The sequence below is a fragment of the Epargyreus clarus genome, unplaced genomic scaffold, assembly GCF_041222505.1.
Source record: "Epargyreus clarus isolate Ecla_fem2 unplaced genomic scaffold, WU_Ecla_fem_2.2 ptg000027l, whole genome shotgun sequence".
NCBI lineage: Eukaryota > Metazoa > Arthropoda > Insecta > Lepidoptera > Hesperiidae > Epargyreus > Epargyreus clarus.
The window spans coordinates 11,837,681-11,960,430 of NW_027332234.1; the positions used below are offsets into that span (position 1 = coordinate 11,837,681).

General features: G+C 36.0%; 1 protein-coding gene across 1 annotated transcript; it reads left to right on the forward strand.

The window, feature by feature from the left end:
- The first annotated feature begins 16,791 nt into the window (after positions 1–16,791).
- Positions 16,792–120,505, forward strand: NGR-A15 (neuropeptide receptor A15). The gene is made up of 8 exons (XM_073088506.1): positions 16,792–16,991; positions 28,841–29,067; positions 93,441–93,571; positions 103,562–103,750; positions 110,376–110,479; positions 112,815–112,952; positions 117,057–117,170; positions 119,998–120,505. The coding sequence occupies exons 1-8, from the start codon at positions 16,798–16,800 to the stop codon at positions 120,056–120,058; spliced, it is 1,158 nt and encodes a 385-aa protein (XP_072944607.1). The 5' UTR covers positions 16,792–16,797; the 3' UTR covers positions 120,059–120,505.
- Positions 120,506–122,750: the final 2,245 nt, after the last annotated feature.

The following is a 122,750-nucleotide window of genomic DNA, read 5'->3' on the forward strand; positions in this document are numbered from 1 at the left end:
CCACTGGTTTCCCTGTCCCGCCTATAAACCGCATACCGACTATCGAACAATTCCGAGTCGAAGACGCTGCTGTTTAACCATGTTTCACTTAAGGCTATAACATCAAAATTGTTACAAATGCAATTATTAAAAAAGTCAATTGTCTTAGTTCGTAACCCTCTTACATTCTGATAATAAAATTGTATCATTAATTAATTAAATAGTTGTCAAATGAAATAAAATTATAGCAATTTAATCAATGAAAAAAAAAATATAATAATATTTGGATAATTGATGTCAAGAGAGAGAATTTAAAACGGCTCTATCCTTTACCAGAATATAGTTAGAGTTTTCTGATTTGCGAAGAATTACTTTTCCGTCGCGTACCCAGCAGAAACGAAAATTAAGCTCCTTGGCTTTATGACGAGCTTCCGCGTGCAGTTGCTTCGTGTCCAGAGTAAGATTTTCGCACACAAATACTGGACTTTTCTTATTACCACCGTACCCGAGGTGGCTAGTATTAAGTTTTTCGGACGGATTGTTACGGTTGAATTTTATAGCACCTGCTAGAAGAGAGTCGCGAAGACGGCGGCTACTGAGTCTTACAAGAATAGAGCGGGGGCGAGCGCTTGATGGATTAAGTTTTGCAATGCGCGTGCAGTAGTGTATGTCTGACTCAGATATCGGGCATTTGATCGTCTTAACCAATTGCTGGACAGTATTATAAAGATTTTCGTTTTTGTGTTCGGGCACACACTGTAATTCAATGTTGCAGGTGCGGGACAGCTGCTCCGCCTGATTCATACGCTGTGTTAGGTTGGCTGATGCGACACGTAGCTGTTCGTTCTCACTTCGTAATTGAACAATAAGATTCGACTGGGATTCGCACTCGCGTTTGATATTGTCGAACTCGGTTTTAAAGGAAGACAATGTTTCATCTACTTTTGACAATTTTTCTTGTATTTTGTTTATTTGGATGTTGAATTTTCTATCCAACTCTTCTCTAATTATTTCACGTATAATATCCGCAGAGGGACAACCGCAAGTAACAGTACCGCGAGGTTTCGAGCGCAATGTAATATTGTCGTGCTGGGGAGATGCAATGCACTCGGTCTGTTTGCTTCCAGATGCTGCGGTAGGTGCAGGACGAACCGGTGTGTTAGAATTGTCACCTTTCTTCGGTTCTTTAGCGCGACAGGATGGGCATACCCAGGAATCTTTAAGCTCTTTTGATAAACTATGATAGTTGTCTTTTGTTAAATTCATGCAAGTGTAATGGTATTTATCTTCACAACGACAGCATTCTAAGAATGAAACTCCCTTAAGATGATTCGGGCAGCCAGAGCATTTATGCGTATTCATTGCACAATAATTGCAAATACTCACAGTAGATGAGTCAGCTAGTCCGTACAGCGGCGCTTATCTGTTGACTAGCGGTGCAAGCGGGCGATGCACGAGTTGTCGTAGGTCAGTTACGTGACCGTTGGCAAAAACTTGAAATGGTTTTCTTGTAAATTACAAAAAACTACTGGAGGTATTCCGATCAAATAAGTTTTGTTAGATAGGTCTTTTCACTAGTCACAAAAATACGATATTCACAGTACTGAAATCTTCAATTAAAACGCAAAAACATGGTATGCTTGTTAGCTACTTCGGTAATAGATAGAAAAAATATTTAGTTGAACAAACTATAAAACAGGTTTTTATTTATCTCGCATTTTTAGACGCATTGTTTTTTCACGCAGTAATAAAACCATATAATTGACTTGTATTACATTAGATTTAAGTATCTATACGTTTTACCAATGCCCATATTTTAACTTTATTATGGCTTGGGCCAAACATTTTTTTAAGAAATACCAGGATGGTAGATATCTTAGGTAGATACAACTTGTCCCTGTAGTTCCGGGACCAGAAAAGGGCTACGGTATCCTCTGCCTGTCGTAAGAGGCAACTAAAAACGGCAAGAGTGGGAACTCGAACCGCCCGGCCAGCGACCCCGGGAAGGACGGCGGTATGTGTGGTCGCTTACCGTCGTGAACACCAGACGGTGTGGTGAGCGTCAAGTTCACCTGGGTGAAGCCCGACGGGACAACGCGCCAAGAGGACTCCGGTTGCGTTCCGTTGGAGATCCCGGAGTCTTCTACGCAGCGCCGAAGACGGCCACCGGGGCGGTTTTAGTGCGGTAAAAATTCCACATAACCCTGTGTCGCTCCCACGGCACCGGGTACCATTTGAAGGTTTCCCCCTCGTTAAGAAAAAAAAAGATAGATACAACTATCTTAAAGTCCCTTATCTTAAAGTCTAGTTTAAACACTTTGCTGAAATTAAATCAAATTACACATACCTACAAAACACACCACGATTTTTAGATTAATAATTACAAATGAGGGTAATTTAAAGGGTGTATAATTTCATTACTCTCAGTCTTCTAACTATAACCCCGTCTCAACTTTAACTTATATCACTATATTAGACGGCGTCTAACTATAACCCACCCTCAGCTATAACTTATATTATCACTGTACTCGGTATAAGTACGAGAATATTTCACACACGTCTCAACAACACACAAATCACGTCACACGCTGCTCTCCACGTCACGCAAGTTACGTGACGACGTAATGACGTGAGATAACTCTATATATAACAATGTGTTCCAACCCTTTTGATGATCAGCTTTGAAATTAATTTTTGGTTGCGCGGTGTAAAATCGCGAGCAAACCTGACGATGAAACACGCGCTAAGGGTTTTGAAGGCGGTAGAATCCTTTGTGGTTCGACTCCGGCGGCTCCACCGCCACACCTATTTCTGCCTCATAACAGCAGTGTTAGGAGCTGCTGTGTTCCGGTTTGAAGGGTGTGGTAAGGGAGATATACTTTTCCGAGGCGTTCCAGCTTAGTCCTCAAGGGTAGCGGCGCATCTGTGGCCGACCTCAGGTAGGAATATCTAATTATATCTGGGGTTGATTACAGATGTCCATGGGCGGCAGTAGCCACTTACCATCAGGTGGACTGCATGCTCATCTGCTACTCCTATATTATAAGAAAAAAAATCTCAAAGGTGTGGTAATCTACCAGTTCGTAACTACTTGGCCAGCACGATGCACTATCGCCTGAGGACAAGTGGTCAGTGTAATAGCAAATGGCCATGGTAAGATTATCATCTGATTCACGCTAGAAATGGGTGTGACAGTGATGACTCGAACCTTCGTGTTCCTAAAAAGTATCGAAAATTAATGAACTGCCCACGGAAGGTTCCACTTTTTCTTTAGAAAAAAACAAACTTTTACCAGTTAATTAAAAATAACAGTCGTTAAAAAATGGCTTACAAAAAATCACATCAAGAAACTTTGAAATTAATGTAGCCTTAATAATAACGAGCGGCGATGACATTTGTATCAATTTACTTTATCCTTGTATTTCAAACGGCTTATAATGTATTGCTTTAGTACTCTATGCTATTAGTTAAAAGGATCTTTTTATACAACAAAGACAAAATAGACCAACCAAAAATAAAGGGACTAAATGGGAATTTATCGGCAAAGATGCAGTGTGCAGTTGACAGTAGAACGGATGACACCATTCAATAAAGCGCCAATGCGTTTATGCCATACATAACCAAGTAAATATTTTTGGAATATAAATTGATTGTCTTTAATATATAATGATTTTTGATTTTGATTGTAGTAGTAAGCGGACACGCTTGTCCATCTGATAGTGTGGTAAAGATATACTTTTCTGAGGCATTCCAGCTTAGACCTTAGGGGTAGGTGCACCTGTGGCCGACGTTAGGTAGGAATCTAATCTAATCAGGGGTTGATGACAGATGTCCATGGGCGGCAGAAGCCACTTACCATCAGGTGGACTGCATGCTCGTCTGCTACTCCCATATTTAAATAATAATAATAATAAAAAAAGATGGATCCTAAAGAAGAAGTGTAAAGTGTAAGCCAATGATAAATACCTTGCCACTCCTAAAGATGAAGACGGTCACTCGATCATCTCATATGTAAGTCATATTTCTACCAAATAACAGCAGTGTTAGGCGCTGCTGTGTTCCGGTTTGAAGGGTGTGGTAAGGGAGACAGACTTTTCCGAGGCGTTCCAGCTTAGCCCTCGGGGGTAGCGGCGCATCTGTGGCCGACCTCAGGTAGGAATATCTAATCCTATCTGGGTTGATTACAGATGTCCATGGGCGGCAGTAGCCACTTACCATCAGGTGGACTGCATGATCGTCTGCTACTCCTACATTATAAAAAAAAAGTCAGCTGACATAAGATGACTTGAAGTACGTACAAATAAATAAACACCATAAAAACTATTATAATAGAGCAAACAGTAAACGAAAACATACAAAACTACTTAACCGTACAAGGAAACTCCATAGAAAATTCTCCATACCCATAATTCAGGTGGGAATACAAACAGCCCTCTTTGCACTCCCGGGTCGAATTCAAACAGGATATTGAAGTATCCATCAAATAGTAATGTATGGATGTAAGAAATTGTATGGAATGTTCTGAAAACTGCGTTTGGGGTCCATTTATTATCATCTACTCTACTTTTATTGATATTATGTGACAGATTAATAGGTTATTGGTGTATTGTACCAAAACGATAAACACACACGCAAATACAAGTTCGCATGTGCAAACACAAACACAAACACAAGCGCACACGCACACACAGATAAAAAGGACTGACAATTGCTCGTATGTTGTTGTCAGTAAAATTTTACTTCATTTAAAAAAAAGATATTGAACCATACAATTACAGCAATAGATGGTAAGGATTAGTGCCATCCACGAGTTATTACCAATTGGTAAAAAGTTGTTGTGAAATATATGTCATAGCTCAATTAATTCGAGATGGTGTTGAGGTGCCGTGGGATGAAAGTTTTTTATGAAAATCTTGAAAATGTCCGCTCTATAACTCTATAAATTAAATCTTAATGCTTTTATATTATGTTTCATATATTAATAACGTATTGACACTGATATTATGTACATTTATGCATGATATCGGGAAATCGAAGCGGACATGAATCTAACGAATACATTATTATTATAAGCATCATGTCACATTGCTATCAAAAGAACGAGAAGCTATAATAAAAATAAAATAAAATTTTATAATCGCACTCTTCATAATAATTTTACCTATAGACATAATGCATAAATGTAGATTTATAAACCATCGTTAGTTGCATACCACGTTTTTTGCATTTCATAAAAAAGTGTTAGTTAATTAGGGTATTTCATTGTTAGTTAAGTAAATGTAACAATATCAATATATTTTTTATAATATAGGCGTAGCAGACGAACATTCAGTCCACCATGGTAAGTGGCTACTGCCACCCATGGATATCTGTAATCAACACCAGATACGATTAAATATTCCTACCTGAGGTTGGCCACAGATGCGCTTCTACCCCTGAGGATTAAGACTCTAGACAAACGTACCGCATTTCAACTGCAATGCCACCGCAAATTGCAATTCAGGTGCAGTTTGAATGTAGTTAAATGCGATCCGTCTGTCTAGAGCCTTAGCTGGAACGCCTCGGAAAAGTACTCGTATGTCTCTCTTACCGCACCCTTCAAACCACAACACAACAGCACTTAACCCTGCTGTTGTTACGCAGAAATAATTGTTGCAATATATCATATTATTATAATTGCAATCTTGGGTACTTCATGAAGAATAAATAAATACATAAACAGTGTATACAAGTACATAAGGACCAAGATGAAAACGCGTTGAAAAAACTGCAAATAATTCCAATCACAGTTGTTATTCGAAAGTCAGTATCCCTCTTTTACCGCCTGTCAAGGAAACTTATCATCGACTTGTTATACGAATTTATCTTTGAACTTTACTCGCTTCTCGCACAGAGTTATCGGTAAGACAAAACCCCTAACCACGGATAACTTTTGTGTTATTGCACAGATATTGAAGCAAAATATGAACTCAGTTCCTTGTTCAATAGTATTTCGTTTCATATCACCGCGATTTCTGTTTATTTGAACAACGGAATTGTAGAAATAACCTACCTTTGTCGCTAAAATCCACAACGTTCAAAATTTTATATTTTTATTTCATTATAATCACATATCAATGATGGTAGAATTCGATATGGTTCGACTTCGGAAATACCTAACTTACCTAAGTGTGTTTTATGATAGCAGTGAGATAATGTTAAGCGCTGTTGTGTTCTAATTTGAAGGGCTCTCTCTCGCTCTCTGAATCTCACTCTCTCTCTCTTTTAAGCTGTCTCTCAGTCTTTCTCTGTCTCTCTTAATCTCTCTCTCAGTCTTACTCTTTCTCTCTTGATCTCTCTCAGTCTATCTCTGTCTCTCTTAATCTCTCTCAGTCTTACTCTTTCTCTCTTAATCTCTCTCTCTCAGTCTATCTCCCTCTCTCTCTATCTCTCAATCTCTCTCTTTGTCTCAATCACCTACGATTGATTACGTACTTGTTTACTTCTATAATAAATAAATAATAGTTAAAAAAACTAAAAAATACGCTTTTATAAAAAAATCGACCAAAAAATGAAAAATAAATAATAGTTTAAAAAAACTAAAAAAATACACTTTTTATAGAAAATCCAACTAAAAAATAGAAAATAACTTTTTTAAAATTTGAATTAAGAATAGTGTAAATAAGATAAAAATATTTTTTATTGTAAAAAAAGCGTGGGGTGCATGGTGTCAATAGTTATAAATATTTTATTGATAGATATTGAGTAGAAGGATTATCATTTTGATAATATCTTAAAAAGCACCCCACGCTTTTTTTACAATAAAAAATATTTTTATCTTATTTACACTATTCTTAATTCAAATTTTAAAAAAGTTATTTTCTATTTTTTAGTTGGATTTTCTATAAAAAGTGTATTTTTTTAGTTTTTTTAAACTATTATTTATTTTTCATTTTTTGGTCGAATTTTTTATAAAAGCGTATTTTTTAGTTTTTTTTAACTATTATTTATTTTTCATTTTTTAGTGATTATTTTAGCGATTATTTTAACGATTATTACGTAGCGTATTATCAAGTTTATCTTTCGAATCAGCATCAGCACCTTTGCTTAGCAGTGCAAAAATGAATATTGGGTCATTGTTTAAGACAGCTGTATGAAGTGGTGTTTTACATTGGTGTTTATTTTTATTGTTAACGTGAAAATCCAAGAGGAGTTGTTGAATGACATCCGAATTGCCAATGCTAACTGCTTTCTTTCATAATTTATACCATATCCCAGGTCCTCTATCTTGGATAATAGTAACCACGGAAAAAGGATGATAGAGCATCTTTTAAAAACAGGCGCTGATGGCAATACTCAAGAGAAAAACGGTCAACTGCTTTACATCTAGCCATTTCAAAAGGACGTCGTCCAATCATCGATTTAATATTACAGCATGATGATGTTAATATCAAAAATAATTCTAGAATTTCTTCTCTTTGTGTTGCTGCTGCCTGCAGAGATTTTAAAACTGTTAGTAGTTTAATTAATTTTACAGCTCGAGTTAATAATATAAGTTGTGACTATGACGATGAGCTGAAATCATATATGCCTTTACATTTGGCAGCAAGAAATGGGAACAATGAAATAGTGGAAATCTTGTTAAAGGAAGGTGCAGATGTTGAAGTACTGAATGAATAAGGATGATGAGACACCGCTTCATGATGCTATTAACAACGGACGCGTCGAAGTTGAGGTCAGGTCAGGTCAGGTCAGGTCAAGTCAGGTCAGGTCAGGTCAGGTCAGGTCAGGTCAGGTCAGGTCAGGTCAGGTCAGGTCAGGTCAGGTCAGGTCAAGGTCAGGTCAGGTCAGGTCAGGTCAGGTCAGGTCAAGGTCAGGTCAGGTCAGGTCAGGTCAGGTCAGGTCAGGTTAGGTTAGGTGATCGGCGCGCCTGGTAGATTCCTTTATTGGTCTTAACGCAGACCTTCCGGGTCTCAGGAAGACAAAAATCGCTGATCCTGATTATCCTAGTAAGGATAACGGGTCAGAATGTTTAAAATATTGAATTGTCATCGGTCCTTAATAAGTATGCCAAATTTCAAGTTAATCCGACGTTTTGAAGGGGGTTAAAATCATGTTCAAAGATTCCGTTACATACTAACATACATACGTCTGAAGCTAATAAAAGCGTATTAAAAAAGCAATATATTGAAAACGTATAGATAATAGATCTATAGTTAGTATGATACGAAACGTTCTTCCTACGGGACATAATTAAGGCCGATCATCAGATGCGGGCTTCACAAAGGCAATGCTAACAAAGGTTTATCAGCGGACCAATCCCCATCGGAGATACGGCAAAAGTCATGGCAATCAATCAATGTCCACTACTCGCCGTAGATATCGGACTAGGGGAATTTGAGATTACTTGTTGCACGTCGATTGTGGCTGTAATGTCCGTTTAATGTCTCATTTAATAGAATAAAATTACTCTTTGATCCAATTTACAACTTTTTTTATTCCCGCGCTAACTCTCAAACGTCAAGAGCGTTCTTTTTCTTTTTTGCTAACTCACACAATTGTACTAGCCAGTGACTATATAAATGGGCACATATTGTTTATAAAGATAACACAGATGAAAATAAGACAATATAATTAAATAAAATAATGCTATAATTATATAATTTGAATAAACTCATATTTCTAACACATTGCTGTGCGTAACTGGGAAGCGACTTGAAAGAAGAAGTTTGGCGCATTGGCGAACTTGTCACAATTTTTAATAGATATCCTTTAACGTCTACCAGTAAATAAAAGAAAGCTATCTAAGCTATTATCCTTCCTGGAGAAGATCAATAGTTTAAAATATCTCCCGAGGCTCGGAATGGCGCTTAATTTGCCACTAGTGGTCACCCATCCGACTTTTGCCGCGACTGACATTTTTTATTTATCGTAAAGCCAATAATACTTGTAAATTGAAATATTATTTGCCTCATAAGTATTTTAGCCTACTCCCAAAAACTTTAATGGAATGAAATAAAATCAATCATCAAGTTATTCAATAACGATTATTAGGTATTTTGTTTTTTTATAATATAAGAGTAGCAGACGAGCATGCAGTCCACCTGATGGTAAGTGGCTACTGCCGCCCATGGACATCTGTAATCAACCCCAGATAGGATTAGATATTCCTACCTGAGGTCGGCCACAGATGCGCCGCTACCCCTGAGGACTAAGCTGGAACGCCTCGGTAAAGTATGTCTCCCTTACCACACCCTTCAAACCGGAACACAGCAGCGCCTTACACTGCTGTTATTAGGTAGAAATAGGTGTGGCGGTGTTGCCGCCGGAGTCGAACCACAAAGGGTTCTACTACCTAAACCTAGGTTGTTCAATAACAAGTTATTTAATAAGTATTCATTAACAGGTTATTGGTTCTGATTAATTCAAATTCTGTTCTTTTGATCACTTGGTTATGCAAAAAGGAACTAATTTCATGAGCAGCTGCGGAGAATACACAATGAGTAAGTAAACGTTGTAGGATGCAACGCTTACTTGATAGTAATAAAAGTACTTTTATCAAGTTAGTGAAGCCACAAGATAAAGTAAACTCAACTTGTAATAAAATATATAAAATTATCGTGTCACATTGTTAGTTACCGTAATCCTCCAAAACGGTTTTACCGATTTTCACCAAATTTTATATGCATATTCAGTAGGTCTGAGAATCGGCTACTATCTATTTTTCATACCCCCAAGTGATAAGGTTTGTTCACCCTTAAAATTTTTCTATTTATATGGCAAAATAACGTTTGCCGGGTCAGCTAGTATATTATGTAAAGAAAGAGAAAAGATGTGATAGCCTAGTAGTAGGTTTGAAATTCGAACTTTCAATCGGGGGTCCGAGAAAGCTGAGTAATTTTGAGTTTTAGAAATTCATTATACCTTGCTTAAACCATGAAAACACGTCGTGAGGAAACCTGCGTGCTGAGAATTCTTGAAAAAATATTGGAACCCCTTTTCACTCTGAAAGGAGACCCGTGCTAGTAGCATTACCATGAGTTGGCATAGAAACGCCACTATAGAAATGGTAAATAGAAAACTATTGTCATTTTGCTAGTGAATAACATAACTACTATCGTTACGGTATTTCTTGACAACGTCTGTCAAATTAATGACTCATGGGACCGAATTTGTATGGCAATAGATCATAATGACATTCGCTAGCGATTTGATTTCGATAGGTTTTTTACGTATCGAGTTACGTCACTACGGATTTTAGTTCTACGAGTAACCACCAGAGGCGCTGTACAATTTTTCATACATTTATTTTACGCAATCGCTAGCGAGTAATACTTTTGTAAACTCATGGTAGTCCTACAGCAATGGGACAGTTTTCGTAACTTTACATCTAGCATTATTTCGTAACTTAACATATAGCAGTGATAGCCTAGTGGTTAAGAAACTCGGCCTCTCGATCGAGGGGTCCGAGGTTCAAAACCTCAGATTTTTCAAAAATTATGCGCGTATGAGAAATTAATTATCACTTGCTAAACGGTGAAGGAAAACATCGTGTGGAAACCTGCATACTTGAGAGATTTATAAAAAAAACTCAAAGGTATGTGAAGTTCACCAATACGCACTTGGCCAGCGCGGTAGACCATGGCCTAATCCTTCTCATTATGAGAGGAGACCCGTGCCCAGCAGTGGGACAATAATGGGTTGATGGTGATGATGTAATTTTTATTACATGCATATAGTATCCGACATTTTATTTAAACATTATCTATATTTTAAGCCTTCATTTAACAAGTTAATAATGTATTGGAAAATGTTCATTTTTAAATCTCATAGTAAAGTTCCGGAACTCACTTCATGAAGCCAGCGTCGCGATCAGAATATCAAATGAGTCTCGATAATACGGTGTAAGGCTTTAGCGTAACTTCGCGATCTACTTTGTATTAATAACAGTTCTTTGGTGATATGAGCAAACTTGCCAGTAATTAATCAAGGTTTATAAATAGGTAAGTTAATTAATAGGTAACAAGTAAATTATGCAGAACAAGGTAAAACCTGCTGTATATTTTCCTTAAACCATGAACAATATGAACATACACCCATAAACATCGTGAGCAAAAAGATAACAATATAGAAAATAATTTCCAAAAGAAATAAATACATATTATGTTTCTTTGAAATCTACATAAAGATATCTGTCAGGTAAAGTCGTACACTAATATGGTATAACTTGAAAAATGTGCTCATTTATCAACACATGTAATCTAGGGATGGCGATTCTTTCCGAAGAAGACAGATTTTTGAATCGATTCGGATTGAAGTGTAATAAATCGATTCAGAAATAATCAAGGTCTAAAGAATCGATTCTCCAAAAATCGATCTTCGCTTTATTAATGGGCGGACCAACCTAAAATAATGGTAGTCACTAAAATACGTATTCGTCAGAAAACAAATGTCTATAACACATTGGTTAATACTCAACTTCCAAAAAGTTGAATTTGGTTTTTCTTTGATAAAATATCGATTCACGAATCGATTAAAATAATCGATATTTTTGGTCAAAAAAATCGATTCTCCGATCTCTGATCGCCATCCCTAATGTAATTCTCTAGAACACTGTACGGTGAAAAGGAACGCATATAGGGCTGTATACGCTGGTATTCAGTATGCGTTTATTAAAACGCTCCATTTGAATTTAAGATTAGGCTTCGTCCGAATATTTCGTAATATCAAATATTTAAGTGACGTTTTAATAATAAATATTCCGTGTTTTCTTATTGTCTGGGTGTAATCGCTAATTACGATTTACTGTTGGTTTAATATATTTTATGCTAAGAAGTACTTAGTATGTAAGTATAAACTTTACCTATTAGTTATAGTGATTCCATTCACTGTCACCCATGGAAATCGGTAATCAACCTTAAATAGGATTTGGATTGAAGTAGAAAACAGGCAAGCAGTCCATATGATGATAAGTGGTCATCGCCGCCAATAAACATCTACAAATTAACCCAGATAAGATTAGATTTCTACCTGAGGTCGGCCACAGATGCGCCTCTACCCCTGAGGACTACGCTGGAATGCCTCGGAAAAGTATGTCTCCCTTACCACACCCTTCAGCAGCGCTTAACGCTTTTGTGTCGTGGTGACGCCAACGGAGTCAATCAAAACATCAGGTGGACTGTTCATCTGATACTCCTATATTATAAAAAAGATAAGTACATTGATTCTGCAAGTTTCAGGTTCAATTCCAGTTTTATTTTTAACACGCTTTTATTAGCTTGGGTTGTACGTTTGTATGTATGTACGTAACAGTAACGGAATCTTTGAGCCCGATTTCTATCCACTTTCAACGTTTAGTTTAATTCAAAATTTTGAAGAATTATCAAGAACCGATGACAATACACGATTTTAATAATTTTGTACCATTGTCCTTATCAATATCCTTATCAATCGAAAAGCGCTTTTCGAACCTGATAAATGGAGCACCCCACACTTTTTCCACAATTATACTATTTACTGCTCCTTAATTGATTCCTAGATTGAAGATTATTTTTTGCTTTTTAGTTGATTTTAACATAAAAGCGTGTTTTTTAGTTTTTTAAACTATATTTATTTGTAAACTAAGTATGCTTCTCCACTCCTAATGTATTGGTCAATGTGACCGCAATGTACATTAAACCTATGTTTGCATAGACAGCTGGTATAAGGTGTCTAAGTTTGAACAGCTGTTGTGTAATATAACAACTAACAGTACACACATATCCTAAGTAAATCCATCTAATTTACCAAGTAAATTTTACGTAGAACACACAAATCCTAATAGAATTGTTGAATATTAAAATAAGATCCATACTGAGATTCTGTCTAACTGCTCTAACTAATAAAATTAATTATTCTATCAATATCCAACACTGAAGGTAACGTAATTAGCCCTTAATTTAGGGAGGTAAATCTTACATTTTCTCGTAAATATAGATAATTATTTGCCTACTCGATACGCGATGGTATTTTAATTTTCTTTCAAGTGTTAAATATGTCACAATTATGTGACGCCTCGTCGGATATTCTGCTTCATACTGAGCCTTCAGCTTGATTGGTATTACTACATTGGTACATTGGTACATACTACATATCAATTATGTCTCTTTTATTTTTGTTTTCGAGGGAGAAATTTTCGAAAGGTACCCGGTGCCGTGGGAGCGACACAGAGTTATGTGGGATTCTTACCGCACTAAAACCCCCCCGGTGGCCATCCTCAGCGCTGCGTAAAGGACTCCGGGGTCTCCAGAGGAACGCAACCGGAGTCCTCTTAGCGCGTTGCCCCGTCGGACTCCGCCCAGGTGAGTATGCCGCTCGTCACACCGTCTGTTGCAACGACGGTAAGCGACCACCACACACACCGCCGTCCTCCCCGGGGTCGCTGGCCGGGCGGTTTGAGCTCCCACTCTTGCCGCCCACAACCCCGGGAGCCCCTTTTAGTCGCCTCTTACGACAGGCAGGGGATACCATAGCCCTATTCTGGTCCTGGAACTACAGGGACAATGTATACATATGTCTATGGGCAAGATAATTCTGGGTGAAACGCCAAAATTTGTTCTTCTTTATTTGGTTCCAATGTTTGTTTTTCTTTTTGGTGTGCACCTACAATGTGTCTATATTTTTTAAACTGACCGCAATCGTCTTTACTTACTAAGGCAAAATTCACACACAATTGTACAAAATACTATAATTGGTGCTCAATTCGTGTTGCCTTACGTTTTATGCTTCAAAACTTGGTTCAAGAGGCTATCTATCTATTTATTCGATGCCACATTGTATCTATGTACTCTGCTTTTCACTGAACTTAATCAGCATTATTCATTGATTATTCCAAATTTTTCTATCGTTACAGAAATTGACTGAACATTTTATGCTTTAAATATTTTATATGAACGCTCGATCTGTCTTTTTTATCTCAGCTACAGAGTAGCTACGAGTTCTTCTCATTACGTTTTTCTTTTAGAAATGAAAATGGCTCTTGAATAAAAATTACCGCGGTGACGAGTGAGTGTGATTGAGACCGAATCTCCATTCATGAATGGAAATTAATGTGAAATATTTATGAGGCACCGAGACCACGCCACGTCAAGATTGTCACGGCTCTAGTTAATTTGCTTGTATTTTAGTAATGGTGTACTTAGTTTATATACATTTGAGGTACAAGCTTTGGTGGTTTCTGCTTTAGAACAGTGTAGCGCTGCTGTGTTTGAAAGGATGTTGAAAAGGAGTTCTAACTTACATAGAACTTCAGTTTTATTTTGGATTGATTTTTTTATATAATATAGGAGTAGCAGACGACCATGCATTCCACCTGATGGTAAGTGGCTACAGCCGCCCATGGACATCTGTAATCCACCCCAGATAGGATTAGATATTCCTACCTGAGGTCGGCCGCGGATGAGCCGCTACCATTGAGGACTAAGCTGGAACGTCTCGGACTCGTCTTCGAAACGGAACACAGCAGCGCTTAACACTGCTGTTATTAGGCAGAAATAGGTGTGGCGGTGGTACTGCCGGATTCGAACCACCGAATACACGCGAACTTCCTTTAACAACGTCGTATTGGAGCAATGTATTACGAGGAAAGACCCTTGAAGCAGTGACTTCAAATAAGCACCCAATTATTTTCCAGTTATGACAAATTTGCCGTAAAGTTATAAAAGGCAAGCTTATTCCAAAAGCAGGCACCTCATATGAAAATGTTAAGTCGGTATTAGGGGCGTACGACAAAGTTATCGCTCGTAGAGATTACGCCAAAGTTGTAGAATGTTCGGAAGGCATTAAATCTGTGTTCTATTGCGAATTTCATAGGCACTAAGCTTAAGTAGTTCGTCATTTATACGCGAATATACTTCATGTTGAAGTTTAAAGATTTCTTAAGCCTAACCACGGTATGTTTGCTCTAAGCTCTAAGAGTCAGGTATTCTTCGGAGCTGCTAACACCACGATTGTTTGCTTTATGGGTTAATAACTCAACACACAAACGTGCACACATACACACGCGTACGCGCGCACACAAATACACGCGCGCGTATGCACACACTAATACACACGCGTACGAGCCACCATCCATACACAAACTCACGCAGACGGACATCCACACACACACACACACAAACACACTCTCGATTAGACACCTTTTAACATCCCTCTTTTGCGTCGGGAGTTATAGACTGATTGCTTATTAGCTGATATGTGCGCGTCACACAATACTACCAATATACCCCAGTTCTACGCCGGTGGTTACACTGATTGCTTATTGGATGGTATTGGCTCACTCTACTACCATTATTTATGTCACGCGTAGCTGTAACCTGACATTCGATATGATCTTCTTGTCATACAATAACATAAATTACATATTGGTTAATACAATTATTACTTTCACAAACTTACTTAGGAGCTTTATATTTACAATTTTCAAGTTCAATTTCTTGGGTGATTATAATTATTCGGAATCTATTTTCTTACTTTGTCTATGCTATGCTTATATTAATTCAACGCTATTTTGATACTAATTAATTCTTATACAACAGAGTAATTTGAGGCTCGATCCTCGAGTAATGCTTTAATAAGGTAACCGCATATTCCATAATACATACCACCGCTATACAGAGGTGGTATACGGAGTAATTCACATATATATGAGGTATTTGTAAATAACAAGTTTGTTAGACTATAAACGATAAGCGACAAGCTATAAATGTTTGTTATGTTAAGAAAAAATGGCTTATTTATTTTAAAATAATAGTAAATGACTATGACTACAAATATATCATTATTCTTTAATCATCATCTACATAGTTCTAGATTTTATGGCTGAAATAAGGGTCTAAAGACTCTAGAACCTATAAGTAAAATTTCTTATTTTAGCCACACCTAGGTATTTGCTATATTGTCTCTGTGTATTTCTATAAAACCCAAATTACACTTTTACCACGAAAAATGAATTTTAACTAACTCTTATTACTCAAGAGAATGCTGATAGAAAGCTAGTATCTGCAGTAGTATCCGCAAGTCGAACAAAAAAGCTATATATTTGCCGACATTTGCTCGCAACTCGTGTGACGCTGACAATGAAACAAGATCTCCATTCCATTTTAAACACGCGAGTAGGTAATTATAAATGTAAAAGCACTTTACATTTTAATAGCTCTGTATGTATCAATTTAATGTATAGAGTAAACATTACCGTAAATCTTCAGAGTGTTAAGTCAAAATAATTATACCTTCGAACCAAAATACCTTTTCAACGCTTTATACAATACAAATAGGTGAGAACGTAGTGCCGTCGAATTGCGAAGTACCAATTTAGGTTACATTAATAGATAATATCTTCCTTCATTAGTTATTTAGGTGATTTATTTATTAAATGTCAGAATAAGAAATTTTCTCTCGAAAATTATTATTTGTTTTGAAAATTGGAACACGAGTTTACTTACTACATTAAACTGTGTAACTAAATATTCTAATTAACATTATTAACAGCATGTTTACACCAAAGTGGGTAGTCAGTCGCTGACTGTCAGCGCGTTACACTGATTCCTACTTTTCTATTAATATCAGACTTTCGTTTCTCACCGATGCAGAATCGTCAATCTGTCACTACACTTCATAGTCTAGTCCAATACGCGTATTGTTAGCATAGATTAAACATTCAGGCCGAGACTGACAATCATACCGCTGTCTATCAGCGGCTTTACGCACTTGCTTGATCTCACTAAAACTGACTGACAAACAACGCATATTTTAATGTATGATTATTAAAACTATTTTCTCTTTTTTCAGATAATATGAAACATGGATTCCATAGAGGACTACAATGAGACGTTCGAGCTGAACGCATCAGAGCCCTACCAGCCGTACTATGAGCGACCAGAAACATACATAGTGCCACTGATGTTTGCACTGATCTTCGTTATAGGCGTGGTCGGTAATGGCACTCTAGTGGCGGTGTTCGTACGGCATAAAGCTATGAGGAATGTTCCTAATACGTAAGTACCCAATTCTTACATATTTATCATCATCATCAATCCATTACTGTCCCACTGACGGGCACGCGTCTCCTCTCAGAATGAGAAGGATTAGGTCATAGTCCATGCTGGCCAAGTGAGTATTGGTACACTTCACATACTTGTTTTCTTTTCTCTGATTTTTCGAATTTTTTTTCATGTTTGAAATTAATCATCACTTGATTTTAACGTGGTGGAAAACATTTTGAGAAAACCTACACACCCAATTTATAAAAAAATATATATAAAAAGTTCTCGAAGGTGTATGAAATCTATTAAATCGCAATTGACCACCGTGGCAAACCATAAAGTACCTATAATACTTCCGACCGGTTTTAACGACAGGAAACGGGAAGAAATTAAAGCCATTGCCTACGAAATGTATTTAGGGATTCTGTATAAAGACAAAACGGAACTATGAAACCGGGGATATCGCAATTAATATTTAGCTAGGCTTTTTTCCGCGATTTCGCTTAATATGAATCAAGGGCTGATTGTTTATTTCTATACCTATAATACTTTTATTTCTGTACCTACTAAAGGTATGAACACACATTAACCATTCACCTTTCGCTTATATGATAGCGCATACGACATAGAGGTCAAGGTGATTGTAAATTTCTGCCGAATTGATTTTATTCAAATATATTACAATATTCAGGACTTTATTTAAGGTGGTAGAACCCTTTCTGGTTTGACTCCGGCGGCACCACCGCCACACCTATTTCAGCCTAATAACAGCAGTGTTAAGCGCTGCTGTGTTCCGTTTTGAAGGGTGTGGTAAGGGAGACATACTTTTCCGAGGTGTTCCAGCTTAGTCCTTAGGGGTAGCGGCGTATCTGTGGCCGACCTCAGGTAGGAATATCTAATCCTATCTGGGTTTGATTACAGATGCCCATGGGCGGCCGTAGCTACTTGCCGTCAGGTGGTCTGCATGCTCGTCTGCTACTCCTATATTATATAAAAAAATCAGGTACAATATTAGATATGCAACAATACAAATACAATACTACTATGCAATACTAGAATAATTTACAATACGACAATAAATTACAATACAAGTACAGTAAACTCTTAACAATCAAGAATAGCTTTTTAGAAAATAATCGAACATAGAACATTTTAGAACATTGTGGACATCTAAGTAATGTCATACGAATCCATAGATTAGTAAAGATTACTCACTCCTAACAAGAAAATGTAACCATTTTTGACAATTGAAATTGTCACTGTCATCTATTTTCGTGGTTGAAAAATATTAAAAAAATGTAGTTTTTAGATCATTTACGAATGAAACGATATTTCCCCGGACTTTTTCTTCGATTTCGTGTTTTTGCACTACTTAACTGCGCATGTCGGCATTGCTCTGCGTAAATTACACCATACCAGCCATGCAACGGCTGACAGAATTGTCAGTCGTTTAAGCCATTTAAATCACTGTAAGTTTCAAAACAGAATTAAAGGTTTAGATTTTTTAATTCCGATGTACTCAGCTTCACTGCTACGTGCTACCAAGACAAATCTCACGACACCTCATATGTTATCATAAAATCCGTCAAGCCGTTTGAGCTCTAAGTCGTGCCAAAGGAAATGTCACACAAACGCTGAAAAATATCACTCTTCTTCTGGCGTAGACAGGCAAAAATACTTTCTTCCGCCTATTTATTTTCAAAAGAGATTTCCCACGAAACAAGCAACATTGCGTGCCGGCAGAAGTCACTGAAGCTTACTTCTAATTATCATAATTAGTCACGTAACAAAGGGTCAATTTATAAAGTTTCCGAACGTGTCGAAAATCGTTATTCGTGTCACTTCCTGTTAAAGTTTTAATTTCGTGACGAACTTTGGCGGGAATTCTATTTTTAAAACGTTCTTAATACAATGCCGTACCGGATTTGTTTGTTAATGTTTGTTTGTAACATGGTATGCGCTGCTGTGGTCTGATTTGTGGAGCTATGTAGGCGTACATTAATAGGTGTTCCAACTAGTTATTAGGAATAGCATATCTGTAACGAGCATGAATTAAGACTGCAATTTTATGTGGTGTTGAATAGAACATGTTAATGGACTTCATTAAGCACTTACCATCACTAAACTCTTATCCGTCCACCGGCCCTTAAAAGTCTATCCATCTCGAAAAAGGTATTGCCGTGCCTTAATTATGCGTGTTGATGACCCCAAAAAATTGAGATGATATCCATGATGATTTCTTCAATCACATTTTATGATCCTTGATCAACATCCATGGGTATGGAAGAATTCTATCCTAGTTCAAAAACACAGCATTCACATTTCATCAATTATTACATAAAATTTAACACAATTTTGTTGTGAATAATAACTTATGTCTAAAAATCCAAACACATGATCTGGGGTAGGCCCCCACTATCTTTTAAAAACCATCACAGTTCAGGAAAGTTTCTTTTCTTCTTTAAAACAGTAAAATATTCCATCATACACAGTTGAATAAACTTAAACTCTTATTAATTTTTCGCTTATCCATTGTATAAAACCAACTGAAATTGTCATATTTGCTTGAAAAGTTAAATTTCCTGCAAAAAAAAGTCAAAGTATGATTAAAATAATATTGTGTTAAGAGTTGGTAGTAACCCCCCTGGACTTATTCTGATCGACTTTGATAAACATTAAAAGTAACGAATATACTTACTTACCTATTCCTTGATAAAATCCAGTACAAAATTTTCAGATAATTTTCATGAGCACTCCAGTACCCTTACCATGAGTTTTAACGTTTTGAAAAATATAACTGTTTTGGTATTTGTTTACGTATTTGCCCATACAATTTCCAATCAGCGCCCCTAGCGGATTGTGTCAGAACTTGGAAATTGTATGGGCTAATACGTAAACAAATACCAAAATAGTCATATTTGTCAAAACGTAAAAACTCATGACAAGGGTACTGGAGTGATTACATAACTAGGCCAAGTAATTATCAAATGCTAATTATTTCTAATTTACATTTTTTTTAATAATTTGTACATATTGTTTAATTATCATTGTAATTATTAATTTTAAGTATCTTGAATAAAGTTATACATCATATACTCGTAAATAAACGCAATTCAATATATTGAATAATATATTGAAATATTGAAAGATAAATTAATGATATAAGCACCTATTATATCACGTGAAAATAATGTATCATAAATTATCGGATAGCCAATATTATTTTATAACCAATATCTCAGCCCACACCCGATGATTTCGGGTTGGTAATATTTTATACGCCTATTAACCAGATCCCAACTCATATCGCATGAAATAAAAAATCTCAGGCGTACACTCTTTAGGGATGTCCAAAATAGATTTTGATGTCATTTTTACCTACATAGATTTTGATATCGTTTTAGGGTTCCGTATCCAAAGGGCAAAAGGGAACCTTATTACTAAGCCTTCGATGTCCGGCTGTCACGGGGCTCTATCTCGTGTACCGTAATATCTCCACACTAATTTTTTACAGAGTATATATTATTGTGGCCATTATACAAATACTAAAAATAAAAAAGGTTTGAAAATAAATAAAGATCACGATACAAGAAAATGTTAATTCTCGGATTTTTTTCGTTTTATCTACTATTTAAATAGATAGACAGTATTGCTATTTTTTACTTCTATAACTGCTATAAGAAACACTATTAAAAATAATAAAACTAGTTGATAATATGATGGTACACAATCCTCCACGTGCGAGTTCGACTCGCACTTGGCCAATTATTATTAAAATGTCGCCCACACTTGCGCATTTATTTTCGCGTGATATTCTCTGTAAAGAAACGTGTTTGACAATTATTATATATTTGTCATTTTTAACATCAAATATGAAAATGTCAGATATTTTTCTACTATTTTCATGAACAAAATTGTCAGGTCTTGGCTATTTTCGCTTATGACAAGATCATTATAATTTATATTCATAATTTTGTTTTTCATTTGTCATGATGAAACTATTTTCGTATTTTCACTTATAACCATAGATTAGTAAGGATTACTCACTCCTAACAAGAAAATGTACCCAGTTTTGAGAATTGAAATAGTTGCGTAAAAAAGTTTTGCCACGTCTCCGTGCTAAAATGTCCCTAAAATATTTGAAATAATTATTTATTTATTACGTAAATTACGCAGTATTAGTTATTTATTCGTAAATTTTCTCTAAAAATGTTTTTATTTGTCAAGAATTCAAAAAAAGAACTTACTAAAATAAGCCATTTGTGGCTTCATTCAATTTCAAGGCGGCGAAGTATCTTTACTAATATATGCTTATAACTATTGTTTTATTTGTTTATTATTGCACCATATATTCTACTATGTACTCTTGTTTTTTAGTCACGAATACAGCGTTACAAACAACTAAATATGTAGCCAACATTATTTTTCGAGTGAAAGGTTTTAAACTATTCTTAATTTTATTTATTTTAAAAAAATAACTAACGCAATAAAGTATAATAATAAATGTGACTTACACTAAAATGGGTGACATGAACACACACAAATTTATTACAAAAACACCCATACCCAAGACATAAATCTAAATTCGACCTCACTAGGGTTCGAACCTTTTTTTTTATTTTTGTTCACGAAGGGGAAACCTTCAAAAGGTACCCGATGCCTTGGGAGCGACACAGGGTTATGTGGGACTCTTACCGCACTAAAACCCCCCCGGTGGCCGTCCTCAGCGCTGCGTAGAGGACTCCGGGATCTCCAAAGGAACGCAACCGGAGTCCTCTTAGCGCTAATTAGAGGTTCCATCTCACAAATTGTTGTACATGTACGAGGCTAATCTCTTGCGAAAATCTTCCAAAAAGCCTACAACAGAAATTCTGTGGCATCACGAACTTTAGTAGTTTCGTATTACGTACACTTGTATGTTTTATTTGCACGTTGGGTTCGAACCTAGGACTACATGCCAACCCTACCACATGAATTGTTTTAGGATTTCAAACCTCACGCACCGATTCTCGATCAAACAAAGTCGTTATACAAGTTGGAATGGGTAATCGAGACTAATTTTCGGAAATAGCATAAGTTCCAACATAAATTCTTCGTTTCCAGCCAAATATATCGGTTTCTAGTATATAAATTACATTTTTTATATTATGGGAGTAATAAAGGAAAACGCAGTCCACCTTATAGTAAGTAGCGATTACTGCCCATCATCATCATCGTCATCAACCCATTATTGTCCCACTGCTGGGCATGTGTCTCCTCTCATAATGAGAAGGATTAGGCCATAATCCACCGCGCTGGCCAAGTGCGTATTGGTAGACTTCACATACCTTTGAGATATTTTTTTATAAATCTCTCAGGTACGCAGGATTCCTCACGATGTTTTTCTTCACCGTTTTAGCAAGTGATAATTAATTCGTAATACCCACATAACTTTGAAAAATCAGAGCTGCCTGGGATTTGAACCTCGGTCCCCTCGATCGAGAGGCCGAGTTTCTTAACCACTAGGCTATCACTGCTATTGATTGATTGCTGCGACTCATTAATCAACCAGATAGAACTAGAGTCCTACGTGCCTGCAGCGTAGTTATTACTAATAAGGACTAAGCTGAAACGCCTCGCCTGTGTAAGTTAATCTTCTTTATGTATCTCCCTTGTCACACCCTTCCAACCAAAACACAACAGCGCTTAAAACTATTTGTTAATGGGCAAACATAGGAGTGGCAGGGGTCCCTCCACAGTTGAACCACAAGAGCTCTATCATCTTCACATACGACGAGCAGTGATAGTTGAGTCATCTAGTGGTATGAATATCGGTCGGCAGGGTCCAGGTTCAAATCTTAGGCACCTCTAATTTTCAGTTATTTATTTACTAGCTGACCCGGCAAACGTTGTGTTGTCATATAAATAAAAAAAGCTAAGGGTGAACAACCCTTATCACTAAGGGGTATGAAAAATAGATAATAGCCGATTCTAAGACCTACTGAAAATGGATATAAAATTTGATGAAAATCGGTAAAGCCGTTTCGAAGGAGTACAGTAACTAACATTGTGACACGATAATTTAATATATAAGATAAGAATATATTTATATGATATTCATGGTAGAAACCTATGTAACTTCACAAAAACGTATGAATTCTACCCAACCGCACTTGGCTCTCGTAAACTATGACTAAACCCTTCTTAAGAGAACCTCATCCTTCCGAATTTCTCGAAAAAAATCGCTTGTGTTTTTGATAAGCTTAGCCTTCAAAGCTAGTTTGAAAACGCCAAAGACAATAAAGAAATATATTTTCTTAGGAAAAACGGTCCAATTCTTTGACTCTCATTAGTGTGATACTTTTGTTCCGTTTGCCCCAATTCACTCCACTTAAAATAATCTAGGGAAACACGGGTAAGTTGTACTTTGTACCTTGTACCTTGTACCTGTAGTAAGCAATATTTTTTGTAAGATATTTTGCTTTGTAGAAAACGAAATTTTTTGGCACTTAAGAATAACAAATTGTTTTAGATGTCTTGTGTAACAGACAAATTGGTTATGGTTTGATAATTTTGCTATAATTTAGACATCATTTTTCCCTGATTACGGAGGGTAATGTTTTTAGAGTATGCTAGCTGACCCGGCAAACTTTGTGTTGTCATATAAATAAAAAAATGTTAAGGGTGAACAACCCTTATCAGTTAGGGGTATGAAAAATAGATAGTAGCCGATTCTCAGACCTACTGAATATGCATATAAAATTTGGTGAAAATCGGTAAAGTCGTTTCGGAGGAATACGGTAACTAACATTGTGACACGAGAATTTTATATATAATATGTATCACTTGTTAGCCGCCCAAACAGCGGACAGTTTTTAACATTGCATTGCTGGATTGCTAAACTCCAACTTAGAACTCAAAAAAGCCAAATGTATGGCCGACCTCAAGTAATATTCCAATTTATTTTAGATCGATTTTTGATATCCAAGACCTTACACTTACCCTACATAGATAACATAGAAAAGAACATAAAAGAACCATCCTTAGCCTAACAAAAAACAAGCTGCTACAACAAAATCTAATTCGCTGAAATAGGTAATAGGGGAAATATGCTGACCATTCATAAAACTACAATTACTATCCCGAGCAATACGAACGAGAAAGTGCTCCCTAGTTGTTGGCGGGAACGAAATGAGTTCTCAAATCTGAATACTAATGAGATTCCAGTATATAATATTCTGGGTATTCAAAAAATACATTTGAGTTTTATTGTTATACTACCATATTAAATATTCCTTTTTAGATATACTTTTGTGAGGCTTAGAATTAGGATTTGTAATAAGATATTTTATCTATCTTTAATAATATTACCTATCTGGTATCTTTTTACCATATTGCGGAAGATTTAGATCAAAGAGCGTTAGAATATCAAAGCAATTAGAGTTATTGGCTTGCAAGAAGTTAAATCCTCTAGAATTAAATATCGATCTGTACAGTAATCTGCGAATTCATTTGGCTAGTGTAGGAGAGAGCCGTGGTAGTGAGACAGAAAATCATGACCAGCAGTGTGCAATACTAGGTTGATAGTGACAACCCCGTAGCGAAGTGGTCATTTGAAGGTGGTAGAACACTTTGTGGTTCGACACCAGCAGCACCACCACCACACACATTTCTTCCTAACTACACTAGTGTTAAGCACTGCTGTGTTATGGTTTGGAGGGTGTGTTAAGGGAGATATACTTATCCGGGGCGTTCCAGCTTAGTCCTCAGGGGTAGCGGCGCATTTTTGAGCGACCTTAGATAGAAATCTAATCTTATCTGAGGTTGAGGTTGAGGTTTGCATCTCAGACAGATATATATTATATATTTTATAATATAGGCTCCTCCTATATTATAAAATGTATAATATATATCTATCTGAGATGCAAAGGGTTGCGGGTTCGATCCCCGGCCAAATAGATATCAGAATGATGAATTTAAATATCTGTTCAGAGTGTGTGTGTAACTTTGTGTGCGAAAATGTTTCTATTTTGTACATTGGTGCTACCCATAGGGAAGTAGCATTCCATCATGATGTAGCATTCCATTTAACTCTACATAGCTTTACATTTATTGATGCAATTTTATTGCGAATTAAATTGTTTAAAAAACCCAAAAATTGATTTGAATATAATTATTCTTAATCAAGGAGAGTGTTATATAACAAGCAAATAAAACCGCATCTTTAAGCGGCTTTAGCACCCAAAACTTATCGCAGACAAGACTGCTAAGTTTCAACAAAATATCCATTACACTTAACTAAAGTGTTTAGATAATGAATACATTTACAAACAAACGTTCAGTGAGCGTCTAATGTTACTTTTGCCTTTCACTGATCTTCTGATGTTGCAATAGTAATCACGGATTATGTTTGTTGACTTTGATGCGGGGTTGATGACCGAATTATTCACTGTACAAGCTAAAGTATTGTCTGATAGTGTCATGTACTTTATATAGCGACCATTGTCATACGATGTTCATACCGCATAGATCCCATATCTCAAAAAAATCTCCAAAATTCCAATTCCCAAACAATTCCCAAAAAAATACATTCCCAAAAAACACAACAGACTGTAGTCATCTCGAGAAACAAAAATAAAATAAATCGTTTAAAATAAAAAAAAGAAAATATTTTTTTAATTAAAAACAGTAAAGTTTGCAGTGTAGCACTGCTGAGTTCTAGTGGGAAGGACGTGGTAAGGCATTTTCGGCGGAATTTCTACACGAGAGTAAAAATGAATTTTATATGATCGATTTTGAGAACTCTTTATTTTTTTTAAATGAATTACAGACGTTCACAGCCCGCAGTAACTATTTGCCACTAAGAAGACTGTTAACTTTCAACAAAATATCCATTACACTTAAGTCATAGATTAGTAAAGATTACTCACTCCTAACAAGAAAATGTTACCAGTTTAGAGAATTGAAATAGTTGCGGAAAAAAGTATTGCCACATCTCCGTGCTAAAATATTTGAAACACTTATTTATTTATTAAGTAAATTCCGCAGTATTAGCTATTTTTTCATATTAAGATTTTCTCTAAAAATGTTTTTATTTGTTAAGAATTCAAAAAAATAACTGACAAATCAGCCTTTTGTGGCTTCATTCAATTTCAAGGCGGCGAAGTATCTTTACTAATCTATGACTTAACTAGTTTTTGATAATGAATACATTTACAAACAAACGTTTAGTGCGCGTATAATGTTACTTTTGCCTTTCACTGATCTTTTGATGTTACAATAGTAAACACGCGGATTATGTTTATTTTGTTTGATGCTGGGTTGATGACAGAAGTATAAGTAAATAATGCCTTGTATTATTATATGGTAAAAGTTAAACCTATTTCAGCCTTAGCACAGAAATAATGACGAGAAGTTCCACCAAACGCATAGGTTACATACCTCGAAGACATCCCCACTTCCAATTCCCCTTCCCAAAGAACACAACAAATTTTATTAATTACAAGAAACTAATATAAAGATATTCATTTTCAAAGGAAAAAAAATTACAAAATTGAAATAAGGCAAATTCACTTTCGGAAGACCTGTGATGGGTTGAGGACTCACGAGATGTGCAGTTGATTACAGAAATTCACAGACGCCTTGCCAGTAGTAGCCACTTGCCACCAGGAAGACTTCATGCTCCTTTGCCACTTCAATTTTATTACAACAAAAAAAATGAGGTTTCATGAGCATTGTTTTAAGCCCTTTTAAGACAAGGTTTATCCATATACATTTATCTTAAGAGGTGTTAATTATTCTAAGAGGTGTTTCTATTTACAGTCAGTTAGTCACCTATAAATCTCCATAATGGCGCATGAACTAAGAAATAACAATATTCCCAACTTCACACACGAGTTTGGAAAACCAATTAATTGAATAAATTAACTTAATAATCGAATTTATTAACGGAAAAATGATTCTGGGTCAGTTTCTAGAAATGACGTTAATTTGAAAGCGAAGGAATTCCCGTTATTGTAGATTGCACCAATTAATTCCCATTTTATGTTGCTAATTGGTTATGCTCGTTTGACTCCAATGAAATTCGACCGTAAAACGCTATCGAGTGGAACAACTACGTTTAACCCTGCAGCTGCAGCTGTAACTGATCTACAAAACAGCCAAAGTTAGGAAATGTTTGCCGCAGCGAAAATTGGAATGACCGCTTTTGGCCAATTTTTATACGCGCTTCCGTGCTTCTTCTTAGTGTTAAGCATTGTTATTAGCATTTGGTAACAGCTACTATACCTCGTCGTCGTCCTTAAACGCAGTTCGAAAACATCTGACTTGACAGTTAGTTTGGCGACACCTTTAATTAGTACCGAAACAAAGTAGAAAATTAAATTAGAGCATCCTAACTCAACAACTAGTTGTTGAGAGAGATCCGTCAGCAATAAAACAAAATTAGGATTGCAACAAAGAACACCCAAGAAGGTAAATAGGGGTATTGTTCGAAAATTTCTATAACCTGTCCAAGGGAAGAATGATGATTTGCCATCAGATGCAATTACGTTCAAACGGTAACCAAGATATCGGTATAAAGAATCAAGGAAAACTCGAGAACAAAAATTTGATTAATTAGTAAGTAGAAACTTAAACAAATCTTATTAAATCGGTAACTACCCTCATAATTCCATCACAAAGCGTTATTACGAGTAATTGGTTCCTGAATCGTGGAGAGCGTTCAGTGGGGACGGAATTAGGGTAATTCCCGTTAACAGAGTTTGCACCAATTAATTTCCAGTTTACTGCTTTAACTGGTTATGCTCGCTGCTAGGATGATATTCAAGCGTGTCATATCATTCGGTAGTTAATGAGTGGATAACAATGTACTATTGGATCACAAGCATCAGGAGCTGAATTTCATGCTAAATAACTCCCTCTTCAATTTACGGTGAAAGTCTAGTAGTATAATTCTTAACCTCTCATTCTAGTCCCGGATTCTAATTTAAATCTGAAATCTTAAATTCTTTGAAGTACATATTATATATTGCCTACTGTATTAAAAATAAAATCTTTTGTAATAACCGTGAACGAAACCATGATGAGGAAACGTTCAGGGTAGACTATGGCCTAAACTTTTAGCATTCTATGGGCAAAATATACTCGTACCCAGCAATAACAAAATCAAAATAGTAATTGAATGTTGATGATGAAGATGGTGGTACAAAGTCGCTTCCTTACATGTAAAACTTTACACACCGATATCTAATATAAGGTCTGCTAGTATTGATAATTTGTGCCTCACGTTCCCCCTTTCATCCAATATGAGCTTATTGACGAGCGCATATCATAAAGATTTCATATGTGCTTAGCATAAAATGTTTCTTCACGATATTTTCCTACGTTTTTAGGAAATGATGATAGAATTTTATTAATGAAATACGAGTATGGAGTTTCTTTCATATTCCACTCGCTTGAACTCGTTAACATGACTCATTATCTTCAGCACTTTCTTATTATACAGGAGTAGGTTGATTACAGATTACATGATGTAAGTTGCTACTTACATCATGTAATATCTGTCATCAACCTCAGATAAAATAAAAGTCCTATCTGAAGTCGGGTATAGATTCGTTGCAAACTGTGGACTAAATTAGAACGCCTCGGATAAGTACGTCGCCCTTACCACACACCACACACACCTTACCACACCTTTCAGACCGGAACGCTTATTAGGCAGAAAGTAAGCGGTGGTGCCTCCGAAGTCGAACCACAAAGAGTCCTATCACTTGCAAACCTAAAATTCATCAGACATTTTATTAATTCCATTGCATTGATTTGAAATTGAAATGATGATTCCATTTCTAATTATCATTCATCATTTATCTTTCTTTTACCAGGTACATCCTCTCACTCGCCCTTGCCGATCTTCTGGTCATCATCACCTGCGTTCCCTTCACGTCAATCGTGTATACCCTGGAGTCCTGGCCCTGGGGAGACACGGTCTGCCGGGTTTCTGAAGCAGCTAAGGATGTCAGCATCGGGGTCTCCGTGTTCACCCTGACAGCGCTGTCTGCTGATAGATACTTCGCTATCGTGGATCCGCTGAGAAAGCTTCATGCTACGGGTAAGTACCAAATGATTAATATCTAGATTAAAATTTACTGTCTTATTTTTAAATCATGATAATTTCTTTAGAACAGGATAGTCCTTCGACTGTAGTATTATCTAGGAAGAGAAAAGATTTACCGAAATCTACTTCTGTAGCACAATTTATTTCCAAAGTTTGAAACTAAGTTTGGCTAGCGACTCTGTATGAATCTATTGAAATAACTAACCATATATGTTTATTGTCAAAACCATAACAAATAATGTTTATTACATTGTATTTATGGAATCCCTTCCTCGTACCTATCCTTCTATCTAAAATGTAGTCTACATGCTACTCCAATAGTCTCTCCCTTAAAAAATAAATGGGCATAAACTACTCTTCTACCGACGAGCACTACAAAAACTATATCTACCATATAGAATATAGAGAATATAATAGTATAGAATCAAATTATCTACGCTAAATAATACTTGTACTACTCAAATAATAAATTTTGTATGTAAATACAGTATCACCTCGTATTATTTACTAATCAATTCATGAGCAAACTAAAGGGTTTTACTAAGTTTGCATCTCGAATTGGTGGGTGTTTAATGAAAGGTCCCTACGTTACCTTTAGAACGCCCTTGGCAATGTAGACTTAGTAAAAGGTCACGTATGCTCTGCGTGAAACAGAAATTGTACGTGTAAATCTATTTTATGCATAATAAACTCGAACGACGTGCCTTACGCGGTTTCTTCTTCATAAGGAAACACTTTCCGATACGGCTTTGATATTTCTTGCGATTTCTTTGATATTTTTGAAGAATTTACTTTGATCATATTTTTTCTTTAAGAATATTGTTTTTTACTTTATTGAGTAATGACAAATACCAACTGTTCGGTAACTTTTTATCACGTAGACGAAACAAACCAGTATTCTATACATCTTATAGTAAATAGCTGCTACCGCCTACGAACTTCTGTTATGAACTTTAGATAGGATAGCTTCCTGAGGACGGCTGCAGTTGCGTTACGGTCCTTACTAATATACTCGTATCTCTCAGTAATAGAGAAGAAGTGATAGAGATCTATGCACAACACTAGACTATTAAAACGGACTATTTAGAAGTAAATACAAAGTATTTAAATGATATTTATATGAAATCATATATTTAAAGTTATAACTATCGAAGTTATGCGAAGTTAGTAAAACGGGTATCCAATAAGTAAAATGTTACTTGATATTGTAAATTGCTGTTTTTATAGCTTCAAACAAACCGGTCGAAGTAACTATATAGAGCCTTACTGTAACTTTTGTTTGCCTTTGAAACTTAGAACAGCCTTACAGCGTCACAGTTCTGTTTATTTGAAAACAAAATGAGAAATATATTTTTCGAAAGATTTGCAATCCATTAAGATTAAAAAACAAACTCAGCTTTTTCAGTTACTTAATTATTGTTTCTAAGTTGTCATTAAATGTTTTGTTTTTTGCTTCATTGTTCTTAGTTTTGAATTATCAAAATATAGTTTACTAGCTGAGCCGGCAAACGTTGTGTTGCCATATAAATTAAAAAAATGTTAAAGGTAAACAACCCTTATCACTTAGGGGTATGAAAAGTAGATAGTAGTCGATTCTCAGACCTACTGAATATGCATATATAATGTGGTGAAAATCAGTAAAGCCGTTTCGGAGGAGTACGGTAACTAACATTGTAACACGAGAATTTTATATATAAGATTTACTTTAACCCCATTACCGAGGTTTTTTTTAATGTATGTACATATGTATAATTTATTCTTTGGCTCGCCATACATCACAAATGGCTAAATGGATTTAAACATATGCACTATCGTTGGATTCGCCTAAATTGTGGGCGCGAGGCTTAATTTTTAAGCAGTCCAGATATGTAATGAGTATTTTTTCACATTTAACTTATCTAACTAGAACATTTTTTCCATGTTTTCATATAAAAGATTCCTAACATTATAGAAATTGCTTTTATTATTTTTTCTCGGTGGACTCACATCGCCCAGGTCACGTAGAGCCTACGTGCATACAGAGCAATTGTTGTGGCACGATGACGCCAAAACACGTATTAACGCCACGATAAAATATTGGGTTTGAAAAAATATATATTTTTATTAAATGAATGTTATGTTTACTGCTGTTTTACGGGCAACGTAGTAAAATAGATGTTAACTTTTTAATTTCCAGCAATGTAAAAGTTTAAATTTCGTAGCCTTCGGAATTAAGGGCTTAGATGAAGGCGCTTAGGTTCTGATATGGCCTAATTTTAAGTGCAGTTCATTTTAGTTTTAAGCAGTTAAAAACGATGTCCAAACAATCCCTCTACCAATATATTCGTATTGAGTTCCAATATTTTAATATCATTTATTATTTATTTACATAATTAATTAGATTTAGAACGCTTTTCTATTTATATTAATTATTAAAGTAATCATAAAAAATTAACACTATTGAAATAACATAGAAATATTTTAAAATACGCTAATTTCTTCTTTGAATTAATTTTAATTGGTCTATTTTTTATTATTATGCTTAGTAAACAAGAATCCTTACATACGACTTTTATTTGTCTTTTGGTATTGCAGGCTTAGATCAGGTCACGTAGTCTCTACTCGTACATAAATACGAAGCATAAAAATGTTTTCATATTTTCTACAAAAATCTTTACTTTTGGTCAATGCTCCGGTATTTCGTGCCGTTACTCTAAAATATTATTTTATGCAAATGCTTTCTTCATTTTTAAGCCATCATTCTTTTGCACTTGTTTGAATAATATGGTTTTTAATATAATTCAAAAATAGAAACACGTTTTCATAGGAATTGCAGTGGTAAAGAAGATTGTAGTCCACTGGATGGTAACTTGTTACTGCCACTCATGTACGAGTATGTCTGAAATGAGCTTCGAATAGATTTCTTTTTATGTGATATCGACCACAAATACTAAAGGTTTTTGTGTTTTTAAATACGGTATTTGACCTTATGGACTGACTTACAGGGTCTTTGAAAGCCCAGTCAATTAGAACACTGCAGCTCACTTCAGCTTAACTTGTACCAGCACGTAAGTGTTAAGCATACTTGTGGAATTTGCTTTATTATGTTCATAGTAATCCTTGTTTTTAAAAGAAATGCCCGTCTTTAAGAAACAAGATTTAGATCAAGTCACATAGGTCCTACGTGAACACACAGAAAAGCTGTGAGCTCATTGGTTAGAATTTTTGATTTACTTGAAAAAAGGGTACAATTTTAAAACATCGCGGCATTTCTCGATTATTATGACGGGAAAAGAAGCTGGCAAAAGACAAATGGGTCGGAGAAATAAATCTTGGTTGCGAGATATTAGAGATTGTCCACTCTCTCTAAGGATAGAGAGTGCTACTCAACTATTTCACCTCGTTAAAGATCGAAGAAAGTTTACGGAATTGACAGCCAACCTTCGCTAGCCGGGGAGGAGACTTTGAGAAAAAGAGGTATTTCTCGAAGCTGTACATTAAAATATTACTTTGTTAATAGATTTATTAAGTATCGATTGCTTTGACTGTGAAGAAAGAAATATTAAAATACATACATTTTTAATAATAGATATAAGCAACAAGTATTTTCAAATCAAATCAAAATCAAATCATTTTTTTTTTAATTCAAAATAGGTTCTTTACAGAGCACTTTTTGAATGTCAATACAACTACCACCACTTCACAAGGTGTTTCGTTATGGAGAAGAAGCGGCGAAAGAAACTCCATAACACACATCTTTTTCTTTTTTTATTTTCCAATATTTACTTTGAAATATGCTTAGCTGAGATGGGTTGATGATTATGACATAAAAATAATATATTTATTTATGTCTATGATTCGAGTTTGCTTTGAAATTTTATTCAACAACACGAACGTCTTATTCGAGTTTGCTTTGAAATTTTATTCAACAACACGAACGTCTTATTCATGCAGTTCGGGTTCGATACTGGAGTATTGCACTAAAATATCGTAGCAATCCACGCTTATAAGTTTTTCTCGTTTTAGAAATAGAGACTTAGAAGTCACGTAGGTTTGCGTGGATACACAGAATTTCGCTAGCTTGTGGCTGTCGTGTAGTTTGACAAAGGCTTATTAAGTATTCTTTGTGAGCGTTTTTTGATGTATCTGTCTACATTATGGGCAAATATCAAACATATTTTTAACGGACAACACTGTTTTATCAATTTTTGGATTGGTGGAATAAAAATTATAAGTTCCACGAAGAAAGTGGTGAACGCAACCATTACTACTTTTTACCATTTTATTCTTTTTTTTAAATATAAATGGGTCTGTATTATGTAAATACAGACCCATATATATATATATATATATATATATATCCATACGTATGTATATTATGACTAAAAGTTCTTCATGCTATTCTTAATGGAGTAGACACGTAACTATAACCTTAATTCCCTTTTTATTTTCAAACAGTTAAATTGCTTCATAATGACGTGTGGAATAAAACATCCATTAGAGCTGGTGACATTAGGCTCATATTTTCAAACTGACGGCAACCAAATTCCAAAAAAAAAAAATTAATACGTTTAAATACGTTTTATCTTATTATATTGAAGTAGCAAATAAGCATGAACTCCACCTGATGGTAAGTAGCTATTGCCACCCATGAACATCTGCAATCAATCCCGGATAAGATTCCTGCCTGAGGTAGCCAATGGATGCGTTGCTACTCTTAAGGACTATATAGATAGATAGATGCAGAATTTAATACGGCAATTTTTCAGAGATTATCCAATCTATCTTCGTCTATTCTTTCTTGAACAAAAGTGGAAATTTAATCCTTTACTCGTACCTAAAGTATTTCAAAGCGGATCTTCCTATCTTTTCCAATTGTGTTCTTAAGAAAATGACATTGTACCGGAACAATCCATCCTCAATCCATTAGACAATTACGATCCGCTGTACCAATCTCTGGTCCGTTAATGGTATTAACGCTTTGTTACATTTTGTCACATTTGCGATGGCTTTCAACGATTTTAAAGTTGGTACGTTTTTAATTCTAAGAATTCTTACTATTTTAGCGTTTTAAGATAATGGTTTTCGGAATCACGACTTGACTTCAAATGCATTTGTAAGTCGCATTTATTTTTATATGTGTAGTGCTTATATGTGTGCAATGTGTATAGGAACATGCATGTTTTTATTTATGTGTTAGATTGCTAAAAAATTGCTTTTTATTATTCCTTCTTGATTTTTATATTGTTTTATTTTCTAACTATGAAATCACCGGCTTTCGTTTTTTTGTTTTTAGTTGTATAATTATATTTATTTAATACGTACCTAACGACCAACTATCTTTCAATTTTTTTTGTAGTATAATTTTTATAATATTGAATTAAAAATGAATGAAAATATATATCATTAAATATGCTCAATGTAATATGATTAAGGACCTATAGAGACACAATGAAATGGATCTGGGGCGTGTACACTCGATGCGATAAGTACACGTTAAGCTCTTGCGCTACGAACGCTCTTCCTTATTCGATAAGCTCAGAATGTACCTTGAATTAAAGGGTGTTGATAAATGTATAGCGGTATGTTTTTATTAATACTATTCATATTAATAAACCCATAGTACAATTGCTTATGTTATTGCTAAAAATACACATAGATAAAAAAAATATTAAACACCCAGTAATTTTTTTTGTTGACGAGGGGGAAACCTTCAAATGGTACCCGACGCCATGGGAGTGACGCCGGGTTATGTGGGATTTTTACCGCACTAAAACCCCCCCTGTGGCCGTCCTCAGCGTTAGGTGGACAACTCCGGGTTCTCCAACGGAACACAACCGGAGTCCTCCTAACGCGATGCCCTTCTATCGGGCTCTGCCCTGGGGGGAGCAATTTTCGCTCCTCTCACAACCCCTGGTGATTACAGCGATATGCACAAACCGCTGTCCTTCCCGAAGTCGCTAGCTGTGCGGTTGGAGCTCCCACTCTTGCCGCCCGCAACCCCGGAAGCCCCTTTTAGTCGCCTCTTACGACAAGCAGAGGATACCGTAGCCCTATTCTGGTCCCGGTACTACACCAGTCCTAATATATACGAGTATTAAAGTTATTGCTTTGCCCGCCAATTTTTGAAAATGACTGATGAAGGTTATTACTTTGTTCAGTCTTTGGTGAATTTATTTAGATTAATAATGATTTAAACTATTATTTTCAAGAAAATGGAGGTCGTTCCTGCATGTATTAAAAACCATCCTATAGGATGCATATAACCCCCTAACCTATCCCTAATCCTTTGTAACCCTTTGTAACCCCTTTGTTTTGTTTGTTAGTAACCCTTTGTATACTCAATTATTACCATGCTGTTCATGGAGTTTCAAATAAATAATACATATCTCAAAAAATTCGCGTACAGCTCAAATATAAGTAAAAGTAAGAAGAAAAGAGTTTCCGTCCATTGAACCGCTTTAACCATTTGAGCGTTAAATCCGAGCGTTTAACGGACCGTTATATCTCGTCCTAACGGAAGGCCCAACTACCCTCACTTGTTCAAATTTCGCGCACCATTCCATCTTCACTTTTTTTCATATTTTACTTTTTATTATATAGAATTAGCAGAGACGCATACAGTCCGTCTGACGTTAGGTTGCTACTGCAACCGATGGACATCTTACTCAACCCCAGACAACCAGATTCCCACCTCATTTCGGTCACACATGACAACTTGAGGACTAAGCTAATGCCTCAGAAAAGTATTAATTGATTTTGAAAACCATGCTAGGATCCTAGGATGCACGCAACCCTTCGTACGCTCCATTGTTAGACATAGGTTTATTTTTACAATTAGATAAGAGCTGGGACCATCCTTCACTATGCTTATCCATTAACTTTTGATGGAGTTTAAAATGAATAATAATCATATCTCAAAAATTTATATTCATTCGCGTACAGCTCAAATATAAGTAAAAGTAAGAAGAAAAGAGTTTCCGTCCATTGAACCGCCTTAACCATTTGAGCGTTAAATTCGAGCGTTTAACGGACCGTTATATCTCGTCCCAGCGGAAGGCCCAACTACCCTCACTTGTTCAAATTTTGCGCATCGTTCCATCTTCACTTTTTTTTTTAAATTGGAGAAGGAAACGAGCTCGCGGTTCACCTGATGGTACATGGTCACTGCAACCCATGGACATCCAACCTTTAGATAGCGCAGGTTCTGGCTAAAGCTGACACCACAGATACGTTGCCATTCTTGAAGACTAAGATGATTGCCTCTTATGTAAGTCTGCCGATATACAATCCTTCCACCGAAATGCAGAACTACTCACGCTAGAACTACTTTCGCCCGTAGACATTGAAGAGCACTTCACATAGCAAAGGTTTTATGCGACGAGCGGTACTCTTGAGCGAGATGGTCATATTTATGTAAGCCGGCATCCACACCCTTCCGCCGAAACACTGAACTACTTCTGGCTATATAGGTGTAGCGGTGATACGTCCCCAGTCGAACCATACTGGTTCCGTCACCCTTCAAACTAGAAACATACACAAAATATAATAAGTAAGGTAAAGTTCCCAAAATCGTAATAATTTATTCATCCGGCGACGGACCAAAGACGTCCGATAAAAGAGTCTTAAAGATTTGGCATCCGTCGAACCACGTTAACACTAGAAAGACGGCAAAATTTAACTACCTACTAAGACGGCGGGCGGTCAAATGACTGCAAGTACTCATATTCAGAAAATGCTTTATTTGTATAAAAATGCTACTATGAACTTTAATGATTGTAATATAACGCTCATAATTTATACTATTTAACATATCTAATTGCAATTTTTACATTAAAAAGTTTTAATTTCATTACAAGAACCACAAAGTGGCTTTTTACAAGAATAACATACTTTATAAGTTTTATTTTTACATTTACTAATATAACATTCTCGCCCTTTTCGGTTCTCTTGGATAATCGGTAACGAAGATTGAGAAGTTGAAGGCATAGGTTCTACATATAAAGGATCAGAACCGGAAAGTACTGTTTCAATTTCATTATTTCCACTAAGTGCACTCGCCAAATCCAAAATAAATTTTCTCCGTTTTATTTTTATTCCTGTAAATTTCTTATATATAATGTAAGAATTGATTCCTACTAGATCTAAAATGTTAAAAAATTGTTGTACAGCCCTCCATGCATCGGCTACATTTCATTTGAAATTCCTTCTTGCAAATGATGTAGGTCCTGCTTGCTCAGTAATAATATTCTGTCGAGCCCGACGACCAGTTGGAGTTGATACCGTCTGAAGTGCTCATGTGGTCCCGTCTGTAGCCGTGTAATGGCGATCCTGCTCGTGAGCAGTACTGGCAAGCAAACGGTGACCCCTACCCCTGCCACGAACACGTTTATTGTTATTAACGTAACGTAAATTCGAAAGGGGTACCTGATCTTCTGGGTCAGAGTCTGCACTATCAGAGTTCGAACTAACAGCAGGTAACACAATGTCATCATCTATGTCAAGTACTGCAATTTCAGATTCACATTCCGACTGATCGTTTGGTAGGTTTTGCAATAAATGAAGTATTTCGTTATTATCTAGTCTTCGAGACATTTTTACACTAATTTATTCACAATATTCTAAATAATACGTACTATATGAAGGCAGTTACTCTAGCGACTGACTAATAAAACATAACCATTCACATGTTTACAAAAACACCCTCATATTACAATTATAATCAATACTTAAGTTACAGCAGTCAAATGACTGTCGCCGTCTTTGTCGGTATATCAGCACTTTAAAAGATAAATAAAGACCCTGAGAATCTTTTGGTCATGAATTTTTAGGATTCTTTTCATAATAATAAAAGTCACAAATTATCAGTAAACTTAGTCAAAAAGTTTTGGAATAAACAAACTTTTAAATTGAAAATCCGGTCAAATGACTGCTCCCGTCTTTCTAGTGTTAAACCATTAGAGCGTTCTTAAATTCTATCGTTTAACGGACCGTTGTCACGTCCCGGCACGGAAGACCTAAACTGCCCTTAGTTGTCCAAATTCTACGAAGATCGGTTGCTCCTATCCGGGAAATTGATTAGTTTAGTTTAACGTTTGAAGATAGAGAGATCCAAAAAGTTTTTTTTACCATATTTTTAAATATGTCTAATTTACAGGATATAGGTATATATACAACTTTTGGTCCATAAGTATGGTGGTCACTACCTTTAAATATGGGAGAGGCCCTTAAATAGATTATTATTATATAGAAAAAGTAGAGTCTGAAATAACTCAATTATGAAATAACACACCTAGTATGTTGAAATCTATCAAATCGTTTGCAGTAGGACTGAAGAGCGTGCCACTAATGCCAGCAATGAACCACACATACATACCTTCCAATAACATTACCCTCGGCAGTCGGCTAAAAATACCAATACTTTAATTTATTATGCCAATACATAAAATATTTTTACATAATATCATAAACTTTTATTGTGAAAGCAGGTTGCGTTTACCCCTACCACAATTTGCAACCCAAAATTTACAGCACGATAAACGTCATAAAATCCAATATTTTATGACGCTTCAACACAAATTCGCGAAAGAAATCCTATTCCATTATTCGGACCCATTGGTAAGGTACGATGTCCAAGCAAGCCGTTTCATTCCACATACAATCTTTTTTCTATGTATATTTGACCCAGTTTTTATATATAAAAATGCGTAGCACCGTGGCTCATTTAGAACGTAACTGATTTACAAATATAAGTCGAGAGCAATCGGGAGTTGGATGGGTACTCGTAGTGGCATATGGCAAGTTGTAAGTCCTAGCAGTTTTTATTGGTCTTTTCCAAAAACATGAATGGTGAGAACATCCCACATAATTAATGTGTATATTCTACGTATCTGCGGTAGAATCGAGTGGTAGAATAAGCTCCGAGCCATAAATATAGAAAGTATAAATAGTATAGAAAGGGCTCATGCCCAACAAGGAAAAATTAGCAGCATTATTTATTCGAAAGAAACAGTTTGCTTTGTGTACTATATTGCCAGATCATATTGCCGACATATTGCAAAATGCCATATTGCACTTTTGCTTATGCTTTTCAGCTTACATGCAAGATATGAAACGATTTTTCTCCAGAGTGTTTCCGGAAAGCAAATGGGGTTTCAAAGGCGCAAAGAGCTTTTCTTTGAAGCCGATGCATTAGTGGCTTTTGTAGCAAATAGGCAATGGTGACCACTGACCACTCACTATCACATATCTCTTATTTCTTACTGAAAGTATTTAGAGTAAGTTTGTTGTTATTTTTACTTCTGTAAAACTTCTGTAATTAGAATAATGGTTACATGTTTTTAATATATTGATTTTATTAACTAGAAAATATACATATAAAATATTCATATATACTTATAGTCATATATTTAATTCCATCACGACCATACTAGTTTTCAGGAGGCAATGCATGTGTAATCGGCTAGAGATTTAGAACCCCTGTTCTAAATGGAGTTGTTTACAGATATCCATGGCCGATACTGTCTGCTACTTCAATTTTTTAAAAATTCATGTAGCTGCGTATCTTTGTATATGTGCGCATGTATTTTTAAAGGGAAATTATAAAACGGTCAAATAGAAAAAAACTTAGCGACTGATAATGACATACTGTTTTAATAACTTGTGCGACTACATTACTGAGTGAGCGACTGGAAATATAGAGAGGCAACTTTAGTATTAAGATAGATTAGGTTCTTCTATTTGAATTGGTTAGGTTAGGTTGGAACATATAAGACAATATAAATCTAAGCGTGCAGGGCGCGGCAGCGCCCTGCGAGCGGGTGAGCCCAATCTGTATGAATTCAGACCTTACCTTTATTCATGATCAATGACATGAGCACACAATATTCTACTTATTATAGTATTTTTCAATTGTATTCGAAACACTTCATTTAAAATAAAATGCTGCTCAGTATTTAAAGAAAATCATTGTTAAATATTGAATATAACGCAGGACGTAATGTTTATACTTAGACAAATATTAGGTCGCTCAAAAATAAATGAAGCTTCTCATTTCGTATTTTAAGTAACTTACATTAATGTTAGTAAGTCGCTGTTCTGTTCTTTTCTCGTCACTCGCAGCCAGTCGCTCACTTAGTAATACTGTCGCTCACTTAGTAATACTATAACCACAACTCATTATTTTTGTCACTCAAAACTTTTATTTGCAGTCACTCGTTTAAATACTACCCATTTTTAAAGTTTTTTTCTAGTTTGCGTCGCAATCATTCTGTTTTCGCGAGTTGATATTACACTTTAATATTCCATGACGCCACCGAAATTAATAAAAAACTTGGAGGCGAACGATAAATTTAACAGCGACACATTATCACTCGGCAACTTATCAAAAGTTCCTCCCGTTTGTCAGGTGGCCGTCGCTAATAAATTCAACTTTGTCCACTTTATGACCGGTCATCAGTCTTTGTCACAGCAACCTCATAAAGTAACCAAATCAGCAATTTAACATTTACGAGCCAACTTCACTAAGTATAAGTCGTTTAAGCAATTTAGTGCTTGCTTTATTGCAACAAAGATTTGTTAAGCATCCGTCGTAAATCTGTTTCAACCATTAGTGTGCAATATGGGCACAAATAGTCATATTGCATGGGCAATTGTGTTTTGTAATTATTGCACTCGAAAAAAAGTGGTAGGTAATAAAATTGCCGTTTTTTTAATATTACATAGCAATAATATTAAAAATAGAAAGTATAATTAACACCTGCCGCCATTTTCTCCATCCACCCAGGGTTGACAGGCAGAGAATACCATCAGGCATTAAGTTTGCCCTATTCTATCTTTTTATTTTTATAGAGGTGCAATAAATAAATAAATATTCATCTTATTAAAATAATAATGGACAAAAAATAAAGCCTCCGTATGTTTTAACAAAGGATTATTCAAAACCTTTATTTCTACAACCCAATAACTCAATTGCCTTTAGTACTCATACTAAAAGAGACCCTTAAATTTGGATGTTATTTTCACATATCGAAGAAAACGTGTTACATCATCAATTTGATTCGTTATACCTTAAAGGTGAAGAATAACTTAATCCCAAGGGTTTTGTAAGTTCATTTTTCCAGCACCGCGTTTATTCGGCGGCTTACCTTCTGTCCTGAGAGATATAGAATGATGTGAGGTCGGAACGATACGTCTTGTCAGTTTTTTGGATAAATCTTAACATAGAAAAGATTTTAATATTAAGGTTTCTGGGCCATGAAATCGCACGTGTAGCATGAATAAAGTAAATAGTGGAACGAGTTTTGTTTTGTTTTTGTTTAAAATATGTGTTTATAATACGGGCATAGATAAGTATAGATATCTCATCGCCTTGTTATTAAAGGAAGCCATTTAATGGCTGTCATGGTGTAATTTACGCGGAACAATGCCGACGTGCGCAGTTAAGTGGTGCAAGAACACGAAATCGAAGAAAAAGTGCGAAAAAATCTCGTTTCATTTGCAAATGCTCTAAAAACTACATAATTTTAATATTTTTTAAACAAGAAAATAGATGACAGTGACAATTTCAATTGTCAATTTTGACATTTTTGCTGTCAATTTTGACATTTACATTTTCTTGTTAGGAGTGAGCAACCTTTACTAATCTTTGACAGTGGATATTATTAATCTCGATAACTGTGTCTGAATAACAAGCCTAATGCCCTAAACTAACTAAAATTAAAGGTAAACATTTCCCTAATAAAATAAAGCACCAATCATGGCCATCGACCTATCTGTAACTAGTCTAAAAAAACGCAGTTATACGTGAGGTCGGCGTCCGTTGCGATACGTTGCCCTTTAGAATGGGTACCCTTTAGTGGTCTCTGTCGCCTATGAAAATTACAGATTTTCATTGTCACAACCAACTCTATATAGATTAGTGTTCTATCTGAAGCTGATTATAGATGCAATACTACTTTTAAAGGTAGAACCCTTTGTGGTTCGACTCCGGCCCACCGCCACACCTATTTCTGCCTCATAACAGCAGCGTTAAGTGCTGCTGTGTTCTGGTTTGAAGGGTGTAGTAAGGGAAACTTCATAATTTTCCGAGGCGTTCCGGATTAGTCCTCAGGGGTATGGCGCATCTGTGGCCGGCCTATAGGAATATGTAATCCTATCTGGGGTTGATTACATATGTCCATGGGCGGCAGTAGCCACTTACTACCAGGTGGGTAGCATACTCGCTACTCCTACATTATAAAAAACCGCGTGCGGACACGAAACCACAACACGCGTAGAATGTGAATATTAAAAAAATAGCTCCGTGCATTCTTAGCCTAATACCAATGTTAAGCATCACTATGTTCTGGTTCGAAGGGTGTGCTAATAGAGATACAATCAAAAAGCATTCAAACTTAGTCCTTAGATATATCAAGCCTTCTGTTGCCAACCTCAAGTAGATCTATCTGAGGTTGGTTACAGATTTCCATAAACGAAAGTCATTTCGTTTTATTTGCTGATATATAATGTATTCAGGTCATCAACCCATTACTGTCCCACTGTTGGGCAGGGTTCTCCTCTCAGAATGAGAAGGATTAGGCCATAGTCCACCGCGCTGGCCAAGTGCGTATTGGTAGACTTCACATACCTTTGAGATTTTTTTTTATATAAGTTTTCATCGTTTTAAGCAAGTGATAATTAATGCATGCTGCATGCTCGTCTGCTACTCCTATATTTAAAAAAATCTACTTCTGGTGATAAAAATAGTCGCCTCACATGTAAATCTGCAGGCATTTCCACCAAAACGCAGGATCTGCTCCATAATAGAAATAGATGTGGCAATATATCTTCCCTCTGAATAAAAGAACTTAATAAAAACAAATGATAAGCAATTTCTTAATAAATTCCTCACAATTTTTCAATTCTAAGTCTCAATTCGTGCTTGCATAAGCTTTACTTAAAGATACTTGTTATTTTCACGCGAGAATGAACAAGATCTTATTCGAAAACGCAACGTAGGCAGAAATATCCTGCATTGCTTATATTTTGTTTTGGCTGTAGGAATAAAATAGATTCGGAAAGATAGAACGGTGAAGTTGGACATTGATAATATAGAATAGTCCAATGGAAAATGTCTGCTGCGATAAGATCTACTGAAATACCTAGTAATGCTTTTTAACATAGTAATGTTATTGAGCGTATGTAATAGTATGTATGTATGTATGGAAGGAGAATACAATAATACCTCAATATACAAGAATAAAATGTTTTTTTTTTTTTGTTTACGAGAGGGGAACCTTCAAAAGGTACCCAGTGTCATGGCAGCGACACGGGGTTATGTGGGATTCTTACCGCACTAAAACCCCCCCGGTGGCCGTCCTCAGCGTTGCCAAGAGGACTCCGAGATCTCCTACGGTACGCAACCGGAGTCCTTTGAATGCGTTGCCCCTTCGGGCTCCTCCTAGGTGAGCTTCAGGACTCACCACTTACGACGTACCCACCGTTGGGTTCGTCTAAATTGTGGGAATATCATAGGCTACCTTCTTCCCTTTTCTGCTAATAATTAAGAGCAGTTGGTTAATTTCTTTTTATAATAATTAAGTACAATTAGCTAATTTTATTACCTATTAAAGCAACTAGCTTCGCACTAGTAACTTTAGCTTGATGACACTCGATAACGTACTTGTAACGCTAAGTAACACATCTGTGGCCGACCTCATTTACGACTTTATGTAAATTATATACATATAAAATAATATGTTTATCAAAATGAGATTTAAACTTCTTCGTTTGAAAACGCCATAAGACCTAAAATGTAAGAAACTATAATGTGGAAGTTAAAAAGTTGAATTCAAAGAAAAAAGTCAAACGCTACTTTGTAAAACCTTTCTTTCGCAAACTATATTCAAACCTTGAAGATTTTCGTGTGTATTAAGACCTTAACACTCAGTTACTTAACTTTTCTTCACCGTGACTTGGGAGCTTAAAAGCTTTCAAAGTCCTTATGTTACGATTAAGTATATTAAAATATTCAAGTGTTTTGCTTTCATTCTGAATTTAGGATATGGCTTTTAGGAATAAGGATGTTCACAAACTATTATTAATTGGATCTAGATGAGACAAATTTAATTGTGTGATGAGCCTTATTGTAAAGCCTTATTACTTGCAAGTTGTAGTAGATTGAAAGTTAAAGACTGGAACATTTATTCAATTATTATCATATAACAGTAGTGTTAAGCGCTGCTGTGTTCTGGTTTGATAGGTGTGCTAAAGCAGTTACATAATGTATTCTTAATTACTGTACGCTCATTTGCGTACAGTAATTAAGAATACATTATGTAAATGTATGTATTCAAACACAGCAGGTAGGACCGTTGTTCCATTGAAGTGAGATGTTCATGACGGTAACTATAATAATAATAAGCCGCCCAAGTGCAATTCAAATTTACACTGAAGCTTCCATGTCATTCGCCAAAATAATATAGTTTTATTCATTAGCTTCAAGATCGTTACGCGAGCCCGACTCACACCTGACCTGTTTTTATTATTTGTAATTTTAGAAAATCAACCCGAAGAACATCAATTTTGGAACTTATACGCAATATAATTTATACAGTAAAGCATAAGAACGAGAAAATGCAATAAGCAAAAAATATAATATAATATAGAGCAAAAAATAATTATCTAAAAAAACCGTATAAAAGCAGTAAATAAATATATCTCAGCAGAAGCTTTTAAATAACGACACCCAAAATACGTCCAAAAAGCTCCCACACCATTGAGGTTGTTACCCTAAAAGAGGATTATTTCGTGACAGCCATCTGATGCTTTCGCCTATGAAGCTTTAAGCTCCTTCATGTGAATCCGATCGGGCGGAAAAAGATACATGTTTTGTTTGACATTCGAAGCTTTTTGTGTCAAGGGTGCTTTAGGCTAGGGATGGTCATATAAATCTATTAACGAAAGTGTCGATCTCTTGGAGAAATAGCGATTTTTATCCAGATGCCACAAAAAATGCAAATAATAATCTTGCTATCTTTATCGTATAGATATTTTTTGACGATGTATTTCTCATCATCATCATCAACCCATTACTGTCCCACTGCTGGGCACGGGTCTCCTCTCAGAATGAGAAGGATTTGGCCATAGTCCACCGCGCTGGCGAAAGATGAGAGGAGCGTGCCTGGGATTTGAACCTCGGACCCCTCGATCGAGAGGCCGAGTTTCTTAACCACTAGGCTATCACTGCTACTATGTATTTATATGAAAACATATGAATAAAAAACCATAAAAGGCATTTTGAACATGAGTAAATTAATAAATCAAGTTGGTAAATTAAACGCTTTTAATATAATTTCTATAAAGCCAAAACCCCAACTGGTTAATAATGTAAACAGATCCTACCGCTGTTTGTCCACCGACCACCGATACCGAGCCGATACCGATAATTAATGACGGCGCCGAGCTAGCGTACATTTACTATAGCAGCTTGTCCACCGCACGTCCGTCAGTCGCAGATCGGCGTGACCGCTAGATCGGCACCGAGTTTTTGATGGGCCGATGTGCCGGCAATATAAAACACATTGGAACTTGTCCATACACTGCCGTCACACGAGTGACAGCTGGAACAAAATAAACCGCCGATATCGGTCGCAGTGGACAAACTATCGCCGTCACGACATATTTAAATCGGCCCGAAATAATCTCGTTCTCGGTATCGGCTCGTTGACGGTGCAGTGGACAAACGACCTTATAGTCCCCGACTAGCTAATGTAAACAGATCCTACGACACCTCATACGTCAAAATCCGTCAAGTCGTTTGCGCTGTGTGTCACTTGCCAAAGAACGAGAACATCTCATTCTATGTGTCATACCATATACGAGTATGTATGTAGATACACACTTACGTACATACATCCTCATAAAAATACCTCAATATTAAGCAATAAAACTAATAAATTGCAATACCAATATCACAAAACACTTATTCTTAATTATAACAGCAAAGGCGGCTACTGATACCTGGTCTAAGATATTCTTGATCCTGCTTAAACCTTCCTATTTGCAACTCATACAATATTTACTCATAAATATGTAGAATCGTTACGAATAAAACATTTAATAATAAATAGGACATAACAATAACGATGATACGAATTCAGAAAGTATAAAACTTGTTGATGGCACAATCAGTAATGTTATCAAACGAGAAAGGGTCCTGAATATTCAAATTAAAGGCGTACACTCCCAATTCTCCGATAAATCTTTGATCGGAGAATAGCAAACGTTGATCTCAAAAATCGTTGCTCAAACGTTATTACATCTCCAAATTCTTAAAATATATTTTTCTCAACATTTTTCGTCAGGTACGGAATATTAAGTTTGTTACAAGTTGTGACGTGTTCAACATGTTTTCTGATCGTATTCATATTGTAGAATCTTTATTAAGAGATAGTAAGATCGAAAATCGTTCAAATAGACTAGACTAGAATAGAATTGATTTTGCGACAATTTATTAAGTTACACTATCTAAGGGCATTGTAGGATTTTTAGGGATTGTTAGGTTATATTTGCTTGACGCTTTTGTTAAAACAAGTACTGTTTTAGGTGTGATAAATTGTTTTTCAACTGGAATAGCGAACGAGTGTGCAGTCGACGTGGTAGAAAATGGTAATCCGCCCTTTGACATTCAATCTACTCTATGTGGAACAGGGGTTCTACCTGAAACTGATGCATTGACACTCCTAAAGACTAAGATAGTATCCTCGTATGCAAGTCAGCCGGCTTGCACACTCTTTTTTTATAATAAAGAAGTAGCAGACGAGCATGCAGTCCACCTGATGGGAAGAGGCTATTACCGCCCATGGACATCTGTAATCAATACCAGATAGCATTAGATATTCCTACCTGAGGTCGACCACATATGCGCCGCTACCCCTGAGGTCTAAGCTGGAAAGCCTTGAAAAAGATGGTCTCCGTTACCATATCAAATCCGAACCCTTTTCCGAAACCCAATAATAGCTTCAATATGGACATAAGTGTGGCAGTGGTTCAACCAAATAAAACGTTACATACTTATTACATAATCTGCATAAACAAACAAATGTTTGTTTGTTTCTTGTTTGTGAACCTCGTTATTGAGAATCCACAGAAACATCTTATATTTCTCGTAAACTTGAACCTTGTCCAGAACTCAAAACCAAAACATTTCAAGCTTTTAAGACAATGAGATAATTACATTTTCACTGCCAAAATACGTTATGCTCTCGACCGCGGGTTTGGCTGCAAATATAATATAAAATTTCGCAGGTACAATTAATAATTAATGTTTTATGTTGTAACGGGATTTTTACTTCTCATTAGTTATTTGTCTAGTATATTTGTCGTGTACTCATTGAAAACTTCTCTATTCCGTGTTTATTATGAACTATTACCGACTTCAAAGCGACTTCAGGTAGTATAAACTTCAAATAACGTACAAGTCGCACAAGTCTATACAAGTCCTAATTGAAATTTGTTGTCGATGTATTAAGTGCAGTGCTTCCCATAACATTCGTAAAACTGTTGTCTTTTACCTACTTCAAATAGCTTACCACGTGTTGCTGACTTCAAATAGTATACAACATTTACTTTATTATGGATGTTACAGCTCCAGTGTATAGAATGTAATCACTTCTCCTTCACTTTACTAATGCTTACTTCACATCACTTCTGCTTGGATGTCATGCTATTAGTTATCAACTTCAAATAGTATACGAATTTTATTGAACATACTACGCTGTAAAAACTAATTTCCTCTTGAAGCAGTATTTTAAGTTAAGCACCTGAACTGCAAACCTATTTCCTTTAACGACGAATACACAAATTCCTCAAATTGCACTTTCAAATTTCGACAAAGACATTAATTTTCATAAGTATTATATATTGATTGAAATTTCTATACGAATGTTTAAGCGTTTCTATATTCGAACACAAACACGTAACTAGCGTGCCAGGCCTGAAATAGTCTAGAATTTATGCGAGACTATTTATTTTCTTATTTCGAAAGCTTCCGCCAGTATTTACTGGTCTGTTCGAAGTTCAATGAATGGCCCGTTGCAGTGAAATAGTAACATAAAGATGGCTATTACAACTCTACGTCATCAACCCATTACTGTCCCACTGCTGGGCACGGGTCTCCTCTCAGAATGAGAAGGATCAGGCCATAGTCCACCGCGCTGGCCAAGTGCGTATTGGTAGACTTCACATACCTTTAAGATTTTTTTTTTTTTATTATAAATCTCTCAGGTAGGCAGGTTTCCTCACGATGTTTTCCTTCACCGTTTAAGCAAGTGATAATAACTTCTCATACGCACATCAACCCATTAATTTCTTGTAATATTGGAGTAGCAGACGAGAAATACAGTCCAACTGACGATAAGTGGCTACTATCGCCCATGGACATCTGTAATCAACCCCAGAAAAGATTAGTTCTGTGTTCGGCCACCGATACGCCGCTACATTTGAGGACTTAGCTGGAACCCGTCGGAAAAGTATATCTCCCTTAGCACACCCTTCAAACAAGCAGCAAACCTTCAAGCAAACAGCAGCGCTTAACACTGCCGTTATTAGTCAGAAATAGGTGTGGCGGTAAAACGCAAGAATTGCTTCACTCCAGAAATAGATGTGGCAATATTTATACCAATTGCACGTCGTTGTTTATATTTTTCCATGACCGTGTCATCTACGTACAACAATCCTGGTGAGCTGTACACTTACAGCACAAAATATATTAGCACAAAATATATAGTATTTTTTATACATTTACTAGCTGAGCCGGCAAACGATGTGTTGCCATATAAATAAAAAAATGTTAAGAGTGAACAACCCTTATCACTTAGGAGTATGAAAAATAGATAGTAGCCGATTCACAGGCCCACTGAATATGCATATAAAATTTGGTGAAAATCGGTAGTCGTTTCGGAGGAGTACGGTAACTAACATTGTGACACGAGAATTTTATATATAAGAAGATTTCCTCATCCAAATGAAATTTAGCATGAAATTTACACGTTCATGGCGTGGAAGGTTCCGTCTTCTACCTTCATAAATTTAAACGACCCGTTGACAAATCCCCGTATTAATTAGCAACAAATATATATAAATATTATATATTTTCCTTCGAGGAAATTGTGATATTATTCATCAATTCTAAATGAAAATACCAAGCAATTAATATCCCGAGCGATAACCTGCTTATAATAAGTCAATGTAATTTGGTATTTCGGTTTTCGGGAACGTCGAAAATGTTTTCCAAATCTCCTTTTGGGTCTGGTTTCCTGAAGGCAATTTGAAAATAATTGTCGTTTTCGATGCTCATTATTTTGTTTATTCAGACCTCCATAAATATTTCGAAATATATAACGCTTATTTATTTGTTTGTGTTTTATATAGGTTTTCGTTGTTCAGGCGATTGAAACGTGACTTTTGCCCTACGGCGACTTTTCAGAAATAACATATTTTTACTCCGAAAATACCTAAGGATGCTACGTAAAAATCAAAAGCTTTACTCGCAGTCGGGTAAGGTTGTTACCGACTCTCTAAGGTCAAGAGGTTATTCTTAATATCATACGACGTGACGCAAAAAATTGTTATCACCACAACAGCACAACATTTCTAATATAAACCATAAAAGTAAAAAAACAACGTAAGGAAAATACTATTGGGCACAGGTCTCGAAGTGGAAAAGAGTTTTAGTTTTACAGCATTCGGCGCCATATGTGGGTATGTGTCAACACAACGTAGATTAATTATCAATGAGTATTTAGTTTATCCTATTTATATACTTTAATATATACCATACGGCTTAGGTTTGTTTAGGTTTGTCCCTGTAGTCTCGGGACTAGAATAGGGCTACGGTATCCCCTGCTTGTCGTAAGAGGCGACTAAAAAGGGGCTTCTGGGGTTGCAGGCGGCAAGAGTGGGAGCTCGAACCGTCCACAAGTAGCCCCGGGAAGGACGACGATGTGTGTGGCCGCATACCGTTGTAAACACCAGGTCTGTGGGAGGAGCGTAAACTGCTCCCCCAGGGAAGAGCCCGATTGAGGCATCGCGCTCGGAAGACTCCGGTTGTGTTACTTGGGAGATCCCGGAGTTCTCCATCAAGCGCTGAGGACGGCCACCGGGGTAGGTTTAGTGCGGTAAAAATCGCAAAAAAAAATGGTTAGTTTAGGTTAGACCTCGACACTATTCACTCGGCATTTGTATGGTAAGAATGAGACATTTACTATTAAGTGGTCCGAACACTCATTTGTCACTTCTATGCTATCAAAAACTAATATAATAATCACTTATGACTTAGGTTAGGTTAAGTTATGTTTTAACGGTGCTCTTTCTGAAAAATATACACAGCATCTTGTGGTCTCATAATAGAGTAACCTCAAAGCCAACGCAATTTTACACAAGCGTCCTTATTGAGAAGCATTGTGCATGTACATTATGGCGGTCCCAACCTTTGTCACACAAATTTACACCTTCACTGACTTTAATGGAGGCAGTATATTTCCCTTACGTAGATTTACATGTTAACAAACTGCTGATATTATTCTCTGTTGATAACTGTCTTCAATTTAGTGATTTGATTATTCCACATTAATTATTGGGGTATGATAAAGTAACAGTAAATGGAAGCATTCCTACTTAGATTTCTAAAGCAGCATTAATTTTGATTAACAGTGCACCACCGACACAGCTTTTCCAGCGTGAAATAGTTCTTGCATTTCATTTGTAAATATCGGATGATCTATATTTAAGACAACCATCTTATTTCTTTTATTCATCTAAGTTCGAAATGTCGTGACGATGGTGGCCCGCAGTTTAAAGTTTTTACCAATTTAAAATGTGGTAGGGTTCGATTTACGAAAACGTATCTTTAGTTTAAATTCAGTGTTGTCCTATATACTCGTACTTATTAATCAATGTCCTTAAATTATAATGTAAATTTAAATGATATCACAACATTTCCAACCAGTACCCTTAGTATGAGTTTTTACGTTTTTACAAAAATGACTGTTTTTGTATTTGTTTACTTATTTGCCCATACATTTCCAATCAGCGCCCATAATGGACTGCAGAACTGATTGGAAATGTATGAGAAATACGTAAACAAATACAAAAAAATCATCGTCATCAGTAATTTCTGTAAAAACGTAAAGTTTCTGTAAAGTACAGGATCAACAAGCGAATCCGAGAACGCCTTAATTTTAAGCATGCATGTAACATGTAATAAGTGTGTAACATAATACGCTGAACATAAGCAAAAGCCTTCCCATATGAGAATAAAACCCGCTGAATGATTGGCTCATCAGCCGCAGCTATAAATCCGAGGTAATGACACTCGAAATTTGGCATACGCTGCCTCTGTATGGTGAGATAAATGCTTTAGGATGTAATATAAAAGCATATAGGTATATATACGCATGTATGTGTGCTCTACAATTTCGTACAAAGTCCCATATTTTTTTTATTTTTTTTTATTATATAGGAGTAGCAGACGATCATGCAGTCCACCTGATGGTAAGGGGCTACTGCCGCCCAGATAGGATTAGATATTCCTACCTGAGGTCGGCCACAGATGCGCCGCTACCCCTGAGGACTAAGCTGGAACTGGCCTCTGAATAGTCTGTCTTACTTACCACACCCTTTAAACCGGAACACAGCAGCGCCTAACACTGCTGTTATTAGGTAGAAAGAATGTATTAAAAATGATTTTTTAAAGCATATGTACTCTTTTAGGATCTACAGTTTTGTACAAAGTCCCGTATTTATTAAAAATATTACATCTTTTTGGAGTTTATTGGAGTTTACTCCTTAAGAAACGATTTGAGTTATAAGGCCCGGTACGGAAATTTTATGAGGAGTAAAATCAAGTGTAACACGAAAAGTTGAGGCTTAACGTAGAAAGAGACAAACATATATATCCACACTGTTCGAATTCTCGAATTCGGGGAGAGGTGAGGGGGCTGAGGGGTTGTTACTAACCACACTTGAATAAAAAACACACTTATATGTTCCACTGAATATACAATACAATACAATACAATACAATACTCTTTATTGTACACCAGATTTATAGTAAAAAACAGAAATACACAATGAAAATTAATTAAAGGTACAACTGGCGGCCTTATCGCTAAATAGCGATCTCTTCCAGGCAACCGTTTACAAATAGGAAGAAAGTAATAATGTATAAAAAGAGATCCAGGGTAGGGGTGTACATAGGTATAATGTAGCGAGAGTTATAATTTAAATATATCAGCAGCTAGAGTAGTAAAGAATAGAAGAAAAGGAAAGAAAGAGGAGAATATATAAAGTAGGAAATAATAGAATAGTATAAAAATAACAGAGTAACTAGGAAGCAGATTATAATGATAGATAAAATTCTTTTACCTGATTTTTAAAAGAATCCAGTGACTGCGCACGTCGGATAGTAATTGGTAAGGCATTCCATAGGCGCACAGCCACTGAAGTAAAAGATTTACTAAAGAATGATGAAGAAGAAGAAGGAGTTAATAGGGAAAGGTTATTATTGGAGCGCAGTAAATGTGTGTCGTGAGACAGATGCAGGTAATGGAAACGCTCTTTTAAATAATTAGGTGTGTTAGGGTTAAACAAGATGCAGTATAAAGCAGAAAGTATATGAGTATTCCGACGAAGGCGAATTGGGAGCCACTTGAGTTTTTTACGATACTCAGAGACGTGATCATATTTACGAATTCCAAATATGAATCGGATAAATAAGTTTTGGATACGCTCAAGCTTATTTAATTGCTCCACGGTTAGATCTAGATAGCAAACATCTGCATAGTCAAGGATAGGATGCAGTAGACATAATGAAAGCGAGATTTTCGTCGCAATTGGTAGGAAATTGCGAAGCCTCCGGAGGGATCCCATGGCCGAAAACACTTTCCTGCTCACCTCGTTGACCTGAGGAACCCATGAAAGATAGCAATCCATGTAGATACCTAAGTTTTTCACTTTTTCTCTTAGAGGTACGTGGATGCCGTCAAAGAAAATTAAAGGTAGATGAGCAAAATCGACCTTATACAATAATCTAGAGCTACCAATTACAATAGCTTGGGTTTTTTCTGGATTTACTTTTAATCCATGCAACTGGCACCAGTTCGAGATACGAGTCAGATCAGTATTTATAATACCGATGGCTTTAGGTAAGTCATCAATCGGGGATTTATAATAAATCTGTAAGTCATCGGCATAAAGGTGGTAGAATGAAGATAAATTATGAGATATTGAATCGATATAAATAGAAAAGAGGAGAGGAGACAACACGCCACCTTGCGGTACGCCAGCAGTAATGGTTGACCAAGTTGAACAGCTGTCATTAACCATTATTCGCTGTCTGCGCCCATACAAGTAACTCTGAAACCAGTCAATCACAGCCGGAGATATGTTAAGAAACTGTAAGGTAGCAAGCAAGATGTCGAAATCCACTGTATTAAATGCATTGCTAAAATCAAGTAATGTTAACACAGTTACCTCCCTCCGGTCCATTCCCAAACGGATGTCGTCCGTAACTTTCAGTAAAGCAGTCGTCGTACTATGACCAGGTCTGAAGCCGGACTGGTAAGGATTTAGAAGATTATGCGAGGAAAGAAAGGAACTAAGCTGGTTATATATAAGACGCTCAAAAACTTTGGATAGAAATGGAAGGATGGATATTGGACGGAAATCGGAACAACAAACAGGACTTGTCTTTTTAGGTAAGGGAATAATTTGAGCGTCTTTCCATACTGAGGGAAATAAACTACGGGAAATAGAATAATTAAGGATGTATGTGATGACGGGTGATACAAGATCTAGGATGGGAATGATCATATTACGACTAATGCCATCACTGCCAACGGAATCCGAATGGATTGAGAGGATACATTTCTCAACATCACGACTGTCGAATTGACTAAATGAAAAAGCGGGATAGTCAGGAGCGGGCCGTACAGAAAGAGTGTTCAAAGTAGTTTGTTTCAAGTTGCTATCAATGCAAGAAATAGTTGAGAAAAACTGGTTAAGACAGTTGAGGCTAATATTACTAGGGAAGGAATTGTTACGCGGTTTCCCAACTCCTAGCGATCTAAGAAACTTCCAGACTTTTGCCGGATCTGTATCTTGAATAGAATTGTGAATATGGCGTCGTTGTGCAACTCTACACACCTTATTGCAACGATTCCTAATGATCTTATATTTTAGTTGGTTTTTATTACTAGGATCTGACTTGTACCTCGACTTGGCGTTGTTCTTCTTGGCGATTATTGCTTTAATCTCCTCAGTCAACCAAGGAGCAGGAAGATGACGGACACGAACAGGACGAACAGGGGCATGCAAATCAAGAATCTGCACTAGAAGAGAGTTAAAGATAGCCACCTGTTCGTCAATGTTGTCAGCACTATAAATGGGGCTCCAATCAGCTTTGGCAATATCAGAACGGAAAGCGTCGATGTCCATGTTGTTAAAATTGCGCCGAAGAAGTATCCTTGACTTAGCTTTGGGAGGTTTTAGTTTATAAGATAGAAAAATGAGATCATGGTAGGAGAAAGCGTCAGCAGCACATTGACCATGCTTAGATACATTGTCAAGAGAGGATACAAATATCAAGTCAAGAAGTGACGGGATAGAATTTGGAAATGAGTGAGTTGCAGAAAAAGGTAGAATGTGTAAATTGGCTGCTTCTGCTAAAGATTTCAGACGAGTAGCTCTTATGTCGTTTTTAAGAAGGCATGTATTAAAATCTCCCATAAGTATGGAGTGAGAATAAATGGGACAAAGATCTTCCAAAATTTTTTCGAAAGAGGAGAAGTAGTCTACATTTAAAGAGAGACTATAAAATACTCCTAAGAGTAACTTGGCATTGGAGAATAAAACTTCGACAAAGAGACACTCCGCTTCACTTCCGGGTTGAGATAATGTTGACATATGGAGAATGGAAAAAGGGATGTGTGAGCGTAAATAAATAGCAACACCGCCACCGCCCCGGCCAGTGCGATCATTGCGAATCAAGTGAAAGCCCGGAAGTGAGAAAGATGTAGATGGGAGGCATGGTTTCAACCATGACTCTGAAACAAGGACTGCATGAATATCTTTGCTATCAAAAGTACTAATGAGATCGGGGTAATGTGCTGGAATACTCTGTGCATTAATGTGACAGACATTGAAATTTTTCTGCAAATTACAAAAATGAGTTTCTAACGTGGTATGTAGGGAGGAAATGCTTTGAAAACTGTCATCGCTGCTTAACTCGTCGGAAGATGAAGAAAAGGATACATAAGGCAAGCTATCATTACTACTAGTTGCTGACATAACATGAAAATAAATATTACTATTAAACTACAACTATTATACTAAAAAAGGCAAACAATATTAAAATAATAATTATAACAAACAATCATTAATCATTTAGGTCTAACACCTACCAGCTACATATTATGAATCACAGGTAATATGTAACTAAAATATAAACATAATACAAATACTGAAATACACTACGCTTTATAAAATTACTAATTAAAAAAATAAAAATTAAAACAATAATGGTAATAAGATAAAGAAAATGATAAAAACGGAACGCAATCTACATTGGTAAACACTAAACGTCAGGTTAGACAACTAACAGACGTCACCGCACTGGGCACCGTGAGGCAGTCAATTGACAGCACGTCAGTTGTCATTGTCACAAGTCTCACAACTCAAAAGTCAAAGTACTATAAAATTGTAAATAATTGTATTTTGTTATTTTTACCCACATAAGAAAATTTCGAAGAAACAATGCAAAATATCGCATCCAATGGTACGAATAAAGACATTCCAAAAGCAAATAGTGATGTAAACAATTGAGCAGTGAATTAGTTGTTACCAACAGTGTAGAAAAAAGTAATGTAATGAAATAGTAAGAAAAGAAACATTGAGAATACATATCATCACTTCTTCTGGGTTCTTTTGAGGCGGGAAGCAATCCGGTCCTGCTTTTGTGCATCACTCGTCGTCTGGGCCGGGGAAACTGAAGCCGGCGCTTTGGGAACGGCATCAAGACCCACCAAGCTGTCTACTTGGTGGCGAGAGCCATCCGCCGCCAGAACATGGATCAGGCCGTCGCGAGTCCAGCATTGCTTGACACCATGCCGCCGGCGAGCCTCCATAAACACAGCATGCCTAGTTTGAGTCAGAAACTCAGACAATGTGATCCCCGTGCCCCTGAGTTTGGTTTTTGTAAACCATATTTTGTCACGCAGAGGAGCTTCACGGAATTTAACAATAACTGGTCGCGGCCTCTTTTCCATGGGACGACCCAACCGGTGACAACGACTAATGGAGGCTGAAGAAAATGTAGATATGTTGAGTTTATCTCTCATAATCCCAGCAACAATAGATACAGTATCCTCCGACTTCTCCTCAGGAATACCGTGCAACAGAAGCATTTTTCGTCGTGCCCTAGTTTCAACACGGTCCATCTCATGTCCAAGGAATTCTACTTGTCGCTGAAGGGTGCTTAGGGCTGACAGGATGAAAGTTTTAAAAGCTGTGAACTCCGACGCTAAAGAAGTGGTGGACACCGCTGTGGGACTGGTCTTCTTTAATTCCTTCTGGAACTCGTTCATCCTATTGTTGAAAAGCTCTGTCATCTCAGCAAGGGATTCTTTGACAGAATCCATATTTTCTATGTCAGAGTAGTGATCAGTGTAAATCTTGTTGTTTGTTTCGTGGTGTAAATAGAAGTTGGAATTATTTAAAAGGATTATAAGCTGGTAGGTACTAAACCCTTACATACACTTATGTACACATGTAGGGACGTTTTAATATTTTAAATTTTAAATTACACTTAGAGCTCTAAAAACGTGTGTTGTTAATTTCACGCCTACCCGCGAAAAAGTTATTAATAAATTTATTATTAATTTATTAATAAATTAATATATATTAATAAATTTACAAGGGGCCTCTTATAGTATCTACGAAAGGTTCTCAACAGCGTGATTCAACGGCTAAAACAGCGCCATCTAGTTTAATATTACGGAACTATCATATACAAATTATTTTGAATCATATACAAAATTCATATATAAAATTTGAATATTGAACACACACTTTACGCGCAACACCAGTGAAGTCACTGAATAGAAATGTCATAATTTTATTTTTTTGTACTAGTGACGTGAAGGAATGCGTTGTATCGGTAAAATAGGTTCACAGACTACATATTAAAAGTATTTTTAGCCACAAATAAAACATAGATAATTTAAAATAAGCCAAATACGAATATATTAATGATCCATTACAATCCCTCCTTTTTATTACAATCATCATATCCTCTCAAAAAGGAAGTAGCGTTTTTAACCAAAATATGAATCAAGAGTGCTTTAATTAATTTAAAATACAGTAAGTTCAAATCCCATATGAAAGTAATTATTACAATAAAAATAATTAGCAATATATAAAACATTAAAACGTCATTAACTAATTTGTTTACATTTTTGCATAAATTAAATTATAGGTTTGATCATTTATAAACACTCTGAAAAATATGAACATTGGCGCCATAATATGATTAACAATCTTTTAAGAACGTTTTTAAAGAAGAGTAACATATAAAATCAGTAAGCAATTGAATAAGATATAATATTAGCAAAATAAGTTTTGAACATAAAGAGGCTTTTGTAAGTTACTGATATATTAATTTAACTTATAAAAATGGATGCATTATTGATCAGCACCATCTATCAACGATAAACGGGCAAAATCAAAACAGTTATATTTAATATTTATTACAGAATTATTGCTAATGAATTATGTTCAAAATAAGTTATATAAAATTAGCAATAAGTTTTAAATTAATTCTAGAATTATAAAACATTCAGAAACAATCCAAATTACATATAATAACATGTTTATTGAGTCTCATATAAATTGCATCCGTAAATTGCAACAAGGATATTTTATAGATGGCAAAGAAATTATAATTATTAAGTTTTAAGTTATAAAACGTTTAACATTGTTTTAAATATAAATAATTATATTATATTAAAATTTACTTTAATATAAACAATTATATTAAGTTACCATTATAATATTTGGAACCAAAATACATAGATTGATAAACTTGCAAACTTACAATTTATAAAACTTGCCACTAGATGGCGCTATTATACCCATGCGCCCATATATACATCTATATACAACGTACATAAACAGCAACCTAACCATCAAGTTTTAATGTTTTGATTTTAAAGTTTTCTTGTACTTCTATGCATTGATACGTGTATTTTTATGTACTATTAAACAAATCATCAAGTGATTAAAGTTGAAAAAATATTTCAAAATATGCAAGAAATTGATTTAGATGATAATGAAGAAGAATCCAAAAAACACATGGATGCGGTTAATTGGTATTTTCTATTCGATATATATCATAATTATCGTTCGTAAGGAGTAAACTCCAATCGTGCGTCGTAGCTGACACACACACACTGTTTTTTTTATTATGTAGACGCTTTTTGTACAGTCATGCGTCCTGAGGTTCAGTAGCGTTTCTTACGCTGAGGGTTCCGGGGTCAATCCCCGGTCAGGCAGAAGTTTAGATCTGGTGTTTTTGTTGTCGTCAGCAAATTGTTTACCCTTGTGAGTAACCTGTTTTATATACGGCCATACGCGCAAAGGTTTCCGGGTTCGATTCCCGGCCGTATCTGAATAATGAATTTACATGTATGTTCTGGGTCTGGGTGTTTGTGTATTAGTCTCTGTGTGTGTTCATGGCATCCACGACTGTGAGCGTAGAGCACATTAAATGAGAAACAAGTTATTTACAATTGTACTCCAGCGGAAGTGACCTCATTCAACATACATACAAAGCACTCATTCAAAAGATTGTAATTCCAAATTTCTTCAAATGTATTCCACGTTTCCGCAAATCCGTAAGCCAATAACGGCTTTCAAACAATAACACTCATGCTCTGAATCGGCGGTATATTGACGGGCTCTGCGTAAATAGGGATGGGAAGTACGCGTCGATATTGATAAATATTTGGTGGATTTACCTTTTTTTGTTCATCATCATCATCATCAACCCATTACTGTCCCATTGCTGGGCACGGGTCTCCTCTCAGAATGAGAAGGATTAGGCCATAGTCCACCGCGCTGGCCAAGTGCGTATTGGTGGACTTCACATACCCTTAAGTATATACATATTTTTTTTCTATAAATCTCTCAGGTATGCAGGTTTCCTGACGATGTTTCCTTTCGCCGTTTAAGCAAGTAAAAGCACACAACTTTTGAAAAATCAAAGGTACGTGCCTGGGATGGGAACCTCGGACCCTCGATCGTGAGGTCGAGTTTCTCAATCACTAGGCTATCACTGCTTCTTTCTTTTTTTGTTCACGAGGGGGAAATCTACAAATGGTACCCGACGCCGTGGGAACGAAGTCGGTTATGTGGGATGTTTACCGCACTACACCCCGGTGGCCGTCCTCGGCGGTTGGTAGAGTACTCCGGGATCTCCGATGAAACAGGACCTAAGTTTTCCAAACGCGTAGCCCTTGGTGGATTTACCTCGGTCCGGTACTGTCGGTAGTAGGATCAGACTGTAACGAAATATTTAAATGATGTCATATCATTGTATAAAATGATGTCTGCTGGTATGGATTTAAGCTTATCATTGCCTACCATTCGTGGTTTTCGAATCCTGCATGTTGCACAAATTCACTTTTGAGCAATCAAATAGAGTATGACCTAAGCCTCCTACAGTAAGGAAAATAACCTTTTATTTCCTTTTTTGCAACTTTTTGGGGGCAAAAAAAGCGCTTCTGCATTTAAAGCACACAAGACACAAGCGTATGAGTATGTGAAGTCATCTGTATGTTTTTATGTAAATAAACACATACAGATGACCTCACACACTCATACACCTAGAACGAAAGTCTTAATTCGTCATAAAATACAACGTACCTACCCAGAGATCGAATCTGAAAACCTTATCGTGTCAGACTACATGACGGCTCATCGACAAAAACGTCGTAAATCGGTCGTTCTTACGTATAAAATCGAAGTAAACTTCCCGTTGTACGTATCCCTTGTTTCAGATCCCAAAATAACTGCAAACGACCAGATGCCCATAACTTGTTCAGCAAACATTCACTCTATCAATAAGCACCTATCGAAAAAATAAGAATAAAACTGTCGATAAACATTGCACCGTCAACAGTCTGTTTTCTTTGGCGTTTGATCAAATTCTGATCGACTTTGTTTGATCTGCAAATGTTCTGATTCTGAGATATGAAGACAGGGTTCTGTATTTATTTTTGGCTGGGCATATGTAAGGAATAGTGCGAAACCCAAACAAAACTAACTGACTCCTACTTGACCAATTATGTGTGTGAGCTTTGACAACCCATTATTGTCCCACTACTGAGTCCAGGTCCAGAATGAAAGGGATTTAGGTCAAGCCAAGCCAAGTGCGGATTGATAGTCTTCGCACGTCTTGGAGAACATTATTTTAAAAATAACAGGCGTCAAGGATTCCTCGCGATGTTATTATATTAGCTATTGAACGATGCCAACAGACAAACCAATCATTGAATGTTAAATTGTTACTGCCACCAATAAAGTATTGGTTTTTTTTTAAGAAACTTAGCTACGATCCACTAAGTACCTAATACGTCTTATCGCTGTCGTAACGTCAGCAAAAAGATCATTAACAACTCCAAAAATAAATAAAAGCAGTATCTCTATATCCATCAATCGTATCTGAAGTCTGATAAACAAAACCCCCTGAAATCTAAATTGGTACGCCTTTTCTTAGGCATAGCTTACTTCATTGACTTTATTTCGCAATAGTCTCAATAAAATTGGTAAAGTAATTAAAGGTGGTAGCATACTCTCTTCGACTCCGGCGGCACCACCGCCACACCTATTACTGCCTAATAACAGCCGTGTTAAACACTGCTATGTTCTGGTTTGAAGGGTGTGTTAAGGGAGACATACTTTTCCGAGGCATTCCAGCTTAGTACTTAGGCGGCGCACTGATGGCCGATCTCCAGATGCCCATGGGCGGCAGTAGCTGAAGCTAAATAAAATAAAATAAATAAATAAAATAAAAAATACTCAAACTTCCCCTAGATTACGCACAAATGGCAATAAATTAGCAATAGAAATGACGACGGTACCACCTAGTAGACCGCCATCTTTAAATATTAAATTGAGTTTGAAATTTCATTAAATTAGCGTTACAAACATTCTAAACATCTCCATTTAAATTTGCCGTGAAAGCCTAAACACTGTACTAAGCTAGGCTAAAGTAATTTCTACACTTAGACTAATTAAAAGCGTCGTCTGACGGGATTATCTTTAATGACATATTTCAGTCAGCTTAAGTAAATAAGATCTAGAAATTATTTTCTTAATGAAATGGGAAAAGATTTGAAATAATATCTCAAACCTTGCGTTATGGTACGGTCACGATATTATGACACGCAAAGAGTCCCAGATTCGATACCCGACCAAGCAGACATCTAATTTCTATTGTGCATTTAGATGTTCTTGAATTATTTGTGTGTGTTAATGGTCAAATGATCTAATATAATCAGGAAAAAGTGAAAAAATCGACTAGTCTCTGATAACAAACTTGTTTTATTATGCCACTCCTTTCGAAAGCTACACAACATTTACTCTAATATTTATCCCTTATTTTCGAGGCTGCAACTCTGAAAAGTACCACTTCAGGTGTTGTAGCTTAACCATTCACTTAAGCTCCTCAACTACTAGTGTCACTGGCCTTCTATTGATAATTCTTCTTCAATAACAACTGAGAGAAAAGATTAATTTACACAATAATCTTATTGTTATCAAATCTACATACCATAAGATTAAAACCTTTGTGGTAAAAAAGATGTATCGAAAATTGCACAGACGGACTGACAATGAGCAAACGAACCACGGACCAATCACCGAGGCTCAAGGATATAATAAAATACACTTGAAAATACTGCACGGAATAATAATGTGACGACGCACACGTGCTGCCTTTTCGTTTGTCGAAGGGAATGAAGGGACATTGCCTTACCTGACCTTGCAAGTTTGCGACAATGATGAGATTGCAAGAAGTGGATAAAAGGTAATAGGTATATTCTCTTTGTAGTTCCATGGTAGAAACATCGCCACACCTACTTCTGCCATATTAAGTTTCATTTACATTCAGAGACATTAAACGTGATTTTACCCAGGGTCGGATTTTGGACGTCTGGAAGAATATTTGTTTTCGGAATAAAGTATGAATTTGTTTGTTCCGGCTCGTGCCTGACACGCTTAGTGTCGGTAGATATAAACAAGGCACAAGACAACTGTATACTGGTTAGACAGAAATGCTAATATAAACCATTCCTTAGTTCATGTTCTTGGAGAAGCGCATGTATATGTATATTTTTTCATGTAGTTGAACCTAACGATAAAGCAGTCGTGCTTTCTGATGGAAAGTAGTCAAGGTCGCCTATGGACATTTGCACCAACAAAGGAGACGCCAAGGATCGCCGGCTGAAAAGGAGCTCTTTCTATACCTTTTTCCTAAAATCCCCATGTCTAAGCGCTCTGGGAATACCTCAGGAGGAAGCTCATTCCACATCTTGCACATTCGTGGCAAGACGTCCGCGCAAACCGAAACGTGGTGGACCGCCACGAGTCCAGTTGATGTGGGTGAAACTTCTTCTTTCGGCGAGTGTTACGATTGGGGAAAGATAAAGTCGGCACCACGTCAAATAGTAGTCCTTGTAAGTTTGCAGTCATGTACGGAGTACATCTATCTATTTAACTACGTAAGTAATTTACAGTCTTAAACTTGATTACAAAATTAGTTCATCAAGACGCAGATGATTACAATATAGACAATTTATGAGTAATCACAAAAACATAATTAAACTTTGGGTCATAAAAACTTATTTTCAAACAACTTGACCCACTTAACTGCAATAAAGGGGTTCAACATAATTTTAATTTTATCATTAAATCTTAACTTATTTTATCTCACGGCTAAGAACGAATTAAATTTGCTTTTCGGTGGTATGGATACATATATTATAATTTATGTCTGTCTGTGACTGGATTTTGATGGATCCGTGTCGTCAAATTTATCTTCATTTGAGGAGTGTCGTGTTGTCTTTTAGGGTAAGAACTCACTGTAAGATTTTCAACTGAAAATGAATGAACTTTTTGGATTTTTACACAAATACAAGAGCATGCTTGTAGAGATGGCTTGTAGAGATGGTATGGTAAATGGTAGAATGTGGTAGTAGTGTGAATACTTTGTGGTCTCACTGCTTTGAGTCCAAAAAGCGCAGTAAACACCTACGTTCATATTTAAGTAATACATCACCTTTTTTGAAACTGGTCATAACAATAAGTAAACGACAGTCATCACTTAAAATCACTTGAAAACTTGGTGGTATATACTTCACGTGTACATAAAAAACTTTGTAAATACCCGCGATTACCCACGTCCAACGTCCCATAGCAGACTCTAACCTAATTTGAAAAGTTTCAATCAACACGCAAAAAACGCCGACTCTCATCTGTTCCTAAATAAATATTGACACTCCATTCCGAACATTCTCGAAGCTCAAATTACAAGAACTTCTGCTAAATGTTTGCTTCTGTTGATTAAATAATGAAGGAATACAATGCATTATTTTATTTATTCAATGGCGATATAAAATAGCACAAAAAAGATAATTTTATCGATAATAATAAAGAAATAATGATAAAAAATCAATCCCTCTCAATTATTGTGTGTCAACTTTATGTGAAACTTGACAATTATTGCTTAGAAAAGTTATTGTTATTTTGAACTTTGGTAGACTAAAAATAATTAACAAAAGGCTTCAAGGTGGTCGAGGTGTAATGGTAGAAATGTAAGAATAAAAAAATATTGTAACTGCCAATTTGGAATTTATCATATATTGAGGCTTTCTGTATAAAAAGAATCAGAAATCAAGTATTTACGCGCTCCATAACCTTCTTAAACATTTTCAAACTATTCGCTTCTATTCGTTACCATCCCTTAAATGTCACTTGAGAAATGTTATTGGCATAGTTGATCTATGGAGCTGGCATGTGGTATTTTACTAACCCTTATCGAAAAGGTCAGCTCAGAAAGCTGGTATTTCGCGACACATTGTTTTACAACTCAAATTTTACTAATAAAGTCCTAACTTAATTTACCTTGAAAACAAGGTCACAACTTCACGCAAACATAACCCAATTATTCTATTCGCTTCGTGAAGAATGTCTTAATTAGCCGAGTTTAAATATTGAAAAAAATATTCTAAATTAATGTTATGTAAGTTAACAAGTTAGAAAGACTAGTCGTCTCTAGGAAATAAATTAAAAAAGCTTTTAATTTCCCATGTGATTTAGAGCTATGCTATATCCAGAACGCAGTGAAAATGTTAAAACTGTGATAGCCTACTTAACCACATAAGTAACTTGGCCTCTCGATTGAGGGGTCCGAGATTTAAATCCCAGGTGCCTCTGATTTTTCAAACCTATGTGCGTATTTAGAAATTAACTATCACTTGCTTAAACGGTGAAGGAAAAAAATCGTGAGGAAACTTGCACACCTGAGATATCTATAAAAATTAATCTCTCTCTCTACCAATTTGCACTTGGCCAGCGTGGTGGATTATGGCCTAATCCTTCTCATTCTGCGAGGAGACCCGTGCCCAGCAGTGGGACAATAATGGGTTAATGATGATGATGATAATGATGATATCCAGAACAATATTTCAAATATTTCTTCAATAAGGAACTAAGTTGCTTAAAACATGATACGTTTTGTAAGTTAAAAGGAACTCAATATTTTTCAAATTTCTTTTCAATTTGCCTGAATGAAAAATCGCTTTATATTTTCAGCGGTGGAAATTACAACTCACAGCGAAGGAAATCCGGTCGTTCTGAATAAATAATTTCAAAATGTACGCACTTCATTCATCATTGAATTGCTGGTATCATGTAGATCAATCTCAGTTACTAAACATTTATAATAAATAATGCTGAATCATCAATTCGGCAGAGTTTCAATTAATTTTGTGTTGGAAAAACTTTTGTTTTAAAATTTGAAGGGTTAGGGCAGGCTATTTATATGAGACGAATCGTCGAGATGGCTTAAGCATTTTTCCGTGCCCTCTTAAAGTAGAAGGAACGAAAAAGCTCCAGCTCTATCCCACAAACGCAGGGCCTTGAAGACTCTACGCTGCCGGGATATCGGCAAAACAGCTTACAGGTTAAGGCAAAAGGTGTCCAGAGGAATACCTTGAAGTTTTAGCTGGAGTGCAGCAAAAGAACTTTATCGCGCCCTCGAGAAGTATTTATGAGGGATTTCCCACGTATAAAATCTACAAACGATAGTAACTGATTTGTTAGTTAGCAACGAGAAGTAAATATTGTTATTGTCTATTCTATGTCATAATTCTCTATGATGTGGATCTTAACAAAAAGATCTTTATTTTTTATGCATTACTGTTTTGCATCATTGTGCGAATAGGTATTTCTATCAGTGTATTTTAATGAGGAATGTGTGACGATAACACCTTATCGTATCTTATAACTGAACCATTAAACTCGATCGCATAAAACATCTGATCGTCATAACGTAATAAAAGCACAATTATAAATAACCACAGCTGATGTGTTTCATCTATAATCCGGTGATTTATGGCTGATGCACTTGATGTGTTCGATTAACAAGGTCAGGCATACATATACAATCTTATAACGGCGCGCAAAAATCCATGTGGAACTGTTTGAGGTACGTTCAATACCAATTGAGATGTCCTCCACCTGAAAACCATATTTGCTTTTTGTTCAAGCTTACGAACGTATTAGAGAAAAATATTCCTTACCTTGATGTTCAAGGAAAATAACACAAGGAAACTATACGCCGGAGAGTTCTTAAGAAAATGTTTCTCAAGAGTGTGTAAAGTCTACCAATTCGCACGGGGGCAGAGTAGAGGGCTATTGCCTGAACCTTTCTCCCGCTCTGGGAGGAAAACCGTGCCCAGCATTAAAGAGTAGGTAATAGGTTGATTATCCCTGTAGTCCCAAAATAGGGCTACGGTATCCCCTGCCCTGTCGTAAGAGGCGACTAAACGGGGCTTCCGGGGTTGCGGGCGGCAAGAGCGGGAGCTCAAACTGTCCAGCAAGCGACCCCGAGAGGGACAGCGGTTTGTGTGGTCGCATTACGCTATAATCACCAGGAGATATGAGAGGAGCGTAAATTGCTCCCCCTCCCAGGGCAGAGCCCGATAGAAGGGCATCGCGTTAGGAGGACTCCGGTTTTGTTCCGTTGGAGATCCCGGAGTTCTCCACCAAACGCCGAGGACAGCCACCGAGGGGGTTTTAGTGCGGTATAAGTCCCACATAACCCGGAGTTGCTCCCACGGCGTTGGGTACCGTTTGAAGGTTTCCCCCTGGTCGACAAAAAAAAAGGTAATAGGTTAATATAGGATTGTAGTTTTATTTATATTTTATTTATTAACAAAATCCACAGCTCTTAAAGTATTGTACAATTTTTTCATGCTTAATCTACTAACACCCAATTAAGGATTTACATTTTATGTATACAATTTTTTGCTACAATCAAAATAAAAATATCTACCACCTTTTAGCCTGCAATAGATTGGCTTAGTTCAAAGTCTTGTGTTACGAGTAAATGGACTGCCTACGCCTTCCAGACCGCGAATTAATTGATTTAGTCCTAATAGTAATACAGCTTGTAGGAATGTTCCTCCATCAAGAATCCAATTGTGTATGTATTTTACCAATAGTTATGTTTACACGTTCAATAAATTATTCAATGAAATAGAGCATTGTTATGCACGATAACATTAAAACCCTTTTAGAGTTGGCTCGCCCTCAAACCGGAGCCCACACCTTGGCTAGCACCAGTCAGTGTATTGCCAATTCGTGTACGATTCCTAACGATAACATATTTCAGCCATACGAATAATTGGTTTCCTGATTCTGTGCAAACGAGTAAAAAATCGACTTTTGTGATCTGATAAGGTATTCCGATTGTATATTTGTAAATCGTGCCTCAGAATGCAAGGAGTAAATAGAAAGTAGAGAGCCAGGTAGGAACTAAAAACTTTTTTTATAATATAAAATTAGCTATTGGTAAATGGCTAAGGACATCTGTAATCAACTCCAGATAAAATAAAAGTCCTAACTGAGTTTGACCACAGACACGTTGCTACCTGTGAGGGCTAATTTATGACGACTCAATTAAGTATATCTTCTTCCCACACCGTTTAAAGCAGTACACAAAAGCGCATAAACGTTGATGTTATTAGGTAGAAATAGATACTGCGGTGGTGCCTCCGAAGTTGAGCCACAAAGACTTTTGCCACCTTCAAGCACCGTTAATTTGAACTGTGTTATTTTTAGTATGTAACGGGTACTCACGATATGCATTTTTTAATTTCTTTATTGCCAATATTTGTTCGTTGTGTGTCATGATACTCGTGATACGAAACCTAGAAAAGGAAAACGAATTAGACGTAGGGTAGATAGATCAATCTACCACTAGTACTTGTCAACTACAGTACTTGTTGTATTTACTCCCCGCCACCGCAGTTTTGCCGTGACCACGATCCACGCAACTGGATCGAAATATTGGCAATAAAGAAATTTAAAAAAAAGAATACAGTGAGTACCCGTTACATAATAAAATGTCTAAATTCCGCGATAATTTTAGTCTCAAATCATATACTGTGTCCGTTTGCTGATGATTTTAATTAAAATACTTACCACCTTAAAGCACCAGCAGCAGACTGTCTGCAATACGTCTTGACGTCTTGACGTAACCAAGAAAGTTATTGAGCGCAGGTGGTTCAGTTTCAGTGTAAATTTAAAACTTGAAGCCCCAATATCTTGTCAAACAACAAACAGTCGTTCAAACTTGTTCCGTGCAATTTTCAGTAAAGTTGAAAAACTTGTAACATACCTTCTACTTAATAAATTTACTGACAGACACCATACCGCTTAAACTTGTTGAAGCATGAAATTTTGCACTGGAGTTCCTTGCTTAACATAGAAAGAACTATATCCCCAAAAGAAGCTAATTAGAGATGAAAACTTGTGTGAAAGATATATTTGAAAAGTAGTGGAACCATTATAATTCGTGAAGGGAAGTACCACTGCCACACCTACTGCTAGCTTTAAAAAAATACGTTTCGATGGAAGATTATGGATTATGGATATGGATTTGAAGGTGGTAGAACCCTTTGTGGTTCGACTCCGGCGGCACCACCACCACACCTATTTCTACGTAATAACAGCAGTATTAAGCGCTGCTGTGTTCCGGTTTGAAGGGTGTGGTAAGGGGGATAGACTTTTCCGAGGCGTTCCAGCTTAGTCCTCAGGGGTAGCGGCGCATCTGTGGCCGACCTCAGGTAGGAATATCTAATCCTATCTGGGGTTGATCACAGATGTCCATGGGCGGCAGTAGTCACTTACCATCAGGTGGACTGCATGCTCGTCTGCTACTCATATATTATATAAAAAAAAAAAAACTGGCATATGAGGGAACCATTTTACTCATCAGACGTGGCAACGCAACTGTAATCGGACTTGAGATGGAACGCCTATTCCAAAAGGATTTAGTTGCAGATATTCATGGGCAGGGACCAACAACTGGCCTGCGTGCAGTAGATAGCTTCTGTGTTCTGGATTGAAAGATGTAAAAGGACACATACCTACTTATCCGAGGCATTACAACTTAATCATGAGGGGTAGCAACGCATCTGTTGCCAACCTCTGGTAGGAATTTAATCTTATCGGAGGTTGCTTACATGTACATGGGAAGCAGTACCCACTTACCATCAAGTGGACTGCATGCCTCCTTTGCTACTTCCATATTACAAAAACAATGTATGTACATCTTACATGCTCACTAAATGTGTGTGTGTGTAAAGACCTTCTGACGTGTTATATGAGTATGTGTGCGTGAAGACCTCTCACATATTATATGAGTATATATGTGTGAATACCTTCTCACATGTTATCTGTATGTGTGTATGTGTGTGTGTGTGTGTGTGTGTGTGTGTGTGTGTGTGAAGACCTTTCCTCACATATATCATAAGCGTGAACCAAAATACGTCAGTGAAACATTGTCCCGCTGTCCCGAAGGAGCTCTCAAAAAAGTTTGGGACCCAATTTCTCTCGGCCAACGAATAACTGTCATTCAAACTTAACATAACCACTGGAACACTGAGTATCCATCGGTGCGTGAGTGAAGTACTGTTGCAAATACAAAAATATTACAATTGTTATACTTATACATCCTTATATACGTATATTGTATGGGTACAATATAATCACATTAATAAAAAAAAATTCAAAAAATCTTTGTTAATACGATAGGATAATTATTATTAAAATAACAATATCACGATTTTTATATAACCATATTTATATAGGATTTCTTTTACTTATTTTTTTTCTTTTTGTTTGAAGATATCTTATATATAAAATTCTCGTGTCACAATGTTAGTTACCGAAATGACTTTATCGATTTTCACCAAATTTTATATGCATATTCAGTAGGTCTGAGTATCGACTACTATCTATTTTTCATACCCTTAAAGTAATAAGGGTTGTTCACCCTTAAATTTTATTTATATGGCAACACAACGTTTGCCGGGTCAGCCAGTAATATATATAAAAATACTTCCCGTTGAAATATTTACCTTTACTTCATATTTCATTATAATCTTCTGATTTCTAGTAAGAAACTTAACAAACAAAAATTCTAACTACTCAGACCACTAAAACTACGAACACTACTCGAAAACTGCAAATCCGTGCAAGTTCCCTACATTTTAAGTTTTATCTAAAATTCTTCTACAATAAAATTCTAGCACAGTAAACCAATACTCTTAAAAGTTTCTCTTCTCACATCTCCGATTTCAACAATACCGTTAAAAGTAAACTATCCTTTCCCGATCCCGAAAACAAACCCGTTTTACTATTTTCGCTATCACAAGGAAATCGGGTGTTAAAATAGTTCAAGACGTAAGTGTATTCAGTCAAAACAAATAATAGATATGTAGTAAAGATACTTCGCCGCCTTGAAATTGAATGAAGCCACAAACGGCTCATTAGTAAGTTCTTATTTTTAATTCTTGACAAATAAAAACATTTTTAGAGAACATTTACGAATAAATACTGCGTAATTTACATAATAAATAAAGTATGTAGTAATGTATGTATTTATACATATATAGTGGTAATTGTTGCTGATGATGATGATGAATTGTTGCTGTGTCTGTTTATCATCGTCATCATACACATTACTGCCCCCACTGCAGGGCATGTGTTACCTCTCAGAATGAAAAGGATTCTACTTCGGGCGACTCTATACATTTTTGGATTTGGATTTGATAACACATATGTTTTAAATGTATAGCCTGGATAGGTGTAACGAGTGTTATACAATTATACGAATTAGCAAGCCCTTTGAAGCATCGAAGTATGGATCCATATTAAACTATTAGTCACATATCCAACCTTTGAGACTAAATATTTTGCGGTTATGGTAGCCCTTTACGAAAATCAATAGTCAAGATAAACAAAAACATAAAATTAAATATAGTTCAAAAAACTAAAAAACACGCTTTTATGATAAAATCAACTAAAAAGTAGGAAATAATTTTCAATCTAGGAATCAATTAAGGAACAGTAAATTGTATAATTGTGAAAAAAGCGTGGAGTGCTCCACTTATCAATTTTCGAAAAGCACCCCACACTTTTTGCACAATTATACACGGTTTAAGAGATAAAACCCTGTGACTCACGAACAGACAGCGGAGGGTTTCGTTTTACCTTTTGAGTACGGAATCCTAAAAATCGTTCTACAAGATGGCATTATAGATATGTTTCAGTACATTTGAGTTATAGGGAAATAACATTATTGTTTTTCAAAACTAAAAATCAATCTAGTAACTTTGCCTGAACTCTCCCTAAGGCGCTTTCTCTCGCCTCGAAAATCGTTAATCCTGAGGATGTTGATAAGGACAATGGTACAAAATTATTAAAATCGTGTATTGTTATCGGTTTTTGATAATTTTTCAAAATTTTAAATTAAACTGAACATTCAAAGTTGATAGTAATCGGGTTCAAAGATTCCGTTACTGTTACGTACGTACATACATACATACATACATACATATATACATACATACATACATACAACCCAAGCTAAGAAAAGCGTGTTAAAAAAAACATGGAATATAAGCTTAAGTTTCGAACACCGTTCTTATTTTGTGATAATTTTCAATAACTTCGACTTACGCTTTGCATATAGTATATAAATCTATCTAACACAGGAAACGCTAGTAAAACTAGCGTGATAATAAATCCAGTGATGCGCGGCGCAAATTTATTGCGTTATAGCCTCGCGTTATTGATAACGCTTTTAACGCGTTGCGTGAAATGCATGCGTCATAAATAATCGAATACGCGAAGATATGATAGCAACTGGCGTTACATAATATTGTTTAGGATGGAATGGTATGCATTTCCATCCAGGGCGGTTGTTAATAATTAATCTATGAAATCGAAATGTTTTGCTTCACAAAGATCGAAATGTGACATCAGATAAGATTAGAGAGACATTATCAAATCGAAATTTGACAATTTCTGAAAAGTAGATGTTGTCTTTCGATATTTAGTAGGCAAAATTTGAAAAGGTTGAGTATTAATGAAGGACGTTAATGAAATTCTGTAAAGAACAGATATGACTTTTAAATGTTTTGGAAATGCGACTCCATTACTCAAATGCTAGTTTTTTTATCAAGGAAAGGGCTAAGAAATACCGATCTTTTTCCGATTCGAAATCTCAATGATATGCATAAACCTATTCTTACTTAAAATAAAAATAAAAACTTAAAAAGGAAACACAACTTGCGTTTAGAGGAAAGCAGCTAGTAACACTGGGCAGGATTAAGATTGCGAAGATATACCAAGAAATATTAAGTTTTATGTACTTAATACTGTACAAGTGCATAAAGTAAGATATAAGTTCGTATAAAGTTTGAACTTATTACAACAAACATACTCTTTGATTACCCTGTATCCCTGAACTATGAACGTTTAAGAGCCAAAGCTTAATCTGACGTGATCTTGTTTAGCGAGGTTGGAAGTTGTGGCCGGCTCTGAAATAATCAACTAAAGTTAGACCTTGTCACTAGCTATTTCGACCCACGTATCGGTAATCGATATTTGACCGAATTCGAGGTATGGACCTTCACTTGGTTATAAAGTTTCAACTACAGGTTGATTTAAAAAACAAACAGTTTTAATTTTTATCTCGTTACGGAGGGTAATGTTTTGAGTGTGTGTCTTATTATTTGGTATGTCCTACAGCCCAAAGGGTCTGACGGGTTTTAACATTATGAGATCTCGTTGGATTCGTCTAAATTTTGGGAGTAACAAAGACTGCCCTTTTAATTTAATAATGTTTAAGCGATCGTGCTTTTTTGATTTTATAATGGCTGTCAACATGTCCTAAATCCTTGCAGTATTTTTCGCTATTAATTTTTGGACTTCGCCATCCATGCCCTGTTTTAAAAATTCCCTCTGTATAAAGATCCTGATAATCCTGAAGTCCTGAGATCATGTAAGTCTAATTACACAATTTAAAGCTCGCTTTACTTAATCTTATATTTTAGCACTTCCCACATAACAGAACATTAAGACTATTCATTCCAAACAGATGTAATTTTACATTAGTACATCGTGGATTTTTACAAAAAATAGTTTTAACCGTCAGATGAACTGGAATTGCAAATATAAACCGAATAGGTACACTATTTGCGTACACTGGCTCCCATTGTACTGTAAATATTTGATCAATTTCAATCAATTTGTACGATCCCAATAATTGGTTTTTGCTCACAAAAGCCAAATAAAATATATAAACGTCAATTAAATAAATATAATACAGCGGTAGTCTTCGGTGATAAAGTTAATCATCCATACACATACATATATTGACGTGTACGTAAATAAGAAGGTAGTAGAGCCCTTAGTGATTCAATTGTAAGGGTACCACTTCTACACCTATTTTTGCCTAATAATAGTAGCATTCAGCGCTGCTGTATTCATTAAAAGATTGTGGTAAGGGAGATATACGAGATAAGCAAGATTACCTAAGGCGTTCGAAATTAGCCCTATGGATCTGTGGCCAACCTCAGGAAAGAATCTAAACTCCTTTGAGGCTAATTACAGTCCACGTCCATGGGCGGCAACAGCCACTTACCATCAGGCGGACTACTTGCTTGTTTTCTACTTCCATATTGTAAAAAAAATGTTTTCTTCGGATTTTTCCATGATATTATTACAAAACTTTTGTCGATATGTTTAGGCAACTAGACAGCCCTAATCCCTGTATTGGACGAGTAAATAAACATAGCTTCCTTGCTTTAGCTTGTTTAGCAAAATTAGCTAGCGGTTACGATTTCCTCCCGTAATATATCTCCACCGTTTATGTTTTAATACCGTCCGGTTACAATTAAATAGACATTTGGATTTATAACCGTTTTGTAATCATAGGGACTTGTTCTTTCCACACACATTGAGCCTGTCAGATACGGGTCGTAGCAGACAAAATCCTACTTTTCTGTATTTGAAAGTGGTTGAACCCTTTGTGGTTCGACTCCGGCGGCACCACCGCCACACCTTTCTGCCTCATAACAGCAGTGTTAATACACATTGTATAGGAGAATACTTTCTATCTGCCACGGGACGCGTCTGATTCGCTCTATGTCTGTAAATATAAACCCTAACGGTTTAATAATCATTAATCCATTAAATTTTTGGATCAAAATTTGAACATTTTCTAGCAGGCAGATAATGTCACGTTTGGATTGATTGAATGTATTAATAACAGGTGTCTCTACACCTGTTATTAATATATCATTTCAGTTATCATCGAATGTACGATACATATACTACGTCTACTATTATAAACAATAGGAAGCTTAAGGTATATCCTTTGACATACGAAGAGCACAAATTCCACGTCTGTTCGGAGAGGCATTGCACTTTATATGTAATACGTGACCCATGGAACACCCGATTTTTAACCTTATCCCTCAGGATTAAGAATGTTTGACACGCCATCCAAAATGAACAAATGTATTCATTGCCCGGAGCTGTATGCCAAATATTCCCAAATCCGATAAAAAATTATATTATTATATTTGTCCAACGTGACGAAGGATTTTACCCGGAAACTAACCTTCCAAAAATCTGCGATATTGTGGTTTGATATAAGTATGATGACCCATATTTTGGAAAATGCACGCTCATGTCGACCAAATTGCGAGCACTTGACGCGTGGAACACAAACCCAAGTATGTAGCCCTTAGCTTTCTTATAAATATTCCTATTTCTGCCTCATAACAGGAGGCGCTACTATATTCTAAGTTCAAGAGTGATAAGCGAGCCATACTTTTCCAAGACATTCAGACCTCTAAGGAGTAGCAACGCCTCAGGAATCTAATCTTGTCTAGGGTTGAAACAGATCCTCATGAATCATAGTTTTTTTTATAATATAGGAGTAGCAGACGAGCATACAGTCCATCTGATGGTAAGTGGCTACTGCCGCCCATGGACATCTGTAACCAAGCCCAGATAGGATTAGATATTCCTACCTGAGGTCGGCCACAGATGCGCCGCTACCCCTGAGGACTAAGCTGGAACGCCTCGGAAAAGTCTGTCTCATGTGTAGACCCCTCATGTGCCACTTACCACCAGGTGAACTGCACGGACATTGCATCAAATATTATGAATAAATTAAACTATTTCATTTGCGAGTTTACCTGTATACAAATCGGGTTTGTATAAAAACTGGACAAAGTTAACTAACAAATTTTGTATTCGAAGTAGTTTTACTTTTTACTGCAGCAATTTGTGGCGCGAAAAAGCTTCAACTCCGTTTTAATTAAAGCAAAATATGCACGTAATTAAATTGTGAAGGACAAGCCAATGAAAATACGAACAAAAGTAAGTAACAAGTGTTTAAAGAAAGAAGTGACCTACTATGAAGTCTAACTTTACATAAAAGCGATAGGTATTAAAGTCTATCATATCCTTTCATCAACCCATTACCGTACTACTGGGCACGGGTCTCCTCTCAGAATGAGTAGGATTAGACCATAGGACAACGCGCTGGCCAAGTGCGAATTGGTAGACTTCACATACATTTGAAAACTTCTTTTTTAATCTTTCAGGTAGGTAAAGTAGTTTCAAATATTATTCTAAATCCTAACTAATATTATGAATGCAAAAGTAAGTTTATTTATTTATTCACCAACATAATGTAACCAAATAAAAGCAACAATCATAAATACAGACAAAAGAGTTAAGTGTCTTTACAATTATAGGTGAAGACAGCATGCAAACACAGTTTGTTTGTTTGATTCGCTTTCACGCCCTTACTACCGAACCGATTGTCGTGAACCACACTTTGTCATGGGTCCAGAAAAGGACATAGGGTACCTTTGAACCCAAAAAGTATTGTTCCCAAGGGATAGATAAAACAACTCTTGTCACCTACCTCTAACCGCGAGCGAGGCCACGGGTAAAAACTAGTTTTTTTTCTATTTACTAGTTCCATTTAATTCTTGGACAAGTAAAATAGAAAGATACTTCACCGAATTGGAATTGAATGAAACCAGAAAAAGATGATTTTATCATTTATATTTTTTAATTCTTCAATCAAATTAGGAACATTTTAGGATAGAGACGTGGCAAAACTTTATTTACGCCAAAATTTCAATTCTGCAAACTCCTTACACTTTCTTGTAAAGAATGATCAATGTATTTCACTCATCTAAAATTTAATTAATAATTAACTTAAAAAACATTATTTTTATTTTTATACAAAAATTCAAGTTCAAGTTTTAAAGTTAGAATGAAAACGAGCTAAGTCTACTTTGTGAATAAAACGAAATTAATTCACTTTACAGATTTTATCAGACTTAGCCGCTAAGAAACAAAGAGATGAGAGTAAGACTGTGGTTTAGAACCTTCGGGGCCAGTTGATAAATGATGTCTTGTTTGGTGAATTATAGCCCAAATTAACATTTACATTCTACGTTGGGAAAAACTAGCTAAAAAGCAAATTCAAAAGGCTGAAAAATCAGAGCTATCAGATAGAATGTCTTAGAACTTTTTGTAAAGAAATGCATTATGTTTCTTTTAAATTGGCTACTTTGGCTTATTTTATACTTTTAAAAAGATTGGAGTATAAAATGAGCTTGCAACTCAACTGATGGTAAGTGGTCACTGCCGCCCATGAACACCTAACGGCTAATTTTGAACCTAGGTAGTTCAAAATTAGCCACAATCCACGCTGTTCTATCGATAATCAAGAACTGCTTCACGCTAAAAATAGGCATTTAAAATTTAATCAAACCAATGCAAATACAAATTTAAAATGTAATAAAACCTTCTGTCAAAAATAAAATGTTGGCTATTTTAAAATACAATCTAACTTTTTACTGTTTTAACATTCAATAAAAAGTATTTTCTCTTTGATGTGTGAAAACAAGCAAAAGGTGTGTGAATTCTGACTACAAAAACAAATCGAAAACACAACAAAGTCACGACACTCATTAAACAGTGGAAAGTTCGAAGTTATTGGAAGACCATTCCAAAGATATTGCTTTTCAATGAGTTAAGAATTGACTTGTTATTGGAGTTACTGTGGATTTTGTTTTCTACTTTTGTCGTTGACGTTTTTTATCAATATGGAAAATGAGAGTAGAAATAACTTTTCTGAATAAAGAGTGTACTTATATCGAAATGTATGATTTTACCTGTTTTTTCGTTAAAACATTACAGAGTAAGATTAAAAACAAGAAAAGGTTAATCGTTAACTTAAGGATTAACTTAACGATTAATCGGTAACTTAACGATTAACCGTCGCAGAGTCAACTTACCCTGATGATGCTCCGTTTTGGAGTGGAACACGTGTTAGTGGTATGATGGTGTATATTATTTTTTTTGCATCTGCACGCATCCTTTGAGGGAGGGAGGGTGGTACATACTGCATGGTTTTAAATATATACCATCATACATATTTGTAGCGGATTGTTGCGAAGTAGTTTTATCTTAACTTTTCACCACCAACACCATTTTCTTTTGCTTTCCCATGATACCCTGATAAGATCCCATAAAATTCGGCAAGGCTCTCAGGAATTATGACAATTGGCAAGTCAAAAAGGATTCAGATAGATAAATCAGAATTATCTGGTACTTACAGAAAAATGGCGGTATTTATGTCTTTGTGCGTAAATTCAATCAGCAGTAAACAGTTAATGAGGGGTGCTTCCAATCGAATTCACTCCTTGTTTAGTTTTCCCACCCTTGACGGAAATATTTCGACCGAAAGCTATCAATAAGGATTCTGTAAAAAGAACTTATTTTTTAAGTTTATCGTGGGTCGAAGTTGCACCCATGTAACACATAACTTTAGCGTGGGACGAATTTACATGCGCGGATGTAACACATACTTTTTTGTATTTACTTTTAACCATTATATAAATATTTACATTTAGGTATTATGTAGATAATTATTGTTTGAATAATTAAAAATACTTGTCATAATTTTTAAGAAGTATAACAACTTACTTGCTAACATAATTACATGCGTGTTTCTATTAAAGAAACTTTTAAATATTGCCAATTAAAAATTTCGTATAAGTTTATATGAAATTAAATTTATTTTGTAAATTTGAAGAAGTTTAACAACAAACTTGTGAAATTGAACATTTTTGGCATTAATTGAGAGTAAAAACTTATTTATTATTAAGCAATATCCGACTGATAATAAGTAACATGATGATAACAGCGCAAGCTCATATATTATAAAGCTTTCTACATTCAAAGCTCCATATTTGAATACTCTGTGATATACGAATAGAAGCCATGGGTATGCAAGGGAGATTTTAAATTAATTATCTTGGTATTTTAAAAGAAGTCAAATGCTCAAATCCCAATCCAACGCAAATTCAAACGTATGGATAGAGTGTTCGACTTGGTTTGTGTAGACTTGCGAGCACTTGTAGCATAGCTTTGGATCAAGCCTAACGTTAACGGCTTGGAGTTTACAGCAAACACCAAGCGTGCAAACTTGCATTTAATCACTATAAATAGTGCGCCAGCTGCTAACCTAACCTAACCTCACTGACATAATACAAATAATACCTTACAGTAATACCATCAAACAAAGGACAGTCAAATCCTTATTCTATCATTTTCATTCGTTCATTCGTTCGTCATTCATCATTTCATTGATTCTCATCCCATGTTCTATTCTTGTTCTTTCGCTCACCGCTCACTTGTTCTCAGTCGAACCCCACAATTATTGAGACGCTTATTTTGATCCCAATAGTTACGAGCTATTACAAGGAACCGTGACTGGCATTCACTCGCCGGTATTGAATATTTATATTTTACGTTCTGCTTTACGATCTTCCATTCTGTTTCATTCAGCTCGGTGTTTTGGAGAACACTTCAAAGGAATGAGTCAAGTTTTCTTAAAGGAAAAATTTAAAAATATAATCTTCTTTTTATATATTAAAAAAAATCTCATTTATATATAATAGTTACATTAATAAAGAAAGTGAAAAATACGCACGGAGAGGGCATAACGCTTTTTTATTACGTGATGATTTCAACCAATTAATTCTTATCAGAAGCCTCCTTGAGGTTCTTCCTTCCAATTATTACATAAAGGAATGTAAATGGCATTTATATAAGAGTAGGTACAGTATCCTTAGTGTGAGTTTTAACGTTTTTACAAAGATGACTGTTTTGGTATTGGTTTACGTAATTGGCTATACATTTCCAATCAGCACCCTTAGCGGACTGTATCAGAACTGATTGGAAATATACGGGAAATACGTAAACAAAATCAAAAACAGTAATTTTTGTCAAAACGTAAAAACTCATACTAAGGGTACAGAGAGGTACAAACTAGGTACATGTACATGGTAATGGAAAACATATTTTTAGATACATGTTATTGCTAACTCTCGTAAAACTTTTTACTATAAACTTTTTATTATTATACAAACCCACGGCCATCTACACAATAATATATGTTTTTACAACCAAGATATATAAAACATTCCACTGAAAGATATTCTAAGGAATACTTCTTGATAGACAAGATTCTTAGTCATAGATATTTTATTATTCTCTTTTCAACTCCAGATAACATTAGAGCCCTATCTAAGGTCGACCATAGATGCATTGCTACATCTAAGGAATAAATGGAAATACCTCGGATAATACCGATAAGAATTAGTATTATTTAAAAGTGGTCGAACCCTTTGTGGTTCGACTCCGGGGGCACAACCGCCACACCTATTTCTGCCGTAGCAGCGTTAAGCACTGTTGTGTTTTGATTTGAAATGTGTGGTAAGTGAAACATACGTTACCGAGGCGATCCAGCTTAGTCTTCAGGGGTAGCGGCGCATCTTCCTACATGAGGTCGGCCACATGGCCGACTTCATGTAGGAATACCAAATCCTATCTGGGGTTACTGACAGTTGTCCATTGGCGACAGTAGCCATTTAGCCTCCTATACTCCTATATTTTAAAAAAAGTATGTCGCCCTTACCACACCCTTCAAGCCAGAAGACGCTTAACACTATTGTTTTAAGCCAGAAATAGGTGTGGTGATAATGCTACCGGAGTCAAACTAAATCAACATAACAGCAGTAGCTCTATGTTTTGATTAAAAACATATTCATCCAAATACAGCAGGAACGAAACCTAACACAAGACATATCAATTTAGCCCTTAGGGGAAACACATCTGTGACCGACTTCGGATAAAACTTCTACCCCATTTGTTCTTACAAATGTCCTCTGTCATTTATCATCACGATCCTTCAATAGAAAACAATACATTTCGCACTGGACTCACTATGTAGCAATCACCATAAAGCCCGTATACATTTCCCGTTGTATTTTTCCAATTCTAGTTAGTTCTAGAACTTTCCTTTGTTTTTTTTTATATAATATATTATTTATTAGGATTAGGATTATTATTATTTAGGATTAGGATTAGCAGACGAGCTTACAGTCCACCTGTCAACCCCAGATAGGATTAGATATTCCTTCCTGATGTGGACCACAGATGCGCGCTTACCCCTGAGGCTTAAGATTGAATGCCTCGGAAATGTATGTTTCTAAACCAGAACACAGCAGCGCTTAACACTACTGTTAATAGGTAGAAATAGGTGAGGTGGGGCCGCCTAAGTCTAACCCCAAAGGGTTTTACCACTATCAAAAACTTTTCTATTCCTAGAACTTACTAACACAATTTTCCTTTGTTATTTAAGAACAGAAACAAAACAGACATAACATTTTATCGCTGCAATAAACTTTGATTGTATTGAAAGTCAATCGTGAAATAAAACAGCTAGTGTAATTGTTTTTATGAGCCATTTGGATGGATTTATTTTACACTAGCCAGGAGACCGTAAACCATGTCGTTTACAGTTAAGAATCAATCTGTGTTAGCAGTCTATCGTTTACTTTGTTGCAACTCCGTGTTACTTGCTTGTTTATAAGATGGATATAGCATACGAGCATGCGGTGCACCTGAAGGTCACTGGCAATTTACAATGTAAATCATATGGAGGGGTTCTACGTAAAGCCGGCCACAGATGCGTTGCTCTCTCATAAGCAGTGATAGCCTAATGGTTAAGAAACTCAGCCTCTTGATCGCGGGGTCCGAGGTTCAAATCCCAGGCACCTCTGATATTTCAAAGTTATGTGCATATTAGAAGTTAATCGTCACTTGCTTAAACAGCGAAGGAAAACATCGTAAGGAAACCTGCATACCTGAGAAATCTTTAAAAAATGTTTTCAAGGGCATGTGAAGTCTACCAATTCGCACTTGGCCAGCGCGGTGAACTATGGCCTAATCCTTCTCATTCTGAGAAGATAACCGTGCTCAGCAGTCGGACAGTAATGGGTTGATGATGATTATTATACAATACGATTCTTCCATAGTGTTCCACTAAATCACATACTTTCGCTGTTCATTCCGCCCTTTCCATTGACCTCAAAAGTCCATAAAGAGTCAAAGATCCCACTGTTTATAACAAACAACAAACACGGAGTAGGCGGAGCTCTTTCAAACAAATGACACCCTTAACGTCAATTTCTGTTATTTTTCATCAGAAAATTAAGGGCAAAGCAATAAAACCCTTTAATAACGGGTTCAGCTCTCGACAAACAAAAAGCACCCCTTAATCCTTGTTATGGTAATGGGTGACTTAATGTATAGCCCATAAATTTCGGACAGCGGTGTCAAAATTGGTTGCAGCCTGTATCATAGATGTTTTTGTGATGGACTGGTAGAAATATTTGTTATTTGAACAGATCAAAGATGTTTTTAATAATATACAAGTAGCAGAAGAGCATACAGACTACTACCACCCATGGACATCTGAAAGCAACCCCAGATAGGATTCGATTCCTACATGAAGACGGCCATAGATGCGCCACTTGAGGACAAAACTGGAATACCTCGGAAAAGTATGTTTCCCTTACCACACCCTTCATACCAGAACACAGCAACATTTAACGCTGCTGGTATCAGGCAGAAATAGGTGTGACGGTGATGCCGCTAGAGTGGAACCAAAGTTGAACTCGAATTCAAGATACATAAGACCTAACTTAATCTTCAGGCCCTACGCGTTTCTGTGGTTAACCTCAGGTCACCTATTATCACATGAACTGACTTGTTTATGTTACCAAATAGAAGTATTTTAACAGGCTCAATACCTTGCCAGTGGTCCAAATTATTCAATTGCTGATCGATTAACCCTTTCCCTTAAGTAACAACATTACATGTTACTCAAAGTTGTAATTACATGTATAAGTCACATAAAACACCACAAAAAGGCCGCACAGCACCGATAGGGCGATTACATTATCATAAAGGTATCGAAGGTAGCTAATACATGCATTACATTTAGGTTCTGCTTATACGCTTCTGTAGTAGATCCGATCTAAAATAAACAGGTTGTATTAAAACGTTAATACACTTTTGTGAATTGACTTGTTGGAAGGAAGATATGATCACCATGTTTTGTTATAACCACGACCCATGAAACTGAGTCAAAGCAATGACAGACTAGTGTTTGCAACTGGACCTCTCGATCAAGGGGTCCGAGGTGTTTTCCAGCCACACTGTTTTTATATATATATTTTTCAAAGTTATGTGCGTATTAGAAATTAATGATCACTTGTTTTAACGATGAATCCTGAGAAAAACTGCTTACCTGAGAGATTTAAAAAAAAAGGTATATGAAGTCTACCAATACGCACTTGGCTGGCCAAACGCTATGGCCTAATCCTTCTCACTCTGAGAGGAGACCCATGCCCAGCAGGGACAGTAATGGGTTGACAACGATACAACTGAGTCAACATAGTACCATTAAATAAACAACAACCCAAAACAAATTTAATGTTGAACAACAAAATTACTTTTCCGGTGCATAATCATAAAAAAAAATAACCTCGATTATATATTCGATGTTTAACTCGCGAGATATAACGCCCACGCTTCGTTCTTCCTTAAAACAACAGTAGCGTTCCAACTTAGTCCTCTGGGATAGCAACGGATATTTGACAAAAGGAGATTTCCCGCCGGGCTAGGTGGTCATGCCCGGAGAGCGGCCGTGCTCCGACAATCTCAGTTCAGAGCTTGCATATGCAAGACGTTGAGAAAACTTCATTAGCGTGATTCAGAAATATGAGGTGCTATCTCTTGACAAGTTGTAGGAAGCCATAAATATATATGACTATGATTCTAATCTTATTTAGGTTTCTAATATAGGAGTAGCAGACGAGCATGCAGTCCACCTGATAGCAAGTGGCTACTGTGGCGACATCTGTAATCAACCCAAGATAGGAATATCTAAATATTCCTACCTGAGGTCGGACACAGATGCACCGCTACCCCTGAGGACTAAGCTGGAACGCTTCGGAAAAGTATGTGTCGCTTACCACACTCTTCAAACCATAACACAGTAGCGCTTAAGCCTGCTGTTATGAGTCAGAAATAGATGTGGCGGTGGTGCCGCCGGAATCGAGCCACAAAAGGTTCTATCACCTCCACAACGACTTCACATGGACGGCAGTTATCACTTTTTTTTTTTTTGTTGACGAGGGGGAAACCATCAAAAGGTACCCTATGCCGTGGGAGTGGCACGGGGTTATGTGGGATTCTTACCGCACTAAAACCCCCCCGGTGGCCTTCCTCGGCGCTGTGTAGAGGACTCCGGGATCTCCAACGGAACGCAACCGGAGTCCACTTGGCGCGTTGCCCCGTCGGGCTCCGCCCAGATGATCTTGAAACTCACCAAACCATCTGGTGTTCACGACGGTATGCGACCACAGATAACGCCGTCCATCCCGGGATTGCTGGCAGGGCGGTTCGAGCTCCCACTCTTGCCGCCCGCAACCCCGGAAGCCCTCTTTTAGTCGCCTCTTACGACAGGCAGGGCATACCGTAGCCCTATTCTGGTCCCGGAACTACAGGGACAGGCAGTTATCACTTACCCTCAATTGAACTTAACAACATTCACTTTTCAACGATAATAATATTAAATCTCCAGTTTATTGATATTACTTGCACCAAGTCTCAGGGGATTGGTGGTTTATCGCAGCTTTATCATTTGCGCCTGTAACAATTTTTATGTTACTATAAAACGTAGTGTGGGAAACGGGAATACGTGTTAAATTTAGATATAACAACAGAATTTACGGAGTGGAAGAGAAAGATAGTGTTGGAATATTCAGTGTGTCTGGAATCATTTTGCTGTATATTCCAACAAATGTATTTCCTAGGCAGCAGAATGCGAAAACGAATACATTGTTAGGCATCTTTCAGATAGCGAATACTGCGTAAATGATCTCTTCATGGTTCTAATCCGGATCTTAAGTTCTTCGTCATCAACTCATTACTGTCCCATTTCTGGGAAAGCGTCACCTCTCAGAATAAGAAGGATTAGGTAATAATATTACGTAAAATATTTGGTAGAGTTTACATGTTTTGTCCCTGTAGTTCCGGGACCAGAATAGGGCTACGGTATCCTCTGCCTGTCGTAAGAGGCGACTAAAAGGGGGCTTCCGGGGTTGCGGACGGCAAGAGTGGGAGCTCAAACCGCCCGGCCAGCGACCCCGGTATGTGTGGTCGCATACGTGAACACCAGACTGTGTGGCGAGCGTCAAGCTCACCTGGGCGGAGCCCGACGGGGCACCGCGCTAAGAGGACTCCGGTTTCGTTCCGTTGGAGATCCCGGAGTCCTCTACGCAGCGCCGAGGATGGCCACCGGGGGGGTTTTAGTGCGGTAAGAGTCCCACATAACCCCGTGTCGTCCCACGGCACCGGGTACCTTTTGAAGGTTTCCCCCTCGTTAACAAAAAAAAAAGACTACATCTTTTAAGATTTTTTTAATAACTCTCAGGCATGCAGTCCACTCGATGTTTTCCTTCGACGTTAAAGCAAGTGATAATTGATTTCTAACAAGCACATAACTTCAGAGATGCCTAGGATTTTAATCTTGGACCGCTCGATCGAGGGGCCAAGTATCCACCACTAAGCTATCATTTTTAAACTCTGCGGTAACCAAATTATCAGGTAAAATGTATCCTTTCTTTTCTACCAAAGATAAATAATAGTCTTTAAGCTCGAGTAGTATGTACGTAACTATATATTTGATTTTTCTTTGATTTTCCACTGCTATGTTCAGTACGTAAATACATTTAAAACTCATTTCGTCAGTGCCAAAGAAAGAATACGTTTCATGGTACATTAAAACACAATTTTCACGGGATTGACTCTGAGCGCCATTATATTCAGTAAATATGACTTTGAAAGTATGAAATATTTGTATGATGTAGAATTTTATTCGTATTGTGTAAATAGTAATCACTTTTGGGGTTGCGTACCTAATAGGTACAAACGGAACCCTCTAACTAAGCCTCCGCTATCTATCCATCTGTCACACTCTATCTCTTATAACATAACGATACATGCTTGAAATTAAAAAAAAAAAACATCTTTTTACCGAAAAAAAAAAAACAAAATAATAAAACTTGAAAATATACAGGATGAATTTTTCAAACGGGCCTTCAGGGCTAAATCCGAAACTATAAGGATTAACGAAAAATGCTGAAAGGAGTTACGAGGCCGATTTTCATAAAAACTAAAACTTACTTTTTTTAAATAACTTTTCCCTAGCCGGGAATCGAACGAGTTCATTTTGAAAAAAAATAAGGATCAAATTCTGGGAAGTAATGTTATGTGACATGCATTACTACTATGATAAAATATACTAAAAATAAATAAAAATTTGGTGGTACGGAATTCTGTGTGCGAGTTAGACTCGAAATTATTTTGTTGTTTCCAAAAGTAATATCGTAGCGACTTTTTTGAGACTGCTTTGTACTGAATCAACTTAATTTTCATTGTCAGTAGAATTCCTCATTTAATAAGTAAGGTTAAGTCTGACTCTTTTGTTTGTGGGAGCTTAAAATTATATTACCATTCCAAACTTCCGCCATTTTGTTGCAAAATTTATTTTTATTTATATATTCGTGACTACCAACATAAGATACAGCAGGCACTATCATATACAGTACAATTATATCTGTTATCTTATTGAGTTACTGTTCTTACTATTACAGGTAATCACAACATGCGTTGAATGTACAGCCAACGGCAAAAGTAGATAATCAAAATCATTATGTTTGGCACCAGTATTATCACCAATTTTGGTATATTTGACAATGATCTTGTTTTGAAACAATTTTTCATTTCTTAGTTCTGACACTAAATAAGTTTAGAGATTTTGGGTATTTGAATGATCATCGATATTGGGCGGCAGTACCATTAGTTAATATTTGGTACACTTGACAATCTCGTGCTTTAGAAACACTTTACCGCCACACTATTTTGACGCAAATTACGATCATTAGTATTGAATGTCCGATTTTGATCATCTACTTTTGCCGTTGACCGTACATAGTTAAAATTGAAAAATTAACTATTAAACTAGCTATAACTAATAACATTATCATTAAAATAAAATTAAAATTATTACATTAACATTAAAATAAATATCATTAAAATTAAAGTTAATTTAAATTAAGTTAGGTACATACTACTCCCGTCGTCGTCATACTTTTCCGAGGCGTTCCAGCTTAGTCGTCAGGTAGCGGCGCATCTGTGGACGACCTCAGGTAGGTATCTAATCCTATCTGGGGTTGATTACAGATGTCCATGGGTGGCAGTAGCCACTTACCATCAGGTGGACTGCATGCTTGTCTGCTATTCCTATTGTAGGATACGCATCCACCAGACGGGCGGATGGCTTTAATCCCACAGCTGGGACAGACAGGAGTCTGAACGATCGAAAATCTAAAGACGATGTTCGCACTAGCTGTAGGCCAAACAGATCAGGCACATACACGGCACGTACCTTAAATCTGCATACAGCCTCGATGACTCCCACCGGCGATAGTTCACAAGCTCGATGGTTGATGATGTCGGGTCCTGGGATGATGGGGTTCGAAATTTTGAAGAATAACGGATTCGTTAGCAGCGCGCGCGCGTCCGATCGGTGTTCGGTTAGGAGACGTTAATACAATTGTGACGTTTGTGACGGCCGTGTATGACAGGTGAAATTATCTGTCATCCGTCACTGTCATGACCATAGGCGAGATTAGAACATCGAATTAGGATTTGTATTTGATTGTAAACAAACACTTTACGGTAACGGAACACCTATATTACAAAAAAAAAATGACCCACTGTTGGGCACGGGTCACCTTTTGAAGTGGGTCAGGTGTACACTACATTCCACCACTCTGGCAAAGTGCGAATTGGTAAACTTCACACATGGAGTTTATTTTGCTTTTGTTGGGTTCCGTACCCGTAAAAACAGAACCCTATTAATTAGACTCCGCTGCCTGTCTGTCTGTCCGTCTGTCACAGGGCTTTATCTCCTGAACCGTAACAGATAGACACTTGAAATTTTCACAGAGTGTGTATAAAAATGGCCGCTATAAGAACAAATACTAAAAATAAAAAAGTTGAAAATAAATGGGGGTCGCCATACAAGAAACCGCTATTTCTTGACGTTTTTCGCTTAATTTTTGAGCCGTAGTAGGTAGACAGTTCGAATTTTCACAATTATTTACTTCAGTGGTTGCTATAATAACAAATACTAAACGAAAATGTGTGTGGTACGGAACCCTCGATGTGCGAGTTCGACTCGTACTTGGCGAATTATTTAACGATGTTGCAACGCGTATCTCACGACGTTTTACTTCACTTTACTTTACCACATTCTTAATTACTATAAGATCTGGAGGCACGGCAGTGCCTTCGCCAAGTCGAGCCAAAAGAAGCGGCATCTTATAGTAATTAAGAATGTGGTAAAGTAAAGTGAATTACTATTGCCGTTTAAACCATAACCCTTCATATCTATTGTCCGTGAGAATGTATGTGATACTAAAAGTTAATAGTATGGTTACGAAGAGCATTGCTGGGTTAATTTCATATGATCATTTGGATTAAGCGTTTTAATTAGACGTGGGTTTGTGGCTGTGAATGACCACTTAAAGATAATACGAAAAGGTTAAGAAAATGTCCAGTAATTTTAAGTGGGACAGAAAGGCCAATGTACCTTCAAATACATAAAAGGCGCGTGTAACTTAGTAACTGGTCAGCACTTTTAAGTTCTTATTTGAAAAGTTAAAAGAGACACTGGTTTAAATAACATCAACACTCAAAATATAATTTTAAAATAGTAAAAAAATCTTAACATCTCTAAAGTGCCCATATCAGAATATATTTTAGTATCCTACAAATAGTGTTACCTTTTTTTGTTGACGAGGGGGAAACCTTCAAAAGGTACCCGACGCCATGGGAGTGACGCCGGGTTATATGGGACTTTTACCGCACTAAAACCCCCCCGGTGGACGTCCTCGGCGTTTGGTGGAGAACTCTGGGATCTTCAACGGAATACAACCGGAGTCCTCCTAACGCGATGCCTTTCTATCGGGTTCTGCCCTAGGGGGGAGCAATTTACGCTCCTCTCATATCCCTTGGTGATTGCAGCGATATGCGACCACAAAAACCGCTGTCCTTCCCGGGGTCGCTTGCTGGACGGTTTGAGCACCCACTCTTGCCGCCCGCAACCCCGGAAGCCCCTTTTAGTCGCCTATTACGCCAGGCAGGGGATACCGTAGCCCTACGCTGGTCCTGGTACTACAGGGGCAGCAAATAGTGTTACCTACATAATTACATTACATAGATGTAGTATTATTACATCAACACGCTGGCGAATATGTAGACTTCACATACCTTTAAAAACTTCTTTGCTTTTTTTCATTTCTCAGGTATGCAGCATTCCTCATGATATTTTGCTTCGCCGTTAAGAGATAATTAATTTCGCAAGTGATAATTAATTTCTAATACGCATATCACTGAAAAATCAATGGTGCGTGCCTGGGATTTGTATCTCGGACCCCTCGATCCGTATACCGATTTTCTTAACCACTACGCTATCATTGCATCTAAATATACTTAAGTATCAAAATGTGCAAATTACTTGCCACATATCCGGAAGTATTGAGATAACCCTTCAGTGACTATACCTGCACCTAAAAATTAATTATTCCGAGCACGTTACTTCCAGGGGCCCAATCGGCACGAACACCTGATAGGGTTAAACTAAGCGGAAAGTCGCACACAGGCAACTTTTACTGAACATTACTTCACTCAGATAATATATTCACTTCGTATAATATTCATTCTCGGCATCAACCCATTATTGTCCCGCTGCTGGGCACCAGTCTCCTCTCAGAATGAGAACGCTTAGACCATTAGGCTTAGGCCATAGTCTACCGCGCTGGCCAAGTGCGTATTGGTAGACTTATATACCTTTGAGATTTTTTTATATAAATCTATCGGATATGCAGGTTTCCTCACGACGTTTCAATAATATTTTGTTATACCTGGTTATAAGCATTTCTTGAATACATTTTATTTATGTTTTCCTTCACCGTTTTTAAGCAAAAAATATTTATTTATTTATTTATACGCACATAACTTTGAAAAATCAGAGGTCAGGCCTGATATTTGAACCTCAGACCCTTCGTTAGAGAGGCCGAGTTTCTTAACCATTAGGCTATCACTGCTTTTTTTCATTCTATACATATAAGTGCTCTATACATGCTTCAAAAGTAGCATTGTAACGAATTATTGGCTGTACTCCCCTTTGACATCTCTTGGGTCTATGATTTTTTATAGTACATACGAAAAACATATAGTATACCGGAAAAATGCATACAATTTACCTAGTGACGTAAAATTCACCTGATAGTGGTCATGTAATATAGTCCACCTCAAAAAGGATTGAATTAATTAAATTCGAACACAAATACGTAACTTTGCTTAGTGTCTCTACCAGGTAAAGTTGACATCTTTATAAGAAAATATAGGCAGAACAAAAATCCTCCTACTATAGCTGACCATTTTGCTGCTCCCTAACAATGACCATAAAACCATTTCTTAAGCCAATGCTTTGCTAACCTAAACACTCCGCACCTCAAAAAAAGATGTAAAACATACTTAAATACTAAATAAACAGAAACAAACGCGAACGTAATTTAGTAACATCATTGATAGATAATTGTCATACTATTTCGGCAATAACATACATAATTATAACATAACAACAACAATTTACCAGTACAATAACGTGGTCAGGGCAGTAAGGTAGTGAACGGAAATGGACATCTGTAACCGCATTCAATTTCCATCGTAATTATTGCATCTTGACGTATCCGCTCCTAAACTAGCTTAATGTTATTTGATTCTAAAATTAGCACTGTTATAGCATATTGTCAATTAATTGACGACAATTACGTTCACATTAGCTCGCTTAGTATGTGATGTCACTGATGTCTATCAAGTGGCGAGCGCGGTAGACTATAGCCTTATCCTTCTGAGAAGAGACCCATGCCCAGTAGTGGATTGATAGCTTGCTTAGTCCCCTAGCCTATAGCCTTATAGCTCTTCGACATATTAGTATTTTAACCGAAAAAGTTAAGCAACATGCCGTACCGATTTTTAAAGTTTTAACTTACTTTACTTTTAGTACCTAATATTATAAACTTAGACACTCCCACAATTTAAACAATTCCAATGATACCTCACGTGTTAAAATCCATTACGCCGTTAGGGCTGCAGGGCTTACCGAAAATTATTTTTTATTTTTATAATATTGAGTAGCAGACGAGCATGCAGTCCACCTGATGGTGAGTGGCTACTGCCGCCCATGGACATCTGTAATCGACTCCAGATAGGATTAGATATTTGTACCGAAAGTCGGCCACAGATCCGCCGCTAACCCTGAGGACTAAGCTGGAACGCCTCGGAAAAGTATGTCACCCATTACCACACTCTTCAAACCAGAACACAGCAGCGCTTAAACTGCTGTTATAAGGCAGAAATAGGTGTGGCGGTGGTGCCGCCGGAGTCGAACCACAAAGGGTTCTACCACCTTCTTAACATGCCTTTACAACTACCGTTACCTCTTTATTTCAAATAGTGGATCACAAAAGAGTAAGAACATTTTCCAAAAATTTTTCAACAATGTGCGTACAGCCCAAAATTACCAAATACTTTAGAATGTAAGGACGTAATGTGGCGCAGTAATAAAGGGCTCACAATGAGTTTCCTTGAATAATTAATACCGACTTCAGCTCTATAAACGTTAACCACATTTGCCGCAAACGACTAATCCTTTGAAAACATTTGTTTGTTTAAATGTAGTGAAAACATGTGCGCCGTGCACACATTATTGTCCCACTGCTGGGCACGGGACTCCTCTCAGTGTATGGACGTTTTAGGTCTACTCCACCACGCTGGTTAAGTGTTAAGAATTCTTAAGTGTATAGGCTAATTGTAGGCATGATTTTACTTAAAGCAATTAATAATTAAATTGTAATACGTACATAAGTTTAAAATAATCAGAAATGTGTGCCTGGTATTCGAAGATTGGAGGGCTATACTGAGCTGTTTTTTAAATCATAAACTATTACAGTTTTTACAAGCTTCAGTGATTTACTTCAGTCTTTCGAAACTCGGATAACAAGCGAAGCAAAACTAAAACTTGTAGTTTTATTTTATTGCAGCGAAGTACTACCGTGCCTATTTCTACTTTACGGAATATTGGTAGCTGTGCTATATATTATAAATGGGAGTAATTTTAAAATAAAACTCATTTACGAGTATCAGACTTTTTCTATAAACTCTTGAAACCAGATAATATATAATACTAGCTGACCCGGCAAACGTTGTGTTGCCATATGAATAAAAAAATGTTAACGGTGAACAACCCTTATCACTTAGGGATATGAAAAACAGATAGTAGCCGATTCTCAGACATACTGAATACCTATGCATATAAAATTTGGTGAAAATCGGTAAAGCCGTTTCGGAGGAGTACGGTAACTAACATTGTGACACGAGAATTTTATATATAAGATATCAATAACTAGAGTTCTTAACTACAATTAATAGTGTCATCTTTAAACATGTCGACTTAAATTAAATTTGCTACAATTTATTCCTCTATTATAATAAATGTTATCGTCGTTAATACGAAGCTTGAATATTAACGATATCGCATTTTTATATTAGTACTTTAAAATATTAAGTCACTCATTTGATTCAAACATAGATGCAGTGGGGATGATATCACGGCGACGCTCGAGTTAACAGAGAGCGACATTCTGGTCGGAGACTTCAGCAAGAACAGTTTAATAACGGGAATATAGTTATAATACCTCTAATCACTAGTGTGTACTTACTTACGTGTAATTGTAATATCGTTACTCTGTACCGTAAATGTGACTATATATAAAAATAGTATAAACATGACAACCTTGAAGAAGGCTTTGATCACATAAAGTTAAAAAAGAAATGTTTAGTATTCATGACGTTTACATATAAGGTACTTATTTATTCATCAAGTTATACTCGAGTTACAAGAGGTGAGAGATTTTTCTGGAAATCTGAATCAGTTCGCGTGAGTTAGATGAATTCCCGGACGATTCAAGTGGCTTATTCGGGTAAAACTTAAAGGATTAGTCTGCTATTTAGAAGATTTCTTTATGTGAGATTACAACTAACTAAATGTTTTTGAGATTAAATAGCCTATATTGCTTAAGTAGATCGTTTCGATTATAACGCAATAAAGTGGTCTAGAAATCCAGGTCCTTATTTTATTACTTAGAATTGTTCGTAAGCAGTACTCGTAAACGTAAACCAATCATGGAAATATTATACAAATCTCTTAGATTTACATTATTCGAATATTTTTAAGCAATTTGAAAGTATTACCCATTACACTTATGAAAAACATATTTACGGTCAAATTGAGAAACCTCCTCCTTTTTGAAGTCGGTTAAAAAAAACTAAACGCCAATCGATCGAAAATGTTTATTTTATCCAAAAGTACTTAAATGACACTAAAAAAATTATAACGGCAGCTTTGCTACTATGCATCAGCCTTTTTATTGTGCTGTAAAAGCACTTCGAAGTAAACTACACGATTCGGTCCGTAGGGAAAGCGAAAACTAAGATAAAATTTAATAACCACGGTATGACGTAGCCGGCTTGTTCAAACTTTACTGCCTTACCGCGTTTAATAAAGTGAAAATAGGACTTTAGTGCTTACTAAGATTAGGACTAACGTACTTCATGAGAGAAAATCTTTTCTGTATACTCAAGTTGTTTGAAAGTTTTTCTTTTCTTTAGAAACTTCTGTTGAGCCGAAGTTTAATCCAATGTTATTTATTTAATAGGTGTAGGGATAGGACATCCTATACCATGCTGCTTGAGTTTATATTGATGTCTATATAAAATTACCATCTTTCCGAAAATTTTAACCGCAAATAGACATTCGATAAGGTTTAAGCTATCCGGTTGAATATAAACACAAATGATATGAAACATTTATTTTTGGAGAAGTTCAACGGCTGATCAAGAAATATATTTTAATTTTAGTAAAAATGAAAAAAAAAAAATAGTAAAAATTAAAATATTGCCTTTATCATCCTCCTCTTCATTTTTATTATTATCACCATCATTGCTATTTCTGGGCGTGAACTTCCTATTATAATGAAAGAAAGGCCATAATCCACTTCTTTAGTCAACTTTGACAAATGGTAAAGATACTAATATTAAATTAACACTTTATTTTTGCTCGTCTCCAGGTGGTAGCAAGCGGGCTACAAGGCTGACGGTGGCCACCGCAGTCGGCATCTGGATCCTGGCTGCGCTGCTAGCTACACCCGCGTACATCGGCTCGTATCTTCGGGCATTTGTCGTCAATCCTACTAAACAGGTAAAATTTTTAATATGAAAAATGAAATGAAAATGATTTATTGATTCACAAGTACATTACAAAACGTTGCCAGGGGTTGTACTGAGTACAACTCGTATTACTGGGTACCCCGCTCAAACCTCCTAGAATACAATTGAATCAACTTATAATATATGTAGAAAACAATAACACAGTTTGATATATCCACTGTGCGTTTGTGATGTTTGTATGTGCGTGTGTGAGTATATGTGTGGTGTGTGTGTGTGTATGTGTGTTTGAGTGATGTGTGTATGTATGTATGTATGTATGTAATATTAAACCTGTATAAAAGATAAAAAACTAACAAAAAATACAACCGACAAAAATTATTTAAAGTAATGTTGGTTAATTACACATTTTTGAAGTCAGCGCTCATAATGAACACACTACTTACATCGTGATCCAGCGAAATATACTCAGAATACAATGGTGATCCGTCGTGGTATTCCGAAATGATCGCCGAACATACATAAAAAATATACGCGACAAAATGGATATCTGTCCTTTGGAAAGACAGTGAAAAGGGGCATTGTATATATGGTCATTGATGCCTATTACCATTTTGCAACTTTACAGGTACTATCGATTAACCGGGTCGGAAGCAGAAGTTTTTAGCATATGTTTGTGTTGAGGGAATACTGGAAATTCCAAAACTAGAACAACAGAACTAGAATATCGTTCCATATTCTGCAGTTAATGTAAATGAAACTTCATCTTTCAGAAATATTTTATATAATATAGATGGAGTTAAATAAGCACTAGATTGATAATTTCCCATGCTGGCGTTTGTGGGGTCAATGTCAATGTTAATTTCGCTTGTGATCCTAAATATCACAGGACATACACGAACAAAAACAAAATTATGATTTTCCTGCTCGATCCACTTACAAATAACTAAACAAAATTAAATTTTATGCCTCTTAAATGTTGAGAGATCTTTTTGTATGTAAACTTGGAGAAACTAATCTTCAACTGTCAGAGTACCTTTGATGATTTTACTTATCGAAGGTCAGTAAAGAAGAACTATGCCGACTGCGTTTATCTGGCAGGATCGTTCATTAAGCTCATGTCATGTCAAGTCAACGCTCAACTGCCTCGTGTATCAATCAGGAAGCTCGTTAGATCAATCACGTCTCGACATCGCGTGTAATAGATACACGCTCTTCTTCACAAGTTCATTGCGAGCAAAATTTACACTCAGATCTTTGGTATAAATAATCGTAAATAAGCTATCTGACGTATGTTTTCATTAATTACACTAATCACTTGTTGTTTCTACTATTCAAATCTTCCCGATAAGTACATGTAATTTTGCTTCTAATTTCTATTATCACGGGACATACATGAGCATAAGCAAAATTATGATTTTCCTGCTCGACCAATTGCTAAACAACTTATTAAGTACATGAGGCTTTTAAATGTTGGGTGACCTTATTATAACTTTGAGAAACAGTAATTACTATGTCTTATAAATTGTAATAAGACATAGTTTATCTTTACCTGTCAGAGTAAAGAAGAATTATGCTGCGTTTATCTCGCATGATCGTTCATTAACCTCACGTCACGTCAACGCTTAACTGCCTCGCGTATCAATCAGGAAGCTCGTTAGATCAATCACGTCTCAACATCGCGTGTAATAGATACGTTTGTTCTTCACAGGTTTATTGCGAGCAAAATGTATACTGAGTTTTTGCGATAAATTATTGTAAACAAGCAGTCTATCGTTTGTTTTTATGAGTAACTAACGGATATATCCACCTGCTATTTAGATTTAGCTTTTTTGCTCTGCTGTGCCATGTACGAAATTTAATGATTTTTGAAAAAAAGACACAAAACAAACGTGCATCACACTTATTCTTTAATTATAATTCTTAACTAAAATTTTCTCTTCCTTCATATAAGTTTACTCTTGATCATGACTACTTCTTATGTCTTTTTTAAACCTTTTCAATGATAACATAACAGCTTTAAATTAAGATAGTTTTTATGTATCATGTATCTTCTCTTAAGCCAGATTTATTACTAAAACTAACATAACTACAAAAATAAGGACAAAATACTAAATCAGTAACTAAACGCCAAAGTAAACTCGGATTTCACAAAAGACTTATCTTTGAAATATCTCACCAAATAGTTTCAGTAATACGTACTTCGTAATAAAATAAAGCTTTCCTAATAAAATAAAGTGAAAACTGCGCCAATCCGCACTATTCTCTAAGATTGCGAAAGTGTGAAATGTTCTTAGTTTAGACTTTGTTCTGTTAGCTTTTAAATTTTAGATTAAAGTAGGGATAGCGCACTGAGATCGGTTAATCGAAGAATCAATCTCTTCGACCAATAAAACGATTATTGTATCGATCTCCAGTAATAGATCGATTCAGTGAATCGATCTTCGAATTCTTCGATCGATGAAAGATCGATTCAGTGATTCAGTGAATCGATCTTTCATCCAAAAATATCGAAAGTCGGCCTTTTTGAAGCGGATTGAACATTAGAAAATGTGCTATACACATTTTGTAGCACACGTACGTATTTCAGTGCTTGTTTGGTCCTGATGACCTTCTTTTTCGCTATCTTTGCCCATTTTAGTTCAAAAAATCGAATATCGATTTTTGGATAATCGATTCTTTGGGCCTCGATTTTTTTTGAATTGATTTATCACACTTCGATTCGACTCGATTCAAGAGTCGATCTTTCGGAAAGATTCGCCGTCCCTAGATTCAAGTTATAGGCGGTTATAAGCTCATTAAAACTGGTTTCAGGCAAAGTTTAATAAGAAAAGTTGTTAATAAAGATCTGAAAAGCAGAATCTCAATCTAATTCTTTGAACGTAGAGTATCTTTCGAGACGTCTGTCTCGTATGTAAAGTAATTTCCTCAAAGGAAAATGATTTTTCGAAGTTTTAATTGGAAAGCTATAATCTGTTTAACATAAAGAAGATCGCTGTCTGAATTAGATTACGGGCTAATTTGGACATTTTTATTGGCTTCATTATGTAAACTTACGTCTTAAATAATGATGCTATTTCAATCATACGGCTTTACCTCAGTGCGGATCATAGTTATGCGTTTTTGCAAGATGAAAAAATATTTTATAAGTACTTTTTCTATAATATGGAAATAGCAGACAAGCATGCAGTCCACCTGATTGTAAGTGCCGCCCATGGACATCTGTAATCAACCCCAGATAGATTAGATATTCCTGCCTGAGGTCGGCCGCTACCCTTGAGGGCTAAGCTGGAACGCCTCGGAAAAGTATGTCTCCCTTACTACACGTTTCAAAACAGATCACAGCAACGCTAACTTATAAGTAGGGCTATTTTTATTTCAGTTTGAATTACTTTTCCTAACGCACTACACTTGAAAAAATACAAAATTGAGCCTTTCATCACAACCGGTTTAAAGAAAATTAAAACAATGCATTACGCCTACGATACAACGATACAAATGAAGCCATTCAGACGACAAATGTCTCCATGCAACGAGATGTCTCCAGACTCCATTACACTCGCATGCAACAGTAGGTATTCTTTTGAATTATTTACTTTAGAAACGCAGAGTAGATTGCCTTTTTATAAAAGTAAATTGTTTCTCCTCTAGTGTACGCGGCAGAGAAAATACGAAAATAGAACTCACTGTACTTTAGTACAACAGATAATTAAAAATATATATTTTTTATTATGCTTGTATGTGACAAAGATTAGGCCGTACAGGCAAACAGCCAATAAATATAATACTTACGAGAGTAACATTTATTTCAGTTTGCTCGAAATCACATATTTTTTAATCAACTTATTTATTTATTTATTTTATATATATTTGTTAGTTATTAGTCAATTAAAATCAATATGCGGTCTTTTCTTATTTTACGCAGACCTGTGTTTGACATTTCGTATTTTAATTTAAGTAATAGCTGTACCCCAAAACATCAAGACCAAAAATTACAGCTAAAATATTACCGCAATTTTGTTTATAAAACCAGCATTTACGAATGCATTTTGTGGACGATATACAAAATGGCTGCCGACTTGTTTCGCGGACGGGTCATTCGTAACGTCTTGAGCTCGAGTGTTGCCACTTGACGCGAAGACAAAGTGTTGCCACTCACAAAGACAAATGTCTTTATGAAAATTTTCAACACAAACTCAATGTGCACCAGTTTTAATGAATAAATGTTTGTGAGACTTGTTGACATGAGGTGACTTTCTTGTACAATTATATCGTTTTACAGTATGGAAACTGGGTTAAATATATCTTGGTTGATTGTAATTTTGTCGACACAAAATTTTCACGCTAAATGTGATCTTCTTTAGACTCTATACGAGACGGTGTAGCTATAACGAGAACAATAAATTTGCCCCTAAATAATATTTACAATTATTAAAAGATAAAAATATTCTGAAGAAAACTTTTGAAACAGTTGTATTGATTCCTCGAGTTAGTCACTTATTTTTGTACTAAGTCTACGTTATGCATGCCTCACAAGATAGCCGTAAGAATTTCATATTTTCATGCGATTTAGTTCTATTTTAAATAAATAGGTCAACTAAAACTTTGCAAAATTTAAATTCATTTAATATCGCTGCAAACATTTTCGTGGTTCAATTTCAAAAGTTCACATTAATACCACTAAAATTTTCACTAAGTATATCATTCTTATGAATTTATGAGACCATAGAGTTTTATTCATAGTCGGATTTTGCGGGTCACAACTATAAAACGAGTGAGAGTGAATTAGTGAACTCATTTATAGTCCCACAAACTTATTTATGCGTGTGGCAGCGTATTATTAAAATAACGTAATGATTTTTTTAATGTGAAGCATAGATTAGTAAGGATTACTCACTCCTAACAAGAAAATGTACCCAGTTTTGAGAATTGAAATAGTTGCGTAAAAGATTTTTGCCACGTCTCCGTGTTAAAATGTCCCTAAAATATTTGAAATAATTATTTATTTATTACGTAAATTAGTTATTTATTCATAATTTTTCTCTAAAAATGTTTTTATTTGTCAAGAATTCAAAAAAAGAACTTACTATAATAAGCCGTTTGTGGCTTCATTCAATTTCAAGGCGGCGAAGTATCATTACTAATCTATGATCTGAAGATGTTAAAAAATCGCAACTGAACGCGGCAAACGCGGCAAATGAGAGTGACAACAGCATAGATTAGTAAATATTACTTACTTCTAACAAGAAAATGTAACCAGTTTTAAGAACTGAAATAGTTGCATAAAAAAGTTTTGCCACGTCTCCGTGCTAAAATGTCCCTAAAATATTTGAAATACTTATTTATTTATTATGAAAATTACGCAGTATTAGTTATTTATTCGTAAATTTTCTTAATTTTTTTTTTTATTTGTCAAACATTAAAAAAAAAAACTGTCAAATCAGCCGTTTGTGGCATAGGTTTGTCGCTTCATTCAAATTTCAAGGCGGCGAAGTATCTTTACATGTCAAAGGACAACAAAAGACTGTTTCCAAAAACCCAAAAACCACACGCACAAAAAAACCTTGTCGGACTATAACAATTAAACCCATAACACTTCTAACTGTCAGCTTTAATGACAAATGGCCGGATGTACAAATATTTTTCCGAGGTTTTGCGTTTTCGAGTCATTATTCAAATGTTCTCGTATTTATTTACTCTTGTAATTGTTGAAAAACATTTCCGAATGCAAACTCTGGCTGGATTTCATTCATTCACTTTTCACTATAAAAAATTTTCAGTAATATCAATTTCACTGGCGTATTTTTTTTTAGTTTTCACCAAATTATATCGAACTTTTAATGTTGTGCAATTATACGTAATGTAGCACGCACACAGGCAATACATAATATACACTTGGGTTAATAAATAGAAACAAATAGAATAAACCATGGTCGTCGTAAGCGGCAAGTGGAAAGTGGAAACTCGAGTGAATGAAAAGTGAAGAAAAATATTTGTAGTAGACTTCTAAAGGAGTTGTAGTAAGTAGTAGTAAAGTAAGAGTAGCTATACTCCTTCAAGAACCTTATTTCGCTTAAAGGACTCTTACTCGCTTGTCCCAGTAGATCGATATACCTATAGTACATAAACTATAATGTTTATTCTTTTTATTTTCTCTTAAGCCGTATACTCGGGAGTGTATCCACACATATTGAAAGCTCCACTCACAAATATTTGAATTTGAATGTTTAAAAAAGCAAATTTTATCTATGGACTGGTTCTGGCGGGAAATGGTTGTCAATTACTTTTTTAATCAAAGTTCTGCCTTTGCAATGTACGTATTGAAAAGATTTTTCAACATAGGTTTTTCAGCGAGGTCTTCTTACTATAGATTTATTTATGTATCGTTATAATCCGTTCAATATGCCTTCACTGCTTCTAACGTTTGGTATTGATATTTAATCTATCTAGATTTTGTCTACCACGAAATTTTATAATTTGTAGTAAGTACATAGATTAGTAAGTAAGTATAAAATAATTGTCAAATGTCAATCTTTGCTACGAAAACCATTGGATTGTTTATTAATAAGGGGCATAAGTCAAAAAATATTTAAAGTTATAGTAATGCAGGCTATGAAGTTTTATGAAAAGACTTTCTGTTTTAAGATTTCTAGTCGACGGTATTATAAGAGAACCAGTAACCATTACACCACAAAGTAAAGAAGGCAGCTTAATTACTTCGGAGCGGAACCTCAACTTTAACTCAATTGCCCAACGATCCAGACAAAACTTTTTGACATTGTCATACAGGAACTATAAGAATGAGGCCTGATCCGCCGAAAATTGAACAAAGTTTTGTCTCAAAGTAAATTAAAAGTTATTTCAGAATGGAATATTCATGTCCTCTTAACAAACTACTAACACAATAATAAATTCCTAATACCGTTATATTTATTCTGTCTACGTATTTTGGCCGCGTAATTAAAGTCTGTAATGGCGGCCAACGGTCAGCTGATATTAGATCACCATCATAGATATATTAACGTCAGTAGGATAATATATCTATGATCACCATTATGATTTGACATAACGCTGCAAAAATGAGTTGACATGATACGACGAATAAATACTGTGACATTATATACATCACATTTTAGTAGTATTATACTTTTATTCGTTCCCTTGTTCCAATGTTTCTACCAAAATTGTCATTTGACAATTTCTTCATACTTTAAATCTCAAAATACATCTTTGATAGTCAAAAATCGGATAGATTAGTTATTAATAATGCATAAGCATAAGCGGTATAGTTTAATATCGGATTTTCGTGGTGAAATAACCATAAACTTAGCGAAGATTACACAATAAGTAATTATTATATTCCAAGATTATTCCAACTTTATGTTACGTTATTTGACCGAATCGGGCCTAAAACAATGGACAATACAATACTATACATTACAATGCCGCCCTTTTACATTGTATAGTTGGTTGGCAAAGTGTAATTTACTGTAAAATTTGATTTTAGTTGTGCTTAAACAAAACTAATATTTAATTGTTCGAGTGTACCACAATTGAATTGTACTATATCTATGTTAAAAAGTTTTATGAAGTTTCTATTTATTAATCGCCTTTGAAAGCTTTACCAATGAAAGCTTAACAGTTTAAGATTTATTTACTGTGGCTTAGCTGCAACTTTCATCCCACTGCTGAGCTAGAGTCTCTCCTTACAGCTCAGAGAGGCCTGGCCATGCTCCACCTCCCTGCTCCAAAGTGTGTTGGTGGATGTAAAGTTAGCGGCCAACCCGTAAAGGACGTTTTCAAACCTCCCTTAAAGCCTCCGATGAGGTTTAACAACGGATATCTTATAACAAGTGGAACCGACAACTTAATTTTTCATCCAAACCACGGTGGAATTTGACCACTAATGGCCACCCATCCAATTTCCGACCGCGCCCGATATTGCTTAACTTTGTAGATAGATTTAGACCTACAAGCCGCGGCGCTATACGCGCTTTTATTGACAGCGTCAAAATCGTAAACTAAATTAGACGTACAGAACGACTTTGAATTTCAAGTAGATCGTGTTTAGCATCTTCAAATGTTCTGGATTTGACCGCGATGCAGTTTCGGAATTCGATTAGGAAGTTGTCAAGTTATACCATAATAAGCTTATAGTTCGTCGGTCGTACGCTGAATTTAGACTAAGATACGCCATATAGAAGCGACGTAGTGCAAGGCACGCGAAAAGCAGCGTTCACTTCATGCAATACACCAGAGCGCGCCAATACGTCATTGACAGTATATAATATTTTGTATGAGATTAACTTATGGCTCGTCGGTCGTACATTAAATTTAGACTAAGATACGGGCCATATAGAAGCGACGTAGTGCAAGGCACGCGAAAAAGCAGCGTTCACATCATCCGACATACTAGAGCGCCCCAATGCCACAATATTCTATGAAATTATTGCGAGAACCAAGCGGGTGTCTCTTCTATCTGCCCTAAATATAAATTTATCTATACACTAGCTGACCCGACAAATGTTGTGTTGCAATGTAAATAAAAACATGTTAACGGAACAACCCTTGTCACTTAGGGGTATGAAATATAGATAGTAGCCGATTCTCAGACCTACTGAATATGCATATAAGATTTGGTGAAAATCGGTAAAGCCGTTTCGGAGGAGTACGGAAACTAACATTGTGACACGAGAATTATGTATATAAGGTAAATGCTTTAATGTATTGCAAATGAATACTTAATGCAGGCTCCTATCGACTATGTCGCTGTAACAATAATATCTAGAGACGATCCTACTAAAACCTAATTCGATCTTTTTAAAGTTCAGCAAATTCACGCCAAAATTTATTTTAAACCTAACTAAAGATACGGTGCTTAATTTGAATGGACACTGCCCTCAAACCTTGCCGAATGAAATATCGCTGGCAAAATTTCGATTATCAAATTAAATAAGAAACCTTAAAGCAATTTGGGGGTGAATTTGCTTAATGTTATTGCCATCTAATTTAAGAGGCCCCGTAATTTTGGGTCCCAGGTGAACTAATCTGCGAGCGAAATTTGAAATATTTCAAATTGGTCGATGACGCACGCAAGTGGAATCCGTCAGATAAAATTATATAAATGGAGTTTATAACCCGCTTTATTATAAACAGTCTTTCATATAACGTATTGACAGAAAACATCTGTTTGAGGCGGTTGCATAGTTTTGTTTATTATTTATTTCTTGTATGTTAAAATAAATAGAAGTTTGTTACATATTTATCCAGTTGTTTGTATAATTATAGAAATAGGGAAGATTTGAAGCGCAGGTACATTTGTTTTGTATGTTCTAATTACACAAATAGGTAAAGATTGTTGCGTGTATCTGTGAATTATTTTTTTTTTCTATGCTCATACTTTTTTTATAACTTTATACGGATAACAGCTATTTTGATGCGACTTGAAAATATTTATTTGTATTTCTTTAATTTGAATACTCCTTGTGATATATGAGCTTCGTGACAGAGCGGTCACCATACTAATCAGCCAAATGATCCGAGTTCAATTCCGGGCTAGGTCATCCAATTAATGATTTTCTTTTTTTTTTCAGTCTAAACATTTCTGAAAATGTATGTGTATGTTGACATGTACCTATGTCTCATCCCTTGACACGTCCAAACGGCTGACGGATTTTATGATAAACTAGCTGTGCCCCGAGGTTTTACCCGCGTTAAAAAGAAACAGTGGCACATATAGTTCTAAAATATAAGTAGCCTAAGTTACTCCTTTTTACATCAGCCTGTCAATAAAAGTCCCGTCAAAATTGGTCTAGCCATTTCAGAGATTAATCAGAACAAACAGACAGACAGACAAAAATTGTAAAAAATTCACCTGCATGTAGTAAAAAGCGGTTATTTCAATATTAAAAACAGACACTCCAATTTTATTTATATGTATAGATGAGGTGTCGTTGAATTCATTTTAGGTTGTTAGGTATTTCGTTTTTATAATAATATCAATTAAAGTTATCTTCTCCCACAGTTCCTAGTATGCTACCCGTACCCCCCGGAGTGGGGGGAGAACTACCCCCGCACGATGGTGCTGATCAGGTTCCTGGTGTACTACTCGCTGCCACTGGCCGTCATCGCGCTCTTCTACATCCTGATGGCACGGCACCTCGTCCTCAGCACACAGAACGTGCCGGGGGAGATGCAGGGAACACAAAGACAGGTAAAGTGTATATAATTTTATGTCCTAGTTTTAATATTCTAGAATAGGATCATGAATAGGATCAGACAACGCAGTGGGTTCCGGGTTCGACCCCCGGTGCAACATCTGTTCTGGGTCTGGGTGTATTTGTCTGTATGTGTGTTTATGGAAACCACGATACAAGAAAAATCCTAGAGTAGCTACTACTTTAGGATTTCTATGATCTAGCATTAATATTTTTATTTTTAATGTTTGTAAATATATACTTCAGCTCTTCAGCCCTAGCCACTTTTTTGTAAAATCCCCCCCCCCCCCCCCCCTATTTCTATTAGTCATTTTAACTCTTCGAAAACTATACAAACTCATAAGAGAATACCCATCTAAATAGGACTTCAATTTTGTTTTTACTTCAGACAGTAAGACTTAGAATTTGTTTTACGTGACCTAAAAAAATAACGACTCTGAATCAATTGACCGTGAAACTATTGTATTTCACTAGAAATAACTAAGGCATAAAGCCGAAATCAGCAAAAATAATACTGGAACGTTATTGCGGCTTAAACGAATAAAAATATCTAACCAGAAAATGGCGTTGTGGAGGCAAAATAATAAAAAGAAAAAATGCTACAAAATAGCTTTGATTTCTTTCCTTCGTATCTTTTTACGTCAATTTATTTAATTTGCTTTGTTAATTCGTTTGTATGTGAGGGTAACATTTTACAAGATTTCGACCCTAACGGTATCTGGTTGAGCTGAAATTTTAAATATGTTAGGTTTAAATGACGGTTACATTGGTGACATCATACTAAAAGTTATCATCACCATCATCAACCCATTAACGTCCCACTGTGGGGCACGGGTCTCCTCTCATAATGAGAAGGATTAGGCCATAGTCCACCGCGCAGGCCAAGTGCGCATTGGTAGACTACACATAACTTTGAGATTTTTTTTTTATGAATCTCTCAGGTATGCAGATTTGCTCACGATGTTTTCCTTCACCGTTTAGCAAGATATAATTTCTAATACGCACATAACTTTGAAAAAGCAGAGGCGTGCCCGGGATTTGAACCTCGGACCCCTCGATCGAGAAGGCCGAGTTTCTTAACCACTAGGTTATCACTGCTTTCAAAAGTAATATATTAATTTAATTATTTAAATCACATACCAATGTGTTTACACGCGCTAATCTCCGAAGTCGCTCGACCAATTTCAATTCAACTTTGTGATTGTGAACAGTTGGCTTGATGTGAAAAATTGGATACTTTTAAACTCCATTACATTCGAAATTCATTTCTTTTGCAAGCAATAAGTTTACGCGGGTCTATTAGTAAATAATAAAAATGTAGTTTATCTTATCACATTATATCATAAAAGATTTTTTCGTCGTGTATTCGGTAGTACACAGCTGGTAAAGATAAATTATATAAATCTCTCTATCTCTCTCTACATAAATAAACACATCGTTGATCGTTGATCCACTCAGTTTACCGTAAAGCAAGTGTTACGTGATTTATTGTACAAATTACAGCTCGCCAGCCCGTCTGGACCTAAAAATACAGCACTACGTAAGTCCATAATGCTTCTATTTCCGCCGAGGAAATCGTGATCCCAACTCGTTTGGGTCCAAATGATAGAAGTCGTTTAGGGTTACGAAATGGTTTTCTTTTTCTTTACTACCGTGTAACTACTTAGACATTCGCACGGTTAAAATGTGCTTCGCTTTTGTCATTGCTTGTAAGCACGTCACTATTTTGTGGCTACAATAAAAATAGGTCACAGTTTCGCGTTTTCTAGTCTCATTAGAATGTTGGGTGACCTTATTTTAGCTTTTTATAGGGTTTTTAAACCCTAGCGTTTTTATTGGGGTAAAATTTTTAATTATGGTCCGTCATAAGGCGGTCGTAATCCGATACGGATTAATATAAGATTTTATAACGCGGATTAGATTTAGTAAATGTATTAAAAATACGTTTACTACGACTGAATTAAAGCAAGAAACTTTGGTCCATCAGTATTTTTAGAATTAAATAATTAATAAAACAAATTAGTGCTAGGATGCTTTAATGTGCTAAAATGTGACAAGGCGAGGCGAGGCATGAAGCATGGCATGGCGAGGCATGAAGAAGAAGTTGAAATTCGATGGAGCCATTGTTTAATAAAAAAATGGAAATATAATTATTGATTACAATAGTGATTAAAATTATTTTTCTCTTCGTCATCATCACCAAATCATTGCTGTCCCACTGCTGGGCACGGGTCTCATTTCAGAATGAGAAGGATTAAGCCATAGTCCACCGCGCTGGCCAAGTGCGTATTGGTAGACTTCACATACCTTTGATTTTTTTTAACATTTCTCAAAATATCATCCTCATGATATTTTCATTCACCGTTTAATCAAGCGATAATTTCTAATACATAACTATGAAAAATCAGAGGTACCTGGGTTTTGAACCTCGGACACCTCAACATTTTTCTCTTACTACTTTTTTTATTGTGATACATTCGAGTAATGTAGCGTCATTATGAAGTGACAATTCAATTGCAAAAAATGTTATGATACAAAATAAATGTGCCTCATCTATCTACTATTTTAGAATAACGTGGCTTTACTTTTGTTTTGTTATTTGAAATTCGAATACCATTTCTGCGAGGTAATGAGATGAAAAAAGAGCGAATAAATGTTAATCGATTCGATGATTCAAAATGCGTAGCTTTGAAGAAAGTTTAATGATCTTAAAAGTGCTTTAGACACGGTGAATTGTAGTTTCTTGCTTGGTTGCTGTATAATTTTGTATATGAATTTTTGTGAAGTCATCTTGGATTTCAAACTAATTATCTATTTCTGTGTTAGTATTCAACGTATAATATAAACATCGGTTCACTTTGCACGATCATTTTTGCTGCGAACGTGCAAAATGTGAAATGAACTTCTGTCTTAGCATGGCTTCATGTCACGGGCTTCTCAAGGAAGCTGCAAAAATAGCACTTCTTCAAAGCCGGCGATGTATTGCCGATTGGTGTTGCAAATGTACATAGGCGACGGTGACTTAGTTCCATCATGTAGCTCGTCTGCCTTACTGCTCGTTTTAATTGTATAAAAATATTAAAACAAAAAAGTAAAAAAATAAAGAATATTTTTTTGGTCTCTTGTTAAAATACTTATGTCAGTTTATGATGTATAAAGTGCTCAAAAATCTTATTTTAATTTATTTGTATTTTCAAAAATCTTCATAATTTATTATTTTTTCTCGTTAACAATTAATTAATTTTCTAGGTTGAATGAAACGTCGACTATTTTTTATTTAGTATTTTGAATTTAAATTTCCATTTTATCGGTCATAATTCTTTTTAAGTAAGTTTTTTTTTTTATAATATGGAGTAGCAGACGAGCATGCAGTCCACCGATGGTAAGTGGCTACTGCCGCCCATGGACATCTGTAATCGATTTCAGATAGGATTAGATATTCCTACCTGAGGTCGGCCACAGATGCGCCGCTACTCCTGAGGACTAAGGTGGAACGCCTAGGAAAAGTATGTCTCCTTTACCACACCCTTCAAACCAGAACAAAGCAGCGCTTAACACTGCTGTTATAAGGCAGAAATAAGTGTGGCGGTGTTGCCGGAGTCGAACCACACAGAGTTCTACCACCTTCATCAAATGGTATATCTAAACTATTTTTGAGTGACCTCTACAGACAAATATCAACGAACTAGTAAACATTCGACCATAATAGACAATAGTGTTATTGTTTCAACTAAGATTAAACTTGAAACAGTATTAAATATATGAGGTCTATATATAGCAGGTTCACAAATGTTTTTGGTTAGATACCCATTTCAAACCTTCCCAACCTTATATATGTGGTTAAAATTTGCATAATAATCCGTGCGAGCCAAATTGAAAATTGAATTTAGCAAGTTGAAATGTGGCTTAAGTTCATGTTATACAGAGGCAATGAACGTGTCATCTTGGTTTAGAAACTATGTTTATAAATAAGGTATTTTATTAACTAACAAATGTAAGAGGATTACAGTAGGATTAGATACAAAGTTATAATTAAACCTACATTAGAGTAGGTACTAGATATAACAATAAGCTACCTTCGGGCTTGAAGCCTTTCGTTCAGACAAAACTAAAACTAACAAATTTAAAAAAATAATGTATATTGGCGGATAGACCCAATTGTATAAATACTGACCACACTTATTTCTACAATTGGTTTTTAGTCTCAATGGACTAAAAACCAATGTTACAATTTAAGGACCGAATATTGCATTTTTTAGAGGTGCGTCCTCTAAAAAATGCAATGTAATGCAGTTTTATTTTTGAGACCACACATTTCCCAATAGAATGGGTCAAGAGAAACTTAACCTCAAGTTTGTGGGTTTCGCCACCCTTGTCCCCCGGCTGCCATCTTGGAAAAAGGGGTGAAAACACTTTTTTCGCGATATCTCGGAAACTATGCGTTTTACAAAAAATTAGCAAAGTCATAATTTGTAGCACATTTTTTTGCCTACAAATATGTTTATATAACTATTTGCCGTCAATTAAAAATTAAAGAACTTATAAGCAAAAAAAAGTTTTTTTTATAAATAAATATTTTTTGCTCTATAACTTTTTTGTATACATTTTCTCAGACTCAGAATTTTTAAATTTCGTCCATTGAAAACGCTGTTACAGCGCTCCAAAGTTGACCGGGTTCGTCAATGCTCATGAGAATCCGGTCGAAACGAAATGTTTAACTTATTTTTGACGGCGTTTTTGGCGGCACCAACGCCACACCTATTTCTGCCTAATAACAGTATTGATAAAAGCTGCTCTGTTGTGGTTTGAAGGGTTTAGTAAGGATGACATACTTTTTCGAGGCATTCCAGCTTAGTTCTTAGGGGTAGATCTGTGGTCGACCTCGGGTAGGTCTTTCATCATATCATCATTTTATATATTTATAATATAAGTACCCCCTTATATAAACATGTGTATATAAACTGCCATATACATATACTTTGCCAACAAACTGTATGTACAGTTTGACAAGCTATAATTAAATGTATTTTATATGTACCAATTTTGGAATTAAATAAATAAAAAAAATATCTGGGATTGACTACAGGCTACACTCGCTCGTCTGCTACTCTAATATTATAAAAAAACTTATTCTATGTTTCTAGGAATTTATATTATCAAACTGGTCACTTAGAGTTTATCGCATACAAGTTATTCGTTCTTGGTCTAATATTAGGACCCCTACTGTGTACATTGCTCATGACAAGAGCACTTACAAAGACAAATACACACCAACCAGATCTAGAATATATGGCTCCTAGATCTATACTATATCAAATACAAAGCTTTCCTCTTTATAATATTGTTATATAATTGATGGTCTACGAAGGATAATATTATAATTGAATGGCAAGAGAATGATTATTTTAATTAATTATCATTTGCAATAACGGTGACAAGAAACTCGGCCTGTCGATAGAGGGGTCCAAGCTGATTTTTAATGTTATGTGCGTATTAGAAATTATTTGTTACTTGCTTAAACGGTGAAAACATCGTGAGTAAACCTGAGAAATCTAAAAATAAAAGTTCATGGGTATGTAAAATCTACCAATTTAGGCTTGGCCAGCGCGGTGGACTATAGCCTAATCCTTATCATTCAGAAAGGGGACCATTGTCCAGCAGTGGGACAGTAATGGGTTGATGACTCGATCAACAATTAATCGAATGTTCATGATGAATAACAGTCAAGGAAAACATCATAAGGAAACCTGAGGATTCTTTAAAAAAAGATTTCAAAGGTTTGTGAATACTACCAATACACACTTGGCCTGGTGGACTATGACCTGATCTATCTTATTCTGAGAGATAACCGGTGTCCAACGGTGGGACAGTAATGGATTGACGATGAGACAAGTGTATTTTCTTTTATATTTTTCTCTCGCTATATTTAGTACAAAGACATGAGAATTTCACAGCTTTTCAACAGAAAAGGTTATTCAGCCAACCATCAACACTATAATGAGCCCATGTTTTGCGCTAAAAGAGCCTTAAATGTCTTTACGCCTTTATAGGTTTTCGACAGTATTAATTAAATGTACTCGTACCTAAATACAATTAAGGCGACTACTCTCGTTTTAATATTATAGAATGATTTGATTGATTAATAATTAAATCTAAAATGAACGCTTTTGTACAACATTGGTTCTCAATCAAACGATGACCGACAGTAAGCAAATATATTACCTGTAGATATAAATTAGAGAGATAAGAAGAGAGCCGCCATTTTGGAATATAGTCTTTATTTAAACAAGTTATATTATTATGTTATATTACAATTCAGCCTAATTGTTATTTTCTACGTTTCCCTTTTTCTTTTCGTTTTTAAATTTTTCCTTTTTTCCAATTTCGTTTTCCCTTTTAACTATAGTTTTTATTTTCATTTTGCGTTTTTCATTTTCTTTTTTATCATGTATACTTTTTCTTTTTTTATTATCCATTTTCAATTTTCTTTTTACATGTTTCCTTTTTGTTTTTCTTTCTTCATATTTTTGAAATTCCCTTCTGAATTCTGAATTTTATTACTGAATTTACCTTCGTTGACTCTCATGTTATCTATTATCATATCACATTTTATTGTTACAGATGCGAGCACGAAGGAAAGTGGCGCTGACTGTCCTTGCCTTCGTCCTGGTTTTCGCTGCCTGCTTCCTGCCTTCCCACGTCTTCATGATGTGGTTCTATTACTGGTAAGAGACTCACAACTCTAAGGCCCATTACTGTAGCATTTTTGAGCAATACCGATCGCCAGATTCATCCCATAACTGGAGAGGAAAGGAGAATTGGTAGTCATTTAAGTTTGGAATTATTTATTAGTTATCTCAGACATTTAGCTTTCCTGACAATGTTTTCATATCAATTTCCTGACAATGTTGACAATTTTGATAAAGACAACTTTAAAGAAAAAGAAAACTAAATCCAAATTGACTTATCCATGACACAAAAATTTTACTAATAACACGTTTCCTTTTGTATCGCGGGTAAAGACACCAGTGGAAAGTTTACCATCTACCCTCAACTATCACACTTAAATATAAGTATCGTAGCATAAAAGGAAATCGTTTTATCATGTAAAGAGAATCTAAGCACATATAAATTCTAGAACATCTCAGTGCTTTCTCGCGGGAACCGTTAATCTTCGTAGGATAGCGTTACCACAGATCGTATTTGAACCGCCTGGCTCGGAGTTAACTACCCCTAGGATATAATTACGTACTAAAAATAAATAATAGTTAAAATGCGAAAGAAATAATGAAGCATAATATTTTTAGTGATGTATGTTTCAAGCAACATACAATAGTATAAATGAATATAGAGACCGACAAACATATAGACAAACAGACAGACATGTAATCTTCCAATTTTTTATAAAATGTCTAAATGCTTGAAGGTGGTAGAACCCTTTGTGGTTCGACTCCGGCGGCACCACCGCCACACCTATTTCTACCTAATAATTGCAGTGTTAGGTGCTGCTGTGTTCCGGTTTGGAGGGTGTGGTAAGGGAGACAGACTTTTCCGAGGCATTCCAGCTTAGTCCTCAGGGGTAGCGGCGCATCTGTGGCCGACCTCAGGTAGGAATATCTAATCCTATCTGGGGTTTATTACAGATGTCCATGGGCGGCAGTAGCCACTTACCATCAGGTGGACTGCATGCTCGTCTGCTACTCTTATATTATAAAAAAAAAAAATGCGTGAAACTCCCATTAAAATGTGGTCATTCGTTTGTGATAATAATGTATACCTTCTACGGATACAATCGAATTACAAAGCACCACCCTCATCAATCCCCCGATTATCATTAAATCTATTCATAACCTATCTACAAAGGGGTCTATCTTTAAGAGTATTAAGTGGAGGTGCTCCAAAACCACAGAACGTTAATACCACTAGGGATTTCCTGATTTTCTGGAAAGATTTCTGGCTCCGAAAATATTTAGGACAACTAACAATAAACCTCTTAGTTTAAAACCGTTAATACATGAGTAATGTGTATTACAAAGAAATTATATGCATTTAAGACTTCTCCATTAGGTATATAATACCTTGCTTTACCCTTAAATTTAAATGCTTAAACCATACTAGACATTCAAACAACAGAGTTTCGGTCTACCTAATATCAGTTATGCGGCGGTGGCCTCTTATCACTATGGACAGCATGGTCATGTGCTACGTCATAAAAAAATTGAAAGGTGGCATTGAATCTTGTCTCCTACATACTATTACGATACAATACATTAGAACCAGAATTCACAATCAAGAAACTAATGTCATCATATATGTCTACTGTTTATTCGACCAAGCATCGAACCTCACACGTGTCGGTATGACGTATTCACGAGGTTCCTTCAAAAAATTACTATATTTGGGGAGCCCAAGAGGGGATTTCGGGAGTATCTCGAGCGCGTCAGACTAAGATATGGGAGATACCTTACACCCTGTAGAGTATCCTAAATAAATGAACTTTCTATGTCGGGGGGTTTGCACAGCAAAAAAATCGATCACTGGACATGCTCGTGCGCGGTCACTTTTCCTTTTAATATAAAGGATATAATGCTAGAAAATGGGAAACATCATAATCTGCCGATTATCACACGTCGAAGTAATTAAAAAAAATAGGCATTTTGAAAAAAAAACAACCTTTATTATTATGCTATCTGATAGTGTCACTTATTAGCATAAATCCCTGGGAAATAATGATGTATCACAAACTAAAGGAAAAGGCATTTTTTTAGAAAAATACATTATTCTTCATTCATTCTCATACTATTTTTTTTCCAATCGTCAGAATAAGAAAACACCCAGCTAAATCGAAAAATATCATATAACCTTTTCTTAATTCTAACGTCTAATCTACACAATCGTATAGGTCCCAATGACGCTCGAGTTTCTACACATTTAGCATCATGGGCTCCCCTACTATAGATAGTCATGAATCCCACTTGACACTCTGTATTATGCGCGACTTTAAGAAGACATCCACAAGGTTAAAATACTTGTAATAGAATAATACATTTTATTCCACAGTCCAACAGCACAAGAGGACTACAACGGCTGGTGGCACGCGCTCAGGATAGTGGGCTTCTGTCTCTCGTTCCTGAACAGCTGTGTCAACCCCATCGCGCTCTACTGCACTAGTGGTATCTTCAGGAAGCACTTTAACAGGTGAGTTTTTTTATAATATAGAAATAGCAGACGAGCATGCAGTCCACCTGATGGTAAGTGACATCTGTCGCCTATGGACATTGTAATCAACGACAGATAGGATTACGTATTCACCTAAGGTCGACAGAGGCGCCGCTACCTCTGAGAACTAAGCTATAATGCCTCGAAAAAGCATGTCTCCCTTACCACACCCTCCACCTCAAACTAGAGCACAGCAGCGCCTAACACTGCTGTTAATAGGTATGGCGGTAGTGCCGCCGGAGTCTAACCATAGAGAGTCCTACCACCTTCAGGTAACTGGTTGGACATACTTAGCGGAAATATTAAAACAAAGTAGAAAATTATTAATGTTAAAACACATAAAAGGGATTTCAAAATTACAATATATTTTTATATTTTTCCATAACCATCAACATTTACAATACATCTTTTAATACATCTTTATCCACTAATTTATAACACTTTATTTATAAATTGGGACAATTTGATAAAAATCCAGCACCTACAATAAACTTTGTACATATTTCTATTAATTATTATTTTACAATTATACTTGAAACAATCTGTAATACAATTGAAATGAAACTTGTCGCATAAGTTAATTCTCTGAACAGCACTCAAGTGTGTGGAAATGCATAAAGTTTCTCGCACAATAGTTCTGAACAAGGAAATTCCTGTATGTAGCGTGAATTTTCAAGTTTCTCCGCTAAAATTCTTGGAATTCAGACATTTGAATTAATATTTCAAATTATCAAACGGAGCATGTACGTTTCGTACTTTTTTCTTTGGATTTGTTGTTGAAATTTTCGATTTGTTGCTATACTTATTACCTTCCATTCCCTTTAGCTCTTTCAAAAGTTGAATTTGTAAGAAAAATCATGTCCAATGTTCAAGCTTCAAGGTGATGGTAAGTGGCTACTGCCGCCCATAGACATCTGTTATCAACCCCAGATAGAATTAGATATTCCTAGATCCTATTCTGAGATCGGCCACAGATGCGCCGCTACCCCTGAAGACTAAGCAGGAACGCCTCGGAAAAGTGTATTAGGCAGAAATAAGTAACTGTGAGGCTTTAGTATTTTTATATTTTTTTTTTTTAGTATTTCTATAATTTATAGCCAACGTTATTCCGGAATAATTTACTTTTGTATAACTAACTTTTTTAAATCCTTAACGTTGTATATATTTTTCGTCTATATAACTAACGACCTTTTAAAATTAATTTCGTTTAAACTACGTAACGTAAAATAGTTTTAGTCGTTAAAATAATCGAATGAACCACATTTTACAATCTACAATCTCGTTATTAAATCACTGGCCCATTGCCAGAGGCTCGTTGGACGTAAGAGCCAAACCGAGACAAAATTCCTTAAAGCATGAATTTGAAAACGGAAATTGTATGGAGGCGTTAATTAACAAATAAACCCCGAACTTGTGGGTACGTATGTCAGTCCCAAGAATGAATGTCGTGAACTTTCATACAAGTTTCATACAATGTGCGTCGATGACTTTGTAAGAATAATTTGAATGATTTAATTTTGAATATGAAAAGTGATATCATCATTTTCTTTATAGGAAAAGTAATTAACTTTTTAAAATCCTTAGACTGGCGTAGCATATGTTTTGCGTTTCTTACCAACCTTTTTAAACTAAGTTCGCGTAAAACTACGTAAAAATATTTTTAATCGTTAAAATAATCCAATAAGCCACATTTTACACAATCTCGTATTTAAATCACTGGCTCATTGCCATACTCGTTGGATGTAAGAGCCAAACCGAGACAAAATTCCTTAAAGCACGAATTTGAAAACGGAAATTGTATGGAGGCTTTGGCGTTAATTAACTAATAAACCCGGAACTTGTGGGTACATATGTCAGTCCCAAGAATGAATGTCTCGAATTTTCATACAAGTTTCATACAATGTGCGTCGATGACTTTACAACAATAATTTGAACGATTTAATTTTGAATATAAAAGTGTTATCGTCATATTCTTGATAGTAAAAGTAGCATGCATTCTACCAGGTGGTAAGTAACCACCGCTGCTCATAGCCTGTAACCCCAGATAGGATTGAAACCTTTCATGAGGTCGCAGATACAATGTTACTTATGAGGGTAAAACCGACTGCAGTTAGAACCCCTCTTTTGTATAGTTGATTACAGATGTCCATGACAATGACTACTTACCATTCGGTGGCCTGCAAGCTTATTTGATACTAAGTAAAATAATCAAAGAAAATCCTCGATCGCTACCGAAAATTCGTAATCTTAATTGATAGTAGCATAGATTAGTAAAGATTACTCACGCCTAACAAGAAAATGTACCCAGTTTTGAGAATTGAAATAGTTGCGTGAAAAAGTTTTGCCACGTCTCCATATAAAATGTCTCTAAAATATTTGAAATAATTATTTATTTATTACGTAAATTACGTAATTATTACGTAAATTAGTTATTTATTCGTAAATTTTCTCTAAAAATGATTTTATTTGTCAAGGATTCAAAAAAAGAACTTACTAAAATAAGCCATTTGTGGCTTCATTCAATTTCAAGGCGGCGAAGTATCTTTACTAATCTATGGATAGTAGGAAACGGTTCTAAATTAATCAAAATGGTAAGGATTTCAAAGGACTTTTACCTCTTTAAGTTAATTAAAATGTTTTACGTTACACTCCATCGAAAATTAATGAATAAACATGCGTAATTGGGTGGTATAACATATCGGTGTGGCTTTTAATACGAATTAGCAATTTTAACCCGCAACCCTTCCACCCCGTTTACATTTACGAAACATGTTACTGGTTTTTATTCTAATTATATGAATTAAGTTTTAATTAAAATGTTTCGTACCTATTTCTTTTACTTGTTTTTTTTTCTTTCTAAATAAGATACAAAGTAATAATGCAAAAGTGACTGTATGAAGACCCGCGTAGCGGAGTGCCATATCGGTCTGACGCGCAAAGGGTTTCGGGTTCGATCCCCGGCCAGATATCAAAATTTTAATTTCTGTTGTCTTTATTTAGGTGTATTTCGTCTGTGTTTGTGTTCGTAGTACCCAGGACACGAGGAATCCTAGTGTGGGGCTGTGAGTATATGTATAAGGCGTTTTCAACTGCTATACTCTGGGTTGAAGGTACTACACAAATGCTAATACAGTTCAAGTTCAGTCTTTAGAGATTGCAACGCGCCTATAATTGACCTCAATTGCTGAGTAAATTCTACTTTTGCATAGGGAATTTCTCACGCAACTACATTTCAGCGCAGGAGAGCAGCTGAGCTCTAAGTACCTATTCACACAGAACCACAATCACACGATACACGATAACAGTACATAATAGGCACCAATTGTTAAAAATATATACAATCATTCATGAACCACATTTTACCATACAAATCAATTTTGTACATGACACTGACCACATCGCAACCACAAGGAATACTGTGCATGAGGCCAGCCACTAGTACAAAAACGTGTAGCAACCACAATACAGCTACATAAAGCTGTAGCTATTCAGACGTAATCATGGTTTGCCGACATTTTCTCGCTGCAATGTGGTGTGGTGTTACCTGTGAATACACTCTAATTCAGTACCCTTACCATGAGTTTTTACGTTTCGACAAATATGACTGTTTTGGTATTTGTTATTGGTCCATACAATTTCCAAGTTCTGATATAATCCGCTAGGAGCGCTGATTGGAAATAGTATGGGCAAATACGTAAACAAATAACAAAAAAGTCATATTTGTCAAAACGTAAAAACTCATGGTAAGGGTACAGGACCGAAATTGTATGTTTATAGAAGTTTCGAAACTTTTAATAGTATGATTCGTAGACGTTCCAGCTTAGTCCTCGTAGCAACGCATCTGTGGCCGACCTAAATTAGGACGAAACCCTTGCGAGCGTGATTTAAAAGTGTTCTAATCTCGTCTCAGGGGTAGGAACGTATCTGATCAACCTCAGATAGGACTTTCGTCTTATCTGGCGTTGATTACACTTCTCCATGGGCTGCAATAGCCACTCATGCTCAGGTGGACTGCATTGGTTACTACTTGCATATAAAAAAAAAGATAATAAATGCATTTGAAAATATATTTGAAATCCACAGATACCTTCTGTGCCGTAGCCCGTCTGCTCACGGCACCCGAGGGTCTCTCTCGCTGTCCACCTCCAGACGACTCCACTCCAGCAGGAAGACCAACATCAGCATGGTGCCACGAACGTAAGTTATTATAGTCCGCGTAAAACTGCTAGTCCGCTCTGAATATAGAAATAAATCGCGACGCCATAGTAAATTTTATGACTACACCTGCTCGCGACAACTTCAGAGCGGACTAGCAGTTTGGAGCGAACTATTCAAACCATACTATTATTTACTAGAAACCCTTAATCATTTTAACAGACTTCAAATAATTGGCCAAGTGCGAGTCGAACTCGAAAAAGAGGGTTCCGTACCACCAAATTTTCATTTGCTTTTTATTTTTATTTTTGCTGTTATAGAGGCTACCAATATACTGTGAAATTTTCAACAGCCTTGCGACAGAGAGAAATACGGACAGACACCGGAGGCTTAGGTTCCGTTTTTACCCTTTGCCTACGGAACCCTAAAAAGGAGGTTCACTATGTATGAATTTATCGAGTATGTAATGTATGTCCGCAATTTTCTCCGAAGCTACTGATCCAATTTGGATTGAGTTTTTTGAACATTTCCTACTTTTAGAAGCGATGCAATAAATAAAATTAGAAAAGTGTATTATAATCGTACTTATAAAATTGAATTACTTCACTAGCGTACCGTGGTTCCTAGATGCCCGGGACGTAGGTTAAATTTATTGCCTGGAGGATTATATGGGCAAATACGTAAACAAATACCAAAACAGTCATATCTGTCAAAACGTAAAAACTCCTGGTAAGGGTACAGGTTCGATCCCCGGTCAGACAGATATTTAATTTATGAATTTGGATTTCTCTTCTGGATATGGATGGTTGTATATTCGTCTTTATGGTCCATAGTACCTGGCATCGTGAAGCTAGGAGCGTAAAACATTATTTTGACTTTTATAATAATAAATAGATATTTGACCCTTTGTCCCTGCGACAACCTGCCGTACCTGTAACATAATAATACAAGGTCTACGGCGCTACGAAATTTCTACCTCATCATCGTCTATTATTATCCTTCTAAAAGGTCTGAAAATAGAAAAGGGTTAAGACCTCACCCTTGTCAAATATTATAAAGAAACCAAAAATCTGAAAGGATGTAATATTTTGAAGGTGGTAGAACCCTTTGGGGTTTGACTCCGGCGGCACCACCGCCACTCCTATTTCTGCCTAATAACAGCAGTGTTAAGCGCTGCAGTGTTCCGTTTTAAAGGGTGTGGTAAGGGAGACATACTTTTCCGAGGCGTTCCATCTTAGTCCTCAGGGGTAGCGGCGCATCTGTGGCCGACCTCAGGTAGGAATATCTAACCCTATCTGGGGTTGATCAGAGATGTCCATGGGCGGCAGTAGCCACTTACCATCAGGTGGACTGCATGCTCGTCTATTACTCCTATATTATATAAAAAAAATATCACAAGTATGCAATAATTAGCAAATCACAGTTGACCAGCGCGGTAGACTATGACAAACCTTTTTCTTTTGATTTCGGTTCACAAATTGGTCAAAAGTTCAAAACTTCTTTTTGTGTGTCCATTGCACTCACTCATGTTATCATATTGTGATATTCTAAGCGTAGAAAGTGTCATCTTATATATAAAATTCTCCTGTCAACAACTAATAACATTGTTAGTTACCGTAGTCCTCCGAAACGGCTTCACCGATTTTCACCAAATTTTATATGCATATTCAGTAGGTCTAAGAATCGGCTACTATCTATTTTTCATACCCTTTAGTGATAAGGGTTGTTCACCCTTAACATTTTTTTATTTATATAGCAACACAACGTTTGCCGGGTCAGATAGTTTTTTATTAGGAAACACTGATATCCACTTTCCCCAATCCAAGAATAAACAGATATTCCCAAACAATAACAAAAACAGATAAGCCGATTGACTGCAAAAACACAGATTATATTACGGAATCGCACACAAATTTTCCCCGAAATCCATTCAAATTTAATAATGGACAGCCAAATCCCTCGCCATAGACCTCGGTCCCGTAAAACATTTCATTTATCCCTTCACAAACAAAAACCACGACCCACATACCGTTAATCTGTTGCAAATCAAATGTGACGCTGCTAAACAGACCCTACTATGGAAACTCGCTCGATTCTCACATAACTGTTTTTTTGTGTCGTTTCTAAACACTACTATTCGTGTACTTTTTGAATGGTATCTTAAATGGCTTATTTTTATTTAAATTAAACAACAAAATAAGTGTAGACCTCGGAGCCGTAAAACATTTCATTTATCCCTTCACAAACAAAAACCACGACCCACATACCGTTAATCTGTTGCAAATCAAATGTGACACATCTAAACAGACCCTACTATTGAAACTCGCTCCATTCTCACTTAATTTAATTTAATTTTTATGTAGTTTCTCGAGACTAAAAATATGTATAGGTACTTTTATGTCGTCTTAAATTGCCTATTTTTATTTAAATTAAACAACAAAACGAATGTTTGAATGTTTCAGGGTTTGAAAACAATGTTTTAGTTGGTTTTAATTTGATAATGACACTAGAAACGAAAATAGTATATTTTCTAATCGTCTCTTTCTCAGTATAGAATTATAGATGTGTAGGATGCAAGAACATAATTATATGAAAATCGCAATTTTGAGTAACATCTCTTCATTGAAAAAATATATAAGAAACTTAATAACAGGCAATTACTTGGGCCACAGTGTTATAGAAATAAAAAAATAATTCATTAAAAAATATTAAATTAAATATTAACCTTTCGTAACTTTACACTATTGGACCAACATTTCTATTCACTATTAAATATTTCAACAAAATGTATATAAAATCGTTACATATCAGTATTCGACAACATTTCTACATACATATTTCATCTTAATATTCGAACGTTTATTTCTAGAACGAGCGTCGGCCGTGACAGCAGCATCCGACTCCTGAACAACGGCACATCAAAGCTCTGAGGCCAAAACCGCCGCCCGTACCCAGCGGCAAACAACAACCAGGAGAGAACCAAAGAGAACTATAGCAAGTGCCTAGTGTTTAAGACTGACACCCGCGCGCCCTTCCCAAAGTGCTGTGAGAGTGAGAACGGCGTTGTTGAAACTAGCCTTGACGGTAAAGCAAGCAGCACCGAAAGCTTCTTTCTACCCCTCGATAACTACACTAGAAGTTAAATTCGTCGTAAGTGATTTACTAATACGTAAGAAGTTTATTTCGTCATGATTTGAATGTTTATGTAAGTTAAGTTTCATTTGTCATGGTGTAAAGTCTATGAAAATAAGTGAAGTTAAATCAAGAAAGTCTGTATGTAAGTGTAATTAAAATCATCAGGAAATAAAGAGTTGAATTTTAATTCGTAATTGTACAGTCTATAAACGTTTGTGAAGTTAAATTCGTCATGATGCTTCTACAAACTGTGTTTATGAGTGAATTTATTTTCGTCATGATTAAAGTGTAGTAAGTGCCATCTTGAAGTGTGATCTAAAAGATCTGAGATATATGTATATTATTAGTTTTTTTAAGTGATTCTGTCACATGCCTAAAATCATCGAAATTTGATAGCTTAGCATGCACTACGAGCGTGACATTATGTAACAGTGTTAAAACTGAGCATATTTTGCATGTTAAGTATATTTAAGCGTGCAAGATGTCAAAAGCAGAAATTTCGCATTTGCTAACTAAAGTACGTATAATTTTTGTGAATGTTTACTTATATGGGAAGTTAATATAAAAGTATAAAATCTAAAAGTGATTTACGCCCATAAATAAAAAGAAAATGACAATTAAACAAAATTTTGAATAAATTCAAGCATTATTTCATTCTTGTAGAATAAAAGTAATGAGCAATTAAAACGGGTGTTAAAAACTTTATACAAAAGTAATGTTAAAGCTATAAACTTTTATGACGGACAACAACTAAGTCAACAGAAGTTAAAGGCTAATTTTAAATACAAGTTGGTAATTAGTCCCTTTTAATAGCTAAAATGTTGAATAAAGTAAGTCCAAAGTAATGTCTCTACTAGGGCTAAAGTTTATACAATATACCTTATGACATTATACAATATGACTTCACTGTGACGTTGCGACGTCTTGTAACGATGCAATATCGTGTCGTGAAAATATACGACGTACGTTGTAAATAACACTACACTACGTTTTGTGACTTAAAGTTATTAATACGATGAAAGTTTGTCGTAGCTGTTCAGAAAATAGCGTGTTAAGTAGATGATTCAAAAGACAGAAAAATGCAGGAATATTTAAATTATATGTAGAAGTGCAAGATTGCTTCAACAATTACTACAACAGGTGCCGCGTAACATACCACAATACGATGTCGAGTCGTAATGTTTTACGGTGGATGTCGTAGATTTCCACGACTCGCGATATGACGTCACAATACGTCACAATGTAACGTGGTATCGCATACATGTTTTAACACTTAGGGGGCTAACATACGAACGACAGTACGCGGTAGTGTCCGTACAACCTGCGCTGAGCTGTCGCTCGTAAATTAGCTCGTGTCGCTCGTGTGCCACCTTCCTTAGAAACAAGAAACGAATCACGTAAGTGGCTTCTATTTTTGTACACCCTCTACCTGCTCAGTGCTCCAAAGTTTATAATTCATTTATCGTTTCCGTAACTTTTACCTTTATCTTTTCCGCTACTTGACAGAGTGGAAGCAAAACTTTTCGTTGTTCCCTTTTCAATTTGTTTATTAAGATCGTGTACTTTGTATTATAAGGGGAAACACTCACATTTACGGAATTTTAAACTCGCAGAAATAATAAGAGGGATTCTGAATGATAACAACTTTTTATAAAATTCGACTTTCGTATAATTTTCTCCGCAAAGCTAAAAAATACTCACTTTTTAAAAAGGGTTGCATTTCTATATAAGAGTATTTTTTGCACTTTTAAATTCGAACTTTCCAGAGAAATGGACTGATTCATAATAATTCTTAATATCAGATTGAGCTACTGGAATGCGTGACTAAATTGAGCTATTAACTATGATCACTTTCATCATCATTAATTTACCGATTTTTCTTGTGCAAGCAGGTTACAAATTGAAAAGTTCATATTTTTTATATTGTGTAATTATTTTTTTCTTCATTGGAATTATATTGTATAGTCCGCGCCAAACTGCCACTCCGCTCTGAAGTTGTTCCGAGCAGGTGTCGTCATACAATTTGCTATGGCGACGCGATTCACATCTATATTCGGAACGGACTAGCAGGTTTACGCGGACTATACAAAGCTTAACGACCATAGAGTGAAGAATTAAGACGATCACACACGATTCGATTCGTAAGTATGGATATACCTTTACAATGGATTGGGAATAAACTTTTCTAAGTGGGAGTCATTGCTTAGTGAATTTGGCACAAAGTTTGTTTTTAAGTGGATTTGAAACGGTAAACATTTTCCGTGTTCACAGGAGTTTTCACATTACAGTTATATAAAACAAATTGGCATTATTTTTTTCCTGAATATTTTCTAACCAATTTTTAATCTGCAAAGTATGCCTATGATTAACTTTTGTCGTTTCGTTTATTTTCCGTTAATTTACAAATCTTTGGGTATTTTGAAAATATTTGGGTATTTTTATGAAAATTAATATGTCAGCCCGTCACACGAAAATGGCGATTACGTC

Bases quoted from the DNA above. Each gene is read 5' to 3' on its own strand.
- NGR-A15 (XM_073088506.1), top strand. From the start codon at position 16,798: ATGGATTCCATAGAGGACTACAATGAGACGTTCGAGCTGAACGCATCA. The intron at 93,572-103,561 runs GTAAAATTTTTA...CTTCTCCCACAG, and splicing joins TCGTCAATCCTACTAAACAG to TTCCTAGTATGCTACCCGTA. The intron at 110,480-112,814 runs GTAAGAGACTCA...TTTATTCCACAG, and splicing joins ATGATGTGGTTCTATTACTG to TCCAACAGCACAAGAGGACT.